The sequence below is a fragment of the Panulirus ornatus genome, chromosome 3 (genome assembly GCF_036320965.1).
Source record: "Panulirus ornatus isolate Po-2019 chromosome 3, ASM3632096v1, whole genome shotgun sequence".
Classification (NCBI taxonomy): domain Eukaryota; kingdom Metazoa; phylum Arthropoda; class Malacostraca; order Decapoda; family Palinuridae; genus Panulirus; species Panulirus ornatus.
The window spans coordinates 31711493-31855671 of NC_092226.1; the positions used below are offsets into that span (position 1 = coordinate 31711493).

Below are 144179 nucleotides of genomic sequence, written 5' to 3' on the forward strand. Positions count from 1 at the left end.
TTGCATTCAAATCACCCATCACTATAACCCGGTCTCGTGCATCAAAACCGCTAACACACTCATTTAGCTGCTCCCAAAACACTTGCCTCTCATGATCTTTCTTCTCATGCCCAGGTGCATATGCACCAATAATCACCCACCTCTCTCCATCAACTTTCAATTTTACCCATATTAATCGAGAATTTACTTTCTTACATTCTATCACATACTCCCACAACTCCTGTTTCAGGAGTATTGCTACTCCTTCCCTTGCTCTTGTCCTCTCACTAACCCCTGACTTCACTCCCCAGACATTTCCAAACCACTCTTCCCCTTTACCCTTGAGCTTCGTTTCACTCAGAGCCAAAACATCCAGGTTCCTTTCCTCAAACATACTACCTATCTCTCCTTTTTTCACATCTTGGTTACATCCACACACATTTAGGCACCCCACTCTGAGCCTTCGAGGAGGATGATCACTCCCCGCGTGACTCCTTCTTCTGTTTCCCATTTTAGAAAGTTAATACAAGGAGGGGAGGATTTCCGGCCCCCCGCTCCCGTCCCCTCTAGTCGCTTTCTACGACACGCGAGGAATACGTGGGAAGTATTCTTTCACCCCTATCCCCAGGGATAATATACATATATATATACATACACACACACACACACACACACACACATATGCACATACACACACACACACACACATACATATATATACATATGAAAAATGTAAGAACAATTTAGAAACAAACTTTTAGCTTGAAATGAATGAAAAAAAAAATGAATGTCACATAATGGTTCAACCTCTGGCTATGGAAAAGGAGATGTACAATTTATATATATATCGTTAATGGGATGGCCTTAATTAGGGCCTCAGTTGCCCTTGTCGTCTCGGCTAACATTAGAAAGAGAAAAAAAAAAAACGTAGGTGCAGGAAACCAGAGATTACCATCAGTGACATGCAGGTTGGCTTCCTCGCACCCAGTAGCAGCGGGACCTGACTGTACCAACCAGTCTGCTCCCTCTTGATGTGTCCCAGCCACCACAGCATTGACCTACTGGCCTGATTCACCGTCCCGACCACTGAAGGCCTCGATTCGGACGCGCACCTGATCGCTTCCGGCGAAGACTAGCGGCGTGGTCGGCACCTTGGTCTACCCTCTGGCGCTTAGGGATGTGCGAGACGTTGATATGAAGCCTTGAGGCACAGTCATTATTTCCATTATGGTGTTTACCATTATATCCCCTCCCCCCGTGTGGATGGGCGTGTGTAAGACCATATGACGATTGTGGTCGGTTCTCTCTGTGCGTCTATCACTGGTGGGTTATCGCTTTCATATGATGATCTCTCTCTCTCGCTTTCTCTCTCGCTTGCTAATGCTACTAAAGGAGCTAGATTGAGGGCAGCGGCTGATTGTGATGTATGTTACCGAGTCATCAACGCACAATTAACTGATTTTACAATTTTATTGTTTGTTTTGGTTGTGTGTGATTACTGTTTGTGCGTTACAGGAAGAGTTTTATAAACGTGTTGCTTAGTCTCTTAACCTTGTGAATATGCATTACGTTTTTACCCCTACACACACACACACACACACCCTAGCGATTTATCGACCAGCCCCGAGAAGAGGATGAACACCTGGTTTAGATGCAGGCCGACTGCCATGCCAAGGATTCTAACCCATGCGGGTTCGACCCCGGGCTGGTGCGTGTTAACCCATGTCAGTAACACTAATCTCAAAACCACGGAGGCCTCTGCGTGTGTGTGTGTGTGTGTGTGTGTGTGTGTGTGTGTGTGTGTAATTACCTATTAATGATTACCCATTTACAGTGTACCAGAGGGGAGTTAAAACTGGTGGAACCTCATCTCTTGAACTTTCTTTTCCCATCAAACAACTTTTTATACTTCTTTGTTGTCATCATTTACCATTTCCTCGATCAAGTCATTCCAGTCATCCACCTTTCATATACTATTAAAGTATTTATTCATATCTCTTTTGAAGTTTTTCGCTTAATTTTCGTGTAATGTTTTTCATTTTTTTCTATGTATTGGAGGCTCCAGTCACAGATTAAAGTCCACGTCGAGCCCGGGCCTTAATTGAAACATAGAGAGGTATATGAAAGGGAGAAAGAAGAGGAAAGGAAAAGTATTTACGGATTTTGTTGTTCTGTCCCTACATCTTTCGAAGAATTGTTTACCATGTCATCAACTGGCATAAAAACTTAAACGTTATAATCAGGTTACCCCTAACTTCTCTCTTCAATAATGGGAAAATCTAAGGTCTCTATAGCCTTTCTCTGTAATTCGGCGCTCTTATTTCTGGTACCATCTTTGTTGCTCTCTTTAGGGCCTTCTCTATTGGATGTCTGTGCATCTTCAAGTGCGGTGACCAAGCTTGAGAAGCATACAATAGTTTGGCCTTATGTAGAACGTGAACAAATCTCTGAATATTTTCTTAACCACGAACTTGAACGCAATTCTAATATTTGTCAGCAGACAGTTGGTCTCCTTGACTGTTCTCGTAAGGCGAGACTCTGACGACAGGCTGGGAACGATATCGACTTCAACGTGTCTCACATGTAAATTCCAGCTGCTCACATTGTGTTACATAACATTCATACTAAGTCCTTCTTTCGTTGTCTTATCCTCATTTATTTACAAACACTTGGAATGAATTTCATTAATCATATATTATTCAACTTTGGAGTCTTTGTAGGTCCTCTTTTAAGGTATTACAATCTCGTTGCTTTTCGCTAACCTCGTGACTTTTTTTTTTATCATCTGCAGACAAATTCAAGTACGAGTCCGTTCCATTAGGCAAGTCTTTCGCATAGATCAATAGTAATGGTCTCAGCACAGTATCCTGCTGCACTCCGATGATGACCTCAATCCATTTCAGACTCTTCGGATACGCGTCCTTTACTCCTTTCTCCACTGAGTTTTCCATCCATCGAAAGACTCTCCCTTATTCTTGTCTAGCGATCCAGCTTCTAAGTCAGCCTCTCATCTGGGAAAGCGTCAAATGCTTTCTGGTAGTCTAGATACAAGCAGTAAACCCATTCGTCTCTTTTGTCTGTAACATCGATGACTCTTTTAGAAATCTACAAGCTCTTGACGCATGACCTTTCCCTGAAAGTGTGCTTTCTTTCACTTAGGTCTTTTCTCCTTTGCTGCAAGTCACTTATTTTCTAATTATTTTTTTTCAGTACCTCATAGAAAACGCTTGTCTGTACTTCAGTACCTCTTCCAGGTCTCCTTTCTCATAGAGATGTATGACGTTCGCCCCTTTTCCATTTCCTCGGTACTTTGCCATTCTCCAGTGACATTCTAAGAGTATTTCATGAGGTTTATCTAGGGCACCTACACACATCTTCAGCACAAATGAAATTTCATACGACTCTGTAGTATTTCTAGATATTTTGGTGCTTTTCAGAACCTCTTTTCCAACGTAAAAGCACTTTTGAACTTACCATTCTGATCCTCTTATCCGTACATTATCCAGTACAACTCTTCTCTCGGAACCCTTTTGTATGAATAGCTTTTCTGTAACCAACAATCTCCTCTTGATGGATGGAAATGTTTACATCTTGCCCTGTCCATAATCTTTTCAAAGATTCTTTGCTCCCTCTTTCTTATCCTACAGTACTCGTTTCTTACCCTCTTACACCTTGCAATTGCTGGCTGGCTGGAGCGTCGTTACAGCACATCTCTGAATTCCACTGCCTTTTGACATCTTTTATTAAAGCAAGCCTCCGTCTTTTTTAACCTTTCCCTTGTATTTGAGGCCAGAGGTACCCATGTTCCTACTCCTTTGCAAATTTCACAGAACGTCTTCCGCAAAGTCTTAGTTCGTGATTACTGAACTCGTAATCTGTGTTATTGTAGAAATGGCTGAGTTTTGTGTCGTGTCCACGATTATAACTCCTCTGTAAATCTTGCCTCGTCTCTGTTCTTTTCAGGAGTGCATTCCTTACTGCTTCATGTACCATAATGATTGTGCCTCACTTGTTATCTTTGTATAATGGTTCTGGATAGTTGCAATTCTTTGCAGGATTAGAACTAATCCTCTTCTTCCTTTGTCTTTTTTTTTCCTTCCCTGCGCTTGCACTGGTCTCTGGACTCAACAAGTGAGATCTTATCGCTTTCGTAAGCTTTTGTCTCCACATCTCCAACAATTCTAGGTGAGTTTTTCCCTAGTATCAGTCCTTAGATTCCAGTTCTTTGCCATATACTATTAATCCAGCTAACATTACCATCACGTAACACTCCTCGCCTCTCTGTGGTGCTAGCGAGGCTGCTCCGTCTTCCCGCCTCATTAAATCTCCCCCCCCCCCCTCTCTCTCTCTCTCTCTCTCTCTCTCTGTATTCTTTACTTTCTTCCGTCTCTCCCTCGCTTTATCATGTTTGCTGAATACTCCACTGAATTTCAACTCGTTTCTAAGTTTCTTACTTTGCGTAAGTACCTCATGGCCAGATTGTCTCCACATCGAACGGAACTATAACAGGTCGCGCCTCTGTGTCGATCGTAATCACCAATTCTCCTTTTGATCATAATCACCGATTCTTCTCCTTTCATTTATCACAGAAACTCTGGCATTTCTGTAGCCTCCAGTAACCTTTTGATGAGCATTCCTTCTTTCTTTTCTCCTTTCCTTTTTATTTTGTGCGTTTCAAAAGTGATTTTTCACTTACGTCTATCGATCTCCTGCTTCACTACCCTTTATAATTTTGGTGCTACCCACTTTTCTACTGGATCCTTCGGTGTTGAGTCATCACACTCCATAACCCTATACGTTTTCTGAAATTTCCTGTTTTGCTTACAGGGACTGATCATATATGTTCTGCACTCTTCTAAACTTATCAACCGGGCCATATGTATCCCCGATTGTTCAATCTCTCATTAGTACTCCTCCTTCCTCTTACATCTATATTAATTCCCAACTTTTGTTTGAGTGTCCTCAGGTCTCTGTTCCATTGCATCAGTCTTCGTGCTCTGCGTCTGTTGATCAGTCCCTGAAGTTGTTTCTGCTCTCCGTCCATGCCTACCTATTTTCCGTTGATGCTGTACGTGTTTTCACTTTGCATTGAATTCGTCTTTCCTTTTAGAGTCTCCCCTACTAATTTGTGTTCATACCTTTTGTTATATTTCTCAAGTCCTACAGATCCTTTCTCTAATCTCATGACACCTTTCATGATTTGATTGTTTATCTACTTCCTCCTCAAACTGTAATAACTTCTGATCCTTTTCTTTAACAAATAAGAATATCTTCAGACGTATATTCTCTAGTGGCCCATTGTTTATGTCTGTCTCTTGTCTTCCCTTTGTGGATCTAGTCTCATCTAACTGGGTTTACTACTCTCTTTTTTTTTTTATATCCATTTCTGGTGTAGGATTCAAATTGTGAAACTAAAACTTACTTGGAATATCTGTGTTTGATGATGGGCTTACTTTTACCTGTCTTGGTCTGTTGGTTGGGTTGATTTCCTCTGCCGTTTAATATTAAAAAGGATGTCTTATTTACTTAGCTCAGGCACTGCATATTCCTCCAACTTCCAAAAGTATCAGTTTGATATCGAACAAAAATGGCATTTGTCCAGAAATAATCGAAGCTGATCAGGTGGCAGTGCTGCCTTCTCTTAACACTTTACTTTCTTTTATTCATTCATCATTTACCACTTTATAGTCAATCAAAGATTATTTTTTCCTTTCTTTTTGTCATTGTAGCATTTTTCTTTTTTCTGACAGTCTTCGAATAGACGATAATAAGATATTTTGTTTCACTGAAGTTGACAATTCTCATGCGCTTTCGATTTGAATTCTCAGCTCTTCCCCACCTCGCTGCTCTTTTATACCTGAAAGTGGCATAGTCAGCTTCATAGTCATGTCAAGTCTCCCGCTTTAGGTGACAGATAAGCAATGAGCGGAGTCCTCCCCCTTTCCCGCCAGGGGACATAAATTTCCCGCATTATTACCACTCGGGGCTTGAAAAGGCCGTTGCATTCGGCGGAAGCAGTGGCGTCTTCGGAAATTCTGTTTTTAACAGTACCGATTAAGATTATAATTTGCTGTCACAGTGCTTATTTTGACGAATTCTTTGGCAGAAAACACTTAGCTTATGTCCCGGTATACTTGGCGACATTTTTAGTTTTCTTTCAGGGTGACTCTAGCGACATATACAAATATGAGTTGGTAACAATGCCTGTGAGCCGTCTATCTGTCGTGAGGCAGCTTCGTGATGCCCAGGATGTTGTACAGCGGCATGCAATCACACAATCATTCCTTCGTGATTTATGGCTGGTGCGTGTGCATCTTGACTCTTGTGGAAGAATATCTACTGAAACGATTTACCTGACAGACTAACGGGCTCTCTTGTTAGGATACAAGTCTGAGGGGCAGTTCTCTTCCAGTCTTACGATGCTGTAGATCGATGGCTGTTTTCACATATTTACACTTTGCTACTTCGACCCTTCTAGATCTTCTCTTCTCCTCAAGTTCCTTCCTTTCCTATAACATTTCCTTTTCCCTTCCTTCTGATAGTAAGATCCTTCTCTCAACTCGCCTATTCTCTTATGATTACATTCGTCGTCACAAGGCATCGTATCTCCGTGATCCAACCTCTCACCAGTACCCGCATCTCCAACGGTGCCCTCCTTACCTCACGACCTCGCCCAGGACTCGCTAGGAGCCCCCTCCTCTCCCTGGACTTTCTGGAACACCCTCCTCTTCGACGACTCCCTAAAACCCCCTTACTTCGTAGGACTTCCCAGAAATTCTTCCACTCGCAGGAAACTCTGACTCCTTCCTCTCCCAGAATTCTCTAGGATTTTGTCCTATCTTAGGACCTCTTCCTCGCGCACGACTCCTTGGGTCCTCTCCATTTGTAGGACTCCCTAGGATCCACACGTCTCCTGGGACTTAATAGTACTCCCTCCTTTCCCCATCTCACACAAGACAAGATGAAAGACTCGAGATATGGCTATGTATTCTAGGAGTTTGTTCCACAAAATGTTTCTCAGACCGCAAACCTTAACCAAAGTTTTTAAAAACAATTTTGTACTTCCATAAGGAATTTTGTACTTCCATAAGGAATATTGTGGAAGCCATTGACAAAGGTCAGTATAAAAGATCCCATTTATGAAGCATAAATTTTCATAATTTTTCTTTCCGTGTATTGCAGATTTTCGTGGTGTGGCTGGTAACTTGGGCCACCTCCACCCGTGTCCACCAGCTAACACTAGTCACAGTCGCTACACACTTGCGTTTGCAACCGTGACGTAGGATGGAACACAAGACACTACTCTTCTGAAAGGTAAACCACATCAAGTTGATTTTGTCTACAGATATCAATACCCGAGTGTCATTGATTCCATTTCTAATGATTGCATCTCATTTGTTATTTGATAGATAATGAAACATTAGATATGTCTTTATATACTATGAGACCACGTACGTCGTACCATGTAACATACATACGGACAGGTAGCAAATTCAAAGACAGGAACTCTGAATGTGCTCATTGAGTCAGGTGAGACCGGGCTGGGAACGTAGTGGAGGCCAGAGGGACTTGAAGCACAGCTACCTCGTGATCTCATAAGGACTCTGCTTACTGGACGGGGAACGTGGGGCTTGGCCCGCACGTCCGTCTCATGCTATAGCGTGAGACAGACGTGCTGGCCACGCCCAACTCTTCCCGTCCAGCTAGTGATGAGTTACAAACTGGCCGGGAGGAGTTAGGTAGGGGATCAGCACGCCTGCTGGAGACGAGGGAGGAAGAGTACTACACGCATGTCTCCTGCGTGTCGTAGAAAACGATTGAGGGGTGGGAGCGTGAAGGGGCTGGAAACCCTCCCTTCCTGTAACATTTTATGAGAAGAAACAGACGAAGGATCCGAGTGAGGATGTCTTTTTTCTTCTAAGACTAACTCTACTTCACTCACGCGGGGATTAGCAAACACGTATATATATATATATATATATATATATATATATATATATATATATATATATATATATATATATATATATATATATATATATTCCTGTGAGTCCACGGAGAAAATGAAACACTTATCGTGTTTCATTTTCCCCGTGGGACTCATAGGAATATACTTGATCACGCGCAAAATTGTTATCCTTTGCATTACATATATATATATATATATATATATATATATATATATATATATATATATATATAGGGGAGAAGGGATAGGGGAGAAAGAATACTTCCCACGTATTCCCTGCGTGTCGTAGAAGGCGACTAAAAGGGAAGGGAGCGGGGGGCTGGAAATCCTCCCCTCTGGTTTTTTTTTTAATTTTCCAAAAGAAGGAACAGAGAAGAGGGCCAGGTGAGGATATTCCCTCAAAGGCCCAGTCCTCTGTTCTTAACGGTACCTCGCTATCGCGTGAAATGGCGAATAGTATGAAAAAAAAAGAAGAAAAAAAAAAAAAAAAAAAAATATATATATATATATATATATATATATATATATATATATATATATATATATATATATATATATATTATCCCTGGGCATAGGGGATTAAGAATACTTCCCACGTATTCCCTGCGTGTCGTAGAAGGCGACTAAAAGGGGAGGGAGCGGGGGGTTGGAAATCCTCCCCTCTCGTTTCTTTTTTTTACTTTTCCAAAAGAAGGAACAGAGGGGGCCAGGTGAGGATATTCCAAAAAAGGCCCAGTCCTATGTTCCTAACGCTACCTCGCGAACGCGGGAAATGGCGAATAGTTTAAAAGAAAAAAGAAATATATATATATATATATATATATATATATATATATATATATATATATATATATATATATATATATATATATATATATATGCTACCAGACTCTTCATACAACGCTAATGAAAAGTCACTTCAGTCTTTTGACGTAAGGGAGTCTCTAAACTTTTCACTCCAAAGAAGTCCATATTACCTTGCCACTGGAAACAGCGCAACCTTGGAGCTGCAGGAACTCCTGCAGAGGAAGTGTTTGGAGAAACTCCGCGTTCCTGGAAATACAAGCCGTACCATAGAAGAGGCGTAGAGGCGTCTCCTCTCCTTCGTGCTGGAATATACCCATCCTGAACATCAAATCAAATATCTTTCAATGCAGTATGGATATATATATTGCCATAGATTAGACGCATAAACCAGATGAAAGATAGCTTATAAGACCCTGAAATAATGGTGCCTTAAGCTTTATCCAGTTTACTTTTCTGCTTGTTCACTGAAGCTTCAGATCACCTTCTTTCACTCGTGAACAAGCTTGGTGTGTGTGTGCGTGCTGGGGTTGCCATTACTGGCACAGGTAGGCTAGTGTTTAACTGTAATGTAGTAGGTTCTATCTATGTTGTGTAAAGTGTGGTAAAATTGCTTCATCTTTAAAGTGTTCAGTTCATACGAATAAGTGCACATAAAGATATTAGTACTATTACCATAATTACTGTTTAGTTTGATTATTATTGTTATTATTATTATCATTATCATTATTATTATTATTATAATTATCATTATTATCATTATCATTATCACATGAGCAAGACCAGGGTATCTTGTCAGATTTTGAAAATACTAAGAATACCCGCGTCCTACCTACTAAGGTTGACGACAGCTTCACTAAGCGTTTTCTACGAATAATTTCAGCCTGACTATTGAGTAGGGATGACTTGCCAATATAGAACTTATGTACTGCCATTCTCTCTCTCTCTCTCTCTCTCTCTCTCTCTCTCTCTCTCTCTCTCTCTCTCTCTCTCTCTCTCTCTCTCTCTCTCTCTCTCTCTCTCAGATTTGTCACTGGGATCACTTGCTGCGCTGCCATTGTAACAGACGAGCGGTACAAGAGGTGTGTTGGAGAGAGGGTGTTGACATGTATATTTGTGTTGGAGGCCGTAGCCTTGCACCGTCTGCAGTGTACGTTTAAATGTGGAGGGAGATGGGAAGGACAATGGACGTTAGAGGAGGCGGAAGGGATCACTGGAGGGATCGAAAAGCCTAGGGTTATTGGCACTGGAAGAAAGAAGGAGCTTTAGGAAGGTCAGAGAACACTGGAAGGGATAAGGAGTGCTGGCTGAGACACGAGTCATAGGATGGGACAGTGAGAATTGGGAGGGACATAGGCATTGGAAGACACGCAGTTTTCTCCCTAACTCTTCATGTATTTCCTCTATACACAGCGAGTATTCAGATCTAGTTGGAATTACTAGAAACACATTTAGTGTCAGTCAAGAAATGATGAGCTATATTTGACAAACTAATAATATCGGCTACATAGGAAGGAAAGTTATCGGAAGACATTTTGGCCCCTGTTAAGGTTAGCTGGTTGTAACTTATCCATAGTTGTTATTATGTGTAATCTAAGCGGATGAAAGAACAATGAGGTAATAAAGCTTTTTCCCCACACACAACAACAACGGGACAGGAAGAACGAGAAAATCTCTGCATTTGTGATGTAAGCTTGTGTGGAATCAGGATAAAACGAAAATCAAATACTACATTTTCCTCACCCTCTGTTGCACCACAATATATTTTTTGGGTCTGGCATAAGAAAAAGGTATTAATATCATATATTTTTTCTCTTGTATTCATTTAGTAGATACTCGGTGAGATGCTTGTCTAAACGAGTCTATGCGTTAAACAACGTTTGACAGGAACTTGGTCCGATGTTCAACATATCCTTATGCAAGGAAACTTTTCCAATATTCCATATTTTAGATTTAGATTTTCCTGTATTCGTAAAGGATCCTCGTAATTTACGTTGTTGAATTTATCAAGATTTTGAAAACTTGCGTTGTCACCATGAAGTCCTCTTTCCGTAAAACTGATCCATTCTTTATAAAATCTTTGTGGGGCAGATTTCTCGGCGTTGGAATCTGTTTGTGTCTCCCGTCTTTGTGCTTAAGCTCGTTCTTCATTCTTTCTGGTTGTTTGGACCAGAATTTTGGGATTGCTTATTGAAGATGAAGTCTTGTTACAACGTTAGAGTCGGAAATGTTTTGGATGTTTTGTTGTTGATGTTTTATGGCTTCACTATATTATTCACTTGTGTACTCGTTCAGTATACTTCAGAATGTTGCCTATATCATCTCCAAGATCCTTCTATTCACTTATTTGACGTATCGGATTTCCAAATATTTGATAATCGTGCTTTGTAATCGTATGTTCATAGTGCATAACTTTACATTAGTCTGCATTAAATTTCATGTCATTTAGTTAAGATCTTAAATTATTTGTTTTGCTTATTTATAGCACTACCTGCTACTCTAGTATCAACAGATTTGAAGTTTTTTTTTTTTTTCTCATCTACGCGCCCCAGTTACAGATCATTAATGTTCATTATGAAAAGAAATGTGGGCGAAGGACCGACCCCTGTAGCGCGCTACTCGTTACGTTTCAGCCGGTCTGAAGCTTCACAATTTGAAATTATAACTACTCGTTACTACTACTAATCCATCTAAGTAGTTCGTTCCTCATTCCATTTGATTTTAAATTTGCATAGTAGTCTCTTGTCACGTACTTTATCAAATGATATTGAAAGTCTATGTACATTAAATCGGAGGGTACTTTGACCCCTAGCTGAAAATTCTAGTAAATGTATTAGATAATCAAGTTTTACTGCAGAGGCCATGTTGGATGTCCAGTGTTCATTTGTGACTTAGTTTTTATAGTATCTTTTACAACATTTTGCCTAAAACTATTAATATCTTTTGCAACATTTTGCTCAAAACTAACTAGAGGCTAATCATGTGGTAATTCAAGGCACATTTCTTATCTCTTTCGTATCACAGAGATATGACATGCCAATGCCAATTTACAGTCTTTAGGAACCTTGACCATCACGAGTAATTTGTTTATAATCTTAACGTCCCTCGAATATTTTGTGCTAGACTATTTAGAGCCACTCGATTTTTTGGATTAATTTAAGTATCTAAATTCCTCAAAAATTTGATTGTTTACTTTTTGATTTTTCGTTGTCAAGCACTCGGCACATTCTATGGTCGAGGTAGGCATGATTTTTTTTTTTTGCATATTTTGGATGAAGTCATCAGTTACCATATCATGTTTGGTGTTTAGTGATACTATTGTAAATTGAATAATGAATAGCGGGCTGGCAGCAGACTTGCCATGTGACGTTGATCATTGTGTTTACGAGTTATCGATTGGTGATGATCATTGAGCAAGATAGAAAACCTCATAAATGTAATTTGTGCTCAAAAATATCATTACTTATATGAATGAGGAGACGCAAATTGTATATATATATATATATATATATATATATATATATATATATATATATATATAATATACATAATTTATTCATTATACTTAATCGTCGTCTCCTGCGTCACTGAGGTAGCGCAAGAAAACAGGCGAGGAATGGCCCAACCCACCCACATACACATGTATATGCATAAACGCACATACACATACATATACATTTCATGGATTTGTATGTAGCATTTATGGATCTGGAGAAGGCATATGATAGAGTTGATAGAGATGCTCTGTGGAAGGTATTAAGAATATATGGTGTGGGAGGAAAGTTGTTAGAAGCAGTGAAAAGTTTTTATCGAGGATGTAAGGCATGTGCACGTGTAGGAGGAGAGGAAAGTGATTGGTTCTCAGTGAATGTAGGTTTGCGGCAGGGGTGTGTGATGTCTCCATGGTTGTTTAATTTGTTTATGGATGGGGTTGTTAGCGAGGTGAATGCAAGAGTTTTGGAAAGAGGGGCAAGTATGAAGTCTGTTGGGGATGAGAGAGCTTGGGAAGTGAGTCAGTTGTTGTTCCCTGATGATACAGCGCTGGTGGCTGATTCATGTGAGAAACTGCAGAAGCTGGTGACTGAATTTGGTAAAGTGTGTGAAAGAAGAAAGTTAAGAGTAAATGTGAATAAGAGCAAGGTAATATGGTACAGTAGGGTTGAGGGTCAAGTCAATTGGGAGGTAAGTTTGAATGGAGAAAAACTGGAGGAAGTAAAGTGTTTTAGATATCTGGGAGTGGATCTGGCAGCGGATGGAACCATGGAAGCGGATGTGGATCATAGGGTGGGGGAGGGGGCGAAAGTCCTGGGAGCCTTGAAGAATGTGTGGAAGTCGAGAACATTACCTCGGAAAGCAAAAATGGGTATGTTTGAAGGAATAGTGGTTCCAACAATGTTGTATGGTTGCGAGGCGTGGGCTATGGATAGAGTTGTGCGCAGGAGGATGGATGTGCTGGAAATGAGATGTTTGAGGACAATGTGTGGTGTGAGGTGGTTTGATCGAGTAAGTAACGTAAGGGTAAGAGAGATGTGTGGAAATAAAAAGAGCGTGGTTGAGAGAGCAGAAGAGGGTGTTTTGAAATGGTTTGGTCACATGGAGAGAATGAGTGAGGAAAGATTGACCAAGAGGATATGTGTCGGAGGTGGAGGGAACGAGGAGAAGTGGGAGACCAAATTGGAGGTGGAAAGATGGAGTGAAAAAGATTTTGTGTGATTGGGGCCTGAACATGCAGGAGGGTGAAAGGAGGGCAAGGAATAGAGTGAATTGAATCGATGTGGTATACCGGGGTTGATGTGCTGTCAGTGGATTGAATCAGGGCATGTGAAGCGTCTGGGGTAAACCATGGAAAGCTGTGTAGGTATGTATATTTGCGTGTGTGGACGTAGGTATATACATGTGTATGGGGGTGGGTTGGGCCATTTCTTTCGTCTGTTTCCTTGCGCTACCTCGCAAACGCGGGAGACAGCGGCAAAAAAAAAAAAAAAAAAAATTCAACGTATACATACATATAGATACACAGACATGTACATATATACACATGTACATATTCATATTTGCTGCCTTCATCAATTTCCGTCGCCCCCCCCCCCCCCCCTCCATACATGAAATATATATCGTTCATTATACTTAGTCGCCGTCTCCCGCGTTAGCAAGATAACGCAAGGAAACAGACGAAAGAATGGCCCAACCCACACACATACACTTTATACATAAACGCCCACACACGCACATGTATATACATACCTATACATTTCAGCGTATACATACACACATACATATGTGTACATGTACATTTCCATACTTGCTGCCTTCATCCAATTCCCGTTGCCACCCCGCCACACATGAAATAGCACCACCCTCCCCTCGCGCGAGCGAGCACTAAGAAAAGACAACAAAGGCCACATTCGTTCACACTCTGTCTCTAGCTGTCTTGTGTAATGCACCGAAACCACAGCTCCCTTTCCACATCCAGGCCCCATAAAACTTTCCCTGGTTTACCCCAGACGCTTCATATAACCAATGACAGCATATCGACCCCGGTGTACCACATTGTTCCAAATTCACTCTATTCCTTGCACGCCTTTCACCATCCTGTATGTTCAGGCCCCGATCGCTCAAAATCTTTTTCACTCAATCCTTCCAACTCCAATTTGGTCTCCCATTTCTCCTCGTTCCCTCCACCTTTGACACATATATCCTCTTTGTCAATCTTTCCTCACTCATTCTCTCCATGTGACCAAACCTTTTCAATACACCCTCTTCTGCTCTCTCCACCACACTCATTTTATTACCACACATCTCTCTTACCCTTTCATTACTTACTCAATCAAACCACCTCGCACCTATTGTCCTCATACATTTCAATTCCAACACATCCACCCTCCTCTGCACAACCGTATCTATAGCCCACGCCTCGCAACCATATGACATTGTTAGAGCCACTATTCCTTCAAACATACCCATTTTTGCTTTCCGAGATAACGTTCTCGCCTTCCACACATTCTTCAACTCTCCCAAGACCTTCGCCCCCTGCCCCACCCTGTGACTCTCTTCCACTTCGATGGTTCCATCTGCTGCTAAATTCACTCCCAGCTATCTAAAACACTTCACTTCATCCATTTTTTTTTTTTTTTCCATTCAAACTTACCTCCCAATTGACTTGTCCCTTAACCTTATTGAACCTAATAACCTTGCTCTTATTCACATTTACTCTCAGCTTTCTTTCACACACTTTACCAAACTCGGTCACCCACTTTTCTCCATCAGCATCGGTGTCAGTCAAGATTTTGTTGTCCCCTACATTTTTTTTTTTTTTTTAACGATTTCCTCTCCACAAAAAAGTCAAATGCACCCTTACGCTGACGACTTGACACTGCATTCATCCACATCCTACAATTCTGCTTCCTCTTCTCTCACTCGATCTGCATCTCATCTTGACACAGCATCCTCAATAAACTCAGACTTGGAGAGGATATCTCGGCCAGGTTGACAAAATATAGTTAAGTTTCATGCCTCCAAGACCCAGTTTCTACTCTTCTCTCTATCGAAAGCTCCGCATGTCTCTCCTTTGACGGATCTGTAATTCCACTTCTTGACTTGATGAACATACTTGGTATTACTGTAACATCCACTTTTTCTTGGAAACCCCCATACTATGGGCATAGGAAAGTCTGCCTCTGAATAACTGGGTTTCCTGTTTAGATGTTGAAACTTCCTTTCTTCTGAACAGTTGCTCCATTTATGCAAGGATTCATTCGTCCTTGTATGGTGTACTACTGTCACATTTAGGGTAGTTCTAGCTCTTTATTCCTATTTGAAAGTTGAGTCGGAAGCAGTCTGACTTACAAACTGCCCCAGGTTAACTTCCAAACTTGACCCTCTTTCCCTACGCCGCAATGTTGGTTCTTTCCCTATTCTATAGGGATTACTTCGGTTTTTGCTCCCGAGAGCTAGGTGATTATGTACCCCTACCACTATGTAGACCATGCAATACTTAACAAGCTGTTGTATCACACGATTACTGTGTGGCCATCGGCAACTCGAGGATGGACCGTTTTGATAACTGCTGCTTTCCATACATGTCGAAGCTTTGGAACTATGCCTTCTCATGTCTTTTCCAAGAACTATGAGTTGACTCATTTTAAAAGACGGGGTTTTCTTTTCCTTTAATATTCGTAAATACTTTCCCTTGTCTTCTTTTTCTCTTCCATTATTCTCAATATTCAGTTAAGGCCCGGCCATGATGTAGACTTTTGTCCGTGGCTGGAGACTTCAACATTAGGAAAGAAACGATGAGGCGTTTTGGGAGCTGCTGAGTGAGTGTGTCAGCAGTTTTGGTGCACGACCCTGGGTGTTAGTGATGGGTGATTTTTTATGAAGGTACGTAATATGACAGTGGTATCATTGGTTCGCATGGGGTATTCAGAGTTATGAATAGAAATGGTGAATAGCTTGTGAAGTTGTGTGTTGGAAAAAGATTGGTGATTGGATTTAAAAAGTAAGATATCAGAATTCATTTGAAATGTCAGTTCTTATATAGGGCATTGGTTTCCTTTAGGAGAGCAATTATACAAAAATACACTCCAAGTGTTCAAGGAGTTCAGAACATCAAGACCTTCATCATGCAGGACAACGGGCCAGAATGACAGCAGCAGGGGAACAAGACAGTTCAGAACAAAGAGGAAGTCGATTGGTCTAACAGCAGAAAAGAACAGCTAAATGTAAGAAACGAGAAAGTTCAGAACGAGACTATCATCAAACTAGACAACAAACCACAATGGCTGCAGGTAGGGAGAGGGTAACAATGGAGGAAAGGATAGCATCTAGAGGGGGTCCTGGATACAACTATTACCACAAGAGAGCGAAAGAGCAGTTTTTGATTGGCATAAGTATATTTTCATATATAGGCCAGCTGAGAATTGGTGAAAAGTTTGTTTTCTCCTTCAGCACCAAAACAAATTTTCATGTTTTTGATTAGCAATGTCCAGGCGAGACTAATGGGAAAGTGAAACTGACTCCTTTGCAAGAACTTCCAGGCCCATTGAAATCACAAATGGAATTGATCCTGTATCAAACCATTTCATAGAATCGAATAGAAAGTGTAACTGCCGTTTCTAGATGACTTTGCTTTGAGCAACACAATATGCAAATCCAACTGTCTTGGCTTTGAGCAACGAAATATCAAATACACCTGACTTATGCTTGCATTTTAAATCCAAGGTGCAAGATTTATCACCAAAAGAGTTGATACTTTCACAGGAAAATGACGAGACCAAATTTGCTCAGGCATTCTATCGTGTGTGATATGGCTAAACAATGCAACCAGAAGTGCAATGTCATTCCTGCAGTGAGAAATGAAGTAGTTGAGAAGCCTCAATATATGCTGCACCAAAAGAATAAATTGGTTCAAATTTTTAACCTGCATTAGAACACAGGCCTTTAGCATATCACAGAGTAGTGATCATGCTAATAAAGGACTTGCTGGAGAGCATTCTAAGCGATTCAATACTCCAATTACTGATGAAGTTTCTGTCCTGTTAGTTAACCAGCAGCATGAGAAAAAGGACATTTTACTCACACTGCTGAAGCTGAAGAAGATTCTAGACACGTAGATATTATGATGCTTTGCAGTATCCTTAGATGTTTTAGTGAAGTGAAAATGGTTACCCATTTCCAAAATCTATCAAAAAAAATCCTGGAGCTAGTGCATCATATCTTTCCAAGAGTCACTGCCAGTGATTTTTATGCTTACCATTCAACTGTAAGTTTGGCAACCTGTTGCACATATTCCAGGTAGAAGTATATTGCCAAACTGAATTTGGGCATTTCCTTCACTTGAAGCTAAACCAGCAAAAAATGCAAGGGACAGATTATGATGTCAGGGCCTGATACAACAATGAACAATGGAAATATTGCATATCTTGATCAGACTTATTTTACCCTTTAAATTCAAAGGAGGCTCATGGGATATGCATGCATCGCCACACAATGCAATGAGCTATATTAGGTACTATGGTACACTTGACCTCTTTATCTAAAATGGGATGAAATCAAGAGAACTTTTTGCAGGTCAGGAACATCATGACCATCATGATATCACAGCCAGAGTTTTCATGCAAAATGTGAATGAATTAATGGACCTCTTAGCAAAGTGAGGTTTTTGAGCTCTACAGTATTGGTTGTACATGGTAAAATGGCAAAAAAGGGGCCTATCTCATGTTCATATCTATTTGTGGCTTGAAGAAAAAAAAAATTATGCCAATGAAATTGGCATGAATAAGTGTTGAACTGCCTGATCTCGAGTCTCGCCTAGCACTATTTGCCATTGTCAGAAGTCAAATGGTTCATGGGCCATGTGGTAATTGAAATCATAATTTGCCTTGCATGAAAGATGCCCTTTTCATCACAATATACCTATGGACTTCCCTCCAGGAGACTTAAACAGGACATGATGGATATCTTGTGTACAGAAGAAGAAAATCTGGAGGAGGAAGATTTGGTTCCATCATGAAAGTACCCAATACAAAATGTGAAAGACAACCGAATCATTGTCCAGGCTCATACAAATGAGTTATGCAGCTCAGTAAAGTTAATTAAGGACATTTGCAAGTACATACACAAAGGGTCTGATATAGCACAGAAGGCAACCCTAAGGATGAAATTGCAAATTATCAAATGGCACAACAGATGCAGCTTGGTGAATCTTCAGATTTCTAATACACAGCTTGCACTGTACTTAAAATCACAATTAAAGGGTCCACTTCACTATAGAAATGGCACATCAGCAAGCCCTTCCCCCAAGAGAGTTCATTCTAACAGCATTCCTCAGATTAAATTGTGGAGATTCATCTGCAGAGATTCTGTTGTATCATCGTGTTCCACTGTTAAACTTGGCAGTTTACCAAAAAATAGCTCAAGGAGGTACTGATGAGAGACATTAAAAACCCTAAACAATCAACCCGATCATACCTTTTCTAAAGAAATTTGGCTGCAATACCATCTACTCAAGCTGCTTTGTCACATTTTACCATATGCAAGGCTTTTACCATCTCCTCTTTTCCCACTTGCCATGACTCTATCACTTCACATACCTTCCCAACCCAACCACCCATGTTTGCTACCTTATCATCAAACACGTGTTTGTTAATCCTTCAAAGTACTCATTCCATCTCCTCTTCACCTCATCTATTCCTGTTACCACTTTCCCATTTGTCCTTTTTACCAATGTTCCCATTTGTTTTCCTTTCTTAGACCTCCTCCCTATCATCTTATTCTTTTTGAAGTTTGCTGATTTTATATACCATCACTCATATTCAAAGAAAGATAGAACAGCAGATTGAAAATTTGTTTTTAATAAAACTCTAATGAAACTCCCAAACTTCAAAGCTTACAGTGCTACCACCAACTTGGGCGTGCATTTCTAAAGTTGGCATATTTCTATTCTGTGCATTGTCATCACCCATACTACTGTTCTCACTTTCTGAATGCATAGCTTAATATTAAAACCATGCTTTTTTTTTTGTTAGCGTGATATTTTGAATTTTTTTCTTGTAATGACAACAAAAAGCATCCAAATGATTGTACTAAGTATACATTGTGAAGAGTAAGTATATTGCATATACAATTATGCAGGAAGTAGATCTTAAAAGAACAAATGAAGATTCATCCATGCATCACATAAATGAGTCTTATGGTGTTGGTAATATGAATTTCCTTGCAACATTGTGCTTCCTGTTGTGAGTATAAATAAGAAAAGACTTTCAGTAGTTCTATATAAAAATTTCAACGAGTTAATCCAGTGTTTTTATTTGTATGTATTTACATGTGTTGCAAACCTATCATATTAAGAACCTGCATTAGCTATACAAAACAATTTAAGGTTATTATATATAAGAATGCAATCTGAGGCCTGTAATCCTAAAATCCAAACGTTGCTTGGTCTCAAAGGTTATGAATTTTTTCATATTCTTACAGTACTAGTTGGTAGGTAGACAATGACCAGGGAGGTGTATTACCAGTACAACCCACCAGGTTTTGGGAGGATTAGTGAGCCAGCACTTCATTGGTAATCAAGTTGCATTTCTCTGACCCAGGTGGCTATCTTTTCTTTCTGTCTCTTCTACAAGTGGACCACTGTCACTGTCCAAAAGCATAAAATCTCTCTTTGTCACACATAACACTTGACAATACTCGACTCGCTTAACTTTGTAACTCTAGATTTTCCCACTGTGAGCATTATGTGCTAGTCCTGCCTTTTGGCAGAATGGTAGGAGCAATAAATTGTAGTGGTAGGTCATAACATTTAGGCTGGAGCATTAGGTAGAAGAAACAGGTAGGAACAATAGGTAAGAGCCTCTACAAACACTGTGTTAGTTATCCTCTGTCAGTAGCCTGCTAAGGGTGAGGCACTAAAAGGGAAGTGGTACTGAAGTTCGCTGGTTAAAGAGCCTTTATTGCTGTTGCCACCCCTTTGATGGAGTTCCAGGAGGGAACAGGCATTAAGGATATAGGTAGATAGAAAAACAATATTTCTAGCATGTCACTTAATAACAATTAAGTATGGAGGACACCATAGGAACATATGAAACATTCATCTAATTGCTTCAAAACTGAAGAGTACTGTATGTGATACAACAAGGATAAGGCTGTACGCCCAAAAGATTTGAGTCACGTGATTGAATAACATTATATGTCATTCACAGATTTCACTTGACAGGGAACACCAAAAATATCACAATATAGTGCAGTATGTTAACCTGGCAGCAAACTGAATTGTTCATAAAGTCCCCTCTATAAATCTTCTAATATGTCACTAATGCCATTGACTCTAATAGGAGCAGAATGTCTTGGCTCCTCATGGTTTTCCCGGAAAGAAATTAGGTCAAATGATGGTTAAGTCTCTAAAGCTGGAGACTACAGAGTTGTTTTCAAGTACTGTACCTGGTTTCTGAAGTTACATTTTCCTAATGTTCTCTCTTATGTGGTAGTATCTACACTTCTAAAGAAAACATTAAAGAGGTAATTTTAATGAATGAATGGCTCAAGATGGACTGCCTGAGGATGGGCAGAATGCGTGTAAAATACCACTATACAGATGCAAAGAGGGCAAAAGTGTATGGATGAATTAGAGATATAAGTTTCCTGAACACATCAAGTATGTTGTATATGAGATTGGTAACTGAGGGGGTGGTGGCATGCACAAAATATCATACTGGGGAGAAACAATGTTAGTTTATGAGTAGTAGAGGATGTATGGATCAGGTGTTAACTTTGAAGAAAGGGTTTTGGAAATATCTATAGGAAAAGGGCTTTATGTGACATTTACCGATTTGAGGAAAGCATATGATACATTTGATAGAGATACTTTGTGAAAGATGTTAAATATATACTGCATTCGAGGGAAGTTAGTTCAAGCAGTGAGGGGGTTTCGTCAAGAGAGTAGAGTATCTATGTAAATAGGAAGATAGGAAAGCGAGTCATTTCAAATGAAGGTGGATTTGTGGTCAGGGTGTGTAACATGGCTGTTTAATCTATGCATGAATGAAGTGGTTAAAAAAGCCTATACAAAAGTCTTGGAGTGAAGTGAGTGGCAGGTCTGTCCTCTGGTGGAGGTGACTCTTTTGCTGTTTGCTGATGACAAGGCTCTGATGGCAGATTCAAGTTAGAAACTGCAGAAGCTGGTTTCAGATGTTGAGAGAATGTGTGAAAAGAGAAAGTCGAGGCCTAATAACAATAAAAGTAAGGTCATTAAGTTTGGTAAGGGAGAGAGAGGGTGTGTTTGAATGGAGAGAACCTGGAGAAAGTGGAGCGTTTTAGACAGCTAGGAGAAGACATTTCAGTTGATGGAACCATGGGAGCTGAAGTAAGCCAGATTGTGAGTGAACTAGGGGAGGTATGGTCCTAACCACATTGAGAAGGGTGTGAAAAAGTGATCATGGTGTGTGGGGGCAAAAATGGGTGTATTTGACAGTAAAGCAGTCCTGATGATGCTGTATGTATACAAGGCTTGGAACCTAGATGTACAAGTGGGGAAGAGGGTGGATGTTTTGGAAATTAAATGTTTTAGGACAGTATATGGAGTGAGGAGGGTTACTCAAAGAAAAAATAATAGGATAAGAGGAAGCTGTGGAAGTAAGGGGGGGGGTACATATGAGTTGAAGGGGTGCATTGAAAAGTTTTGGACTCGTGTAAAAGATGACTGAGAAGAGGCTAAGACACATCAGAAGTTGAGGGAACAAGAAGGGATGATACCAAGGAGTAGGAAGGATGGAATGAAAGATGCTTTGAGTGTTGAGACCAAAACATGCAAGAGAATGCAAGATGCATGGAATAGAGCAAGTTGAAGTAAATGTGGTAGAAAGAAGGCAGCTGCTGTAAATAGGCTGAACAAGAGCATATGAAGTGGTCCGGGAAAACTACAGAAAGATCTATGATGGATGTGTGAATGAAGCCCCATTTCATATGTTCCTAAAGTTACCTTACTATGTGCAAAATGGGGAACAAACATGGAAAAAAAGAAATTCCATAAGGCAAATAATATCATTAAAAAAAGTGCATACACAAATTTATCACTGCTTTGGTTATATGCACATTCAGAATTATAAAAAATAACAGGACAAAATGAAGTAATTAATGGATAATCTTTTCCAAACTGGTGTTTTAAATTACTGAGTCTATAACACTGTTTTTTCCTGTTATTTTCATCTTTCTTTTCAACTTTTTCCTTAATAAATCCTTTTCTTTATGATTTTCATCTCAAAAATCATAGTCTAATTTCCTTCCATCTCTGATTCTAAATTTTCTTCTCCTTTCATGGCATGTCCAACTATTATTCTCTTGATGTTTGCATTAACATTTGGAAATTCTTGTGCTTTTCTGGCAGCATACTGAAAACACAAAGAAAATGTTTTTATTACCATCATAAACCACATGAAAATTTTGTAATTATTAATGCCTTTGTGCTAATATCAAATTGCAACAAAGTACAACACCAATACTTTATATATTTAATTCCATTCTGAATTTGGGAGAATCAGTACCTCTTAAATCTATTCATCTATCCATCATGATTACATCCGCTTCCATTTTCATGGATGGATAAGTTACATACAGCCCCTCATATTGACTTACACATCTTCAACCATGCACACTGCTAATTCAAAACAAACTTCTACACTTTCATAAGGGTCTAATTTTTCATGTTACTCACCATGTTGATTCTTCAAGGACTCAATTCACACCACATCTATATACATAACACTTCTTTTAACTTCAACTTTGGTACAATGTACTTTTTTAACCAACCTAAACATGCATTCATTATGAACATACCATCCAGCATGATTTTCATGGATATCCCATTCTATAATGCTGTTTTAAGTTCATGTGATCTAAGGAAAGCTGAATTTGATGTCCACTTTTGAGCAACAAAGATGTGTCAACATAAATGTAACAGGATTAAGGCCTAAAACTAGATAAGTCTTCTTCTCTCTGATCACTAGTATGGCACTTCTATAAGGCAAGATCCACTGGTGATATTTTTTCCTATCCTGGAGAGATTTTTGAGAATCCTGTGGAGTTGCCCTTGACATGTCTAAAACTTCAGAGAAGGTGTGGCATAAGGGGTCTCATTTCTTAGTGCCCCTCATTTGGCTTCCCTCTCTTACTTTGCTCCCGTATATCTAGCTTCCTCTGTAGCTGATTTGTCTCTCTGGTTGTATATGGACCGGCCTCTCCCCCTTTCTCTATCAACAGCAGGGTCCCTATAGGTTTAGTACTGTCTCCTACACTTTCTTTCCTTTTCATCAACCATATCCTTTCTTCCATTAATAACTAAATGCACTCGAATGCTGATGACTCCACACTGCATTCATCCACATCCTTCAGTTCTGCTCCTTCTCTTACTCAATGCGCATCTCATCTTGACACAACTTCCTCAGACTTGGATAGGATATCTCGGTTGTGTAGACAAAATCTAGTTAAGTCTCAACTTTCCTCTCGCCTTTGACAGTTCTCTAATTCCACCTTTTGACTCTATGAACATACTTGATGTCACCGTAACAACAACTCTGTCTTGGAAACCCCACATTATGGATATAGCCAAGTCCTGTTTAGTTGTCGAAATTTTTTCTGCTAAACAGTTGCTTTGTTTATACAAAAAAGGACTGATCCAACCTTATGGTGGTTCTAACTCTGCATCCTTACTTGACAGAGTTATCAAAAACAGTCTGACTTGTATACTCTCAGGCTAACTTCAAAACGTGATCCACTTCCCCTACACTGCAATGTTGGTCTACTTTTCTCTTCTTTAGGCATTACTTTGGTTTTTGCTCCCAAGAGCAGGTTCCTTGTGTGGCCCCACCACTAGCTAGACCACACAATGCTTGGTAAGCTGATGTATCAGATGTATCTCCCTCTACTTAAGCAAGGATGTTCTCAAATTGGAAGCACCTCAGCAAAGAGCCACGATATTTACTCCTTCCTTGAATAACAAAACATAAAAGGAGAGACTGCAAGAAATAAACTTATTCATCCTAAGTAAGAGCCTCTGGGGCAACTTAAGAGAATGTTTTAAAACACTTAAAGGATTCAGCAACATGGATATGAAAACATTTGTTTACAGTAGCCCCAGCATTACCATCAAGAGAATGGACTAAAACTTAGAGGTCAATGAGTTATCCGAGATATACTACACATTTCTTTACCAACGACATTATTGATGCTTGGAATAAGCTCCCAGAAAATGTTGTTCACAGTAACACCCTTAATATCTTCAAAATTAGGCTTGATCATCACTTGTCACTCTGGTATTGAATATTTGATATCATGATCCGGTGGTGATACGCTCCCTAATCAACCACTGATCTCTCCTTGGTCATGTTGCAGTAACATACCAACATAGATGAACCCATGTCACCTGCTTTGAGACAGCAAGTAAGAATTATTGCATTATTCTTCAACTTCAGGAATAATACTGGCATGATAATTAAGAGGCAGGAGCTCTAGTTTATCTTTACTATTGCCCTTGTAACAAAGAGTGAAGGGATACATGTCACTGGTGGTGGGATGCATGATATATTCATATTAATTCTACTTTATGACTTTCCTATAAAAATTTCCTTCAGGTTTATTAATTCTCCAAAGTATTTTTTTCTACCTGAAGGGAGTGGAGGGTGGGAATAGAGCCTTTGGTTAGACTTTTTTCCCACGGCATCTTGACCTTTTTTTTTTTTTTTTTTTTTTTTTTTTTTTTTTTTTTTTTAGGCCAACCACCTTGCTTGGACTTTGGGTCTGTGTGCAACAGACAGGAGGAGCCAGGCAGGGAGTGCTCATCCTCCTCAAAGGTTTAGGCTGAGGTGTGTGAATGAGTGAAACAAAGCTTAAGGGTAAAGGGGATGAATGGTTTGGAAATGTTTTAGGAATAAAGTCAGGGTTTGGTGAGAGGACAATAGCTAAGGAAAGAGATGCACTAATCCTCTCCTGAAGCAGGAATTGTGGGAGTATGTGACAGTGTAAGGGAGTAAATTCTAGATTGATGTGGGTAAAACTGCAAGTGGATGGTAAGGGTTGGGTAATTATCAGTGCTTATGGACCTGGCCATGAGATGAAAGATGGAGATAGGCAAACGTTTAGGGAGCAGCTCATTAAGTGTCAGCAGTTTTGATGTAAAACATCGGGTATCACTGATGGGTTATTTATATGTGGAAGTAATGTGGCAGTGGAGGATGCATGGGGAATTCAGTGTTTTAAATGGAAATGAACAAATTATGGAGTTGTGTTCTGAAAAACGACTGGTGATTGGGAATATTTGGTTTAAAAAGAGGGTTATACACAAGCATATGATGTTAGTAGGAGAGATAGTCAGTGGACATTATTGGATTACATATTAATTGAAAGGCATGTAAAAGAAAGACTTTAGGATGAAAATGTGCTCACAAGGGCAGCTGATAGGATGACCAATCACTACCTTGTGGAGGTGATGGCGAAGATTTGTGGAGGTTTTCGAAAAGAGGAAACAATGACATGGAGAAAATAGTGATGAGAATAAATGAGCTTAGAAAAGTCATGTGGAGAAATACCACAAAAGATTGTGTAGAAAGCAAAAGGTGAAAGTAAATGAAGAAAGCAGAGTGGGTGAGGAATGGGAGGTAATTAGGGAAGAAGTGCTAGCATTTGCAAAAGATATATGTGGCATGCAAAAGGTGGAAGGTAAGCAGATTAGAAAGGGTAACAAGGGGTGGGATGAAGTAAAGTTGCTTGTGAAAGAAAGAAAATGTGTTTGGGCAGTACTTAAAGGGAGGTTGTGCATATGATTGGGGAATGTATGGCAAAATGCAGAAGGTCAAGAGGAAGGTGCAGGAGCTGAAAAAGAGGCAAATTAGACTTGGGGTGAGTGAGTATCGGTAAACTTTAGGGAAAACATGATGTTTTGGACGGCACTAAATAACATAAGAAAGACAAGAGAACAAATGGGAACATTATCTGATTCACCATTATCTGATTCTATGGATGAAATTTAATCATAATTTCTACTTGTATGAAGTCATATTTTTATCAAAAAGACATGTTAATGATATGTAGTCATCAGTCCTTGTGCCCAATTGACTGTATGCATAGCAATTAGGGGTATGCCATATCTCAATAACCAGAGCTGATAGAGAAAAACCCTTTGGCATATTTAGAATCGGTGACTAAAATTTACCTTAAAAAAAAAAAAAAAGGCCTAATATCTCGGGCACCAAATTCAATATGTACAGGTTTTCTGTATATGCTAAACTTAAACATGTTTCCATCTCTATGGATCATGCAGTCAAAAAATGGTAACATACCGTTATTTTCAACTTCTACGGTGAAGTTGATGGAAGGTACTAAATTGTCGAGAAGGGAGAAATTTTTGTAAATTTCATTTGTGGCCAAACATAACTAAACCAAATTGCATTGGAGGGTAAGATATCCTTTAGTAACTCTGTTTCAAAGAGTTCCACGTAAAGATAACTTAATACACATGAAAGAGGGTTACCCATTGCCATACCAAATTTCTAAGCATAATATTCTCCATTAAATTGAAATACACAGTCTTTTATACACAATTTTATCAGTTCAATAAAAACAGACTTTGAAACAGGTAAATGAAGATTATCCATCAACTAAATATTCTAAGAGGTCATCAACTGGAACTTTCGTGAATAGAGATGAAATTGAAATCAACATTGGGGAGGTGATAACAAGTAGTGGTGATGGGAGGAGGAGATGGAGTGAGTATTTTGAAAGTTTGTTGAATGTGTTTGATGATAGAGTGGCAGATATAGGGTGTTTTGGTCGAGGTAGTGTGCAAAGTGAGAGGGTTAGGGAAAATGATTTGGTAAAAGCTTTGCGGAAGATGAAAGCCGGCAAGGCAGCAGGTTTGGATGGTATTGCAGTGGAATTTATTAAAAAAGGGGGTGACTGTATTGTTGACTGGTTGGTAAGGTTATTTATTGTATGTATGATTCATGGTGAGGTGCCTGAGGATTGACGGAATGCTTGCATAGTGGAATTGTACAAAGGGGATAAGAGTGAGTGCTCAAATTACAGAGGTATAAGTTTGTTGAGTATTCCTGGTAAATTATATGGGAGGGTATTGATTGAGAGGGTGAAGGCATGTACAGAGCACCAGATTGGGGAAGAGCACTGTGGTTTCAGAAGTGGTAGAGGATGTGTGGATCAGGAGTTTGCTTTGAAGAATGTATGTGAGAAATACTTAGAAAAGCAAATGGATTTGTATGTAGCATTTATGGATCTGGAGAAGGCATATGATAGAGTTGATAGAGATGCTCTGTGGAAGGTATTACGAATATATGGTGTGGGAGGCAAGTTGTTAGAAGCAGTGAAAAGTTTTTATTGAGGATGTAAGGCATGTGTACGTGTAGGAAGAGAGGAAAGTGATTGGTTCTCAGTGAATGTAGGTTTGTGGTAGGGGTGTGTGATGTCTCCATGGTTTAATTTGTTTATGGATGGGGTTGTTAGGGAGGTGAATGCAAGAGTTTTGGAAAGAGGGGCAAGTATGCAGTCTGTTGTGGATGAGAGAGCTTGGGAAGCGAGTCAGTTGTTGTTCGCTGATGATACAGCGCTGGTGGCTGTTTGAGGGCAATATGTGGTGTGAGGTGGTTTGATCGAGTAAGTAATGTAAGGGTAAGAGAGATGTGTGGAAATAAAAAGAGTATGGTTGAGAGAGCAGAAGAGGGTGTTTTGAAATGGTTTGGTCACATGGAGAGAATGAGTGAGGAAAGATTGACTAAGAGGATATATGTGTCAGAGGTGGAGGGAACGAGGAGAAGTGGGAGACCAAATTGGAGGTGGAAAGATGGAGTGAAAAAGATTTTGAGTGATCGGGGCCTAAACATGCAGGAGGGTGAAAGGCGTGCACGGAATAGAGTGAATTGGAACGATGTGGTATACCGGGGTCGACGTGCTGTCAATGGATTGAACCAGGGCATGTGAAACATCTGGGGTAAACCATGGAAAGTTCTGTGGTTTCGGTGCATTATTACATGACAGCTAGAGACTGAGTGTGAACGAATGGGGCCTTTGTTGTCTTTTCCTAGCGCTACCTCGCACACATGAGGGGGGAGGGGGTTGTTATTCCATGTGTGGCGAGGTGGCAATGGGAATAAATAAACGCAGACTATGAATTATGTACATGTATATATATGTATACATCTGTGTGTGTATATATATGTGTACATTGAGATGTATAGGTATGTATATTTGTGTGTGTGGACGTGTATGTATGTACATATGTATGTGGGTGGGTTGGGCCATTCTTTCATCTGTTTCCTTGCACTACCTCGATAACGTGGGAGACAGCGACAAAGCAAAATAAATAAATACATTGTTATCATTAAGCTTGTTAACTGAATCTACACTATTCATATTAAAATTTGATATCTTACCCACTAATGGGCTTAATAAAGAAACTAACCACTTTGGCAATCTATATGTGATGGAGCCCACTGAACTTGCTCATGGGTCTTGCTGGAAAATTTGGTTTGTTTTGATAAGTCCATGCATATATGGCAATGAAGGGCACAAAGATGACAAACTTTATTAGAGAACCATTACCTTTCAACAACAGGTCTTTATCAAATTGAAAATTGACTGCTTCTAGGGGTTTCTTACTGAGTTTAAATTGTTTTGTCATCACTTGAAAGATCATTCATTTTAGATAAATAATTACTGTGATTATGAAATCATAGTTATGTTAGCCTTATCTGCTTTAGTAATATGTAAACTTATTAATTGTTAATAGCTCTTATAAAGCTTTTAGGGCAATTAGGATCCACTGGTTTTGACAAATTGGCATACACTAAACCTTTACAGATGTTAATTTCATCATTACATAATTTACTGTACATTTATAAATTACAGAAAGACTTTGTGATGTTAACAAAGATGGCTTCCTTGTTAGAGCACACAAAACTTAATCCGTAACATAGGCACACAAAGAATCCTTGTCCACATTCAATTAAGGCCCAGCCCTGATGTGGTCTTTTGTCCATGACTGGAGCTTTGAAAAAAAAAAAAAATCTCTATAGATACATCTCTTGCTACCAAACCTCCCTCTTACCCTATCATTTCCTCACATTGCACCTTGCCCTTAAACATTTCATTTCCAACACGTCTGCCCTCTTCATCATCTACGTCCAACACCTAACACCCATACAACACTGGTAGGACTACTATACCATCAAACATACCCATCTTTGTCCTCGTAGACATTGACCTCTATTTCCATACATTCCTCAATGTACCCACAACTTTCATCCCCTCACACAGCCTATGCCATCTCCACGCCGAGGTATCTAACACTTCACTTCCTTCAAATTCCCTTTATTCACACTTATATTCTAGCTTATTGTATCTCTCCCCTAATAAATCTCATAACTTTCTCCTTTCACACATCCTCTTAAATCTTGAAACCATCTTAACAGTTTCTCATTTGAATCTGCAACCAGTGTTGTGTCATCAACAAACAGTAACTAACTCACTTCCCATACCCCCAAAAGACCCCAAAAGCTTTGCATACACTTCCTTCCATCCTATCCATAAACAGATTAAAGAGCCTTCTATGAAATGCAGCAAATACGTGGCCAGTATTCTTTCTCCCCTATCCCCAGGGATATGGGGGAAGTATTATCATACAGTGCTATACAGCAATCGTTTATGAAGTGATGCTTGCAAAACACACCAATGTAAGGCCAAAAACAGCTTGATAAAAGGATGACTATTGCAAATATTTATGCACTGGTGGTAGGACAAATTTCATGAAATCACTTTCCAATTATACATTTCATGTACAATAGCATACAGCAATATCATGAACAAATGCAAGTAGAAAAAAGTGTAACACCAACAACAAAGTCACATACTGATTATTAACATAAAGATTTGAATAACAAGAGTGTGTGGAAATAAAGATGTGCTGATGCATGATGCATTGCACAGTAATTGTGTGGCTTTGATATGACATATAATTCTGGTTCTGTATTTCATTCTTTCTCATTTATGAGACATTGTTGATTTTCTCTCAGCACATTCATATTTACAATATGAATACTTTTCCAGAATTCAAAAAATAGCTCAGAAATGCAACCCACATTATTGTAGTGAATAGGTTACTATGTGAATTTATGTTTGCTCTTCATAAAATAGTTTCCAAATGGAAAAATTTCTATTAAAAATTGAAAATGACTTTTACCAGAAATTTTTAGGTAAAAATTCCCATTCTTCATCTTCTTGGGACTGTCTTTGATTTTCATTTAGTAGACAGCACACAAAATACTACCATATAGGAAATGCTATGGGTAATATTTTACAATACTTGTGTATAACAAGTTTCTGGGAATTTTTGCACAAAAGAAACCAAATCTAAGCAAATCAAGAGGAGATTTATCCTCTGGATCCTAAATATCTTTACCTTTAGTGATTAAAATTACCAGTTTATGCAATAATGTATACACAGGTTGTATGAAATAGTTATTTCAGCAGGGCATGCAGCAATATAGTTTGTATTAACAACAGTTTTATACAGTTTAACTACTACTCTTGAAAACCATGTTTCATAAAAGCACACACACGTCATGTGAACTGCTACTCTTGAGCCGGAATAACTCGCTCTTAAAAAAAGGGAAGGGTTAAGGCAGGGTACTGCTCAAAAGATGACACAAGCATAAAGAGTTATTCTTTAAGACCTGCTAAATCAAAAGATATACAGCACCTTATTAAACAGTGTTACATGTTTTACATAAGCAATGAGGTACTACAAACATTTTCATTGCTCTAACCCACCTCAATCTTTTGGACCAACTCAATTTCTTGTGGGCGGTGGACTAGATTAGTAACAAGGCCAGATGCTGGACTGCCAACTCGTCCTGTTCGTCCACATCTATGTACATAATCGGCAATAAACTTGGGAAACTCGTAATTGATCACATGGCCAACCTGGTGGTACGAAAGAATCGAATTAAGATACATGTGTCATAAGACTAATTCACTTAGATGACACAGGAATAGGTCACACATCACTTATCGCACTATAAAGAGATAAGTTTCATTTCAAACAAATATCATTATATATCTTTTTTTAACCCTAGCATCCTTTTACAGGGCTCCTGCAACTTCATGGCTGTACTCCATATTGAAGCAGGGTCAGGCATCCATGTATAACATGATTACTCTGTCACAGTACACTTCATCCTCAATATACTCAATATGGTAAGTGAGACTTACTTTGACAGTATCTAACCCACGTGATGTCAAGTCTGTGCAAGAAAGAGCCAATACTTGTCCAGACTGGTATGCTTGAAAGCGGCCTTTTCGAACTTCAGCTCCCATTTCGCCATTAAGGTTGATGCATGACACACCATTTTCATTGAGGAAAAGGGACAACCAGTTTGATGTTTTGGTGTAGTTGCTGTTTTTTGAAGAAAAACAGCAGATGTTTAGTGAATGGTACAAAGAGCATTACAATTCAAAACTTGGGTAAAGTAAAAGTTATATGGATGTGAGGCATGGGCTATAGATAAGGCTGTACAGAGGAGGGTGGATGTGTTGAAAATGAAATGTTTGAGGAAAATTTGTGGTGTGAGGTGGTTTCATCAAGTAAGTAATGAAAGGGTAACATACAGAAGATAAGTAAAGTGCCCTTAAAGTCAGATTCTAAATACATATGGTTGTTTCAATGCCACTAGTTTACTTAATATATTCTTTTGAGGAACCTTAGAACTATGTTTATCAAGATAATTATGATTTATGTTTTCCACCGAAATGCAAGTACCACTAAAATAAGGAAGAAGTCTAAAAATATTCTCATGTCATAAGACTCAAATAAGTATTATTCTTTGTTACATGTCCAGTGCTTCTGTCTTACCTAAATATTATAACTGGTGTTCCTTTTTTTGCATCCTTTTTTACCAGTTCTATAAGTTTCTCTGCCTTTGTTCTGTGGCTGACACGAAAGAATCGTTGAGAAACATGTGGCATTAGACGATTAAGATAAGGCGTTGAAATCTTCATTATGGACTCAATCTGGAATATAATCACAGGATAAACAATAACAACCTACATTTTGAATACAAGGAGGCAATATATCTATCTATATTTCTGATTCCTGTTCCCTCTGGGAACTCCTATCAAGGGGTTGGCAATGGCAAAAGAACTTCCACTTATCCTGTCCTTACATACCTCCCTCACATACACCATTCCACACATTCTTCCTCCATTTCTCTCCCTTCAGTAATCTTCCACTCTATTTCCCCATGTCACAGGTGGTCTTCATCTCACACCAACCCCTTTTTATCAAGATACCATACACTCTCCTTGTAAAATCCCCATCTTGAATTCTTTCTTAATGCTCAAACCACCTCAAAGTATGAAGTTTCAACAACTCTACTACTCCACAATTCATTTCCTTTGCATTCCCTGCTATAGCAAATCTCTCATTCAACCCTTCATTACTTTCTTCATTTCATTTAGTTGTACCATATTCTTTCAAATAACTCATTTCCACAGCCTGGATTCTTAATGTTTATGACTCGTGTCATGCCCATGTTTCAGCTGCATATGTCAAGGTAAGGAGGACTGTGCTGTTCCCTAATCCTTTCTTAACTTCCATACTTGCACCTCTACCCTTCATTATACTATGAAGGTACTCTCAGATTCTCCTACCTAATGCTTCTCTCCCTTATCTCTCCTTTCATTTCATCAAACTGACCCAAGATAGCTCCCAAATACTTAAATTCTGTCACTGCTTCCAGTCTTTCTCCCCCTATTTCTACGACACAGTTTAGTGAACTTTCTTCACTCATTTTGTAGGAATTTGTAAAATCTATACTTTTGCCCACTTTCCTTTCAAATGCCATTACTTTACTTTTACTTGCGTTTACCTTCAATTGCTTATGCTTACACACATCATAAAAAACCCATATACAACCTTCTGCAACTCCTCTTCACTCTCTGCAAACAACATAGTATCATCTGCAAACAGGCTTGTCACTAGCCACCATACTTCGCCACCACACTCCATCTCTATAACCCATTCCCATTCTCTTTAGTTTTGCTTTCATTTCTCTCATCACTCCATCCACATATATGTTTAAAAGCCAAGGTGATATCATGCAGTCCTGTTTTATACCCACATGTATACTATAACTTCAAAGGTGGGCAAGACTGAGTTACAAATGGATCGAATTTTGGAACTTGGTCCTATATGAGGACTGTGACCGGTCTTTTTCCCCAGTTAGGACCAGAATGGGGACTGACGGTCTATTTCTAATCGATTCCGGATGGTTCAACATTCTTCAGTCCTTTTTATTCTCCTTTTTTGTCTCTTCAGGTTTTCACTGTAATAACTTACTTTATTTAACAAACTCATCTCAGTACAGTAACCTCTCATGCAGTGTCTTTTTGAATAATTTTGGTGAGACTAAAGATTACATGGGGAAAGATATCTTGTTTTGTCAAGAAGACTTGGAAAGAGACTGAGACAAATCGAACGTGTTTCAATGCCTAAAGGTGAAGGAGAATCTAGTTTTGTCAAAGCTTCAACCTCAAGTCAAGCAAAAAACTGAACCCCATAACCCTTGCCCTTACCTGGACAAATATTTTGAATACATGGGCCCCAAGGGTGAACAGAATGTGGAATACAAGTGCTTGCTGTGTCTGCTGAACAAAAACTTACTCTCAACAAGCAACAAGAGCCAAAACAACCTTAAATGACATGTCTCCAAATGCCACTCTCGCATCCAGAACCACTTCAACTGGTGCATCAAAGACACGGTGGTGATTCACAAAAGGAAGAGGCAGCCAAGTGACTGTCTGGAGCACATCAGTGACAAGAGGAAGAGGACCATGGTTCAGCTGACTATACAGGAGACCATTACTGGATCATCTAGTCGCCAAGGCTCTCTTTGAAGAGAAGGTCAGTAATTTTAATTAAAACTCTTTTAATTTTGTCGAAAAGTCATATGTCAGTCAATTATAATGAAGTGTGATGAATTTGTATTTCTTGTTAATTAGTTAATCACTTTCTTTGTAGACATGTTGCCACTTGATGTCATCGACTATGATTCATGGAAGGAATTTATCAAGTTCCCTGGCCAACATGTAATGGCTAGGCAGAGGCTTACCAGGCATATCAAAGACAGGTATGTTTATTTTGGCTATTTAACCCTCGCAAGCATCGAGATTCAGGGTCACATTGACCATATTGATATAAGTGTTGGCAAATGCACATTCTAGTTGTTGAAGTTAAATATATGTTTCAAGTGACAAATAAATATACATCAAAAAACATTAGTATTACTTGTATATCTTTTAAAAAACTTTTAAGGTTTGATGAGAAGAGGCAGAACCTGAGGGATGGCCTCTGCTCTGTACAGTGGGTCTCTGCTATGGCACATGTTTGGACATATGCCCACAGGTATGCTTAAATCTTAATTTGGTTACCTTTATTTCAATTAAAAGAGTGCTAATAAACAGCGAGTTACTGTAATACATTAAAATACTCTTAAAACATAAATGATAACCTTATATAGAGAGAATACACTTGAATTGAATCAATTTGAAGTATTCCATAATCCATTTCATTTCAGGTCATTCATGGGGATGACTGTACTCTGGATTGACCAGGAAACCCTCCTCAGGCAGGAGGCAGTCTTGGCATGTAGATGGCTCACCAGATAAAACACTTTTGATGTTCTTGCAAAGGAGATGTACAAGGTCCACTTCTACTTTGCAATCGAGTCAAGGGTCTACAAGACTACTACTGACAATGGCAGCAGCCGTCAAGGCATTTAAGTAAGCAGATTTTTTCTTGAATTTTATTTTTTGCATTCCTTTACTTTTTTAATTATTTACATTTTTCATTTTTTCTGTAACATTGAATATAAAAGTATGTCAACTGTTTCATTATGCAGTGTATTTGGCAGAACAGATGAAGAGCTCCTTGAGGAGGTCCAGGAAGAGGAAGAAGGTGTGGGGCAAACCGATGATGCAGACATCAATCAGGTTGAGGATCTGGCATTGGTATTGAAAGGTAAATGAGGATTATTGATTATTTCTTGATTTCTTTCACTTTTTACAAGTTGTGTAAATTATCTTATCAGCCATACTAATCAAATGAATTTAACATGTATTTTCAGCTGGTTCCAGGGAAGATTCTGAACGTGTCCTGCCAAAGCAACCACCATGAATCTGGTGGCCACCTCCGATGCCGACAAAGCTTTAAAGGACTTGTCAACCTACAGGAAGATGTATCGGACCACTTTTGGTAAAGCTGTGGAGCTGTGGAACAAGCAGGCAAGAAGTTCACAAACCTCAGACACCATCAAGGTTGAGATAGGGATGCTGCTGATTGTCTCAACCATTACAAGATGGAACTCCTCCTACGACGTGGTGTATCTGTCTAGTCGAAATCTTTCGAGACAGGAGGAAGATTCATGGACTACACTGAGCATGCTACATGCTCGGGGTAGCTTTGTTCTCATCTAGTGAGTAATTTTTTTTCTACATGCTTGGGGTAGCTTTGTTCTCATCTAGTGAGTAATTTTTTTTCTTTTTTATTAAAAGTTTACTTTTCTTTTTGAAAAAGTATAAATGTTAAAACTTAAAATAAAAAATACGATATAAAACCTAAAAAATTGAAGTACAAAACTAAAATATTCGTTTTTTTATTCAGCTTCTTCAGAGAGTATCCTGAGATGATAAAACCAGTCTGTAAGGCACTGGACATCATGCAAAGGGAGGACAAAGCCTACATGGGGGCCCACCTTGGCCATCTCTCGAAATGTTGAAGCTGAAGAAAAGCACCAATGTCAAGATGTGTCAGCCACTGGTAGTTGCTGTCTAGAATGGCATCAAAAGCAGGTTTGGTCCCCTTTTTGAGGACATAGACTTCCTCCTGGAAGCTACAATACACCATCAGCTGAGATTGGGCTGGGTGAAACTCTTGGAGGACAGCTTCATGTATGGCACTGAATAGATCACAGCCAAGGTGAAGAAGCCGATGGTGGTTATGGCAAAGAAGATTCTGACAGGCTTGGGCAAGGAACCCAGCAGCAGTGAGAGTGAGAATGACCAGAATGAGGACTTCTTTGGGGCTCTCTACAAGGACGGGTCAAAAAGCGAAGAAACAGTGACCAAGTTGGTGGAAACACTTCTCTGCGAGAGGCCTGTGAAACCCTTCGTTGTCAACAAATACTCATTCCCAAGCCCAGCATTAAAGGACTTGTTCATAAAGTTTAATACACCTATCCCTTCTAGTGCCACTGCAGAGCAGCTCTTCTCTTTGAGGAAAGATGTCATCAAGCTGAAAAGACCATGGCTCGATGACATCCATTTTAAAATTCTGGTTTTCTTGAAAGCAAAATGTAGTATTATTGTAGTTACTTGTATTAAATACTCTTAATTACTATTTGTATTACTTGTACCAGTGTTTTCAAATGGTTGTTTACATTTCATTTCAAATAAATATTTTTCACATAATGAATGAAGGACTGAGGACCAAGTCAGTCCTGGTTCCTTTCTTCAGGAATGACTATGACCGGGACTGTTGGTCCTTTATTCACTAGATACTTTTCCACAATCATTCTCACCACAAAAATCCAATCCACTCATTCCCTAAAACCCTCATGCTTCTCACTTATTCTCATTTCATTCTCTTCCATAATGCTGTAAATCAATGCTCGTGCATGCACTTTTCCAGGTATAGTCAAGAACTATTCTTCATCCACTGATGTCTTTCTGGTCTTTAGCCAAGGGCATCTCTAACTTGTCACTCTACCTCTCCTTCACTTTTCTGTCCTGATGATACTATAGCTGTTTCTCTCAGTCCTGATGATACTATAGCTGTTTCTCTCATAGACAAAACAACTCTCTTAGTTCTCTTTTATCCTTTAACTCCATCTTGAATGACTAACATTCCTTCACCCCCTGATGCTCCTCTTACTAATTCTATGCCCCTTCCCATAATCTCTTTTCAGGTTGTCCAAAAACTGCTTCCCTCTTTAGACACAAGCAAGGCTTATGATCCTGATGGCATCCATCCCAGTGTACTAAGAGCCTCTGAACTTACCTGTGCTCGCTCATCTGTCCATTTCTATTTAAAAACCAAAACTTTTCCTTCTTGGATGCATGCATCAGTAACACCCCATCCCCAAGAAAGGTGACCATTCTGGCCCCTCTAATAATCGTCCTATCACTTTGATATCTGCCATTTCCAGAGTCTTTGAATCCATCCTCAACTCCCATATCCTTGGACATCTTGAATCTCGGTCTTCTCTCTGATCATCAGTATGGCTTCCATGAGAAATCTACTGGTGATATTCTCTCCTATCTTACTAATATCTGGTCATCATCCTTGAAAGATTTTGGGCAGTCTTCTGTAGTTTCCCTTGACATATCCAAAGCTTTGACAAGGTGTAGCATCGGGGTCTCATCCCTAAGTTCCTCTCTTTTGGCTTCCCTCACTCACTTTGCTCCTTCATATCTAGCTTTCTCTACAGCCAACCTTCCTCTGTGGTTGTTGATGATCAGGCTCCCCTCCTTTCTCAATCAACAGTGGTGTCCCACAAGGTTTTTTGCTGTCACCTATACATTTTCTCATTATTTTTAAAGATTTCCTCTCTTCCGCAAATAGCCAAATGTAGTGACACTGATGACTCACCACTGCATTCATACATATCCTTCACTTCTGCTCTCTTCTCCCAATCGATCTGCATCTCATCATGAAGTAGCTTCCTCAATAAACTCAGACATGGACAGGATATTTCTGGGGTATATGAAACTTTGAGTTTAATGCCTCCAAGACCCAGTTTCTACCCATCTCCTTATCGAAAACTCTTCACAACTCTCGTCTCTGGCGATTCTGTAATTCAACCTCTTAACTCAATGAACATACTAGTTATTACTGTAACATCACTTTTTTGCAAAACTCGCATTATGGATATAGCTAAGTCTGCCTCTAAGAAACTGGGAATCCTGCTTAGATGTTGAAATTTCATTTCTTCTGAGCAGTTGCTCTGTTTATACAAAGAACTGATCCATCCTTGTATGAAGAACTGCTCTAACGTCTGGGGTGGTTCTAGCTCTGCATCCTTACTTGACACAGTTGAGTCGAAAGTGGTTCGGCTTATAAACTTTCCCACGCTAACTTCCAAACTTGACCATCTTCCCTTATGCCACATTGTTGGTTCACTTTCCCTTTGCTTGTGTGCCCCCACCATGAACTAGATCACCCAATACTCGGCATGATTACTGTGTGGCTATTTGGAACTCGAGGGTGGGCCAATTTGATAACTGTTTTTTTACCTTCACTTTGAAGCGTTGCAACTCTCTACATTCTCATCTCTTTCCTAATACCTATGACCTGGCATTTTCTAAAAGACAAGTTTTTCACTTGCTTCAAAATTCATAAATACTTTCCCTTGTTTCTATTTTTCCTTTTCAAATCCTCTCTATATTACAATTAAGAGCTGGCCTTGATATGGACTTGCTTCATATATCCTTGGCACCTCTTCCTTTCAGTAAAGGAAGAATAATGACTTGCCCAATTCTCAGGCACAACCCTCTGCTTCCATGCTAAATTCCATATCAAATGCATCCACTCTATCTCACTTTCTTGTCCATAATTCAACATTTCAACTGTAATCTCATCTTTTCCAGATGTCTTTACTTGCTTCATCATTTTTGCCTATTTACCTCCTTTCTTGCTATAAGGCACTGCACTTGTATCCTTTTCCTTCAAGCCTCCATATCCATGTTTGTAACAGCTGCTCCCTCATCTTCCCCACCATTCATCACTTCTTCAAAATACTCTTTCCATCTTTCTCCCACTTCCTCCTTTTGATTCAGCAATTCCTTGAGCATACAGTTTCATTCTTTACTTTCACCCATGCTATTCTTGATCCATTTCATCTATTCTCGGTATCACCCTCCCATACTTTTGGTGACAGAACAATTGCACATCCTTCTTTCCTTTTTCCCAGATAATTCTAATTCATTCCTGTCCATGCATTTCTTTTTCCACACCCGCATACAACTTGCATTCCTCATTTACACTGCCACTCCATACACTCTGCTCATGGATATGGGTTTCCTCAGTTCCCAGCACATTCAAACTTTAACATTCAAAATTCTTCACAAGCTACCTCCATTTATTCTTGCTTGTCATCCTATTAATATTCACAGCCATCACTCTCAATTGCTTGACCCTTTTTTTCTTAAGCATAACTGAAGGACTCAATGCTGTTTGAGGTTAACTCCAGCACAATGTTTCCTTGAGGCAAATATATATAAAATATAGAAATATGTTCTAAACAACTATAATTTTACAAACGTTAACGTCTAAAACAAATTGCATGTTGTTCTTCTTGAATGATCTGTATACCTTCAAAATTTTAGAAGACTAACTGAAGCCTAACTGTGAGTTTCTGATATTTTCCACTAACACAAAGAGCCTGGAAAGGACAGTAGTCTGTTGCTACATGAATTCCTTTGATTGTCTTTGCATGATGAATTGCCATATACAGTAGAATGGTGCACTCTGTATGAAGATGTAATAAACAAAAGTACTCATTTGTATTTTCTCTTTCTAGTGGTGACTGTGCCCATTAGAATAGTGTGTACAAGAACAAATTACATTTCTAAAACTCTGAGAATATATACAGATATTTCACACTGTTATTTGTACACAAACACTACTCAAGACTTCAGTTCATAGAAATGAGGTTCAGTATTTTTTCTTTTTCTATGTTAGCTGATACATGGGAAACTGAGGCCCTAATCAAGATCATCCCATTAGGGAGCCATGGTTTTCATAAACAACACATTACAGCTAGAGACTCAGAGTGGCCTTTTTTTCTTTTCCTGATGCTACCTTGCTGACTCAGGGGGTGGTGATGCTGTTTCCTGTGGGGCAGTGGCACTGGGAATGGATAAGGTCAGGCAAGTATGAATATGTAAATGTGTATATGCCAGTGTATGTATGTAAATGTACGTGTATGTGAGTAGATCGGTCTTTCTTTGTCAGTTTCCTAGTGCTACCTTACTGATGCAGGAAACAGCTAACAAGTTTAATAATGATAGTAATAATGTCATTATTTATATTCATTTATTATACTTGACCGCTGTTTCCTGCATCAGCAAGGTAGCGCCAGGAAACATGAAGAATGACCCAACCACTCATATACACACATATATATATCATTTTATTATTTTATTTTGCTTTGTCGCTGTCTCCCGTGTTTGTGAGGTAGCGCATGGAAACAGACGAAAGAAATGGCCCAACCCACCCCCATACACATGTATATACACACACAGACACATACATATATACCCATGCACACAATTCACACAGTCTGCCTTTATTCATTTCCATCGCCACCTCGCCACACATGGAATACCATCCCCCTCCCCCCTCATGTGTGCGGGGTAGCGCTAGGAAAAAAAAAAACAAAGGCCTCTTTCGTTCACACTCAGTCTCTAGCTGTCATGCAATAATCCCGAAACCACAGCTCCCTTTCCACATCCAGGCCCCACACAGCTTTCCATGGTTTACCCCAGACACTTCACATGCCCTGATTCAATCCACTGACAGCACGTCAACCCTGGTATACCACATCGATCCAATTCACTCTATTCCTTGCCCACCTTTCACCCTCCTGCATGTTCAGGCCCCGATCACTCAAAATCTTTTTCACTCCATCTTTCCACCTCCAATTTGGTCTCCCACTTCTCCTCGTTCCCTCCACCTCCGACACATATATCCTCTTGGTCAATCTTTCCTCACTCATTCTCTCCATGTGCCCAAACCATTTCAAAACACCCTCTTCTGCTCTCTCAACCACGCTCTTTTTATTTCCACACATCTCTCTTACCCTTACATTACTTACTCGATCAAACCACCTCACACCACACATTGTCCTCAAACATCTCATTTCCAGCACATCCATCCTCCTGCGCACAACTCTATCCATAGCCCACGCCTCGCAACCATAAAACATTGTTGGAACCACTATTCCTTCTAAAAAACCCTGCCCTCCTTGTATTTCAACTTTCTAAGAGGGGAAACAGAAGAAGGAGTCATGTGGGGAGTGCTCATCCTCCTTGAAGGCTCAGATTAGGGTGTCTAAATGTGCATGTATGTAACCAAGATGAGAAAAAAGGTGAGATAGGTAGTATGTTTGAGGAAAGGAAACTGGATGTTTTGGCTCTAAGTGAAACTAAGCTCAAGGGTAAAGGGGAAGAGTGGTTTGGGAGTAAAGGCAGGGGTTGGTGAGAGGACAAGAGCAAAGGAAGGAGTAGCACTACTCCTGAAACAGGAGTGGTGGGAGTATGTTAAAGAGTGTAAGAAAGTAAACTCTAGATTGATATGGGTATAACTGAAAGTGGATGGAGAGAGATGGGTGATTATTGGGCCTATGCACCTGGGCATGAGAAGAAAGATCATGAGAGGCAAGTGTTTTGGGAGCAGCTGAGTGAGTGTGTTAGCAGTTTTGATGCACAAGACCAGGTTATAGTGATGGGTGATTTGAATGCAAAGGTGATTAATGAGGCAGTTTTGGATATAATTGGTGCACATGGGGTGTTCGGTGTTGTAAATGGAAATGGTAAAGAGCTGGTAGATTTGTGTGCTGAAAAAAGACCAGTGATTGGGAATATATGGTTTAAAAAGAGAGATATACATAAGTATACATATGTAAGTAGGAGAGATGGCCAGAGAGCGTTATTGGATTATGTGTTAATTGATAGGTGCATGAAAAGGGAGACTTTTGGATGTTAATGTGCTGAGAGGTGCAACTGGAGGGATATCTGATCATTATCTTGTGGAGGCAAAGGTGAAGATTTGTAGAGGTTTTCAGAAAAGGAGAGAGAATGTTGGGATGAGGAGAGTGGTGAGAGTAAGTGAGCTTGGGAAGAAGACTTCTGTGAGGAGGTACTATGAAAGACCGAGTGCAGAATGGAAAAAGGTGAAAGCTAAGGACGTATGGGGAGTTGGGGAGGAATGAGATGTATTTAGGGAAGCAGTGATGGCTTGCGCAAAAATGCTTGTGGCATAAGAAGCATGGGAGATGGGCAGATTAGAAAGGGTAGTGAGTGGTTGGATGAAGAAGTAAGATTATTAGTGAAAGAGAAGAGGCATTTGGACGATTTTTGCTGGGAAATAGTGCAAATGATTGGGAGATGTATGGAAGAAAGAGGCAGAAGGTTAAGAGAAAGGTGCAAGAGGTGAAAAAGAGGGCAAGTGAGAGTTGGGGTGAGAAAGTATCATTGAATTTTAGGGAGAATAAAAAGATGTTTAGGATGGAGGTAAACATAGTGCGTAAGACATGGGAACTTCAGTGAAGGGGGCTAATGGGGACGCAATAACAAGTGGTGATGATATGAGGAGATGGAGTGAGTATCTTGAAGGTTTGTTGAATGTTAGATGATAGAGTGGCAGATATAGGGTGTTTTGGTCGAGGTGGTGTGCGAAGTGAGAGGGTCAGGGAGAATGATTTGGTAAACATAGAAGACGTAGTGAAAGCTTTGCAGAAGATGAAAGCCGGCGGGTTTGGATGGTACTGTTGAATGTGACTGTGACTGTGTTGTTGACTGGTTGGTGAGGATATTCGTTATGGCTCATGGTGAAGTGCCTGAGGATTGGCGGAATGCATGCATAGTGCCATTGTACAAAGGCAAAGGGGATAAAGGTGAGTGCCCAAATTACAGAGGTATAAGTTTGCTGAGTATTCCTGGGAAATTATATGGGAGGGTACTGATTGAGAGGGTGAAGGCATGTACAGAACATCAGATTGGGGAAGAGCAGTGTGGCTTCAGAAAAGGTAGAGGATGTGTGGATCAGGTGTTTGCTTTGAGGAATGTATGTGAGAAATACTTAGAAAAGCAAATGGATTTGTATGTAGCATTTATGGATGTGAAGAAGGCATATGATTGAGTTGATAGGGATGCTCTGTGGAAGATATTAAGAGTATATGGTGTGGGAGGCAAGTTGCTGAAGCAGTGAAAAGTTTTTATCGAGGATGTAAGGCATGTATACGAATACGAAGGGAGGAAAGTGATTGGTTCTCAGTGAATGTCGGTTTGCAGCAGGGGTGCGTGATGTCTCCATGGTTGTCTAATTTGTTTATGGATGTGGTTGTTAAGGAGGTGAGTGCAAGAGTTTTGGAGAGAGGGGCAAGTATGCAGTCTGTTGTGAATAGAGGGCTTGGGTTGAGTCAGTTGTTGTACGCTGATGATACAGCACTGGTGGCTGATTCATGTGAGAAACTGCAGAAGCTCGTGACTGAGGTTGGTAAAGTGTGTGAAAGAAGAAAGCTGAGAGTAAATGTGAATAAGAGCAAGGTTATTTGGTACCGTAGGATTGAGGGACAAATTAATTGGGAGGTACGTTTGAATGGAAAAAACTGGGTGAAGTGAAGTGTTTTAGATATCTGGGAGTGGATTTGGCAGTGGATGGAACCATGGAAGTGGAAGTGAGTCACAGGGTGGGGGAGGGGGCGAAAGTTCTGGGAGCGTTGAGAAATGTGTGGAAGGCAAGAACAATATCTCAGAGAGCAAAAATGGGTATGTTTGAAGGAATAGTGGTTCCAACAATGTTATATAGTTGTGAGGCGTGGGCTATAAATAGGGTTGTGCAAAGGAGGGTGGATGTTTTGGACATGAGATGTTTGAGGACAATATGTGGTGTGAGATGATTTGATCGAGTAAGTAATGAAAGTGTAAGAGAGATGTGTGGTAATAAAAAGAGTGTGGTTGAGAGAGCAGAAGAAGGTGTATTGAAATGGTTTGGTCTCACGAGGAGAAGTGGGAGACCAAATTGTAGGTGGAAGGGTGGAGTGAAAAAGATTTTAAGCAGTCGGGGCCTGAACATGTAGGAGGGTGCAAGGCGTGCAAAGAATAGTGAATTGAAACGATGTGGTATACCGGGGTCGACGTGCTGTAAATGGATTGAACCAGGGTATGTGAAGTGTCTGGGGTAAACCATGGAAAGTTTTGTGGGGCCTGGATGTGGAAAGGGAGCTGTGGTTTCGGTGCATTATATATGACAGCTAGAGACTGAGTGTGAACAAATTTGGCCTTTGGTGTCTTTTCCTATCGCTACCTTGCGCTTGTGCGGGGAGAGGGCTTTGTCATTTCAGGTGTGGTGGGGTGGCAACAGGAATGAATAAAGGCAGCAATTATGAATTATGCACATGTGTATATATGTATATATCTGTGTATGTATATACATATATGTATACGTTGAAATGTATAGGTATGTATATGTGCGTATGTGGACGTGTATGTATATACATGTGTATGTGGGTGGGTTGGACCATTCTTCCGTCTGTTTCCTTGCGCTACCTCACTAATGTGGGTGACAGCGACAAAGTATAATAAATAAATAAAAAATGAATACATAACAACATATAATTACATACACATACAGAGACATATACACACAAGTACATATTCATACTTGCTTGCCTTCATCCATTCCTGGTGCTACCCCCACACTGAAAATAGCATCGCTACCCCTGCTTCAGCGAGGTAATGCCAGAAATAACAGACAAAAAAGGCCACATTCGTTCACACTCAATCTCTATTTGTCATGTGTGATGCACCAAAACTATAGTTCCCTATCCACATCCAGGCCCCACAGACCTTTCCATGGTTTACCCCAGACACTTCACATACCCTGGTTCAATCCATTTACAGCACGTCGACCCCGGTATACCAGATCGTTCCAATTCACTCTATTCCTTGCACGCCTTTCACCCTCCTACATGTTCAGGCCCCGATTGCTTAAAATCTTTTTCACTTCATCATTCCACCTTCAATTTGGTCTCCCACTTCTCCGTGTTCCCTTCACCTCTGACACATATATCCTCTTTGTCAATCTTTCCTCACTCATTCTCGCCGCATCTCCAAACCATTTCAACACACCCTCTTCTGCTATCTCAAACACTCTTTTTATTTCCACACATCTCTCTTACCCTTACATTACTTACTTGATCAAACCACTTCACACCACATACTGTCCTCAAAAATTCCATTTCCAACACATCCATCCTCCTCTGTACTGTCCTATCTATAGCCCATGCCTCACAACCATATAAAATTGTTTGAACTTCTATTCCTTCAAACATACCCATTTTTGCTCTCTGAGATAACATTCTCTCCTTCCACACATTCTTCATCGCTCCCAGAACCTTCACTCCCTCCCCCACCCTGTGACTCACTTCCGCTTCCATGGTTCCATTGGCTGCTAAGTCCACTCCCAGATATCTAAAGCACTTCACTTCCTCCAACTTTTCTCCATTCAAACTTACATCCCAAATGACTTGTCCCTCAACCCTAGTGAACCTGATAACCTTGCTCTTATTCACATTTAATCTCAACTTTCTTCTTTCACACACTTTTCCAAACTCAGTCACCAACTTCTGCAGTTTCTCATCCGAATGAGCCACTAGAGCTGTTTCATCAGCGAACAACTGACTCGCTTCCCAGGCCCTCTTATCCCCAACAGACTGCATACTCATCCCTCTCTCCAAAACTCTTGCATTTACTTCCCTAACCACTCCATCCATAAACAAATCAAATAGCCATGGGTACATCACACACCCTTGTCACAATAATAATAATAGTGATACCAATAGTGAGACCAAATTGGAGGTGGAAAGATGGAGTGAAAAAGATTTTGAGTGATCGGGGCCTGAACATGCAGGAGGGTGAAAGGCGTTCAAGGAATAGAGTGGATTGGAACGATGTGGTATACCGGGGTTGACGTACTGTCAATGGATTGAACCAGGGCATGTGAAGCGTCTGGGGTAAACCATGGAAAGTTCTGTGGGGCCTGGATGTGGAAAGGGAGCTGTGGTTTCGGTGCATTATTACATGACAGCTAGAGACAGTGTGTGAACGAATGGGGCCTTCGTTGTCTTCCTAGCGCTACCTTGCACACATAAGGGGGGAGGGGGTTGTTATTTCATGTGTGGCAGGGTGGCGATGGGAATGAATAAAGGCAGACAGTATGAATTATGTACATGTGTATATATGTATATGTCTGTGTGTGTGGATGTGTATATGGGGGGTTGGGCCATTCTTTCGTCTGTTTCCTTGTGCTACCTCGCTAACGCGGGAGACAGCAACAAAGCAAAATAAATATTTCATTCATAGCATACCTGATTGCTGTTTCCTGCATCATTGAGGTAGTTCCAGGAAACAGACAAAGAATGGCCCATCCACTCATACACACACACACACACACACACACACACACACATCTATATATACATAAATGCCCATACACAAACATATGTATGTATACACATATACATACATACTTTCTTTTTCTTTCATACTATTCGCCATTTCCCGCGTTAGCGAGGTAGCGTTAAGAACAGAGGACTGGGCCTTAGAGGGAATATCCTCACCTGGCCCCCTCCTCTGTTCCTTCTTTTGGAAGATAAAAAAAAAAAAAAAAAGAGGGGAGGATTTCCAGCCCCCCGCTCCCTTCCCTTTTAGTCACCTTCTAAGACACACAAGGAATATGTGGGAAGGATTCTTCCTCCCCTATCCCCAGGGATAATACATACATACACATATACATATTCATACTTGCTTGCCTTCATCCATTCCCGGCAACATTCCCGCCCCACAGGAAACGGCATTGCTACCACCTGCTTCAGTGTAGTAGTGCCAAGAAAACAGACAAGAAAAGCCACATTTATTCACGCTCAGTCTCTAGCTGTCATCTGTATATACCAAAACCACAGCTTCCTATCCACCTCCAGGCCTCATGGACCTTTCCATGGTGTACCCTCTACATTTCACATTCCCTGGTTCAGTCCATTGACAGCACATTGACCCCAGTATACCACATCATTCAAATTCACTCTATTCCTTATATGCCTCTCACCCTCCTGTATGTTCAGGCCCTAATTGCTCAAAATCTTTTTCACTCTATCCTTCCACCTCCAATTTGGTCTCCTACTTCTTGTTCCCTCCACCTCTGATGCACATATCCTCTTTGTTAATCTTTCCTCACTCATTCTCTCCATATGTCCAAAGCATTCAACACACCCTTTTTCTGCTCTCTCAACCACACTCTTTATATTACCACATATCTCTCTTACCCTTTGAATTGTACTTAATCAAACCACCTTACACCACCTATTGTCTTCAAAAATTTCATTTCCAACACATCCACCCTCCTCCATACAACCCTACTATTCCTTCAAACATACCAATTTTTGCTCTCCAAGATAATTTTCTCTCTTTCCACACATTTATCATCGCCCCCAGAACCTTTACCCCCCCCCCCCCCCCCCCCCCCCCACTCCAGCCCCCACCCTACCGTACACTACACCATCCCACCCCACCCCACCCCACCCTGTGATTCACTTCCATTTACGTGGTTCTATTCACTACAAAGCCCACTCCCAGATAACTAAAACACTTCATATCCTCCAATTTTTCTCCATTCAAACTTGCATCCCAATTTACTTGTTCCTCAACTCTACTGAACCTAATAACCTTGCTCATATTTACTTTTACTCTCAACTTTCTCCTTTCACACACTTTCTTAAACGCAGTCACCAACTTCTGCAGTTTCTCACTCAAATCAGCCACCAGAGCTGTATCATCAGCGAACAACAACTTACACTTCCAGGTCCCTCTCGTCTTCAACAGACTGCATACTTGCCTCTCATTCCAAAACTCTTGTATTTACCTCCCTAACCACCCAATCCATAAACAAATTAAAACAACCATGGGGACATCACACACCCCTGCTGCAGACCAACCTTCACTGGTAACCAATCATTCCTCTCTTCCTACTTGTACACATGCCTCACATCCTTGATAAAATCTTTTCACTGCTTCCAGCAGATTACCTCCCACGCCATATACGCTTAAGACCTTCCACAAGCACCTCTGTCAACCCTATTATATGCCTTGTCCAGATCCATAAATGCTATATACAAATCCATCTGTTTTTCTAAGTATTTTTCACATACATTCTTCAAAGCAAACACCTGATCCACACATCCTCTACCCCTTCTGAAACCACACTGCTTCTCCCCATTCTGGTGCTCTGTACATGCCTTCACCCTCTCAATCTATACCTTCCCAAACAATTTCCTGTGCAGATTGAACACTTGCCTTTATCCCCTTTGCCTTTGTACAGTGGCACTATGCATGCATTCCGCCAATCCTCAGGCACTTCACCATGATTCATACATACACTGAATATCCTTACCAACCAGTCAGCAACACAGTTAGCCCCTTTCTTAATAAATTCTACTGCAATACCATCCAAACCTACTAGCTTGCTGGATTTTATCTTCCACAAAGCTTTCTCTACCTTTTCTCTCTTAACCACACCATTCTCCCTGATCCTCTCATTTTGCACACCACCCAGACCAAGACACCTTACAACTGCCACTATCATTAAACACATTCGACAAACCTTCAAAATACTCACTCCATCTCCCTCTCACTTCATCACTACTGGTTATTACTTTCCCCCGTCCCCCTTCACCGATGTTCCCATTTGTCCTCTTGTCTTACGCAGGTTATTTACCTCCTTCCAAAACATCTTTTTATTCTCCCTAAAGTTTAATGATACTCTTTCACCCCAACTCTCATTTGCCCTCTTTTTCAACCCTTGCAGATGCATATCGAGTGGATCAGTTGTTTGCATTGAAGAATGTGTGGGAGAAATTTGTATGTAGCATTTATGGTTCTGGAAAAGGCATATGACAGGGTTGATAGAGATGCTTTGTGGAAGGCCTTACGAGTGTATGGTGTCAGAGGAAAGCTGCAAGAAGCAGTGAAAAGTTTTTACCAAGGATGTAAGGCTTGTGTACGAGTAGGAAGAGAGGAGAGTGATTGGTTCCCAGTGAAGGTTGGTCTATGGCAGGGGTGGGTGATGTCCCCATGGTTTAAGAATTTGTTTATGGATGGGGTGGTTAGGGAGGTAAATACAAGAGTTATGGAGAGAGGGGCGAGTATGCAGTCTATTGGTGATAAGAGGGCTTGAGAAGTGAGTCAGTTGTTGTTAACCGATAATAAAGCTCCGGTGGCTGATACAAGTGAGAAACTGTAGAAGTTGGTGACTGAGTTTGGAAAAGTGTGTGAAAGGAGAAAGTTGAGAGTAAATGTGAATAAGAGCAAGGTTATTAGGTTCACTAGGGTTGAGGGACAAGTTACTGGGATGTAAATTTGAATGGAGAAAAATGAGAGGAAGTGAAGCGTTTTAGATAGCTGGGAGTGGACTTAGCAGCCGATGGAAGCGGAAGTGAGCTGCAGGGTGGGGGAGGGGCAAAGGTTCTGGGAGCGATGAGGAATGTGTGGAAGGAGAGAAAATTATCTCGGAGAGCAAAAATGGGTATGTTTGAAGGAACAGTAGTTCAAACAATATTATATGGCTGTGAGGCATGGGCTGTAGATAGGGTTGTGCAGAGAAGGGTGGATGTGTTGAAAATGAAATGTTTGAGGACAGTATTTGGTGTGAGGTGGTTTGACTGAGTAAGTAATGTAAGGGTAAGAGAGATGTTAGGAAATAAAAAGAGTGGTTGAGAGAGCAGAAGAGGGTGTGTTGAAATGGTCTGGACATATGGAGAGAATGAGAGGAAAGATTGATAAAGAGGATGTATGTGTCAGAGATGGAGGAAACAAGGAGAAGCAAGAGACTAAACTGGAGGTGGAAGGATGGAGGGAAAAAGATTTTGAGCAATCAGGGCATGGGTGAGAGGCATGCAAGGAACAGTGAATTGGAACGATGTGGTATACCGGGGTTGACATGCTGTCAATGGACTGAACCAGGGCATGTGAAAGGTATGAGGTAAACCATGGAAATGTCTGTGGTGCCTGGATGTGGATAGGGAGCTCTGGTTTCAGTGCATTACACACAACAGCTAGAGAGTGAGTGCCAGCAAATGTGGCCTTTTTTGTCTGTTTTCCTGGCACTGCCTCACTGAAGCAGGGGTTAGTGATGCTATTCCTGTGAGATGGGGTAGTGCCAGGAATGGATGAAGGCTAGTAAGTGTGAATATGTAACTGTGAATGTATGTATATGTCTGTGTATGTATATGTATGTATGTGTGTATATTGATATGTATATGTCTATAAAAGTGCATGCATGGGTGTTTATGTAAATATATGTGTATGTGAGTGGATGGGACATTCTTCGCTGATGCGGGAAACAGCGATCAAGTCCAGGTACACCACCAAATTTATGGCAACTGATGGTTCATCACCTCCTTTAGTCTGGATAAAATTACGTGAGGGAACTCGAGATTACCACAGCCAACAGACTAGTTTACTGGGCGGCCAAAGATGGCGTTGTGTGTAGGGTGGGCTTATTTACATTCTTTACACTGCACTCACTGGTGGTGATACCACAATTCTGTGAGATCTTTAGCTTAACTTGCTTAAATTTAACCCTAGCTATGGCTTCTAAGACATATGAGAGTGTCAGTTGTGGTGTCAAATATAAACACAAATCCATATCAATCCAATATAAAGTAGAACTGCTGAAAAAAATGGACCTTGGTGTTTCACTGCGTAAGCTGTGTGACATCTACAGTATTGGTTCATCAACTGTTTATGATATAAAGAAGCAAAGGGAGAAAATATTGAAATTGTATGCATACAGCAATTCCAAGAAACAAATAACGATTAGAAAAACTATGAAAGATGGTAAGAGTACCGAGCACGATTGAGTGATGATGGAATGGTTTCAACAGCGTCAGAGCGATGGAGTTGACTTGTCAGGTAACATGATAATGGACCAGGCTTAGGTGTTCCATAAAGAACTTAAATTACAACATAAGTGTGACTATAGTGAAGGATGGCTTCAAAGATTCAAGAAGCATCATGGAATTTCCATGAATAAAGTGTGCAGAGAAAAGCAGTCTGCAAACCATGAAGGAGCTGCTGAGTATATGGACGAATCTGCGAAACTCATAGATGACGAGCACCTCAGTCCTGAGCAGGTGTATAATGCAGATGAAACTGCATTATTCTGGCGATGCACACCTAGGAAAACCTAACAACATAAGACAAAGAAGACCCCACAGGATTCAAACGGGCGTATCTAGGGGAAATAGCGCCTATGGCAAGCACTGAAATTGCGCCCCTGTCCAGACATATGACACCAAAATTTTTCATTTTATTACCTTAGCCAAGGGGATTATGATTTTACCAGCATTTGTTTGTTAGTCTGTGAGCAACTTTCAAATAAAGTTATGAACAAATTTTGATGAAATTTTCAGGGAAAGTCAATGACACAAGGACCAATTGATTAGATTTTGGGAGTGATCCAAATCATTGTCTGGATCCAGGATGCCATTACAGAAATATCAATTTCTGTGAATAAATATTGAACCAATAATGATATCAATGTGATTCCAAATGCAATGTTTTCATGGTCAAGAAATCTAAATCTTTAAGATCCGAATCATTGTCTGGATCTAGGACGCCATTATGCCACTGGCGCCCCCTTCAAGTGGCGCCCAGGGCATCTGCCCTACCTGCCATACCCTAGATACGCCACTGGATTCAAACAAGCTGAGGGCAGACTTACCATCTTAGGGTGCTCAAACATTTTATATTTTTTTAATCAAAATTTCTAGCAGTCCATGGTATACTTTAGACATTTGGGAGATGTATAATTAGTGGGTTAGAGGTGTGTTGATCAATTGTTATTGCGTGACCACAGTTGGTCCAGCAAAATGGTTAATCCAACAAGGCTTTGGAACCAAGAGTGCCGGAAAATCGGTGGTGTACCTGTGTAATAAATAATGATAAATTACAAAAATTATTATTGAAACAAAAAAGTAATCCATAAAAAGTTGGCTGATTGCAGCAGAAGACAATACATGTGTTCATGGTATAATTTTGGGAATTGTGAACTCTGAACTGCCAGAAGTAGGTGGGTCAGTGATGGCAACCTGGTGACAAGTCACATTTTGAGTGAGGGCGAACATTATAGTTGAGCATATAGCTTTGGTGACCCAAAGATCAACCAAAAAAGGGAGAGAAAATGTGAAGCTTCCTCAACAATAGTGTGAGAGAAGGAATGGTCCTGACCCAGATACCCTCCTACCCGAAGGAATATCTTATTATTTGCAAGACAGACTGCAAAAGAAAGAAAGAATTATAAACTGTGATGGACATTATTGTGGGAAATACTAGTGTGCACCAAAATGAGACAACAGATTGAAGGAAGACATGGAGGTCAAGTGTAAGTGAAAAGACAGAGTGAAGCAGTATGTGCATATGAGGAGATGCAATTATGGACCATTATTTTGTAATTTGTTGTAATTCACATGACAGTTTTTGTTTAATGAGACAAAATACTGGATATGGCTATATATATATATATAAGCAATTGGCTTCTCATCCATATTCACCTATTGATAAATTGTTTCATGTCTGTGAGTATTTTCATGTTTTACTAATCTTGTCCCTGGGAAAAGGGAAAAGGAATATGATCCATGTATCTCCTTTGTGTTTTAGACGGTGACTGAGAGAGGCAGGAGCAAGGGACTGGTAATCCATCACCCACAGAATCATCATTCTCTAAGAGGAGGAACAGATAGGTCAACTGAGAATTTTCCTTCTAAGGTTCAGTAATCTGTTCCTGACATTATCTCAAGAGAATAAGCATGTACTGTATGAGGGAAAAGAACAGTTTTAGGAAGTGAATCAATTTGTAGCCCAAAACTATCTAATTACATGATTGTTTTCATAATGAGAATAATTACATTATTTAAGAAATACTTTAAACATCTTTGACCATTCATCTTACTTCAACGACAGGATCAAGTATAGTGTGAAGACTACGGGGTAATGTAGCTGCGACTAGAGTTAATTGCACACCAGACACAGGCTGTGGGCTTTGATTTTCCTCAGTCTTTCCACTTTGCATCTGAAAATGATTAGATATTGTTAATACAAAGAAGATGTAACTTCTATGAAGATTATTTAAGTTTTAAGATAAGAAACCAAAATCTACCCTCTTGGTCATCTCTTTTCAAAGTGGGACCCTGAACCCCCTTTTGACCTCAAAGTTTTTTTTACAGAATTATTATTTATTTATTTATTTATTTTGCTTTGTTGCTATCTCCCGCATTTGCGAGGTAGCGGAAGGAAACAGACGAAACAAATGGCCCAACCCATCCCCATACACATGTATGTACATACACATCCACACACGCAAATATACATGTCTATACATCTCAATGTACATATATATATACACACACAGACACATACATATATACCCATGCACACAGTTCACGCTGTCTACCTTTATTCATTCCCATCGCCACCTCGCCACACATGGAATACCATCCCCCTCCCCCTTCATGTGTGCGAGGTAGTGCTAGGAAAAGACAAAAAAGGCCCCATTCGTTCACACTCAGTCTCTAGCTGTCATGCAATAATGCCTGAAACCACAGCTCCCTTTCCACATCCAGGCCCCACACAACTTTCCATGGTTTACCCAAGACGCTTCACATGCCCTGATTCAATCCACTGACAGCACGTCAACCCCGGTGTACCACATCAATCCAATTCACTCTATTCCTTGCCCGCCTTTCACCCTCCTGCATGTTCAGGCCCCGATCACTCAAAATCTTTTTCACTCCATCTTTCCACCTCCAATTTGGTCTCCCACTTCTCTAACAATTGTCTTTCATAGATTAGTCACTCACATGCCTCAAAAACAAATGAAACTACAATAAAATTATTATACTTTAGTTGAGGCCATATTGCTGTTTAAATAAAAAGTTTAATCACCAGAAGAGCACTAGTCAGATGAAGATATATCCGACCAGCATCTTATACTAGAATTAAGGGTTGGCAGATTCATGTGTCTTGTTTACCATGTATCAAAATGGATAAATTAATTTCCTAAAAATTAATTCATTTCCAGCACTTGACAAATTACTACCATGATACCTCCCAAACTGCATTAACTGGCACGTCAGTTTTGGGATTTATTAAGTTATTCTGGATGGGGGTAAAAAGTTTTACATTTTTTGAGAGAGAGTTTTCATTGTAGGTTTGAGAACAAATTTTCATGAAGAAGGCATTTCAACCATACAAGATTTCCTTTTGATCTATCAGTAAATATTTGTTTAGCATTACATTTTGAACTGTACTATAAATATGCTAACCCCGCTCATGAAACATATATATAATTTATCATATAACCCTAGGAGCCCTCTGATGGTTCCTACAGCTTCATGACAAGGCATGATGGTACCCTAATCCAATTAAGAGAGAAATCAAGAGATTACTTTTGAGGTCACTTTCAACACTGCATGGCATGTTGGTCAACAAGACATGCAAGAAAAAATACCCAATTTTAAACTTGCATATTTTCAAGATCTTTGCACTGCTCTTGATATGATCACAGAAAATAACACAGAGTTTGTTATCGCTTCATTAAAACCTTCAAAGCAGGAGAAGGAACGTATGTGCCAATTCACAGTAAACATTTTATTTCTAAAGCAAATCCAAGGTGGTGTTTAGGTGAAATAAAGAAGTGCCTGTTGTTTAAGAAACTAGCTCAAAAGAAACTTGGAGACCAATAACCAACATGATTAAGTTATGTAAATTTTCAGAGAAAATGAGGAGTATATTGCCTAAAATTGCAAAAGAAATCACAAGGAGTTTTATTGCTATGTTAGAAGCAAGGAGTCATTAGCCAGTCAACTTGTCCCCTAATTATGGAAAATGGTTATTTGGTACAAGACAACAAAGTCAATGCAAAAATCATAAATGACTTTGTTGCATCCATATATACAATAGAAGGCACACCTTGAGTCTTGAAACCAGTTCCACTGATAAGAGAGAAGAAAATTCTACAAAAATTCGATATAAATGCTGAAGATATATAATCCTCTATAAAAAGAATGAAAACATAAAATGGCAGGCTCTGATTAGCTTTATCTGAGGACAATGAAAGAGTTATACCCTTGACTGCTTTTTTCAGTAAGTCACTTGATACAGGGAAAGTTCTGGAGGAATGGAAGTTTGCTAATGCAACATCAATATTCAAAAAAGGTAGCAAGTTACTGCCTGGAAATCATTGTCCAGTTAGCTTAACACTGTTATTGGAAAGCTTATGGAAACTAGCATTTGACATGGAACTGTAAACTATATGAAGCACCATCACCAAACAACAATTCTCGGCATGATTTTGACAAAATTGATCATGTTTGACAAATTTGTTTGATTTCTTTTATATTATGATTAACATGTATAATGAAAGTAAAGCTTATAAAGTAACCTATGCAAGCCTTAAAAAAACATTCAATTAGGCTCCACATCAAAGGTTACTATCAAAAATAAAGTCAAATTGTACTCAGTGGATAGAAAACTGGTTGACTGGCTGTAAAGAGAGTTGTGATAAATGGTAAAGCATTGGAATGATTAGATCTAAAAAGTGGTGTGCCATGAGTATTAATCTTAGGACAAGTTCTCTTTCTCATACTTATTAATGATACTGATAATGGGTTGCACTGACTGCAGAGTAAGACATCAAAATTCAGAGATGATACTAAGCTGGGAAATAATCTACATATGAATTCGAATATCTGCAGCTTCAAACTGACACAGACAAGCTAATGGACTGGGCTCAATAGTGGCAAATGAATTTCAGTATTGATAAGTGCAAAGTTTTACATATTGGCAGTAAGAAATGAAAGGGCAAGCTACCTAAAATCAAGTAAGCACTGTAAAGAAGCAGTGAAAAGAGCAAACAAAATTCTTGGATTATGGGTAGGGCCTTCCAATTTCACTCTAGGGAAATCGTCCTTACTCTTAACAGTTCATTGGTTTGGCCCCATCTTCAATACTGTGCTCAGTTTTGGTCACCCTACCTAAATAAAAATATATACAGAATGGAGGCAGTGAAGCGTTGAGCTACCAAGATGATTCTCGACATGTGAAACAAATTCTATGAGTGCCAACTAAATGACTTAAATCTGTTTATCTCAGAAAAGATAAGGTTAAGAGGCGATCTGACACAAGTATTCAAATTATCAAAGGTCTTGACAATCCTGATACAAGAGGCTACTTGAGACTTGATTCATCTGATTTCACCCATAGTATTGGATACAAACTTGCAGTCAAATGTTTTATCTCAAATGGAGCAAAGTACTTTTTCTTCAACAGGATTGTTAACAAATGGAATGATTTACCAGTTTGAGTGGTTGAAAATAGTAGTGTAGATATGTTTAAGAACACAATTGATAAGTGTTTTGCTTCGAGTCCATGATTTATATCATTTGTACCTCCTTAGTCACATTGACAGTTTGCAGGTTATTCTTTTGAATTATTGATATGCATTCTAACTCTTACCACACTAATCTGTGAGTTTATGATATTTCCCACTTTCACAAACAGCTTTGAAAGGACCAAGTAGTCTGTTGCTGTTTGAATTCCTTTGTTTTTCTTAATCAGTAATGAAGGAAGAATGGGCTGTTTTAGAGTGAAAAGTTCGTCAACAACATGGTAAATCACTAATACAACCTCATTGATGGTGATTTTTCACCCATGGCATAACCACAAGGAGATATATGAAAAAGATCTCACAGCTTGGTTGTAATATCTAACACTAAACTACATACTGTGTTAGATTTCTGTGCATATGGCTGTATTTCAACATTCTAAACTTATTTGCTATTTCCTTTGCAATTAGGTAACACCAAGAACATATGAAGAATGGCTTCATTTATTCACATCCATTCTAATTGTCATGCTTAATGCATTGAAACCAGAGCCCATTATACAAAGGCAAGCCCCACATACCTTTCCTTGGCTTCTATGACTTCATATGCCTTAGTTCAGTCCAATGATGGCACATCACCTCCTACATATCATATCACTCTAATTCACTTTATAATGTGCATGCCTCACACTCTCCTTCATGTTTAGGCCCTGACTTCTCTATCATTCCATCTCGTCCTTGTTCTCCTCCTTCTCTTTCTTCCATCCATTTCTAATAAATATACCCCCTTAGTAAGCCTCCTCTCAGTTTCCTCTCCAAGTGTCCAAAGCATTTCAGTATACCCCCACAGCTCTTTTCATATTCTTCTTAAGACCATAAGTCTCTGTTACTCTAATATTCCTCACTTAATCAACCCTCCTCACACCACATATTGTCCTCAAGCATTTCATTTCCAGCACATCCACTCTTAGTACTTTTATATTTTGAGCAAGGTTATTAGGTACAGTAGGGTTGAGGGTCAAGTCAATTGGGAGGTGAGTTTGAATGGAGAAAAACTGGAAGTGAAGTGTTTTAGATATCTGGGAGTGGATCTGGCAGCGGATGGATCCAACCATGGAAGCGGAAGTGGATCATAGGGTGGGGGAGGGGGCGAAAATTCTGGGGGCCTTGAAGAATGTGTGGAAGTCGAGAACATTATCTCGGAAAGCAAAAATGGGTATGTTTGAAGGAATAGTGGTTCCAACAATGTTGTATGGTTGCGAGGCGTGGGCTATGGATAGAGTTGTGCGCAGGAGGATGGATGTGCTGGAAATGAGATGTTTGAGGACAATGTGTGGTGTGAGGTGGTTTGATCGAGTGAGTAACGTAAGGGTAAGAGAGATGTGTGGAAATAAAAAGAGCGTGGTTGAGAGAGCAGAAGAGGGTGTTTTGAAGTGGTTTGGGCACATGGAGAGGATGAGTGAGGAAAGATTGACCAAGAGGATATATGTGTCAGAGGTGGAGGGAGCAAGAAGAAGAGGGAGACCAAATTGGAGGTGGAAAGATGGAGTGAAAAAGATTTTGTGTGATCGGGGCCTGAACATGCAGGAGGGTGAAAGGAGGGCAAGGAATAGAGTGAATTGGAGCGATGTGGTATACCGTGGTTGACGTGCTGTCAGTGGATTGAATCAAGGCATGTGAAGCGTCTGGGGTAAACCATGGAAAGCTGTGTAGGTATGTATATTTGCGTGTGTGGACGTGTGTATATACATGTGTATGGGGGGGGGTTGGGCCATTTCTTTCGTCTGTTTCCTTGCGCTACCTCGCAAACGCGGGAGACAGCGACAAAGTATAAAAAAAAAAAAAAAAAAACTTACATTCATACAACACCATCAGGACTACTAAACCTAACTTTGCCCTCACAGACAGTAACCTCTTTTCTGTACATTCCTCAAAGCACCCAGGACTTATCCCCCTCACCCATCCATTGGTTCACTTTAACTTCTCTGGTTCCATCTGCTGGCAAGTCCACTATCAAGTATCTAAAACACTCTACTTCCATGTTCTCTCTGGTCAAGCTCACTTTCCAACCAAACTCTCTCCCATCCTATATTTAATAAACTTTATTCTATTTAACTTCCTCCTTTTATGCAATCTCCAATACTTAGACTTGTACTTCTGCAGCTTCTCACACAAGGCTCCCACTAGAGCCGTATCATCAGCAAACAGCAACTAACTCCCCTCCTAGGAACCCTCATCCCTAGCAGACTGCAAGACAAATCATCTTCCTAAAACCCTTGTATTTCCCTCTCTCTTCCCATCCATACATAAACAGCCATGGTGACATCACACATCCCCGCTACAGACCCAGCTTCACCTGAACCACTTACCCTACTCTCTTCCTACTCACATACATGCTTTACTCTCTTGACTGAAATTCTTCAATACTTCACATAGCTTTCCTCCTACATCATTCATTTAGAGCATCTTAAAAGTAACTTTGTCAACTCTATCATAGGCTTTCTGCAGATCCATAACAAATTCTCTGCTACTCATGAAGCCACACTGCTCCTCCCCATTTTGATGTCCTGTATATGCCATCATCCTCTCAATCATCACTTACAAATACAATTTACCAGGCATACTCAACTTGTAATTCATTCTTGTACATCAAACACTCAAGACCAAGCCCACGGTTAGACAGTAAAGTGGTAACTCATCTAGATTTTGAAAGAATTCTGGCCATGTTCACTGTAAATCTGGCTTGTCAAAAGACATCTTAGTCAGGCAAAATCATATCTCCTGAAGTCTGGTAAGGATATATATATCTTTTTTTTATTTTTTATTTTGCTTTGTAGCTGTCTCCCGCGTTTGCGAGGTAGCGCAAGGAAACAGACCAAAGAAATGGCCCAACCCACCCCCATACACATGTATATACATACACGTCCACACACGCAAATATACATACCTATACATCTCAATGTACACATATATATACACACACAGACACATACATATATACCCATGCACACAATTCACACTGTCTGCCTTTATTCATTCCCATCGTCACCTCGCCACACATGGAATACCATCCCCCTCCCCCCTCATGTGTGCGAGGTAGCGCTAGGAAAAGACAACAATGGCCCCATTCGTTCACACTCAGTCTCTAGCTGTCATGCAATAATGCCTGAAACCACAGCTCCCTTTCCACATCCAGGCCCCACACAACTTTCCATGGTTTACCCCAGACGCTTCACATGCCGTGATTCAATCCACTGACAGCACGTCAACCCCGGTATACCACATCGATCCAATTCACTCTATTCCTTGCCCGCCTTTCACCCTCCTGCATGTTCAGGCCCTGATCACTCAAAATCTTTTTCACTACATCTTTCCACCTCCAATTTGGTCTCCTATCCCTAGGGATAGGGAAGAAACAATACTTCCCTTGCATTCCCCACGTGTCGTAGACAGCGATTAAAGGGGATGGGAGATGGGGGCTAGAAACCCTCCCCTCCTTGTATTTTTACTTACTAAAAGGGGAAACAGAAGAAGGAGTCATGGAGGGAGTTCTCATCCTCCTCGAAGGCTCAGATTAGGGTGTCTAAATGTGTGTAGATGTAACCAAGATGAGAAAAAAGGAGAGATAGGTAGTATGTTTGAGGAAAGGAACCTGGATGTTTTGGCTCTGAGTGAAATGAAGCTCAAGGGTAAAGGGGAAGGAGTTGGTGAGAGGACAAGAGCAAAGAAAGGAGTAGCACTACTCCTGAAGCAGGAGTTGTGGGAGTATGTGATAGAGTGTAAGAAAGTAAACTATAGATTGATAAGGGTAAAACTGAAAGTGGATGGAGAGAGATGGGTGATTATTGGCGCCTATGCACCTGGTCATGAGAAAAAAGATCATGAGAGGCAAGCGTTTTGGGGGGAGCTGAGTGAGTGTGTTAGCAGCTTTGATACACGAGACCGGGTTATAGCGATGGGTGATTTGAATGCAAAGGTGAGTAATATGGCCGTTGAGGGTCTAATTGGTGTACATGGGGTGGTCAGTGTTGTAAATGGAAACAGTGAAGAGCTTATAGATTTGTGTGCTGAAAAAGGATTGGTGATGGGAATACCTGGTTTAAAAAGAGAGATATACATAAGTATGTAAATAGGAGAGATGGCCAGAGAGTGTTATTGCATTACATGTTGATTGATAGGTGCGTGAAAGAGAGACTTTTGAATGTTAATGTGCTGAGAGGGGCAGCTGGAGGGATGTCTTATCATTATCTTCTAGAGGCGAAGGTGAAGATTTGTAGAGGTTTTCAGAAGAGAGAATATTGGGATGAAGAGAGTGGTGAGAGTATGTGAGCTTGGAGAGTAGACTTGTGTGAGGAAATACCAGGAAAGATTGAGGGCAGAATGGTAAAAGGTGAGAGCAAATGACATAAGGGGAGTGGGGGAAAAATGGGATGTATTCAGGGAAGCAGTGATGGCTTGTGCAAAAGATGCCTGTGGTATGAGAAAAGTGGGAGGTGAACAGATTAGAAAAGGGTTGTGAGTGGTGGGATGAAGAAGTAAGATTGTTAGTGAAAGAGAAGAGAGAGGTATTTGGACAATTCTTGCAGGGAAATAGTGCAAATGACTGGAAGATGTATAAAAGAAAGAGGCAGGAGGTCAAGAGAAAAGTACAGAAGGTGAAAAAGAGGGCAAATGAGAGATGGGGTGAGAGAGAATTTAAATTTTAGGGAGGATTAGAAGATGTTTTGGAAGGAGGTAAATAAAGTGCATAAGACAAGAGAACAAATGCGAAAATCGGTGAAGGGGGCTAATGGGGAGGTAATATCAAGTAGTGGTGAAGTGAGAAGGAGATGGAGTGAGTATTTTAATGGTTTGTTGAATGTGTGAGATGATAGAATGGCAGATATAGGGTGTTTTGGTTGAGGTGGTGTGTGAAGTGAGAGGGTCAAGGAAAATCATTTGGTAAACAGAGAAGAGGTAGTGAAGGCTTCGGCAAGGCTGCGGGTTTGGATGGCATTGCAGTGGAAGTTATCAAAAAAGGGGGTGACTATGTTGTTGACTGGTTGGTGAGGATATTCAATGAATGTATGGTTCATGGTGAAGTGCCTCAGGATTGGTAGAATGCATGCACAGTGCCATTGTACAAAGGCAAAGGGGATAAAGATGAGTGTACAAATTACAGAGGTATATGTTTCTTGAGTATTCCTGGGAAATTATATGGGAGGGTATTGATTGAGAGGGTGAAGGCATGTACAGAGCATCAGATTGGGGAAGAGCAGTGTGGTTTCAGAAGTGGTGGAGGATGTGTGGATCAGGTGTCTGCTTTGAAGAATGTATGCGAGAAATACTTAGAAAAACAAATGGATTTGTATGTGGCATTTATGGATCTAGAGAAGGCATATGATAGAGTTGATAGAGATGCACTATGGAAGGTATTAAGAATATATAGTGTGGAAGGTAAGTTCCTAGAAGCAGTGGAAAGCTTTTATCGAGGATGTAAGGCATGTGTACGAGTAGGAAGAGGGGAAAGTCATTGGTTCCCAGTAAATGTTGGTTTGCAGCAGGGGTGCGTGATGTCTCCATGGTTGTTTAATTTGTTTATGGATGGGATTGTTAGGGAGGTGAATGCAGGAGTTTTGGAGAGAGGGGCAAGTATGCAGCCTGTTGTGGATGAAAGGGCTTGGGAAGTGAGTCAGTTGTTGTTCGCTGATGATACAGCGCTGGTGGCTGATTTGGGTGAGAAACTGCAGAAGCTGGTGACGTAGTTTGGTAAAGTGTGTGAAAGAAGAAAGCTGAGAGTAAATGTGAATAAGAGTAAGGTTAATTTTAGGTTCAGTAGGGTTGAGGTACATGTCAACTGGGAAGCAAGTTTGAATAAAGAAAAACTGGAGGATGTGAAGTGTTTTAGATATCTGGGAGTGGATTTAGCAGCGGATGGAATCATGGAAGCAGAAGTGAGTCACAGGATAGGGGTGGGGGCGAAGGTTCTGGGAGCGTTGAAGAATGTGTGGAAGGCGAAAACATTATCTCGGAGAGCAAAAATGAGTGTTTGAAAGGATAGTGGTTTCAAAAATGTTATATGGTTCCAAGGCACGAGGTATAGATGGGATTGTGTGGAGGAGGATGGATGTGTTGAAAATGAGATGTTCGAGGACAGTGTGTGGCGTGAAGTGGTTCGATCGAGTAAGTGATGAAAGGGTAAGAGAGATGTGTGGTGATAAAAAGAGTGTGGTTGAGAGCAGAAGAGGTGTATTGAAATGGTTTGGTCACATGGGAGAGAATGAGTGAGGAAAGATTGACAAAGAGGATATAAGGCATGTGTATAAGTAGGAAGAGAGAAAAGTGATTGGTTCCCAGTGAATGTCGGTTTGCGGCAGGGGTGCATGATGTCTCCATGGTTGTTAAATTTGTTTATGGATGGGGTTGTTAGGGAGGTGAATGCAAGAGTTTTGGAAAGAGGGGCAAGTATGCAGTCTGTTGTGGATGAGAGAGCTTGGCAAGTGAGTCAGTTGTTGTTCGCTGGTGGCTGATTCGGGTGAGAAACTGCAGAAGCTGGTGACTGAGTTTGGTAAAGTGTGTGAAAGAAGAAAGATGAGAGTAAATGTGAATAAGAGCAAGGTTATTAGGTTCAGTAGGATGGAGGGACAAGTCAGTTGGAAGGTATGTTTGAATGGAGAAAAACTGGAGGAAGTAAAGTGTTTTAGATATCTGGGAGTAGATTTAGCAGCAGATGGAACCATGGAAGCGGAAGTGAGTTACGGGGTGGGGGAGGGGGCGATGGTTTTGGGATTGTTAAAGAATGTGTGGAAAGCGAGAATGGGTATGTTTGAAAGAATTGTGGTTCCAACAATGGTATATGGTTGCGAGGTGTGGGCTATAGATAGGGTTGTGCGGAGGAGGGTGGAGGTGTTGGAAATGAGATATTTGTGGTGTGAGGTGGTTTGATCAAATAAGTAATGAAAGGGTAAGAGAGATGTGTGGTAATAAAAAGAGTGTGGTTGAGAGAGCAGATGAGGGTGTATTGAAATGGTTTGGTGACATGGAGAGAATGAGTGAGGAAAGATTGACAAAGAGTATATATGTGTCAGAGGTGGAGTGAAGAGGGAGAGGCAGGGGACCAAATTGGAGGTGGAAGGATGGAGTGAAAAAGATTTTGAGTAATTGGGGCATGAACATACAGGAGGGTGAAAGGCATGTAGGGAATAGAGTGAATTGGAATGATGTTGTATACCAGGGTCGATGTGCTGTCAATGGACTGAACCAGGCCATGTGAAGTGTCTGGGGTTAACCATAGAAAGTTTTGTGGGGCCTGGATGTGGAAAGGGAGCTGTGCTTTCGATGCATTACACATGTCAGCGAGAGACTTGAGTTTGAACGAATGCGGCCTTTGCTGTCTTTTCCTAGTGCTACCTCTTGGACGCTCGGGGAGAAAGGGGTGTTGTTTCATGTGTGGCAGGGTGGGGATGGGAATGGATGAAGGTAGCAAGTATGAATATGTACATGTGTATATATGTATATGTCTTTGTATGTATATGGATGTATACGTTGAAATGTAAAGGTATGTATATGTGCGTATGCATGTATATGTGGGTTGGTTGGGCCATTCTTTCATCTGTTTCCTTGCACTACCTCGCTAATGTGGGAGACAGTGACTAAGTACAGTTAACAATAAATATATACTGGATCTTGATGAATTCACATCTCTTAAGACACACTACATGAGGATTCCTGTATGCAACATTAATTGCTACTGCAGGGGTAGCATCTACAGAGAGGTTAAAATCTTTTTCTGCTGAATCTAAGATAAAAATATGAAAATAGCTAGGCACAGTCAATTCATTTTCCATGCTAGCACAAAAAATGGAGTAAACAAGCCTATGGAGAAAAACGAAGACTGTTCATACTAGTTACAACTCACCACTTGTTTCCAAGGTACTACAGTGATTTAAGGGCAGAGCATGTAAAGATGGAGAAAGTCCAACATCTTTACACTAACAATCAAACATGAATGGAACCCATCATTCGTCATCTCAGATGATTAACTACTTCTTTCACCCTCACAGTATCTCCTGGCCTTGGAAAGTTTTACATCTATCTTTTATTTGTTTGTAATTCTATTATGTATTTTCAAGTGATTTTGCTGACAGCTTCTTTAGTGTCTATGGATTTTTAGGTATCTATTTTTCCACTTATCCCTGGGGATAGGGGAGCTGTGTGCTGTAGAAGGCGACTAATGGGGATGGGAGCAGGGGGCTAGAAAACCTCCCCTCCTTGAAGGCTCAGATTCGGGTGTCTAAATGTGTGTGGATGTAACCAAGATGAGAAAAATGGAGAGATAGGTAGTATGTTTGAGGAAAGGAACTTGGATATTTTGGCTCCGAGTGAAACGAAGCTCAAGGGTAAAGGGGAAGAGTGGTTTGGAAATGTCTTGGGAGTAAAGCCAGGGGTTAGTGAGAGGACAAGAGCAAGGGAAGGAGTAGCACTACTCCTGAAACAGGAGTGGTGGGAGTATGTGATACAGAGTAAGAAAGTAAACTCTAGATTGATATGTGTAAAACTGAAAGTGGATGGAGAGAGATGGGTGATTATTGTTGTATATGCACCTGGGCATGAGAAGAAAAATCATGAGAAGCAAGCGTTTTGGGAGCAGGTGAGTGAGTGTGTTAGTAGTTTTGATGCATGAGACCGGGTTATAGTGATGGGTGATTTGAATGCAAAGGTGAGTAATGTGGCAGTTGAGGGAATAACTGGTGTACATGGGGTGTTCAGTGTTGTAAATGGAAATGGTGAAGAGCTTGTAGATTCATGTGCTGAAAAAGGACTGGTGATTGGGAATAACTGGCTTAAAAAGAGAGATATACATAAGTATACGTATGTAAGTAGGAGAGATGGCAAGAGAGCATTATTGGATGACGTGTTAATTGATAGGCACACGAAAGAGAGACTTTTGGATGTTAATGTGCTGAGAGGTGCAACTGGAGGGATGTCTGATCATTATCTTGTGGAGGCAAAGGTGAAGATTTGTAGAAGTTTTCAGAAAAGAAGAGAGAATATTGGGGTGAAGAGAGTGGTGAGAGTAAGTGAGCTTGGGAAGGAGATTTGTGTAAGGAAGTACCAGGAGAGTTTGGGTACAGAATGGAAAAAGGTGAGAACAAAGGACGTAAGGGGAGTGGGGGAGGAATGGGATGTATTTAGGGAAGCAGTGATGGCTTTCGCAAAAGATGCTTGTGGCATGAGAAGCATGGGAGGTGGGCAGATTAAAAAGGGTAGTGAGTGGTGGGATGAAGAAGTAAGATTATTAGTGAAAGAGAAGAGAGAGGCATTTGGACAATTTTTGCAGGGAAATAATGCAAATGAGTGGGAGATGTATAAAAGAAAGAAGCAGGAGGTCAAGAGAAGGGTGCAAGAGGTGAAAAAGAGGGCAAATGAGATTTGTGATGAGAGAGTATCATTAAATTTTAGGGAGAATAAAAAGATGCTTTGAAAAGGAGGGAAATAAAGTGCATAAGACAAGGGAACAAATGGGAACTTCAGTGAAGGGGGCTCATGGGGAGGTGATAACAAGTAGTGGTGATGTGAGAAGATGGAGTGAGTATTTTGAAGGTTTGGTGAATGTGTTTGATGACAGGTGGCAGATACAGAGTATTTTAGTCGAAGTGGTGTGCAAAGTGAGAGGGTGAGGGAGAATGATTTGGTAAACACAGAAGAGATAGTAAAAGCTTTGCAGAAGATGAAAGCCGGCAAGGCAGCGGGTTTGGATGGTGTTGCAGTGGAATTTATAAAAAAAAAAAAAAGGGGGTGACTGTATTGTTGACTGGTTCGTAAGGTTATTAAATGTATGTATGACTCATGGTGAGGTGCCTGAGGATTGGCGGAATGCTTGCATAGTGCCATTGTACAAAGGCAAAGGAGAAAGTGAGTGCTCAAATTACAGAGGTATAAGTTAGTTGAGTATTCCTGGGAAAATATGTGGGAGGGTAGTGATTGAGAGGGTGAAGGCATGTACAGAGCACCAGATTGGGGAAGAACAGTGTGGTTTCAAAAGTGGTAGAGGATGTATGGATCAGGGGCTGTATGGAGAAAAATTCTTAGATTTCTGTTTATTTTTATGCTTAGCTGAGCAAGTGACATAAGTGCCACACAGAAAAGGACTAAGCACGATGCTTAGCAAAACTTCAGCATAAGATTTAAGAAGTATGAAATTCAGTTTGGGTCAAAATGTTTGTCGTCTGCTAAGCAAATACCTAGGGCAGCTTTCAGAAACATGCTCAGCAAAATTCTTAAAGTTAAGTAAAATTCTTTGGGGTTAAGCATACTTAAGCATTCCAAGAAGTTTTCTGCATATGGCCCCAGGTGTTTGCTTTGAAGAATGTATGTGAGAAATACTTAGAAAAGCAAATGGATTTGTATGTAGCATTTATGGATCTAGAGAAGGCATATGATAGAGTTGATAAAGATGCTCTGTGGAAGGTATTAAGAATATATAGTGTGGGAGGTAAGTTGTTCGAAGCAGTGAAAAGTTTTTATCGAGGATGTAAGGCATGTGTATGAGTAGGAAGAGAGGAAAGTGATTGGTTCTCAGTGAATGTTGGTTTGCGGCAGGGGTGCGTGATGTCTCCATGGTTGTTTAACTTGTTTATGGATGGGGTTGTTAGGGAGGTGAATGCAAGAGTTTAGAAAAGAGGGGCAAGTATGCAGTCTGTTGTGAATAAGAGAGCCTGGGAAGTGAGTCAGTTGTTGTTCGCTGATGATACAGCTCTGGTGGCTGATTCAGGTGAGAAACTGCAGAAGCTGGTGACTGAGTTTGGTAAAGTGTGTGAAAGAAGAGAGCTGAGAGTAAATGTGAATAAGAGCAAGGTTATTAGGTACAGTAGGGTTGAGGGACAAGTCAATTGGGAGATAATTTTGAATGGAGAAAAACTGGGTGAAGTGAAGTGTTTTAGATATCTGGGAGTGGATTTGGCAGCAGATTTAATCATGGAGGTGGAAATGAATCATAGGGTGGGGGAGGGGGCAAACGTTCTGAGAGCACTGAAAAATGTATGGAAGTTGAGAACATTATCTTGAAAAGCAAAAATGGGTATGTTTGAAGGAATAGTGGTTCCAACAATGTTATATGGTTGCGAGGCATAGGCTATAGATAGAGCTGCGCGGCGGAGGGTGGATGTGCTGGAAATGAGATGTTTGAGGACAATATGTGGTGTGAGGTGGTTTGATCGAGTAAGTAATGAAAGGGTAAGAGAGATGTGTGGTAATATAAAGAGTGTAGTTGAGAGAGCAGAGGAGGGTGTTTTGAAATGGTTTGGTCACATGGAGAGAATGAGTGAGAAAAGATTGATAAAAGCATATATATGTGTCAGGTGGAGGGAACAAGAGAAGTGGGAGACCAAATTGGAGGTGGAAGGATGGAGTGAAAAAGATTCTGAGTGATTGGGGCCTAAACATGCAGGAGAGTGAAAGGCGTGCAAGGAATAGAGTGAACTGGAACGATGTGGTATGCCAGGGTCGACGTGCTGTCAATGGATTGAACCAGGGCATGTGAAGCGTCTGGGGTAAACCATGGAAAGTTTTGTGGGGCCTGGATGTGGAGAGGGAACTGTGGTTTTCGGTGCATTATACATGACAGCTAGAGACTGAGTGTGAACGAATGTGGCCTTTGTTGTCTTTTCCTAGCGCTACCTCACACATATGCGGGGCGAGGGGGTTGTCATTTCATGTGTGTCGGGGTGGCGACGGGAATGAATAAGGGCAGACAGTATGAATTATGCACATGTGTATATATGTATATGTCTGTGTGAGTGTATATAAATTTATTTATATTTATTTTGCTTTGTCGCTGTCTCCCGCGTTTGCGAGGTAGCGCAAGGAAACAGACGAAAGGGAATGGCCCAACCCACCCCCATACACATGTATATACACACACATCCACACACGCAAATATACATACCTATACATCTCACTGTACACATATATACACACACTGACACATACATATATACCCATGCACACAATTCACACTGTCAGCCTTTATTCATTCCCATCGCCACCTCGCCACACATGGAATACCATCCCCCTCCCCCCTCATATGTGCGGGGTAGCGCTAGGAAAAGACAACAAAGGCCTCATTCGTTCACACTCAGTCTCTAGCTGTCATGCAAAAATGCCCGAAACCACAGCTCCCTTTCCACATCCAGGCCCCACACAGCTTTCCATGGTTTACCCCAGACGCTTCACATGCCCTGATTCAATCCACTGACAGCACGTCAACCCCAGTATACCATATCGATCTAATTCACTCTATTCCTTGCACGCCTTTCACCCTCCTGCATGTTCAGGCCCTGATCACTCAAAATCTTTTTCACTCCATCTTTCCGCCTCCAATTTGGTCTCCCACTTCTCCTCGTTCCCTCCACCTCCGACACATATATCCTCTTGGTCAATCTTTCCTCACTCATTCTCTCCATGTGCGCAAACCATTTTAAAACATCCTCTTCTGCTCTCTCAACCACGCTCTTTTTATTTCCACACATCTCTCTTACCCTTACATTACTTACTCGATCAAACCACCTCACACCACACATTGTCCTCAAACATCTCATTTCCAGCACATCCACCCTCCTGCGCACAACTCTATCCATAGCCCACGCCTCGCAACCATACAACATTGTTGGAACCACTATTCCTTCAAACATACCCATTTTTGCTTTCCGAGATAATGTTCTCTACTTCCACACATTCTTCAAGGCTCCCTGGATTTTCGCCCCCTCCCCCACCCTATGATTCACTTCCGCTTCCATGGTTCCATCCGCTGCCAGATCCACTCCCAGATATCTAAAACACTTCACTTCCTCCAGTTTTTCTCCATTCAAACTTACCTCCCAATTGACTTGACCCTCAACTCTACTGTACCTAATAACCTTGCTCTTATTCACATTTACTCTTAACTTTCTTCTTTCACACACTTTACCAAACTCAGTCACCAGCTTCTGCAGTTTCTCACATGAATCAGCCACCAGCGCTGTATCATCAGCGAACAACAACTGACTCACTTCCCAAGCTCTCTCATCCACAACAGACTTCATTCTTGCTCCTCTTTCCAAGAATATATATACGATGAGATTTACAGGAATGTATATGTGTGTGTATGGATGTGTATGTATATACATGTGTATGTGGCTGGGTTGGGCCATTCTTTCATCTGTTTCCTTGCGCTACCTCACTAACGTGGAGACAGCAACAAAGTATAATGAATAAATATTTTTCCACTGATTCCTTAGAGAAAATCAGATATGCAAACTATTGGAAATTGGTGTACCTTCTAACTCCTTGCACTGACAGACAGGTAACATGCCAATCTTAATCTGATTTCTCATATCCTACCAAAGGGGGATCAACTTTACTGGATAATGGGAAAGAATAATACCCATGGCCTCAGGATGAAGGTGCTCCTAATATAGATTAAGATAAACTGATATTCCAAAGGCTAAATTAAAATAGGATTTGTACTTAAATAATGTCAGATTTAATTTAAAAAATAAGTCCGTTTAAATTCCAGCTATATTCTTTTTTAATCGGTATGAGCTGGTATGGTATCCTCATGTCCTGCTATAGTACCCAACCTATTCATATGCTAGTCTTTTTTAGGTATATCTCTAAACTATAAAGACAAATTTCACGCAGTACATTTATTTTCATGTGTGGGGATTTAATTCATACACAGAACTGTGATATCATACTGACCGGAAATTTTGAAAGGTAGCGGGTCACCTGATCACTGAAACTGTCATCAAGTAGAGAATCTGCTTCGTCAAGGATGATATGTCTCACTAAATTCATATCGTACATTCCTGAAAAATCAATAGACTTTTAACTTTATAAACTTATAGTATAATTTTCACTACCTAACACACCTTTCTAATTACAGTGTCCAAAAGAAACATTGTACACCCCCAATGTATTTTCAAAGACGATGCACTGCTAAGGTTTATATATATTGTACAAGCACATAAAGATCTCAGGGTAAAATCCTCATGTGTCTAGTTGCTGAGGGTAATGTTTCTAACACTGTAAGCACCAGCTATCTGCCTCAGTGTGCCTTAAGCTATTTTGAGATGTTCCATCTTTACTCTTCCTGGCTGCCACTTCATTTTGGGAATTTCATTTCTGGGTACTGTAATTCTTCCAAATAATTTTTCAAGATGGCTGGCTCTCACCTTTTGAGAAGATAAAGCCTCAGTTCTCAAAGGGAAACAAGACAATGTGGATACACATAAGATTTCTAGATGCATTGAGTGCTCAGAATGCATAACCAGGTGGCTTCTCTTGCAATACCTCAATAGTGCTTCATCTCATTCAGATCAAGGCCCTATGGATGGGCCAAGACATGGACTTAGTATATTCAAGAACCTTGCCAATTCCATGCCCAGACATCTGCAAATAGTAATCAAGGCCAAAGGAGACATGACAAAGTACTTAAATGTAAGTTTAACATCATGTCTGAAAATGCACGGGGAGGCAAACAAGTTTTTTTTTTTGTCCACTGCACAAAACTGTAGATGGAAACATTCACATATGACTCATAGACGTATGAGTGAGAGGATCAAATCTGTGTGAATTGGTGAAAGTCTTTTAAAAGATAATTCAAATATAAACTGAGGATTCAAATATAAAAGCTATAAGTAATGGGTAATTAGTACCCTTTCCTCATTAGTAGGCTAAGTTGTATATAATATCGAAGGAAAGTTGGATTATCATCAAATCCCCCATCAATGACTTGGGGGTATAGAGTGATTCTGTCATATGAACTTACCTGAGGCCAAGGTACCCTCATTGCACCAAAATCTATTTTAAGCAGATAGCTGTCAGATCCACTTGCTTCTTGACATAAAGATGGAAAATGCCCATATCAAGTTTTGTAAGGACCGACCAGCACCAAAAGTTCATTAGCATATTTTTGGTATTTCAGCAAGGGCAAGGGACTGCCCAGTTACAAGTATGGTTTATCCCGTTTTAATTTTCATCTCAAATCCCCCTATGTTGATTCAGGGATTTAGATCTCTTATCTTGGTAAGATCTTGATGGTACTTAAGGAACTCCTGGTATGTTAACTGGAGGCTAGGTTAACAGTTAGTGGCTCAAGACAAGAACCAAACTATAGGAGAGATAAACCACTTCTTATGCATAACCCACACACACACACACACACAGAATATATGAGTATTTTGAAGGTTTGTTGAATGTGTTTGATGGTAGAGTGGCAGATATAGGGTGTTTTGGTCCAGGTGGTGTGCGTAGTGAGAGAGTTCAAGAGAATGATTTGGTAAACAGAGAAGAGGTAGTGAAAGCTTTGTGGAAGATGAAAGCAGTCAAGGTGGTGGGTTTGGATGGTATTGCTGTGGAATTTATTAAACAAGGGGGTGACTGTTGTTGACTGGTTGGTGAGGATATTCAATGTATTTATGGCTCATGGTGAAGTGCCTGAGGATTGGCGGAATGCATGCATGGTGCCATTGTACAAAGGCAAAGGGGATAAAGGTGAGTGTTCAAATTACAGGGGTATAAGTTTGTTGAGTATTCCTGGAAAATTATAGGGGAGGGTATTGATTGAGAGGGTGAAGGCATGTACAGAGCATCAGAGTGGGGAAGAGCAGTGTGGTTTCAGAAGTGGTAGAGGATATGTGGATCAGGTGTTTGCTTTGAAGAATGTATGTGAGAAATACTTAGAAAAACACATGGATTTGTATGTAGCATTTATGGATCTGGAGAAGGCATATGATAGAGTTGATAGAGATGCTCTGTGGAAGGTATTAAGAGTATATGGTGTGGGAGGCAAGGTGCTAGAAGCAGTGGAAAGTTTTTACCGAGGAAGTAAGGTATGTGTATGAGTAGGAAGAGAGGAAAGTGACTGGTTCTCAGTAAATGTCAGTTTGTGGCAATGATGCATGATGTCTCCATGGTAGTTTAATATGTTTATGGATGGGGTTGTTAGGGAGGTGAATGCAAGAGTTTTGGAGAGAGGGGCAAGTATGCAGGCTGTTGTAGATGAGAGGGCTTGGGAAGTGAGTCAGTTGTTGTTTGCTGACGATACAGTGCTGGTGGCTGATTTAGGTGAGAAACTGCAGAAACTGGTGACTGAGTTTGGTAAAGTGTGTGAAAGAAGAAAGCTGAGAGTAAATGTGAATAAGAGCAAGGTTATTAGGTTCAGAAGGATTGAGGGACAAGTAAACTGGGAGGTGAGTTTAAATGGAGAAAAACTGGAGGAAGTTAAGTGTTTTAGATATCTGGGAGTGGATTTAGCAGCGAATGGAACCATGGAAGCAGAAGTGAGTCACAGGGAGGGGGAGGGGGTGAAGGTTCTGGGAAAGTTGAAGAATGTGTGGAAAGTGAGAACGTTATCTCGTAGAGCAAAAATGGGTATGTTTGAAGGAATAGTGGTTCCATCAATGTTATACGGTTGTGATGCATGGGCTATAGATAGGGTTGTGCAGAGCGTGGATGTGTTGGAAATGAGATGTTTGAGAACAATATGTGGTGTGAGGTGTTTTGATCGAGTAAGTAATGAAAGGGTGAGAGGATGTGTGGTAATAAAAAGAGAGTGGTTGAGAGAGTAGAAGAGGGTGTATTGAAGTGGTTTGGTCACACGGAGAGAATGAGTGAGAAAAGATTGACAAAGATGATATATGTGTCAGAGGTGGTGGGAACGAGAAGTGGGAGACCAAATTGGAGGTGGAAGAATGGAGTGAAAAAAATTTTTTAGCGATCGGGGCCTGAACATACAGGAGGGTTAAAGGCACGCAAGGAATAGAGTGAATTGGAACGATGTGGGGTACCGGGGTCGACGTGCTGTCAATGGATTGAACCAGGGCATGTGAAGCGTCTGGGGTAAACCATGGAAAGTTTCGTGGGGCCTGGATGTGGAAAGGGAACTGTGGTTTTGGTGCATTATACACGACAGCTAGAGACTGAGTGTGAACGAATGTGGCCTTTGTTGTCTTTTCCTAGCGCTACCTGTGGGCATGCGGAAGGGGTTGTCATTTCATGTGTGGCGGGTTGGTGACAGGAATGAATAAGGGCAGCAAGTATGAATTCTGTATATGTGTATATATGTATATGCCTGTGTATGTATATGTATGTATATGTTAAAATGTATAGGTATATGTGCGTGTGTGGATGTGTATGTATATACATGTGTATGTGGGTGGGTTGGGCCATTCTTTCGTCTGTCTCCTTGCACTACCTCCAGCGAGGTAGTGCTAGGAAACGACAAAAAAAGCCACATCTGTTCACACTCAGTCTCTAGCTGTCATGATAAAAGAGATGAAAGCAAAACTAGGGAAAAGGGGTGCAGAGATTGAGTGTGGCAGTGAGATATGGTGGCTAGTGGCAAGTCTATTTGCAGATGATACCGTTTTATTTGCAGAGAGTGAAGAGGAGTTCCAGAAGGTTGTTAGTGTGTTTTATGAATTGTTTAAGCAGAGGAGATTGAAAGTAAATGCAAATAAAAGTAAAGTAATCGTGCTTGAAAGGAAATGGAGTGAAAGTATAAGTTTTGAAAAACTATAGCATAGAGTAAAAGAAGAAAGTGTACTAAATTGTGCTGTAGATATGGGAGGAAAAAGACTGGAAGAAGTGAGGGAACTGAAGTATCTGGGAGCTGTCATGGGTAAGTATGGTGATATGGAAGGAGAGATAAGGGAGAGAGCAGTACAGGATACAAAAGTCATTGGGTCCTTTATATAATATTGAAGGGTAGAGGTGTAAGTATGGAAGTGAAGAGAGGATTAAGGGACAGCATAGTCCTCCCAACTCTGACCTATGCAGCCATATATGTGAAATGAGGCACAGAGGTGAAGAATCCAGACTGTGGAAATGAGCTATTTAAGAAGAGCATGTGGTGTTACTAAATGGAATGAAGAAAGAGATGAATGGGTGTATGAAAGATGTGGCATGGCAAGGAATGCAAAGGGAAAGAATTGTGGAGTGGTAGAATGGGTGAAACACAATACTTTTGAGGTGGTTTGGGCATGTGGAAAGAATGCAAGACTGGGATTTTACAATGAAAGTGTATGAGAGTACAGTCAAAGGGGTTAGAATGAGTGAAAGACCACCTGTGACGTGGGCAAATAGGGTGGAAGAATACTGCAGGGAGAGAAACAGAGGAAGAATGTGAGGAATGGTGTATGCAAGGGAGGCATGTATGGACAGGGATAAGTGGGGACTATTTTGCCATGGCCACTCCTTGACAGAAGCTCCTGGAGGGAACGGGCATCAGAGCGATAGATAGATAGAGCAACCCTTGGTGGGATGTTTTCCTCAAGATCGGAGCGATATGGACTAGTATATCATTAAAATGAAATATGAGACTGGTTTATCTGATATGAGTAACCTTTAGAGGAAAGTTCCCTTGAAGATTGGAGCAGAGTTAACATAACATATTTTGTACATATCATGCATTTATCATAAAATGGCTTACTGCACTTTGAAAAATGATTTGCCAGCATAATCATTAGAGTTATACCCTAAAACATTGACCACAATACACAAATGCTGCACCATTCTCTTCCTGGACTAACTAATGAATAAAAAAAGGATACTTAATCCACACAATCGAAAATGTAAGTTTGGATTCACCTCTGGATCAGTCTCTGACTGGCTGAGATATGGCCCAAAATGAGCAGGCTGCCATTGCTATGGCTAAGTGGTTAGCACAGGGTGAGACAGGCAAGTGCCTCCTTACCAGAAATAATGGAAGAAGGTCTTAACCCTGATTATCCTTAAGATAAACAACAGAGTGTCTCCTAGGTTTACAGAGGAGATTACAGGGGAGTCCCCAAGATGTGAGATGATAACCAAAATAAGTGGAAATATCCTCTATATTACTAAACAAACATTCAGTTTTCATAATTTGAATTAATTTAATTATATAGCAGAATAGAAGAACATTAGAGGCACTGCTAAAATAGAAGTAAATTGTTTGAGCTCTGACAGAAGTACCTTGATAACATGAAAAATGGGAACCAAGTATGAAAAAAAAGATATATAGGTATGTACGTGTCTGTATTGCAGTATATACACGCTTCAATGAAAATTATGAATGGAACTCCACAACGATTAATGTGTGGCCATAACTCATGTTTTTTGTGGTCCATTATCACAGAGTATCTTACCAACGGTTGTGAGTTTTGATAAAGCACCAATTGTTGCTATAAGAAGGTGCTGTTGAGACATAGATGGGTTAAGCATTTTCCTCTTCGTTCTTCCACCCGTGAGTACCTTTACCTTGATGCCTAAATTATTACTTAATCTCGAAGCAACTTCCTGAAAAAGAAAAAAAACAGAAAAGCACTGAAGAATACCAATCATATATCCTTGTCATTTTTTTTGTCATCTGAATGTAACAGTTTATAAACATACAGTGAGTAAAATCAAGAATAGGCTATTGAGTAATAATGCACACAGTTAAAGGTCATCCATCAGCAGTAAAAACGATACAAAACTTAAGACACAAACTTTGCTGAAAACCAAAATATTGGAGTGTTTGATGCTCAACACCAAGTAATACAGCATTCATTACAAGCACACTGAGGAAGCCTTTTAAGGATTTGAAACTAAGAACACACAAGGAATGAAATATTTCAGAAAAACTGAATTCTTCTCAAAAACATTCAACATTCTGTGAAATATAGTGTAAAGAAAGATATACTCAGCAACAAAAAAGAAAAATTATCTAAGATTTCTTAATCTACCACAGAAGAGCCAGAAGGAAAATTTAAGAATCGATTTTCCTTTACTGCCACTGTAATGAAAAACTGTAATTCTCTTGAAGATTCCCATGCTTTTGTAATATACATATAGAGCACAGATATAAACAAAAAAGGCAGAAAGGTATGAAAATATGAGGAAAGATGTCCCTTGCTAAATCGGATGGCTTTTTTCATATGAACACTCATAACTACAAAAATCCTAATTATTCCAGACATTAACCTATTCGGTCTGTATCATTTTTATTCCTTGAGTAATAGTAATAAAATCTAAATAATATAAGAAAGATTTAGTCCAGGACACAATCAAAAAAGAGTGGAAAAGAATTCATTCACTTCATAATCATTATTACACATAATTCAAACAGAAAAATACTTACTTGAATTTGATCTGCCAGTTCTCTACCAGGCACTATAACAAGACCCAACGGCGAGTTCACTGGTAAATCTGATCCAGTTTCTTTCATACGCTGGTATATTTGTTGCAACATAGGTGCAATGAAAGCTAAAGTCTTCCCATTTCCAGTTTCTGCTGCAATAAGTGTGTTTTTGCCTTCTAGAACATGAGGAATGGCTAAAGCCTGAAATCATAAAAAATCTGATAGTAAAAAATAATTGTATAAGTACAAGACTAACAATACACAGTGTATATATCAAAAAACATGTATATCCTTTCTTTCTTTTCTTTCATACTTGTTTGCTATTTCCTGTGTTAGTGAGGTTGCGTCAGGAAGAGATGAAGAAAATGCCCCATACACTCTCTTCCTTTGTATGTAAAGCACCAAAACTCCAGACCCCTACCCACAATCAGGCCCTACAAACCTTTTGTGGTTTCCCTAACACGCTTCATATTCCCTGGTTCAGTCTACTGAACTTCATTTCACTTTATTCTGTGCATGCCTTTCACCCTCCTGCATGTTCAAGCCCTAAGCACTAAAAATATTATTCTCTCCAATTTGGTCTCCCCTACTCCTTGTTTCCTTCAATTCTGACAAATATATCTTCTTTATCAACCTCTTTTCACTCATTTTCTCAGTATTTTTAACCATTTCAGCACACCTCTTCAGCTTTCTTAACTACATTCTTCTTATTTTCACAGCTCTCTCTCATCCTGTCATTACTTAATCATCTTACCACACACCACATACTCTCCTCAGACATTTCATCTCAAACACATCCATCCTCTTCCACACGTTCTCATCTACAGCCAATGCTTCACATCCATACATTATTGATGGAACTTCTATACCATCATATGTACTCACTTTTGTCCTCCCAGGTACTGACCTCTTTCCCATACATTCCTCACTGCTCCCAGAACCTTCACCCCTCACTGTAAATATCAGTTTGTGGCAGGGGTGCGTGATGTCTCCATGATTGTTTAATTTGTTTATGGATGGGGTTTTAGGGAGGTGAATGCAAGTTTTGGAGAGAGGGGCAAGTATGCAGTCTGTTGTGGATGGGAAGGCTTGGCAAGTGAGTTAGTTGTTGTTTGCTGATGATACAGCACTGGTGGCTGATTCGGGTGAGAAACTTCAGAAGCTGGTGACTGAGTTTGGTAAAGTGTCTGAAAGAAGAAAGCAGAGAGTAAATGTGAATAAGAGCAAGGTTATTTGGTACAGTAGGGTTGAGGGACAAGTAAATTGGGAGGTAAGTTTGAATGGAGAAAAACTAGAGGAAGTGAAGTGTTTTAGATGTCTGGGAGTGGATTTGGCAGCGGATGGAACCATGGAAGCAGAAGTGAGTCACGGTGGGGAAGGGAGTGTTGAAAAATGTGTGGAGGATAAGAACATTATCTCGGAAAGCAAAAATGGGTGTGCTTGAAGGAATAGTGGTTCCAACAATGTTATATGATTGCAAGGCGTGGGCTATAGATAGGATTGTGCGAAGGAGGGTGGATGTGTTGGAAATGAGATGTTTGAGGACAGTATGTGGTGTGAGATGGTTTGATCGAGTAAGTAATGAAAGGGTAGGAGAGATGTGTGGTGGGGTGTATTGAAATCGTTCGGTCACATGGAGAGAATGAGTGAGGAAAGATTGACAAAGAGGATAAATGTGTTAGAGGTGGAGGGAACGAGAAGTGGGAGACCAAATTGGAGGTGGAAGGATGGAGTGAAAAAAATTTTGAACAATCGGGACCTGAACATGCAAGGAATAGAGTGAAGTGGAACGATGTGGTATACTGAGGTCAATGTGCTGTCAGTGGATTGAACCAGGGCATGTGAAGTGTCTGGGGTAAGCCATGGATAGTTTTGTGGGGCCTGGATGTGGAAAGGGAGCTGTGGTTTCAGTGCATTATACATGACAGCTAGAGACTGAGTGTGAACGAATGTGGTCTTTGTTGTTCTTTCCTAGCGCTACTTTGCGCGCATGAGGAGGGGAGGGGGTTGTCATATCATGTTTGGTGGGATTGCGATGGGAATGAATAAAGGCAGCAAGTATGAATTGTGTACATGTGTATATGGGTATATGTCTGTGTATGTATGTATATGTATACATTGAAATGTATAGGTATGTATATGTGCGTGTGTGGATATATTTATATATATATATATATATATATATATATATATATATATATATATATATATATATATATATATATTATTATTATACTTTGTCGCTGTCTCCCGCGTTTGCGAGGTAGCGCAAGGAAACAGACGAAAGAAACGGCCCCCCCCCATACACATGTATATACATACGTCCACACACGCAAATATACATACCTACACAGCTTTCCATGGTTTACCCCAGACGCTTCACATGCCTTGATTCAATCCACTGACAGCACGTCAACCCGGTATACCACATCGCTCCAATTCACTCTATTCCTTGCCCTCCTTTCACCCTCCTGCATGTTCAGGCCCCGATCACACAAAATCTTTTTCACTCCATCTTTCCACCTCCAATTTAGTCTCCCTCTTCTCCTTGTTCCCTCCACCTCCGACACATATATCCTCTTGGTCAATCTTTCCTCACTCATCCTCTCCATATGCCCAAACCACTTCAAAACACCCTCTTCTGCTCTCTCAACCACGCTCTTTTTATTTCCACACATCTCTCTTACCCTTACGTTACTCACTCGATCAAACCACCTCACACCACACATTGTCCTCAAACATCTCATTTCCAGCACATCCATCCTCCTGCGCACAACTCTATCCATAGCCCACGCCTCGCAACCATACAACACTGTTGGAACCACTATTCCTTCAAACATACCCATTTTTGCTTTCCGAGATAATGTTCTCGACTTCCACACATTCTTCAAGGCCCCCAGGATTTTCGCCCCCTCCCCCACCCTATGATCCACCTCTGCTTCCATGGTTCCATCCGCTGTCAGATCCACTCCCAGATATCTAAAACACTTCACTTCCTCCAGTTTTTCTCCATTCAAACTCACCTCCCAATTGACTTGACCCTCAACCCTACTGTACCTAATAACCTTGCTCTTATTCACATTTACTCTTAACTTTCTTCTTCCACACACTTTTCCAAACTCAGTCACCAGCTTCTGCAGTTTCTCACATGAATCAGCCACCAGCGCTGTATCATCAGTGAACAACAACTGACTCACTTCCCAAGCTCTCTCATCCCCAACAGACTTCATACTTGCCCCTCTTTCCAAAACTCTTGCATTTACCTCCCTAACAACCCCATCCATAAACAAATTAAACAACCATGGAGACATCACACACCCCTGCCGCAAACCTACATTCACTGAGAACCAATCACTTTCCTCTCTTCCTACACGTACACATGCCTTACATCCTCGATAAAAACTTTTCACTGCTTCTAACAACTTTCCTCCCACACCATATATTCTTAATACCTTCCACAGAGCATCTCTATCAACTCTATCATATGCCTTCTCCAGATCCATAAATGCTACATACAAATCCATTTGCTTTTCTAAGTATTTCTCACATACATTCTTCAAAGCAAACACCTGATCCACACATCCTCTACCACTTCTGAAACCACACTGCTCTTCCCCAATCTGATGCTCTGTACATGCCTTCACCCTCTCAATCAATACCCTCCCATATAATTTACCAGGAATACTCAACAAACTTATACCTCTGTAATTTGAGCACTCACTCTTATCCCCTTTGCCTTTGTACAATGGCACTATGCACGCATTCCGCCAATCCTCAGGCACCTCACCATGAGTCATACATACATTAAATAACCTTACCAACCAGTCAACAATACAGTCACCCCCTTTTTTAATAAATTCCACTGCAATACCATCCAAACCTGCTGCCTTGCCGGCTTTTATCTTCCGCATATATATATATATATATATATATATATTTTTTTTTTTTTGCTTTGTCGCTGTCTCCCGCGTTTGCGAGGTAGCGCAAGGAAACAGATGAAAGAAATGGCCCAACCCACCCCCATACACATGTATATACATATGTCCACACACGCAAATATACATACCTACACAGCTTTCCATGGTTTACCCCAGATGCTTCACATGCCCTGATTCAATCCACTGACAGCACATCAACCCCGGTATACCACATCGATCCAATTCACTCTATTCCTTGCCCTCCTTTCACCCTCCTGCATGTTCAGGCCCCGATCACTCAAAATCTTTTTCACTCCATCTTTCCACCTCCAATTTGGTCTCCCACTTCTCTTCGTTCCCTCCACCTCCAACACATATATCCTCTTGGTCAATCTTTCCTCACTCATTCTCTCCATGTGCCCAAACCATTTCAAAACACCCTCTTCTGCTCTCTCAACCACGCTCTTTTTATTTCCACACATCTCTCTTACCCTTACGTTACTTACTCGATCAAACCACCTCACACCACACATTGTCCTCAAACATCTCATTTCCAGCACATCCATCCTCCTGCGCACAACTCTATCCATAGCCCACGCCTCACAACCATACAACATTGTTGGAACCACTATTCCTTCTTATTTTGCTTTGTCGCTGTCTCCCGCGTTTGCGAGGTAGCTCAAGGAAACAGACGAAAGAAATGGCCCAACCCACCCCCATACACATGTATATACATATACGTCCACACACGCAAATATACATACCTATACATCTCAATGTACACATATATATACACACAGAGACACATACATATATACCCATGCACACAATTCACACTGTCTGCCTTTATTCATTCCCATCGCCACCTCGCCACACATGGAATACCATCCCCCTCCCCCCTCATGTGTGCGAGGTAGCGCTAGGAAAAGGCAACAAAGGCCCCATTCGTTCACACTCAGTCTCTAGCTGTCATGCAATAATGCCCGAAACCACAGCTCCCTTTCCACATCCAGGCCCCACACAACTTTCCATGGTTTACCCCAGACGCTTCACATGCCCTGATTCAATCCACTGACAGCACGTCAACCCCGGTATACCACATCGATCCAATTCACTCTATTCCTTGCCCGCCTTTCACCCTCCTGCATGTTCAGGCCCCGATCACTCAAAATCTTTTTCACTCCATCTTTCCACCTCCAATTTGGTCTCCCACTTCTCCTCGTTCCCTCCACCTCCGAGACATATATCCTCTTGGTCAATCTTTCCTCACTCATTCTCTCCATGTGCCCAAACCATTTCAAAACACCCTCTTCTGCTCTCTCAACAACGCTCTTTTTATTTCCACGCATCTCTCTTACCCTTACATTACTTACTCGATCAAACCACCTCACACCACACATTGTCCTCAAACATCTCATTTCCAGCACATCCACCCTCCTGCGCACAACTCTATCCATAGCCTACGCCTCGCAACCATACAGCATTGTTGGAACCACTATTCCTTCAAACATACCCATATACATGTTGGAAAGGATCACAATTTTGCACGTGATCAAGATTTTCCTGTGAGTCCACACGTTTACCAAATGGCGTCCTAGCTTCATCTCTTTGATGTATATCAACTGACTGATATATTTCTCTCTTTTGTCTCCCCTGATGATGTGATTATCACACGAAAGTGCACTTGGGAACTTTTCATGTTTCATTTTCCCCGTGGGCTCACAGGAACATATATACAAGTGTATGTGGGTCGGTTGGGCTATTCTTTCATCTCTTTCCTTGCGCTACCTCACTAACGTGGGAGACAGCAACAAAGTATAATAAAAATAAATAATAAAAAACTTGTATGTGAGAAATACTTAAAAAACAGATGGATATGTATGTAGCATTTATGGATCTGGAGAAGGCATATGATAGAGTTGCTTTGTGGAAGGTATCAAGAGTATATGGTTTGGGAGGTAAGTTGCTAGCAGTGACAAGTTTTTATTAAGGATGTAAGGCATGTGTATGAGTAGGAAGAAAGGAAAGTGATTGGTTCTCAATGAATGTCGGTTTGCAACAGGGGTGCATGATGTCTCATAGTTGTTTAAGGATGGGGTTGTTAGGGAGGTGAATGCAAGAGTTTTGGAGAGAGGGGCAAGTATGCAGTCTGTTGTCGATGAGAGGGCTTGGGAAGTGAGTCAGTTGTTGTTTGCTGATGATACAGCACTGGTGACTGATTCAGGTGAGAAACTGCATAAGTTGGTGACCGAGTTTGGTAAGGTGTGTGAAAGAAGGAAGCTTAGAGTGAGTGTGAATAAGAGCAAGGTAATTAGGTTCAGTAGGGTTGAGGGACAAGTAAACTGGGAGGTGAGTTTGAATGGAGAAAAACTGGAGGAAGTGAAGTGATTTAGATACTTGGGAGTGGATTTAGCAGCAGATGGAACCATGGAAGCGGAAGTGAGTCACAGGGTGGGGGAGGGGGCGAAGGTTCTGGAAGTGTTGAAGAATGTGTGGAAGGCGAGAACGTTATCTCGGAAAGCAAAACTGGGTATGTTTGAAGGAATAGTGGTTCCAACAATGTTATATGGCTGCAAGGCATGGGCTATAGATAGGGTTGTGCGGAGGAGGGTGGATGTGTTGGAAATGAAATATTTGAGGACAAGATGTGGTGTGAGATGGTTTGATCAAGTAAGTAATGAAAGGGTAAGAGAGATGTGTGGTAATAAAAAGAGTGGTTGAGAGAGCAGAAGAGGGTGTATTGAAGCGGTTTGGTCACATGGAGAGAATGAGTGAGGAAAGATTGACTAAGAGGATATATGTGTCAGAGGTGGAGGGAATGAGGAGAAGTAGGAGACCAAATTGGAGGTGGAAGAATGGAGTGAAAAGGATTTTGAGTGATCGGGGCCTGAACATACAGGAGGGTGAAAGGTGTGCAAGGAATAGAGTGAATTGGAACGATGTGGTATACCGGGGTGGATGTGCTGTCAGTGGATTGAACCAGGGCATGTGAAGCATCGGGGGTAAACCATGGAAAGTTTTGTGGGGCCTGGATGTGGAAAGGGAGCTGTGCTTTCGGTGCATTACTCATGACAGCTAGAGACTAAGTGTGAACAAATGTGGCCTTTGTTGTCTTTTCCTAGTGCTACCTAGCGGGGGGAGGGGGGTGTCATTTCATGTGTGGCGGGGTGGCGATGGGAATGAATAAAGGGAGCAAGTAAGAATTATGTACATGTGTATATATGTATATGTCTGTGTATGAATATATGTGTATTCGTTGAAATGTATAGGTATGTATATGTGCATGTGTGGACAGTGTATGTATATATACATGTGTATGTGGGTGGGTTGGGCCATTCTTTCGTCTGTTTCCTTGCATTACCTCACTAATGCGGGAGACAGCAACAAAGTATAATAAATAAGTAAATAAATAAATAAATAGAAACTTGAGTTAAGAGTACTTTCCACAATTACATCTCTCTTTAAGTCATGTCTCATCTCTGCTTTTTTGAGTTACTCATTCAAAAACTAGTCAGACTTAAGAATTACATGATCACTTTTTCCATATGCTGCATCATATATGATTCTATTAATACCCAGGCTGGTATGTGCGAAAATAAGATCAGTAATAGTGTATCAGTCCCACTCATCCAGCTGTTGTTTCCACAATTATATCTCCTCTTTAAGTAATGTCTCCGCTCTTTTAAGTCACCCATTTACAAAATAATCAGACTTAATCATTACATGATCACTTTTTCAAAATTGTGTATCATGTATGATAATCTTGATATCCATGCTCAGATAAGATCTAGTAATGATGGTGTATCTGTCCCAGTCATCCTAATAAGTTCACTAACATGCAAATCCACGTCCTCCTTTGTCTTTTCTTTTCCTCCTCACTATCATGTACCCCTCTGGCCAGAATAGGTGAGATTTTATCCCTTTAGAAAGCTTTGTTTTCATAATACCAACAGTATCAGGTGCATTTCCCTTGTATCATCCTAAAGTTCTACCTCTTTACCATTTACAACACTGCTGGCAGGAATAATTCGTTCTCTCGCCTCATTTTGCATCTCCCATTTTTTGCCTTCTTAATGTATGCCTTGCTTTTCTCCCTTTCTTCCCTTGATCTGTCAGATCTGATGAATACCCAAATAAATTCCACCTTGTCTTTAAGTTTCTTTATCCAAATAATTCGTAGCTAGATGATTCCAGATCAGTCATGACCATAACTGGTCATCCCTAAACATCTTAATTATTACCACCAATTCTTTTATCTTTTATCACAGAAATTGTGTGTGCCAATGCTTTGGTCTTCACTAATGCATGTATGTGTGTGTGTGTGTGTGTGTGTGTGTGTGTGTGTGTGTGTGTGTGTGTTCAGTCAAACCTGTTATGAGGCCATTCAAACAAGGTTAAAGGCAAATTGAATAGAGAAGATTCTTCCTGAAACTTCCGTTCAGCTTTCATCTTTATCTGAAATCACTGCAAATATGCTATTCATGAAGCAAAGTGCTCCTTTACCAGAAAGTTATATGCCAACCTCTCCACTTCAAAAAATTTTCTTTTAGGCCTTTGGCCAAAAGTATCTCTAAATTCTTGTCATACTACCTTTCCTTGCTTTTCCATTCTTTGGGCACTACAGCTGTCTCTCCTGACAGAGTAACTCTTTTTGGCTTTCTTTTATCCTCTGACTCCATCTTGGATGACTAACATTCCCTCCCTCTTTGATGCACTTCTACTCATTTCAAGCCCCTTCCTATTATCATTTTTTTTGTGCACAAGTACATGCATGACATGCATACTAGATGGCATCCTCCATGAGTTTTCAAGGAATACACTTCTAAATTTGCAAATGTGCTTGTCTATTTCAAGACAAATATACTTACTTCCTCACTGAAACAGGAATTGGTGAAGACTATCACAAAGAAGCAAAATCATTATAAACTTTCCAATCACTGTCCTGCTGCTCTGAGTTCTATTTCCAAAGATTTTGAGTCTCTTTTCAACTTCACCTACTTCACACCTCAAGATGAATATTTATGGGGGCTGGACGACACCTCTAGTGAGTTTTGCCCTGGATGATGGATGAAAAGCCAGTGCATGATAATTTCTTATCATAGTCAGTCATCCTCCATCCATGGCAATGAGAGCACATATGTGTAAGGAAATTTTCTTGGAAGGAAAGTTAGTGGCTTTTAGTTAGATTCAGAGGACTAGACAGACGATGATTCTGAATTATTTGACAAAAGATAATTAGTCTTTGGATTGTGTGGAGAAAGATTTTATAGACAACAACTTTTTCAGAACCAAAAACTGACCATGATGAGGCAGGAATAGGTTTTCTAGCAAAAGTGAGAGCAGTTTGCAAGTGCCCATCTGACCTTGACAATGCTGTCTAACTGATGCAGCAAGTAATTTTACAAACATGAATGTTTTGCTTACAGGAAAAACTTTTTAAATGAATGACACTGATTTTAACAAGAAAATGTTTATAGTATTGCATAAGGTAAAACATGGTAATAATCACTTTTCAATATTTTGTAGGTAAAATAAATTATCATAATATGTGCACTAGCAACTCACTTGACACAATGGCCTTCTTCTCACCCTTAATTTTAAGACAGTGCTGAAACATCTGAAAAAACTCAACATATTATTACAGCGAAAGTAGAGGATGATACATACTTCTAAATGATTACTTTCACTGATATGAATATCTTTGAAACTGTAATATTGGATAAATCTAACACCAAAGGGTCAAGCATCTTGAGTCTCACAGTCTTCTCTCTGCTAAGTAGTATGGCTTTCTCAATGCAAGACCTGTAAATCGCATCTTTTCATGACTTAGTGATGTCTAATCATCTCCTCTATTTAGGCAACCTATGTTATAGCCCTTGATATACCGAACACATTTAAGACAATGTGGCATCAAGGCCTGATTTCCAAGCCTCCTACTTTTCTGCTTTCCTCACTCACCATATTCTGTCACACCTGGCTTCTCTTCTAACTGACCTATCTCTGCAACTGTAGGTAAACTAAGCTCTCCCCTTTTCCCCTTCACTAGCAGTGTTCAACACTCTTCTTCTCTTTATCAATATCTTCCTTTCGATAGATAACCAAATGCAGTCATATGCTGACGACTCAATATTACATTCCTCTGTCTCTTTCAAATCCACTCTCACTTTTTCTGGCATGATCTAAATCACGCCTTGTTACAACTACCTCAGTAAGCCTGGATTTGGATAGGATTTTCCATTAGGAGAGACATGACCCAATTAAGTTTCATACCTATGACACATTCTTCCCCATTTCTCTTTCATAACATTCCCAGCTCCTTTAGTGTATCTCAGATATCCCCACACAACAGAGTAACATATTTGGTATTTTGCTTTTGCTTTGTCGCTGTCTCCCGTGTTAGCGAGATAGTGCAAGGAAACATGAAAGACTGGCCCAACCCACCCACATGCACATGCATTACATACATGTCCACACACGCCAATATACATACCTATACATCTCAACGTATACATATATATACACACACAGACATATACATATAAACACAGGTACATAATTCATACTGTCTGGCTTTATTCATTCCCATCGCCACCCCGCCACACATGAAATAAAAACCCCTCCCCCCTCATGTGTACCAGGTAGCATTAGGAAAAGAAAACAAAGGCCACATTCGTTCACACTCAGTCTCTAGCTGTCATGTAATAATGCACCGAAACCACAGCTCCCTTTCCACATCCAGGCCCCACAGAACTTTCCATGATTTACCCCAGATGCTTCACATGCCCTGGTTCAATCCACTGACAGCACGTCGACCCCGGTATACCACATCGTTCCAATTCACTCTATTCCTTGCACGCCTTTCACCCTCCTGCATGTTCAGGCCCCGATCACTCAAAATCTTTTTCACTCCATCTTTCCACCTCCAATTTGGTCTCCCACTTCTCCTCGTTCCCTCCACCTCTGACACATATATCCTCTTGGTCAATCTTTCCTCACTCATTCTCTCCATGTGACCTAACCATTTCAAAACACCCTCTTCTGCTCTCTCAACCACACTCTTTTTATTACCACACATCTCTCTTACCCAAATATTACTTACTCGATCAAACCACCTCACACCACATATTGTCCTCAAACATCTCATTTCCAGCACATCCACCCTCCTCCTCACAACTCTATCTATAGCCCACGCCTCGCAACCATATAACATTGTTGGAACCACTATTCCTTCAAACATACCCATTTTTGCTTACCGAGATAATGTTCTCGACTTCCACACATTCTTCAAGGCCCCCAGAATTTTCGCCCCCTCCCCCACCCTATGATTCACTTCCGCTTCCATGGTTCCATCCGCAGCCAAATCCACTCCCAGATATCTAAAACACTTCACTTTCTCCAGTTTTTCTCCATTCAAATTTACCTCCCAATTGACTTGTCCCTCAACCCTACTGTACCTAATAACCTTGCTCTTATTCACATTTACTCTCAGCTTTCTTCTTTCACACACTTTACCAAACTCAGTCACCAGCTTCTGCAGTTTCTCACACGAATCAGTCACCAGCGCTGTATCATCAGTGAACAACAACTGACTCACTTCCTAAGCTCTCTCATCCACAACAGACTGCATACTTGCCCCTCTTTCCAAAACTCTTGCATTTACCTCCCTAACAACTCCATCCATAAACAAATTAAACAGCCATGGAGACATCACACACCCCCGGCCGCAAACCTACATTCACTGAGAACCAATCACTTTCCTCTCTTCCTACACGTACACATGCCTTACAGCCTCGATAAAAACTTTCCACTGCTTCTAACAACTTGCCTCCCCCATCATATATTCTTAATACCTTCCACAGAGCATCTCTATAAACTTTTATCATATGCCTTCTCCAGATCCATAAATGCTACATACAAATCCATTTGCTTTTCTAAGTATTTCTCACATACTTTCTTCAAAGCAAACACCTGATCCACACATCCTCTACTACTTCTGAAACCACACTGCTCTTCCCCAGTCTGATGCTCTGTACCTGCCTTCACCCTCTCAATCAATACCCTCCCATATAATTTCCCAGGAATACCCAACAAACTTATACCTCTATAATTTGAGCACTCACTCTTATCCCCTTTGCCTTTGTACAATGGCACTATGCAAGCATTCTGCCAATCCTCAGGCACCTCACCATGAGTCATACATACATTAAATAACCTTACCAACCAATCAACAATACAGTCACCCCCTTTTTTCATACATTCCACTGCAATACCATCCAAACCCACTGCCTTGCCGGCTTTCATCTTCCGCAAAGCTTTTACTACCTCTTCTCTATTTACCAAATCATTCTCCCTAACCTTCTCACTTTGCACACCACCTTGACCAAAACATCCTATATCTGCCACTGCATCATCAAACACATTCAACAAACCTTGAAAATACTCACTCCATCTCTTTCTCACATCACCACTACTTGTTATCATGTTATCACCTCCCCATTTGCCCTCCTCACTGAAGTTCCCATTGATTCCCTTGTCTTACGCACTTTATTTACCTCCTTCCAAAACATCTTTTTATTCTCCCTAAAATTTATTGATACTCTCTCACCCCAACTCTCATTTGCCCTCTTTTTCACCTCTTGTACCTTTCTCTTGACCTCCTGCCTCTTTCTTTTATACATCTCCCATTCATTTGCATTATTTCCCTGCATAAGTCGTCCAAATGCCTTTCTCTTTCACTAACAATCTTACTTCTTCATCCCACCACTCACTACCGTTCCTAATCTGCCCACCTCCCATGCTTCTCATGCCACAAGCATCTTTTACGCAAGCCATCGCTGCTTCCCTAAATACATCCCATTCCTCCCCCACTCCCCTTACCTCCTTTGTTCTCACCTTTTTCCATTCTGTACTCATTCTCTCCTGGTACTTCCTCACACAAGTCTCCTTCCCAAGCTCACTTACTCTTACGACTCTCTTCAACCCAACATTCTTTCTTCTTTTCTGAAAACCTCTACAAATCTTCACTTTCGCCCCTACATATTTCGCCTCCACATATTTGGTATCAGACATCTCACTTTATGCAGGTTGCAAAGTCTACCTCTTAGAAATTTGGAGTCCTCCACAAGTACTTCATATTCCTCTCTTCCAAACAATCCCTGAACTCATATAAATGTCTGATATGTCCTTGAATGGAGCACTGCTCTTATGGCTGGGGAGATCCTAGATGTAAACACTTCCTTTATAGAGTCAAGACCAAACTAATCCATCTAATCAACTTTCCCAATCTGACAGCAGGGCTTGACCCACGCCTGTGTTGGTTCTCTTTCCTCTTCTGTAGTATCATTTTGGTTTATACTCTTCAGAACTGGCTGCTTAGGTATGTCCCTCTGCCATTAGCCAGACCCTATAATACTTGGTATCACTTGACTTCTGTGCAGCCACAGGCAACTAAGGATGAGGCAATAGTTACGACTGGTCCTTTCCCCACAGTATTAAGCTCTGGATCTCTACCTTCTCACACCTTTTCTAACAGTTACAACTGCCCCTTTCTCAAAGCAGCTTCTACTTCCTCCAAAACTCTTTGAATAGTCTATCTTTCTTTATTTCTCTGTATCTTTAGCCCATTTCAGTAATGCTTTTAGGGCCTGGCCTTGATGTGAAACTTTGCCTGTAACCAAAGCTTTTGACTTAAAGAAAGTAACATGATTTACACATGAAGAAAAATGTGCAGAAAGACTGTAACAGAATAGAAAGCAACAAGAAAGAACAGTGACTAGACACTGCAATGGAGTTTCAAGGATATTAGCATACTAATAAAAGAAAATAAACTGTAAAATCTACAAAGTTTATGATGTACAGAGCAAGAAAGAACAGAAGATGAGTTAAAAATATATATTTCAACAGCACATTCACTCGAGAAACATACTGCATAAAGAAATCTAAGAGCAGCATAAAGGAATTAAAGGGTTAATTTGCTGAGAAATCTGTGGAAGAGAATGTAAGAAAGCATATTGGATACCTGAAGAAGGGGATGCTGTGCTGCCTGTATTCACGTTAAAGCTGTAGAACACTTGCATGGAATACTGGGATGCTTTACATATGTTAAATGGAAAATGAGGAAGTAGAGAAAAAGTAGAAGATGATAGGACTGTTAGTCAAATGCAACATTAATCAAGAGTGGGGTAATATAAAGAGTATGGATACATGCATAAATCAGTTAAATAAACTCTTATGACTGAGAAAAAAATGTTTTATCAGGTGGGGACAGAGGATTAGAAAGAACAATTTACTGGCCACAGGCAATGGCTACAGAGGCATAAGGAAAGACTCGTAAAGTTTTGTATGGCACATCTTTATTCGTACAAAAAATGGCCTTATATAAGGAGAGTATGAAATAATCATCACTCGAATACATTTGTTATATTGCATGTGCCTTATTCACATACTTTCTTATAACTGTTACTATCAGAATGCAAAATCAGTTCCAAAACAAGTGCATATATACTTGTGACTGTAAAAGTGCATACCTGTATAGCAGTTGGCTCCTGGAATCCCAAATCATATATCTGCGACAGTATATCTCTGTCAAGACCCAAAGACTCGAACTCTAGTTCATGTCCTTCTTGAAACTGTTTAAATGCTGGGTTCTGAAATAAAATCCTTATGGTGAAGAAAATGCTCTCACAAACGAGTGACTAAATATAAGATAATAAAACTGAGATCATACATTATATTGCATCTCAAAAAGATGATAATATATGCAATTTTGACAGAGTTGATCCCCCTTAGTTTTGCCCTCCTGGCATAAAATTTTACTTGTACATTTTGGTATTCAAAGTTACTTTCAACTAAAATTACTCCTGATCACTACTTCTGCAATGAAACAGCAACAATCATTAGACTATTTCCTTTAGAGGAAAAAGATACCTCCTAAGTACAATATCAACAAATGAAATAGTTTTTGTCTCAAGAAATTAGGCATCTATGCTCTCAGCCACTCTACAGTGTTAGTGTTATGTAACTTAGATCTACAAAATAATTTTGTATAAAAAAAGTTAATGACACACATGGAAATATAAAATAATACAATCATACTGCCCTGTTTTCTTCATATCAAGACAGCATTATATTCAAATCATACATGAACACCATTAACAAAACATACTCCACTATAGCTGTTGATGGTGAAGTAGTCTCCAGCAGATTTTCTGTGTCTCCAACCTTTTGATGCTAGAGGAACCTCAGTGAATTTGTTGTACGTTTGGCCTCGGTAATGGTTAAATTCTTTTCTTTTACAAGATATCATAAGTGTCTGAAAAAAAAGTTGGCTTTGAGCTTGTGAAAAGCACGTTTTGAGCCCCTTATCATGTTGTGTTCTAGCTAACTGTCTAATTTAGCACAAGGTTGATAAACCCATGACAAATAATGCCACAGTAATGTTAAATGCACACATTAGTAAGGTATATTTTACAATTGTTGTAAACAAATCCATTTCTTAATCGACTACCAATGACAGAATCCACTTAAACAAATTCAACTTCAAACTCGTCTCTTCCTATCATAAACAATCATACCAGAAAATGTGTTGTGAAATTCTGGGCTCACATATGTGAGATGTTTCCAGAAACAGGTGTTTAACCTTTTGTATGCTGTATAATGCACATGTCCAGGACCACAGGTGACAGGAACTAGCAATGTCCCATTCATTAAGCCATGATGTGACTGGTAAAAAAAAAATTAACTTTCTTGGCATCACTCCCCTTCTCACAATGCAAACTGCCCTCATTTCTTTGTATTCATATGAGTCAGGCTAGTGAATGAGACCAATCCCCTTGGTGCTTCATCTCGCTAAATTCATATGGATTTCTGACACTTTCTGAGAAGTGTCTGAGTAAATCCTTTGGGACTTATGGGAATTTTTCAATCTGAATGATTGCATCAATACATTTACTGTTGCAACAATTAACATGCTTTTGCCATATATCCAGGTGAGGAATAATATGTTTGTCTGTTCTTGATTAGCGCAAAAGTCCTTAAACATGAATTCTCTTGCTGACAAAACTTGCCAACCAGGACAGTAGCTCCTGCAAACTTAATGAAAATGTAATTGTGTACTTTTCTGCCAATCATCAAAAACATGACGAAAAACTCCTGTGTGTGTTAATTTGACTAGTTCATTGTCAAACTAATAACAAGGGCAGTTATCAAAATTTTCATTTTCTAGAGTCTAACCACTTCTACATCTAGGGAAAAACTGTTGTTGACCTCCCTAAGTTTAACACAAACTCAAGACTGCTGATCTAGTTATCTATATATATCTCTAATGTCAATTCCATCTAGGAACTCCCACTCAGAGGCATTGGAAGAGGCATCCCTACCTCCTCTACATACAACACTCCTAGCATTCTTCCACCATTTTTCTGCCTCTAGTACTCTTCCACTCTATTTCCTATTTCAAAGGTCATCTTCCTGTCACACTAACCCTTTTAAATGTACTGTCATTCACTCTCCTTGCAAACTCCCCATCATGCATTCTTTCCACATGCCAAAACCAACTCAAAGTATTACGTTTCACCCACTTTACCACTCCATAATTCATTCCCTTTGCACTCCCTGCCATACCAAGTCCCTCATATACCCCTTCATTTCTTTCTTCATTTCATCTAGTCATACCACATGCTCCTCTCAAATGGCTTATTTCCACAGCCTGGATTCTTGACCTCTATGACTCATTCCATGTCCATGCTTTGGCTGCATAGGTCAGAGTAGGGACTATGCTGTTCCTTAATCTTTTCTTCACCTCCATAATCAAACCTTTACCCTTTATTAGTCTATTAAGGGACCCAATGACTCACCTACCCTGTACTGCTCTCCTTATCTCTCCTTCCATATCACCAAACTTACTTACAAAAGCTCCCAAATATCTAAATTCTCACCTCTCAGTCTTTTTGCTTCCCCATATCTGTAACACAGTTTAACAAACTTTCTTCTCTCACTCTATAGGGCTTTGCAAAATCTATACTTTCAATGTTTCCTTTTAAATACCATTATTTTACTTTTAGTTGCATTTACCTTCAATTGTCTACACTTACATAAATCATAAAACACAGTTACAACCTTCTGCTACTCCTCTCCACTCTCAGCAGACATTAAAGCATCATCTGCAAATGTCTTGTCACTAGCCACCACCACACTCCATCCCTGCATCCCCTTTCCCTTGTTTTGCTTTCATCTTTCTTATCACCCTATCTATACATATTTCTAAAAGCCATGGTGATATTACACAGCCCTGCCTCACACCCAAATTAAACTAAACTTTTGCTAAACTCTCCATCCACTCTTAACACATGCACTTGCTTCTATATGGAAGGCTATCACACCATACAACAGTTGTCTCCCTACCCCATATACCTCATACAGGATTCCACTTAACTCTGCCATACACTATCTCCAGATTCATGAAAGCTGCATACGTCTTCTTACCATAGATCTATCTATATCTCTGACTTCCATTCCCTCCAAGAACCCTCATCAAGAGGATGGCCACTTATCGCTGGCCTTGTCTCCCTTACATACACCATTCTGTGCATCCTTCCACCATTTCTCTCCCTTTAGTACTCTTCTACTCTATTTTTTCATGCCACAGGTGGTTTTCCTCTCACATCAACCCCCTTGATCATACTATCATACACTCTCCTTGTCCACTCCCCATCTTGCATTCTTTTCACATGCTCAAACAACCTCAAAGTATTATGTTTCACCCACTTTACCACTGTATAATTCATTCCCTGCCATTCCAAATCTCTCATACACTCCCTCATTTCATTCTTCATTCCATCTAGTTACACCACATGCTTCTCTCATATAGCTCATTTTCAAAGCCTATATTCTTGGCCTTTGTGACCTATTCCATATCCTTGTTTCAGCTGCATAGGTCAGGTTCAGAAGGAGACATTATGCTATCCCTTAAACTTTTCTTCACTTCCATATTTCCTTTACCCTTCATTATTCTATTAAGGGACTTTCCCTTAACCGTCCCTCTAAATAACCAAATTTACCTCAGACATTTCCCAAATACTTAGATTCTTTCACTTCTTCCAGTCTTTCTCCCCACATATCTATAACACATTTTCTTCTCTAAATCTATATGGCTTTGCAAAATCTATACTCTCACTATTTTCTTTGTATTTTCTTCAATCACCTACACTTACACACATCATCAAACACACAAGCTTCTGCAGCTTCTCTTCACTCTCGGCAAACAACATGGTATCATCCAAAAACAGGCTTGTAATCAACCACCATACTACACCACCTCACTACATCTCTGCATCCCCTCTCCCTAGTTTTGCTTTCATCTTTTCCATCATTCCATTCACATATATCTTTATAAGCTATGGTGACATCATGCAACCCTGCCTCACACCCACATGCATACTAAACTTTTGCCCAACTCTCCATCCATTCTTACAAATTTATTTGCTCCTTTAAAGAAGGCTTTCACACAATCCAAAAGGTTTCCCCCTAACCAATATATCCTTCTCACATCCCATACAGCATTCCTCTTGACTCTGTCATATGCAATTTCCAGATCCATACAAACTGCATAAAGCTTCCTACCTTTTGCTACTTACTTTTCCAGTCTTCTCACAGGAAAAGTCTGATCCACATATCCCCTTCCTCCTCACTTACTTTGCATTAAGGCACTCTTACCACTCTATCAATGAACACTTGCAAGCACTTAACAGACTTATTCCCCTATAATTGCTACATACATCTTTAGCATCTTTTCCTTCGAAGATAGGAACAATGATAGGTTTCATCCAATCCTCTGGCACAAATTTCTGTGTCCATACTAAATTACACATAAAATGTATCCACTCTGTGATAATTAAACATTTCGGCCATGATCCCATCCACACAAGGTGTCACTACTACCTTCAACATCATTGTCACCCTTTTCACCTCCCTTTTTGCTATAGGCCCTTACACTTGTATCCTCTTCTTCCATCCTCCATACCCATGCATGTAAGAACTACTGACTCACCTTCTCCCATATTCATCATTTCTTCAAAATATTCTTTTCATCTTCCATCTCTTCCTCAGCTATCCCCAGGAACATGATTTAAACATTCTTAGTCACTACTGTCAATCGAGAAAGACACAATCCTTCAGAAAATCAATATGGTGGGTTAAAATAATGACATTAGTTCATTAGCTGGGATTAAAATCATTTTCAGTGTCAGCACTTAGATTTGTATGTAAATACTGTCTAAGAAATATAACAAAAACAGAAGGAACATAAACATGTACTTTCTTATAGCAGTCCAAATGATTTAGTGGGCAAACCACTTCATATACATGTTTAGTTAAAAACCTAAACTCTACTACTTTACCGAAAAAAAAAAAAGAGAATGACCTCATAAGCAATCATACAGAGACAGAGGAATGATGCAATGTCATGGTTGGGATAATGGGCAATGATGGTATTACTGCTTTTAAGTTTTGGACACCACCCACCTCTCCAACACTACAAACAAAACTTACCATAACATAAGATCCCTTATGTCCAAAGTGCAACTTTCATAATGAAAGAATTTACAATCAATCCTGTTACTTTGCAGCTTCCATACTGAAATCACTACACACTTACTCCTTAACTCTTGCACTCACCCTAAATAGACATACATACACTACTTAACTTCTTGACAGAAGCCCCAATAGAAAAGGATCCTAGGACAGGTAGGTAAAGTACAATAAGGTGAGTAGAATTTTTTCTTATAGATCTCCAAGATATAGTTGAAGAATGTGTGGAAGGCGAGACTGTTATCTTGGAGAGCAAAAATGGGTATGTTTGAAGGAATAGTGGTTCCAACAATGTTATATAGCTGTGAGGCATGGGTTATAGATAGGGTTGTGTGGAGGAGGGTGGATATACTGGAAATGAGATGTTTGAGGACAGTGTGTGGTGTGAGGCGGTTTGATCGAGCACGTAATGAAAGGGCGAGAGAGATGTGTGGTAAAAAAAAAAGTGCGGTTGAGAGAGCAGAAGAGGGTATATTGAAATGGTTTGGTCACATGGAGAGAACGAGTGAGAAAAGATTGACAAAGATGATATAAGTGTCAGAGGTGGAGGGAATGAGAAGTGGGAGACCAAATTGGAGGGTGAAATGCGCACAAGGAATAGAGTGAATTGGAACAATGTGGTATACCGGGGTCGACATACTGTCAATGGATTGAACCAGGGCATGTGAAGCATCTGGGGTAAACAATGGAAAGTTTTGTGGGGCATGGATATGGAAAGGGAGCTGTGGTTTCGGTGCATCACACATGTCAGCTAGAGACTGAGTGTGAACGAATGTGGCCTTTTGTCCTTTCCCGACACTACCTCGCAGGGGGATGGGGGATGCTATTTCAAGTGTGGCAGGGTGGTGATTGGAATGAATAAAGGCAGCAAGTTTATGTCTGCATATGTATATATGCATAAGACAAGGGAGCAAATGGGAACTTCAGTGAAGGGCGCAAATGGGGAGGTGATAACAAGTAGTGGTGATGTGAGAAGGAGATGGAGTGAGTATTTTGAAGGTTTGTTGAATGTGTTTGATGATAGAGTGGCAGATATAGGGTGTTTTGGTCGAGGTGGTGTGCAAAGTGAGAGGGTTAGGGAAAATGATTTGGTAAACAGAGAAGAGGTAGTGAAAGCTTTGCGGAAGATGAAAGCCGGCAAGGCAGTGGGTTTGGATGGTATTGCAGTGGAATTTATTAAAAAAGGGGGTGACTGTATTGTTGACTGGTTGGTAAGGTTATTTAATGTATGTATGACTCATGGTGAGGTGCCTGAGGATTGGCAGAATGCGTGCATAGTGCCATTGTACAAAGGCAAAGGGGATAAGAGTGAGTGCTCAAATTACAGAGGTATAAGTTTGTTGAGTATTCCTGGTAAATTATATGGGAGGGTATTGATTGAGAGGGTGAAGGCATGTACAGAGCATCAGATTGGGGAAGAGCAGTGTGGTTTCAGAAGTGGTAGAGGATGTGTGGATCAGGTGTTTGCTTTGAAGAATGTATGTGAGAAATACTTAGAAAAGCAAATGGATTTGTATGTAGCATTTATGGATCTGGAGAAGGCATATGATAGAGTTGATAGAGATGCTCTGTGGAAGGTATTAAGAATATATGTTGTGGGAGGAAAGTTGTTAGAAGCAGTGAAAAGTTTTTATCGAGGATGTAAGGCATGTGTACGTGTAGGAAGAGAGGAAAGTGATTGGTTCTCAGTGAATGTAGGTTTGCGGCAGGGGTGTGTGATGTCTCCATGGTTGTTTAATTTGTTTATGGATGGGGTTGTTAGGGAGGTAAATGCAAGAGTTTTGGAAAGAGGGGCAAGTATGAAGTCTGTTGGGGATGAGAGAGCTTGGGAAGTGAGTCAGTTGTTGTTCGCTGATGATACAGCGCTGGTGGCTGATTCATGTGAGAAACTGCAGAAGCTGGTGACTGAGTTTGGAAAAGTGTGTGGAAGAAGAAAGTTAAGAGTAAATGTGAATAAGAGCAAGGTTATTAGGTACAGTAGGGTTGAGGGTCAAGTCAATTGGGAGGTGAGTTTGAATGGAGAAAAACTGGAGGAAGTGAAGTGTTTTAGATATCTGGGAGTGGATCTGGCAGCGGATGGAACCATGGAAGCGGAAGTGGATCATAGGGTTGGGGAGGGGGCGAAAATCCTGGGGGCCTTGAAGAATGTGTGGAAGTCGAGAACATTATCTCGGAAAGCAAAAATGGGTATGTTTGAAGGAATAGTGGTTCCAACAATGTTGTATGGTTGCGAGGCGTGGGCTATGGATAGAGTTGTGCGCAAGAGGATGGATGTGCTGGAAATGAGATGTTTGAGGACAATGTGTGGTGTGAGGTGGTTTGATTGAGTGAGTAACGTAAGGGTAAGAGAGATGTGTGGAAATAAAAAGAGCGTGGTTGAGAGAGCAGAAGAGGGTGTTTTGAAGTGGTTTGGGCACATGGAGAGGATGAGTGAGGAAAGATTGACCAAGAGGATATATGTGTCGGAGGTGGAGGGAACAAGGAGAAGAGGGAGACCAAATTGGAGGTGGAAAGATGGAGTGAAAAAGATTTTGTGTGATCAGGGCCTGAACATGCAGGAGGGTGAAAGGAGGGCAAGGAATAGAGTGAATTGGAGTGATGTGGTATACCGGGGTTGACGTGCTGTCAGTGGATTGAATCAAGGCATGTGAAGCGTCTGGGGTAAACCATGGAAAGCTGTGTAGGTATGTATATTTGCGTGTGTGGACGTGTGTATATACATGTGTATGGGGGGGGGGGGGGCATTTCTTTCGTCTGTTTCCTTGCGCTACCTCGCAAACGCGGGAGACAGCGACAAAGTATAACAAAAAAAAAATATGTATATATATGTATACATTAAAATGTGTAGGTGTGTATATATGTGTGGATGTGTATGTATATACATGTGTATGTGGGTAGGTTGGGCCATTCTTTCATCTGTTTCCATATACTACCTTGCTAATGTGGGAGATAGCGACAAAGTATAATAAATATATGAAATAAATAATAAATCTTATGTGCATTTAACATGATGGTAGCACTATGTGTTATTTAGTCTATCTCATCAGTTAAATCAGACAACTTAGCTAGAAAACTAAATGACAAAAGGGCAAGTGATAAAATAAAAAACAGCTGATTAACTCATACTTGTACATGATGGTAAGAAATGGAATGTTCAGAGATGCAAATTGATCTAATGTAAATCATCACATAATACAACAACAAACTGAAAGGCACTTTAGGAAATAACCATCAATGCATTATACTGCTTCAAGCTGTACTTTATCTTAGTTGCCATAAAATGTATAGTAGGTACTATACTGTACCAAACATTTAAGTGAAAAAGCGGCATCAAATTGACACATACAGATTTGTCACCCATATAGGACTGCTTTCGCTGCAACTCCCATTCTTGTTTCTTTTTCATTTGCTTTTGTCTTTCTAACTTTGCTGCCACTGTCACTGGTATGCTTATCACAGGTAACTGCGCCTGAGTTGAAGTCCATCGTATCTGAGAAATTATTACATGTATGAGTAAATCAAATGAAAAGCAAAACACTGCTGAAACACAGGAGTAACAACATGATCTGATTACTTAGGGAAACTTCAAAAGCATTCTGCACAGTCATAGTGCCAAGCTAGACATCAGAGTGACATGTCCAGTTTCCAATAAGTCCAATCTGCATTCATGTGCCTTGTACATTTTAAAAAAAAGCACTCATAAGATAGTAAGGATGTACGTAAAAGGCTAAGGACAGAGAGAGCTAATCACCAAAAATCTAATCTAAGATCTAGGTTTGCTTGTGTCATACTCAGTGGGCATTATCTATAGTTACAGCAGGACTGGTAATCTATTCTGAGAGAAGAATTATCACAGAAAACTGATGGCAGCTTATCATTAGTTGAGATGGATTTACCAGAAAATACTGTATTAAGACCAAACAGCAATTTTGCAGGTGACCTTTTATAAACAGGTATGTGATATAAAAATTATTCTCAATTGGCTCACATAAATGTATTTGCAATAAAAAACTGAACCTTCTTGATAAAAACTGATAGTTAAACCAGTGAGCTCCATCTAATTATTCCATCTTATTTTCTGAGAATTTATAAATCTTAATGGAAAGGCATTACATAACTATAATTTTATTAACTAAAGTACATTACATCACTCATATGGGTGTTACCAACTCTCCCTGCTTGTGGTTACACTGCAAATGGAAAATCACCTTCAGGAAGGTAGTACCATCATCAATGAATGAAAAAGAGTGCTGCCTCATTGAGGAACTTGTCACTCCAAATGAGTCAATCATTTCCCTGCCCATGATTGGAATGCAGCCTTGAAGCTGCAAGTACCTGAAAAAAAGGGCCTTGGAGTTCTATTATCAGTTTTTTACCCATGTACATACATTACTCTTTGAACTAATGTGAGTATTGATAACTCAAACAGGTTACACACTTTTTTTTTTTTTTTTTTTTTTTTTTATATACTTTGTCGCTGTCTCCCGCGTTTGCGAGGTAGCGCAAGGAAACAGACGAAAGAAATGGCCCAACCCCCCCCCCCATACACATGTACATACACACGTCCACACACGCAAATATACATACCTACACAGCTTTCCATGGTTTACCCCAGACGCTTCACATGCCTTGATTCAATCCACTGACAGCACGTCAAACCCTGTATACCACATCGCTCCAATTCACTCTATTCCTTGCCCTCCTTTCACCCTCCTGCATGTTCAGGCCCCGATCACACAAAATCTTTTTCACTCCATCTTTCCACCTCCAATTTGGTCTCCCTCTTCTCCTCGTTCCCTCCACCTCCGACACATATATCCTCTTGGTCAATCTTTCCTCACTCATTCTCTCCATGTGCCCAAACCATTTCAAAACACCCTCTTCTGCTCTCTCAACCACGCTCTTTTTATTTCCACACATCTCTCTTACCCTTACGTTACTTACTCGATCAAACCACCTCACACCACACATTGTCCTCAAACATCTCATTTCCAGCACATCCATCCTCCTGCGCACAACTCTATCCATAGCCCACGCCTCGCAACCACACTTATGCACATATAATATGGTCTTCACAGAATTACTGACTACACAAAATTTTACAGCAAGACACTCCTATGAGAATTATTTCTATGCATGTTGCATGTGGTACAGAGATTTTAAGGTACTACAGCTTTCAAGAGGAGTGATAACTTGAGACAATTTATTATATTTCCAACTCAGCATGAAAAAATATAAACAATGATGATTGGGGCTTCAAGGGAAGGGAAACTCCATGATAAATGTAAGTTCTGAAAAGAGAAAAACCTTCTCTCCAAGGCAGTGTCCCAAAAGCATGAGACATCTTCTAGGATGTCTTTGAGGAAACTAACGTTAAGTCCTTCCAATTCTCATTACTTCAGGTGAGAAAGTAGTAGCCTTCCTCACCCTTCTCTAACCACTCCATCATGACTATCAACCCACTCAGTTCCAGTGAATAGCAGCTCACCAGGACTGGCCACCAGTGGAGTGAAATCTCTGTAGGGATGAAAAACATCAAGTGGGAGCCACTGATGGACCCCCAGAAAGCACTGATGCCACAACTGCACATAAAATTAGGCCTTATGAAACAGTTTGTCACAGCTTTAGATAAGGAGTCTGCAGTCTTAAAGTGCCTTCAAGACTTCTTCCCTAAGCTGTTTAAGACAAAGGTCAAAGCTGGTGTCTTCATCAGACCACAGATAAAGAAGATCCTGGAGTGCAAGGAATTCACCAAGAAACTCACTTGGAAGGAGAAAGCAGCTTGGTAGAGCTTTGTCGCAGTGGTTTAGGGTTTCCTGAGCAATTACAAGGCTGAAAACTATGTGGAGGTGGTTGAGACTAAAATGGGTACCAGGATGTCCCTCAAAAGTCCATATCCTTGATGCTCATCTTGATAAACTCAAGAATATGGGAGCGTATTCGGAGGAGCAAGGCAGGTGCTTTCACCAATTATATACTGGACTTTGAACGCTGCTACCTGGGAACATATAACGAGAACATGATGGGAGATTATATTTGGGGTCTCATCGTGAAAGTGATTTACAGTGCAATCGTAAATCTCGAGAAACTACTCGCTTCTAAATCTTTTGTGATCACTTTCATTCAACATTAGTGTAAATATATGCTAATTTTCATTCATTTGTTGTTGTTTTTCTGACTTTATGTGAACAAAAATGTGCAAACTTGCCCGTTGTCCAATTGGAAATGGGTTAATTTTGAAATATCACTGTCCTAGTCACAAAAGAAAGGTTTGAAGGGAATAGCCTTTTTCTGTACTTTTTATGCATAAGCAATTAGGAAATAACATTCATTACCCAGGAACAAAACCATTGTTACACAGTGTTATATGTGATGGAGGGTCAGACCCTGACAATCACGAATACGTGTGTTTCATCATCATGAAAGTATGTGAAAACACTTGCAGATATCAACTAAACCTATAAAAACTTCACCTAACTTCCCCTTTCTCTGGCTCCCCAAAATTTCTTACTTCTCAGTGTTACTGTCAAATATATTAAACACACCCATGGTCAAAGCTTCACACCAAAATATATAAACACTGTAGATAACACACTGGGCAGCTGGAGGTGACACTGCCCATCCTCCCCATTAGCAGTCATTTTATGCTGTCTCCAGTTGCAGAGTCAATGAATAATAGAATTTTTACAACAGGTGTTCTCATAGGTTTTGTTGATTTCTGTATGTATTTCAACTAATTCTACCTTAATCCCACGTTTTCCCTGATTTTCATAGCCCTCCCATTTATCAAGTTTATGTTATCACATGTAAAAAGATGTATATCACACAGTGACAGTCTAAATCACTTCTACTGACTGTAAAGAAGGTAATGAAACCAATTTCGTCAATTTTTTTTTTTTTCGTTGTCTAGTCCTGCAGCCTCCTTTACCATAACATTTAATAGTGTATAGTTTTTTAATGGAATAAGGGGATATTTTGTGGAACAGCCTATGACCAGGGGAGTATTATTGGGATAATTCTTTACCATAAAATTTTTGATTTGTCATCATAGAGAGAAATGTGGGCTTTGTTAAAAATAAATAATAAGTAAAACACTTCTAGAAATCAATAAAACCTATTAAAACTTTACCTACTTTCCTGATAGTGTCAATACCTACCTTGTCTTTCATGTTATGTGAAAAAATAACATTGCTCTCGTCTCGTGTTTACGTTACTGAGTATTGTGTTGCGTTTGTCAGTTTCCACATGCAAACAAATTTCTTTCAGGCACACATCCTTCACCATATGACATGACGCAGTTGGTGACTGTAATGCTGGTAAAATTTGTTTATGAAATTAAAAACTTCTAAGTAAATATCGACTTTTAAGTAGAGTTTGAGAGGGGTTTCATAAGTTTTCTTAATTTTGGCGGGTGTTTTACATGCACATATGTTATCCTAACATATTCCCTTATCTTCCTACACCACTTGACCAGCGACCTATATAATGTTAATGTGTAACCAGTCATGAACGTGGTAATTTTCTCCGTCAATTACCTGTTCACAATAAATTCTATTATTCCACTCGGATCTACATTAGATTCCGCATTCAATAAGAATTTGTTAATAAACTGCAACTTTGGGTTTCTTTGCCTCTTCAGTTTCCACGTTTTCATATTATTAGATCTAGCTTGCTTGTGCTCATCCCCATTCATTACGAGGATGGTATCCAGCTAACATAATTTACATCTGGATGTGGTTTCCTGCCAAGTAGATGTGTGTAAATATAAATGACATCAGTTCTTTACCTGAGTACGATGAAAACACTGAAGATGTTTTGAAAACCGAGAAATTATACATTGCACTGGTGTAACATTGGTGTAATTCATAATGCCCTGCAGAGGTAAGTTGATCAGTTCACCATCCAACACACTTTGTAATTTCTAGTATTTTTGAATTATGTTCATGTAATAACTGCATACGGTACAGCACTTCAGTCAGTCTCACTGCATCAGTAACTCGCTAAGAGTTTCTGATTTATCAGTATCAGGTGAATGTGTCTCAAAAGCAGTGTGATTATGGCATAAACTTACTCCTGGTAAGTTTAAGTTTCAGAGTCCTTAACTGCATAAGGAATTTATTTCATAGTGAAAGGTTTTCATATAATCTTTCTATGACTTCATTAATTTATTGCATATTTTCATACAACCCGGACAATTTATCGAGAATCTCAATGCAAAAAGAACGGCAAACTTTAAAAAGTGCCGTATGGAGTTTCAGGATCATGCATAGTCTGTTTATTTACAAGCATAACAAGCCTAAATAGTATATATATATATATATATATATATATATATATATATATATATATATATATATATATATATATTTTTATACTTTGTCGCTGTCTCCCGCGTTTGCGAGGTAGCGCAAGGAAACAGACGAAAGAAATGGCGCAACCCACCCCCATACACATGTATATACATACGTCCACACACGCAAATATACATACCTATTGACGTTTGTGTAAATAAATTATACATTTCCTTTTTTCCATAGCCAGAGGTTGAACCATTATGTGACATTCTTTTTTTTCATTCATTTCAAGCTAGAGGTTTCAGTTTTCTAAATTGTTTCTTACATTTCTCATATGTATATATATGTATGTGTGTGTGTGTGTATATGTGCATATGTGTGTGTATGTGTGTGTATGTGTATATGTATATATATATGTATATTATCCCTGGGGATAGGGGTGAAAGAATACTTCCCACGTATTCCTCGCGTGTCGTAGAAAGCGACTAGAGGGGACGGGAGCGGGGGGCCAGAAATCCTCCCCTCCTTGTATTAACTTTCTAAAATGGGGGATATATATATATATATATATATATATATATATATATATATATATATATATATATATATATATATGAGAACGTTATCTCGGATATGTTTGAAGGACTAGTGGTTCCAACAATGGTTGCGAGGCATGGGCTATAGATAGGGTTGTGCGGAGCAGGGTGGATTTGTTGGAAATGAGATGTTTGAGGACAATGTGTGGTGTGAGGTGGTTTGATCAAGTAAGTAATGAAAGGGTAAGAGAGATGTGTGGTAATAAAAAGAGTGGTTGAGAGAGCAGAAGAGGGTGTATTGAAATGGTTTGGTCACATGGGGAGAATGAGTGAGGAAAGATTGACAAAGAGGATATATGTGTCAGAGGTGGAGGAACGAGAAGTGGAAGACCAAATTGGAGGTGGAGGGATGGAGTGAAAACGATTTTGAGCGATCGGGGCCTGAACATGCAGGAGGGTGAAAGGCGTGCAAGGAATAGAGTGAATTGGAACGATGTGGTATACCGGGGTCGACGTGCTGTCAGTTAATTGAACCAGGGCATGTGAAGCGTCTGGGGTAAAGTTTTGTGGGGCCTGGATGTCGAAAAGAAGCTGTGGTTTCGGTGCATTATACATGACAGCTGGGGACTGTGTGAACGAATGTGGCCTTTGTTGTCTTTTCTTAGCGCTACCTCGCGCGCGTGCTGGGGAGAGGGGGTTGTCATATATATATATATATATATATATATATATATATATATATATATATATATATATATATATGTTTGAGAGGGTGAAGGCATGTACAGAGCATCAGATTGGGGAAGAGCAGTGTGGTTTCAGAAGTGGTAGTGGATGTGTGGATCAGGTGTTTGCTTTGAAGAATGTATGTGAGAAATACTTAGAAAAGCAAATGGATTTGTATGTAGCATTTATGGATCTGGAGAAGGCATATGATAGAGTTGATAGAGATGCTCTGTGGAAGGTATTAAGAATATATGGTGTGGGAGGCAAGTTGTTAGAAGCAGTGAAAAGTTTTTATCGAGGATGTAAGGCATGTGTACGTGTAGCAAGAGAGGAAAGTGATTGGTTCTCAGTGAATGTAGGTTTGCGGCAGGGGTGTGTGATGTCTCCATGGTTGTTTAATTTGTTTATGGATGGGGTTGTTAGGGAGGTGAATGCAAGAGTTTTGGAAAGAGGGGCAAGTATGAAGTCTGTTGGGGATGAGAGAGCTTGGGAAGTGAGTCAGTTGTTGTTCGCTGATGATACAGCGCTGGTGGCTGATTCATGTGAGAAACTGCAGAAGCTGGTGACTGAGTTTGGTAAAGTGTGTGAAAGAAGAAAGTTAAGAGTAAATGTGAATAAGAGCAAGGTTATTAGGTACAGTAGGGTTGAGGGTCAAGCCAATTGGGAGGTGAGTTTGAATGGAGAAAAACTGGAGGAAGTAAAGTGTTTTAGATATCTGGGAGTGGATCTGGCAGCGGATGGAACCATGGAAGCGGAAGTGGATCATAGGGTTGGGGAGGGGGCGAAAATTCTGGGAGCCTTGAAGAATGTGTGGAAGTCGAGAACATTATCTTGGAAAGCAAAAATGGGTATGTTTGAAGGAATAGTGGTTCCAACAATGTTGTATGGTTGCGAGGCGTGGGCTATGGATAGAGTTGTGCGCAGGAGGATGGATGTGCTGGAAATGAGATGTTTGAGGACAATGTGTGGTGTGAGGTGGTTTGATCGAGTAAGTAACGTAAGGGTAAGAGAGATGTGTGGAAATAAAAAGAGCGTGGTCGAGAGAGCAGAAGAGGGTGTTTTGAAATGGTTTGGGCACATGGAGAGAATGAGTGAGGAAAGATTGACCAAGAGGATATATGTGTCGGAGGTGGAGGGAACGAGGAGAAGTGGGAGACCAAATTGGAGGTGGAAAGATGGAGTGAAAAAGATTTTGTGTGATTGGGGCCTGAACATGCAGGAGGGTGAAAGGAGGGCAAGGAATAGAGTGAATTGGATCGATGTGGTATACCGGGGTTGACGTGCTGTCAGTGGATTGAATCAGGGCATGTGAAGCGTCTGGGGTAAACCATGGAAAGCTGTGTAGGTATGTATATTTGCGTGTGTGGACGTATGTATATACATGTATATGGTGGTGGGTTGGGCCATTTCTTTCGTCTGTTTCCTTGCGCTACCTCGCAAACGCGGGAGACAGCGACAAAGCAAAAAAAAAAAAAAAAAAAAATATATATATATATATATATATATATATATATATATATATATATATATATATATGCATGTGTACGTGTAGGAAGAGAGGAAAGTGATTGGTTCTCAGTGAATGTAGGTTTGCGGCAGGGGTGTGTGATGTCTCCATGGTTGTTTAATTTGTTTATGGATGGGGTTGTTAGGGAGGTAAATGCAAGAGTTTTGGAAAGAGGGGCAAGTATGAAGTCTGTTGGGGATGAGAGAGCTTGGGAAGTGAGTCAGTTGTTGTTCGCTGATGATACAGCGCTGGTGGCTGATTCATGTGAGAAACTGCAGAAGCTGGTGACTGAGTTTGGAAAAGTGTGTGGAAGAAGAAAGTTAAGAGTAAATGTGAATAAGAGCAAGGTTATTAGGTACAGTAGGGTTGAGGGTCAAGTCAATTGGGAGGTGAGTTTGAATGGAGAAAAACTGGAGGAAGTGAAGTGTTTTAGATATCTGGGAGTGGATCTGGCAGCGGATGGAACCATGGAAGCGGAAGTGGATCATAGGGTGGGGGAGGGGGCGAAAATCCTGGGGGCCTTGAAGAATGTGTGGAAGTCGAGAACATTATCTCGGAAAGCAAAAATGGGTATGTTTGAAGGAATAGTGGTTCCAACAATGTTGTATGGTTGCGAGGCGTGGGCTATGGATAGAGTTGTGCGCAGGAGGATGGATGTGCTGGAAATGAGATGTTTGAGGACAATGTGTGGTGTGAGGTGGTTTGATCGAGTGAGTAACGTAAGGGTAAGAGAGATGTGTGGAAATAAAAAGAGCGTGGTTGAGAGAGCAGAAGAGGGTGTTTTGAAGTGGTTTGGGCACATGGAGAGGATGAGTGAGGAAAGATTGACCAAGAGGAAAGTGTCGAAGTGGTAAAGAGGATCGATGGAAAGAGGGGACAAATGAGCGTGGAATGAGAGAAAGATTTGTGTGAATGTGTGGCTATGAACAGCAGGATGGTGAGGACAAGATTAGATGATGGAGAATGTGGAACGGTGACGTGATCAGGTGATTGAAGAGGGAGAGAAGGTTGGGTAAAATGGAAGTAGAGTAGATTTTGTCGTGTGGGACGGTAAGTAATGGAGGGGTGATGGAGAAGAGGAGAGTGAATTTCGTTTGTATCCTGGAGTGGATCTGTCAGCGGAGAACAGGAGCGAAGTGATATAGTGAGGGGAAAATTTGGAAGCTTTGATAAAATATGTTGAAGTGAGAAATTATTAAAGAAAAGGGATGTTTGAGGAATAGTGTTCAACATGCTGTATGTTGCGAGCTAGGGCATGGAAGAATGCGCAAGTATATTTGAAATAATTTAGGAAATGTTTGTATTGTTTATATAAGTAAGTAATAAAAGATTTGGAAATAAAAAGCGTGTGATAAAAGAGTTTTTAAATGTTTGGCACATGAGAGATAGTGATGAAGATTCAAAGATTATGGTGTGAGAACGAGAAAAGGAAGGAGGGGGGGTGAAATATCCCCTCTCGTTTTTTTTTAATTATCCAAAAGAGCAGTGAGGGCCAGGGAGATATTCCTCAAGGCCATTCTTGTCTTTCCTATGCGAGGAAAAGTATAAAAAAAAAAAAAAAAAAAATATATATATATATATATATATATATATATATATATATATATATATATATATATATATATATGTATACGTTGAAATGTATAGGTATGTATATGTGCATGTGTGGACGTGTATGTATATACATGTGTATGTGGATGGGTTGGGCCATTCTTTCGTCTTTCCTTGCGCTACCTCACTAACGCGGAAGACAGCGGCGAAGTATGATATATATATATATATATATATATATATATATATATATATATATAGAGAGAGAGAGAGAGAGAGAGAGAGAGAGAGAGAGAGAGAGAGAGAGAGAGAGAGAGATGATCACACTTGTCCGTAATGATAGTATGAATGTGAATTCGCATTTCAGTAGTTCATACAATTTTATTTAGCATGTAATTTCCTATTCATGTGGCACGCATTGTTTCGTGGAGGCATTCCACCTTATCAGGTGCCAGTACTTAAAGTTATCTAACTCCCAGCCTCACATTTGATTCCCGCCGTCCAACATCAACACTGCATTTGCTCTCACCTTTTGCCATTCTACACTGAATCTTTTCCTGGTGCTTTGTCGCACAAGTCTCCTTTCCAAGCTCACTTGCTTTTACCACTCGCTTCTTCACAACACTGTCTTTCGAAAACCTCGACAAATCTTCACCTTCGCCTCCGTAAGGTTGTGATTAGACATCCCACGAGATGCCCCTCTCAGCACATCAATCAATACGGGATCTAATAATGTCCGTTGACTATCTCTCCTACTCACATACATGTACTTGTGTGTATCTCTGTTAAACCAGGCATTCCCAATCACCAGTCTTTTTTCAGCACACAACTCTACAAGCTCTTCACCATTTCCATTCATAACACTAAATACCCAGTGCTCACCACTTATGACCTCAACTGCCACATTACTCACCCTCACGATTAAATCACCCATCACTAATACCCGATCTCGTAAATCAAAGCTGCTGACACACACTCAGGTGCTCCCAAAGCAATTGCCTCTCAGGATCTTTCTTCTCATGACCAGGTGCATAAGCAGCACATATCACCCATCTCTCTCCATCGTACTTTCAGTTTTACCCATATCAATCTAGAATTTACTTTCATACGCTCAGATGAGTGTTCTTCAAACTTTTTTTTCATCACGACCCAGTTTTATTTTATGTATTACCTTTACGTCCCTATTGCACGTCTGTTGTACCTTTCTCCCTTCGGTATGAAAACTTTTTACCAATACATACATACATATGCATATATTTATATACATATATACATATGCATATACATAAATACATACATGGATTCAAAATAACTGTGTTGAAAATGTGTTAAAATAAATTTCATCTATAAAAAGATATTACTATAAAATATGTAGAACTGCTGTGTAAATTACAAAAAAGCAGAGAAAAATAGTATGCAAGTTACGTGTTCAGCGTGCACGCCTGGTGTGCCTACTTGTTACTGGTTATCTTGGACCAGTCTGGCTTGCAGGAGGATAACGCAACACTGCTGTGGGATTGAGTCGGCTGCTCTCTTTGCCTTTTTTTTTTTTTTTTTTTTAAGGTTTGATAGGGTTGAGAAACCAGCTTGACACAAGTATGTAGCTCTAACAGGTCATCACCTTACTCCTCTCTCTTCCATGTTGGGCAAATCAACAGTCTCCATCCTCTCTATATGGCGCAGGTCTCTGAAGGCTGAGATAAACATACTACTTGTTGAGTTTTGAGACACAACACTTGTGGATGACTGAGTGATTGTTGAGAAATGATAAGGGTTGACTGTTGAAAATCATATTACCGGGTGATGACTGTGACATAATATTGGTTGATTGACTGTTGAGAATCATTACTGGTTAACGACTGTGATAAGTTATTGGTTGAATGATGATGAATGTTATTGGTTGATGGATTCTGTACATGTGTAGTGAATACTTCAGACACATTACTGGTCGATGGATGAACCAAACTGCTGGTTGCTGGGTGTAATGATATCTGAGAAATATTACTGACTGACTGTTCAGACAAAGCATGATCATTTCCTGGTAGTTTCAATAGCCTGATGTTTATCTGCTAATGATGTTATATTTCTTTGATATATCATAATGGAGAACATTACAGGCGGTATGTCCAATATATCTACACTCTGTTTCAGCACATATGGAGACGCTTCATCGGGAGCATAAGCCTTATCTGGGAGGAAGCATTTTGAGAGCCAGGTTACGTCTTCCCTAACAACTGTGATGCTTCCGATGACCTGCTCCCCAACCCATCTCGCTGTTGGCAGGTTAGTGTCAGTAGTGACCTACGCTATGAACACTTCTGAACTTATCATTCACCTCCTCACATATGTCTACATTGTCCTCAGCTGTTCTCTGGGACCCTTTACCTGATTAGCTACTCTTTGATGGATAATTCACACTTGATGAATTTATGGAAAAGTGTCATATGACATTTTCCCTTACTTTGTCCACAATCTTCTTTTCAAAGTTCCACTGCTCCGCCCCCATATCCTGAATGACTAATTTTTGTCTTCATGTATCATACCATAAAAGCAAGCTGGCGACTGTGACCGCCGTATATATCCTTCACAGTTCATCTCTTTGCTCTTTTGCATTTTGACAGTCATATACTGAACCACATCTTCTTCGTCCTCCCTTCCCCATTAGTAGCCAGAGATACCCTGTTCTAAACCCATTACAGATTCATCGAACCTTCCATAACAATACTTTATGCTCTGTCTGCAGAACTAGTGTTCTCAGTTTATGTTCTTAAAGAAGTTTTACAGTTTTTTGTTGCCGTGTCTTTGAATCAGATGTCTTCTCCATCCCTCTCTTGTCCCGTCCCGAATCACGGAGTTAAAGCTGAGCATTACGTGATAACTTCCAACTGGTGTATCACATCTATCTTTAACTTCCATGTTGCTATGTGTGAAGATAAGGTCTACTAGTGGTGGTGTATTAGTTCCTTCAGAACTCTACATTCACCGACATGCTGAAGCAGAGAATTTTCCTTTGATTCGTTTTAGAAATTTGTGTCTCTATGATCCTCAGCCTCCGTGTGAGTCTAGATTCCCCCAGTATGTTTATCTAGAGGTGAAGTCGCCCCATCACCAGTGTTTTGCCAAGTCTGAGGAGTGAGCTCCCTGCCGTTTTCCTTGTTCTGAGCCACTGTAAGTTCTTGAGGGGTTATAGAGTATCATCACTCCTATGCTCGTATTACCTATAACATATCTTCCCCTTATGTATTAGGCCATCCATTGCTATTTCCTGGTACTTATCGCTAGCTTCATGAAGAGGACCAGTCCCCAGTTCCTTTTAATCTCCCTCCTCCCTCCTTCATACTGTATACTGCTCCAGTAAAAGGTTTCTCAACATTTTTCCGTTCATTATCTTGTTGTCCACCTCCGTCCCGAGTCATTTCCCCTCATGACCAGCGCTTCAGTAACTGAAGGCCAGCTGTTTCTCAGAGTCAGTCGACTGTTCATTGTAAATGTATTGGGTTGTGAAAGAAACAAATAAATCTCTGACTTCGAAAAGATCTTTATTAATTTGTTTATGTAAAAGGAATGCGAATTATGAAGTATTTTTTTTATCAGATTATCTTTTTTTCCCTATGTATCTGCCTACCCCAGGGTAAGGAACTCTGAGGTAAACAGATAGTTTGACACTTTACCTCCTGAATGAACTTAGTGTCCACTGTGCCAGCTATATCATTATTGCTCTCCCTGATCCGATCCTTGAACTTCAGTTCCTCTCTCTGTATTACCAGTCTGTCCGTATCAGTATACAAGACACTTTTGTCTGATGCTCGAACCGTCTTACAAACCTGTATTCCTTAAGCTACTCTTGAGAAGGCTCTTCGCCCTCTGGCCTCGTGTATTTCCTTCCCTCTTCTTTCACCTGGGCGGATGGCTTGGCTTACTCTAACCCCTTCCTCGGTCTGAGCGTTCCATTGAGGTCGTCCTATGTGGCAAGTTTCATAGCTTGTCTTAGCACCTCCTTACCTACACATCTCCATGTCAGAGGCGTTTCTCGATGATCGCCTCTTTTGCTCTCTCTCTCTCTCTCTCTCTCTCTCTCTCTCTCTCTCTCTCTCTCTCTCTCTCTCTCTCTCTCTCTCTCTCTCTCTCTCTCTCTCTCGATAAAAGAGGGAGAGAGGAGGAGGGGAGGGGGAAGCTGTATCATGATGGACGCCAAGGGATACCTGAGGGAAGGTGATAGCATTAGACTTAATGAGGTAGAAGGCTCTACAGTACACTCTTGCTGGGAGCGAGGAGGAAGAAGGGCCATTCCCAGGTACGAGAGCAGTGCTCCCTGATATAGTGAGTGAAATCTCTGTAGATATGGAATACTTGCTTACAGGAAAAATCATTTCGACACCTGTACTACACCTCCAGCTTATGGCAAGTAGGTTTTATGACGTTCATGTTGTAGGATTCCCAGGATAGAGTAGAGGGTTTGGTTATGTACCAGCATGTTAATGTTATTGTAAGGTCGTATTGTCGAGTTTTGAAAGTCAATAGAAGGAAACGACTAAGATTTATAGAGACAGGTAGAGATTGTGTTTTTGTATCGTTGAATATAGTCAGGTTGCGGATTCCTCATGCAGTAGAGGTCCGAATGTAGATAGAAAATATGTTCAGTTTGAGAAAAAGTACGAAAATAAAAGGATTCAGGAGGGAAAGAAAAGTGAGTTGACGTATGTAGGGTGGAATTATGGGCGTTGTCAAGGTGAAAATCCTATTATTTCAAATTTTGTATTAATCTTAACTGATATTCATATCTGTTCATCCCTTACGTCAAGGCTTGTGTGAGGGCCTTATAGATATTACTGGTTGTCACTGCCACACGGCAGTAGTAAAACTAGGCAGACAGAGGAACTCCGTTATGATCTTCTGCAGGAGCCGAAGGAGGATGAGGTCGTGTTGAGCGAGGTTGCTGACAATAGAAAGAAATTAAAACGCTGAATTCTAACATCAGAAATATTCTGAATATAACCAATATATAAATCATCTGGTTTTGGTAGCATCCTGTTACAGGGGCGTAACTAAGAACCCCCTAACCCACAATGAAATGGTGGGAGGAGTTATGGGTCCCAGACATCCTGAGGAATGGTCATGTCTCGACTGATCACACCCTACATACATAGACTTGATGTATGATCCTTCATTATGACGAAAGCGGGAAACTTGAGCAGTGTGGGAGGCCCGAACCCCTGAGCCTACCCTGGGTTGTACAGTGTAAGCCAGCGTTCACTGGGACATACTTAGTCTGAGGGATTTTCTCTTTAATGAAACAAATGCATAGTATTTCACATATTATATTGGAAAATCTTCTGTCGTAAATGTTACACATAGATGAACGTGATTTAAGAGGGATGAATAGGGAAACAACACAGAGAATTTATAGCAAGATAGATTTTGAAATAGATTTTGAGTCAGGCAAGAGCCAGCCATGGAAGACACGCCAGCCCAGAGCTTCCACAGGGTCGGATGCGTGTGGCCCACCAGAAGCCTCAACCCCTTAGGGCTAAGTGACACAACCCTTGATTACGACGGTACGACCCTTGAGCAAGACGGTACGACCCTTGAACACGGCGGCACGATCCTTGAACATGGCGGCACGACCAGTGGTAAGGAGGGATTGGCCTCTCACCTGCTTGATATAGGTTGGGTTTACAAGCCAGCTCTTCATACCTAAGAGTTGTACTGCCGTGGCCAAGGGCCGTACCGTTTTACCCAAGTAATTGTAGCATTGTGCTCAGGTAGCGTAGCCCATTGCTGAATGACCACATCCCAGTTTTCTATATACAAATAATGAGAATTCAAATGACAGACAAACTGAGTAAAACACTCAAAAAATTGTCGTTTTTTTTTTATCTCACTATTTGCGCTTTTTGTGATATTTCCACAAGCATGAGAAATGAACAGAAAGACAGATTCATGTGTGTTAAGGCTTATCATAACTAGATCTTGTTACACTGAGAGACGTGCCCACATCAGGCAGTGGTTAGGGTTCCCCAGCAAGCAGGCAGCTATCCGTCTGTCTGTCTGTCTCGCTGGAGTGGCTGATTGACACAGAATCTTGGATCCTGTCATCTCTCAAGTCACTCTGAGGAGAGGTCACACATGCAAAAAGAAGTGAGTCATGAATCAAGAAATGGTAGCGGATCGAATTCTTCATTAGAATTGTTAATTGTCGTTGACGACTGTACGCAAAATCAGTGAATAGTTCAGGTAATTTTCATGAACTGATGTGTTTTGATGATGGTGTGATCCTGCCTCATCTTATTTGTGACGTAATTCATGATAGTTTTTGATACCAGCTTAACAACTGTGAACCCGCACTGCATTACCTACCCGACACCCCTCACTGAGGGAGCATTTTCTGCCTGGGTTTGACCAATGTCTGTATTGCTGGTTGGGCTTGGCCACTGTCTGTACGTCTGCCTGGGCTTGGCCACTGTCTGTACGTCTGCCTGGGCTTGGTCACTGTCTGTATGTCTGCCTGGGCTTGGCCACTGTCTGTACGTCTGCCTGGGCTTGGCCACTGTCTGTACGTCTGCCTGGGCTTGGCCACTGTCTGTACGTCTGCCTGGGCTTGGCCACTGTCTGTATGTCTGCCTGGGCTTGGCCAGTGTCTGTACGTCTGCCTGGGCTTGGCCAGTGATGAGAAAGTATTCTTTCTTACAGAGCCAGAATATGTTTCCCACGACGTGATCTCCCTTGACAACAGCGGTCGCAAACCTCAGTCATGTGCTGTGTACCAGAAGGGAGTGGGTGGATATGTGTTTCCCTCACGCTGGTGGAAATGCCTCTCTCAAGTGTTTCCAGTCTTCTTCTGTTATGGTAATGGCACTGTTTCACTTCAGTCAGCCGAGCGCATGCTGCCTCCATCGTTCACTTTAAGCGTCAAATCACGTGCACACTGGGGCTTCTCTGGTGGTGGCAGAAACATCATACAGTTTTGTGGCGTCTTCTCCTCGTCAGACTTTGCCCTCGAGCGAGCAGACTCTGATGACGTGATTGCCTGACTCTTCATAGGCACGAGCTGCGTACTCTGTCACGGTAAGGGTCTCAGGAGTCTACTGGGAAGGTTTTTGATCAAGTCTTGATTTGCTCCACATCTTGTAAATCAGTCGTGGTTTATAAACATTGCCTGTGAGAGGTAATTTCATTTAATGCAGATGAGCCAGTAGGGGCTATCCTTTTGCTCGACTGTAAGTATGGGAGACAAATGCTGTTCTGAGTCTTGAGTATCGTACGCAACAGTGATATCCTTCCGCTAGTACGCAGAACAGAGATCTCTGATAGACGGTCAGTGAACAGAGATCTCCGATAGACGGTCAGTGAAACTGGATTCAGCATAGTCAGATTATCCTATGTCTTATAGCCGTTATTAAGCAAAGAAGAGGGTTTATGAAACAATGGATCTCTAGAGTGCGATGTGTGACACGTTCCTAGAATAGTCTACTATGAACCAGATGTGTGAAACGGGGTTAAGATGGGACTGTCTCGTGGGATGGACACGTTGGTACATCCAATAGCTTGTGGGCCTCTAGGGTGTGAGTCGTTGCCTTTATCATGTACACGATGGTTGGTGTTCACTAACCTGCCATACTCGATATTGTTCTAACTTTACTCGTACGTCTGGCATTTTGGTCTAAATCTATGCGCTATATCCATGAACTTGACATTTTTTTCTCCTATCTACACATATGTACACGTGCGGTAAGCAGTGAGGATATTAAGTCGGTATAGTGAGATTCCTTATAGCCCCTATGGCAACCTCCTGCTTGTGTCAGGCAAAGGCGCAGCACGTCGCCTTAGCCCTTCGTCCAACTGGTGCCACTGTGCAACGCGTCACCCTAGCCCTTCGTCCTCCTGGTGCCGGGAAAAAGCACGTCCCCCTGGCCCTCTATCATCCTGGTGGCGGGGTTCACCCCGGCCTGCAGGTGGAGGAGCCTCGGTGTCCAGCACACAGACCACAACATGAAGGATGTAAGCGTCACTGTCAGCGCTTCCAATGAAGAAAAAAAAATGTCTTTAAGAAATTCGACATTTCAAGTTTCACGTGAAATTAGAGCGTTTTCCACAACTACCTAAGATTACAGGGCATGTCTTTTTTAATTATGTCGCTTAAAGTAGAGTGTTAATGGAAGAACATAAAGTCATTCGTCCTCCAAGTGCGGAGAGACGTGTCTGTCAGAGGAAGACATCACAGGTGGTCAGGAAAACAAAGAGAATAACGTAAGTCGTCCTCCAGTTTAGCTGCGGAAAGAGAGAGGAATCGGTTCCATGTCGGCTAATCCTCAAGTACCCACTGCCCACACAACATCTATGGGATGCGGTGGCCTGACGGGAGCTGCTTGACCTAGACAGAGGGGGAGGCCAGCAAGCAGTCAGTTCTCGAGGACAGGAGGCCAAAGTAACACACGTAAATGCAGTCTGAGTCACAGTAATGGGAGAGCTTATGATATATATATATATTTACATTTTAGTTCCACGTACACCACCGCAACACAAGAGGCCAAACACAACAGCACTGCGCCTCCCAGTGTATCACATCTTTGAGTATGACACACACACACACACACACACACACACACACACACACACACACACACACACACTCCACGTTTAAGAATACACAGTGAGAATAAGGTACATTTCACAGTTTTGTAGCCACAATTCTTTTTCTTTCCATAATCCATAGTTTCTTTCTTTTTTTTTCAAGTATAACACCAAAAGTTTCTCCGAGTGAGATATATTTCGGCAAGTATCCCCTTCGTCACCCCATGGGGGGTTTCGGGGCTGCTCCCTTGGGTATACAGGCGTCAGAGGTGAAGAGCTCCCTCAGGGGTAGCACGGACGCCGCCCGTGAAGCGGTGTGAACGCTGCCGCTGGACGTCATCCCTGGGGTAATGTTGACGCTGCCCCTGGGGTATAGCTCGGACGTTACCCGTAGGGTAATGTTGACGCTGCCCCTGGGGGCAGAGTGGCAATCACCCCTGGGTTTGGTATGGGCACCGCCCATGGTGCACCCCAGCTGGGCTCAGGCAGTTCAGAAGGCATCAATATCTGTGAAGGAGAGGAACTCCGTCGCTGTCTCCTCCTCCTCCTCTATCGCCTCCGTCAGGTTCTGTGGGAGAGAAGGATGGATGAGTCTCTGTGTCATATTGTTTGTGTGTGTGTGTGTGTGTGTGTGTGGTGTGCCCTGCACCATCTCTCATACTATAGCTTTACATGAAACACTTTGTAGTGCACCATAATTAAGAGGTGTTCCATGAAACGCTTGTGTAATGCACCATAATTAAGGGGTGTTCCATGAAACACTTGTGTAGTGCACCATTATTATCAGGAGTGGGATAAGAATAGGTGGCAATACTGTTTGGATAGCAGTATAAAGCACGTGGCACATACCTTAGCCAATGATGGAATTTTTCTCAAGTTATAAGCCGGGTTAAGTTGCAGGTTAAACCTCTTCCATAAGGGGCAGAACTCAAGTAAAATCCAGACTACCGTTATGGGCCTTATGCCAGTCAGTTCGCTGGAGGTTGGGAAACGAAAGGATGAAGTTGTACGAGTAATTGATTTAGACTTTTCAAGTCTCAACCAAGGTTATGTTATACGTTAAAGTGGGACTCCCAGTGACGGACGGACGGACAAAGCAACGCCAAGCTACATACGCCTCAAAAAAGAAAAATAATGCAAGGAAATAGGATGGAAAGTGGTACAGTTTCTTTGAAGACTTTCTCTTACCAAAGGAATCCATCGTTTCCCTGTTTGTGCGTCGACTGCACCCTAAGGCTGCAGAATGCTCGTCATGGGATCCTGGGGTTATGTTGTGAGTGGAGAATCATCATCGGCAAGGTTGTATCACTGTCAGTGGACGAAAACAGTGCAGTCTTTTCGAGGAAGTTGTCATTCCAATGGAGTCCACCATTTCCCTACTACGGGCTGCAGCGCAGCCTGAAATCTTCAAGAGCTTTCATAAACTTTAGACCCTTGGCTTCTGAAGCTTCAAGGTTGCACTACAATCAGTGGCAAGGAAATTATGGACTCCTTTGAAGTGAGAAGTTCCTCGACGAATGTGTACAGCTTCTCGTCCATGACAGAGGTACAGGCTCACGTATGGTGACTGTTCGCTCGTGGCGTAACTCTACCCCAGAAGCTGTCTTCTGTTTCCTCATCTGAAAATACGGCCTGCCGAAGATGACTTTACGCTCACCGTGTGACCTGAAGCAGCCGGAGTCCGCGTTAGCGAGGTAGCACCAGGAGCAGAAGAAGATAGGGACTCATTCCCTCACACTCATTCTCTAGTTGTCATGTGTAATGCACCGAAACCACAACACTCTATCCACATCCAGGTCCCACAGACCTCTCTATGGTTTCCCCGAGCTCCTTCAAATGCCCAGATTAAGTCCATCGATAGCACGTTCTCTTCCGTGTACCACATTACTCCAACTCATTCTCTCCCATGAATGCATTTCACCCCCTGCATATTTAGGCCCCGATCACTCAAAACCTTATTCGCCCCATCCATTCATCTCCAATATGGTCTCCTTCTTCTCCTTGTCCCCGCCACTTCTGACACATTCACCGTCTTTGTCAACGTCTCTCCACATATTTTCTCCACATGTCCAAACCATTTCAACACATGCTGTTCAGCAGAGTTCTTGTTACCACACCTCTCGTACCCTACCATTACATACTCGATCAACTCTCCTCACACCACTTATTATCCTCGTATATTTCATTTCCAACTCGGTTGCTTTCTTCCGTGTGTTCTCACCAGCAGCCCATGCTTCGCACCGCTGGGATCATAACTTGGTGTGAGAAGAAAAGCTTTGGTTACCTCGGAGGGGAGGGGATAGTATACTGGCCTGCCACGTGGTGGTCCCGGGTTCGAATCTTAGGCACCCATTGGTAAAGTGATTCCATCCGTTTCATGTGTTCCGTACGTACTAGAAGCATGAGTTCTACCGTGGTTCTTGTTACGACTCGTGTGAGTATGAGCTTTCCGTCACCTTTGAGATCACGTGACGTGAAGGGGGGATCTCTCTGGACCATATGATGATCTAAGATAAAAAGCATTTGTCACCTGCGAATCGAATGGATGGATACCTTGCTAGCATGACGCACAGTGGTCCAGGGTCCGTATCCTTGGGGCGCAGCGGTTAATCGTTTCTAACAGTTTCGTGTCCCAAATGCTAATTGTAGCCCCATTTTATGAGATAGGTCTTCCACCTTCTCAAAATCGATTAATCTTCAAATGGCCAAGCCTCAAGGACCTATTTTTTGAGACTAAAGTCCTCAGCATTTATAAGAAAAAAAAATAGATACCATTTTGACAAATTTTTCTTAAGTTTTTATTGTTGCCTTTGCGATTGCGTGCAGTATTGAACATCTGTTGTGGACAAGAGAATGATTTTTTTATTTAGTGTTTATTCATCATACCAATTTACGCGGGCTTTCGTATTCACTATACACTCATTATGTTATGGAGATTTAACGTAATACACATCATCATGTGAACAAAGTTAAAATCGTGCAATGAAACGAAGTTTATTGTAAACCCATTTTCTTGTTATACTCGCTTGCTCCTCATTTCATTTTTAGTCTTTTCCCATTATTTTTTTCTCTAACCGTAATGCTTCCTTCTCCCTCTGGGACCCGTTTCTCTCCCTGCTCTCCCGCCTCACCTGGTCGTCAAAGGTCGTGTCAGCAAACGGCTGGAAGGTGTCCCTCATTTCGTCCAGTGAGTCGGCCAACCTGTGCCTCTCCCCCGTCTCGTCGAAGGGAGACAAAGTGGTCGGCCACCTCCCGACCTCGACCTCCTCCGTCTCTTCGGCCTCCGTCACCTGGAAGTTGAGCAGAGCTGTTACTGGGGACTCTCCTGTGACGGCTGCTATGGCCTCTGTTACTGATGATGCTGTGTGGTGGACTATTGTTAATGCCCCTGTTACTGCGCCTGGTGTTACTAAAACTAATGCTGGTGTTGATGCAATTATTGGTGGTGCTACATTAGACTGGTGTCACTATTGCTACTGGTACCATCGATGGTGCAGTATTGCATTAATACTTCTGATTATACTACTGTTCGTATTGATGCTGCTGGTGTTTCTGTTGATGATGTGTTTACTTATGCATCTGTTGATATTGCTACGTCTGTTGATGCTACTGCTATTACTAGTACCACTACGTTTCCCACTGCTACTGTTGATGCGGACATGTTCCGTTATCTTTTGCTTCTGTGACGAACATTGATGCTACTCTGTTGATGCCTTTTTTCAGCTCTACGTAATAGCTTTGTTACTGTCTCTTCCGTTTTTGGTAGTGTTACTCAATCTCTGTTGCTACTGTTGTCAATCATGTTACCTAATTTGCTATTGTTGTAGGTAGTGTTATTGATGTATGGTAAATCTTATTGTGAAATTTATCATCAGAGTATGCAAAACATATCTTCACACTGTTCGTCTGTATTTCCTAAACCTATGATAAAACTTTTAGAATTCTCTTCCAAACGTGTGGCATGATATTCTAGTGCTGATTATTAGCATCTTCGTATGTGGAGGGATTATTTGATTGGTCTTATAGCTTTTGATGAGAGAATTACTTTATTGCTACTGCCGTTGATCGTATTGATTTAATTGCTGCTGGTGATTTTAAAGTTAATGACTGTGATGATGTACTACAACTACTCCTATTACTATTGCTACAACAGTTACTTCTGTTACTACTACTACTCCTCCTACTACTACTATTACTATCAGTAATTTAGTTCCTCTAATACTTTTATTAACTCAAGCACCTTTTGCTTTACCACCTGCAATAAATTTAAGCGTGAAAGTTGTACTGTATAACAGTCATAACTTACATAAGAGAATGTCATGATTTTGGTAAGTGTGGCTCTGGACTGATTAATGTTTGTGTCTTAGTTGTACCCATGATGCCCATCCGTCCCTCAGACATACCAGCTAACCATGAGAGCTACAACGTAAGTACCATTAAGTCTCAGTACTTCTGTAAATCCCCATACTTACAAAGAAGGCTAATTACTTACTATGTCCCTCTCTGTGGCCGTCTGGGTGAGTAGCATATCTTCGGAGGCTGAGGAATCAGCAGGAGCAGCAACCACGGAACTCTGATTAATGAAAGGATCCAACTCGTCAAAGTCGTCCAGGCTCATGGGAGGGTCAGTCAGAGGTGCCGACGCCATCTCTCCCTCGGCCTCCATCATGTCTGGTCTGGTCGTCATTGGTTGCATCATCTCTGGTGTCGTTGTCCATGGTTGTATCATCAACTCTGGCCTTGTCGTGTCTGGCTCCACCAACTCTGGTCTCGTTGTGTCTGGCTCCACCAACTCTGGTCTCGTCGTCAGTGGCTCCACCTCTGGTCTTGTCTCTGGCTCCATCATTGGCCTCATCGTCTCTGGCTCCATCATTGGCGTCATCGTCTCTGGCTCCATCATTGGCCTCATCGTCTCGGGCTCTATCATTGGCCTTATCGTCTCTGGCTCCGTCACCTCTGGCCTCAGAGTCCATGGCTGCAATAACTCTGGCATGGCCGTCTCTGGCTGCGACATTTCAGGCTTCATCATCTCGGGCATCAGCATGTTTGGACGGAACCTCTGTGAAAATGGGAGAGAAAATTTATCTTAGTTTTGTAAGTGATCTTCATCGAACGTAGTTTCTTATCACGTTAAAATGATATAACAATTACGATGTTTTGATATGTTGGGTAAATCGCCATTAGTTCAGCATCCTGACGAAGGTGGCGCTCCGGTCGTCAGTAATCAACAAGTCTTTCGCACACGAAGATAAACATGACATATATGATATGGGTAACTAAACGGTTCATATGAATGAGAATTTAAGCGACAGTCTGATCCAACTGATCAATTGTAAGGCTTATAATATTTTGCTTAGAAATCTAAAGCATTGAGTTCTTTTAGAGTTCGAAAGAGCAGCACGAGAAAAACAGAGACTGTTTGATCTTGGAATCGTTGTTATTATGTGCAAGATAGGACGGATGTTTCATAAAAAGAAAAAAAAAATACTTGTATGGACTCTGTCAACCACGACAATATGATTCCAGATAGATGGAGGGTAGATCGCACTTCAGCAGTTAATATGATTTCGTCAGACTTTACAGCGCATGACATGTTTCACGGAGACAGTCCTCCTCATCAGATGTTAACATTTCATAGCGAAGACATCTGTGGAGATGTAAACATTCTGTTCCCAGTGAGCCATTGTTCTCACCGTGTAATGTAGTGCTGCATGTATGTTTATGCTGCTGTTGTGTCAGGGTGTTGTGTTGTGTTGTGTTGTGTTGTGACTGTGACGCGTCGTCTGCATAAGAAAAGACCACATTGTTGTTTGCTGGAGGTACTGGGAGGTCATATAGGAATAGATTGAAGAGATAGAGAAAGAACAGCTCCTTAGGGAACTCCATTGTAGAGTTTAATGGTTTCAGAGGTAAAGTCGTGAGTAGTTCTGGCATGGCTGCTGGCTATGGAGTTGTCGTACCATTTTTTGTCACTGTTTTAGAGGATGGTGTCAAGTATCTTTTGTGCGATGATGCACTGGGAGACAGTGTCAAATGCTTTATTGATGTTTGTTGCCACTGGCAATGTGCGGGATGGGGGTTGCGGTTGGTTGAAGCCATTTAAGTTATGTTTCGTGAATTTTATGTGCAGTATGGTGGTAGCTACAGTGGTTGAGTCTGAAGCCATGTTGCGTTTGATTTTGTCATTGTATATATATATATATATATATATATATATATATATATATATATATATATATATATATATATATATATATATATATATATATATCTTTTCTTTCATACTATTCGCCATTTCCCGCATAGCGAGGTAGCGTTAAGAACAGAGGACTGGGCCTTTGAGGGAATATTCTCACCTGACCCACTTCTCTGTTCCTTCTTTTGGAAAAAAAAAAGAAAAAAATGAGAGGGGAGGATTTCCAGCCCCCCGCTGGAAATATATATATATATATATATATATATATATATATATATATATATATATATATATATATATATATATATATATGGGAGCGGGAGGCTGGAAACCCTACCCTCTTTTTTTTTTTTTTTTTAAATTTTCCAAAAGAAGGGACAGAGAAGGGGGCCAGGTGAGGATATTCCCTCAAAGGTCCAGTCCTCTGTTCTTAACGCAACCTCGCTAATGCGGGAGATGGCGAATAGTATGAAAGAAAGAAAGAATATATCATAGGGTGGGGGAGGGGGCGAAAATCCTGGGAGCCTTGAAGAATGTGTGGAAGTCGAGAACATCATCTCGGAAAGCAAAAATGGGTATGTTTGAAGGAATAGTGGTTCCAACAATGTTGTATGGTTGCGAGGCGTGGGCTATGGATAGAGTTGTGCGCAGGACGGTGGATGGGCTGGAAATGAGATGTTTGAGGACAATGTGTGGTGTGAGGTGGTTTGATCGAGTAAGTAATGTAAGGGTAAGAGAGATGTGTGGAAATAAAAAGAGCGTGGTTGAGAGAGCAGAAGAGGGTGTTTTGAAATGGTTTGGGCACATGGAGAGAATGAGTGAGGAAAGATTGACCAAGAGGATATATGTGTCGGAGGTGGAGGGAACGAGGAGAAGTGGGAGACCAAATTGGAGGTGGAAAGATGGAATGAAAAAGATTTTGTGTGATCGGGACCTGAACATGCAGGAGGGTGAAAGGAGGGCAAGGAATAGAGTGAATTGGAGCGATGTGGTATACCGGGGTTGACGTGCTGTCAGTGAATTGAATCAGGGCATGTGAAGCGTCTGGGGTAAACCATGGAAAGTTGTGTGGGGCCTGGATGTGGAAAGGGAGCTGTGGTTTCGGGCATTATTGCGTGGCAGCTAGAGACTGAGTGTGAACGAATGGGGTCTTTGTTGTCTTTTCCTAGTGCTACCTCGCACACATGAGGGGGGAGGGGGAAGGTATTCCATGTGTGGCGAGGTGACGATGGGAGTGAATGGGGGCAGACAGTGTGAATTGTGTGCATGGGTATATATGTATGTGTCTGTGTGTGTATATATATGTGTACATTGAGATGTATAGGTATGTATATTTGCGTGTGTGGACGTGTGTGTGTATACATTGTGTATGGGGGTAGGTTGGGCCATTTCCTTCGTCTGTTTCCTTGCGCTACCTCGCAAACGCGGGAGACAGCGACAAAGCAAAATAAATAAAATGTATATATATATATATATATATATATATATATATATATATATATATATATATATATATATATATATAAAGTCTAGAGGGGCTCTTGACCGTGACAGGAGCCTTCGACCATATAAAACAAAAGAGAAAGAGACCGGATGTTGTGGTAAAGAAATGACTGAATGCCGTTGTGAGAAGTGACTTTGTGCTATAGAGAGGAAGAAAGACTGGATGCCGTGGTGAGGACTAACTTGATGCCGTTGTAAGGAGTAACCGGATGCCGTGGTAGGAAGTGATTGGATGCCGTGGTAAGGAGTGAGTGGAAGCCATGGTAAGGAGTGACTGGATGCAGTGGTGAGGAGATACAGGATGCCGTGGTAAAGAGTAGCTGGATGCTGTGATAGGGAGTGACTAGATGCCGTGGCAAGGAGTGACTGGAAGCCGCTGTGAGGAGTGAGTGGTTGCCATTGTAAGGCTGACTAGATACCATGGTACGAAGTGACTGAAGGCCATAGTGAAGAGTGACTGGATATCGTGGTAGGAAATGAAAAGATATCGTGGTATGGTGTGACTGGATATTGTGGTAGGAAGTGACTGGATGCCTTGGTAAGGAGTAACTGGAAGCCGTGGTAAGAGTGACTGGATGTCATGGTGAAAAGTGACTGGATGCCATGGTGAGGAATGACTGGATGTCATGGTGAAGAGTGACTGAATACCATGGTAAGGAGTGACTGGAAGGCACGTTTAGGAGTAACTGAATGCCGTGGTAGGTAAGGAGAGACCGGATTCTGTGGTAAAAGTGATTGGATGCCATATCAAGCAGTGACTGGATGCTGCGGTAAGGAACAGTAGCAGGAGCATAAAGTTCTTGGTCACCATGATTTGTTACCAGTTAGGGCTTTATCGTCCTGCGTCATTTCAATATTCATATGCGTATTACCTGTTTGATGCCTGGCGGAGTTATCATGCAGTGTATTTCATATAAAGGAAACAGTAATTGTCGTACGTTTTAATTTGTCTGATGTAACCCAGGACCATACGTGAAGTGGCAGCAAAAAGAGTCTTATGATAAAACTGAGCAACAGAAGTGGGTGTTCAAGATTTTCGATTGGTGGTTATAGCTTGGACGTTGATGACCTTAATGACCCTGGCAGCTGATTAGCCTAAAGCCTAAATAACCAACAAACCTGAAGAGATGTAAGCATAAAACGAGTTTTTTTTATAAACTGATTTCCTCTTCGTAAATTCCGTGAAGCGAATTTCATCTTACATGATAAGCCTCATGATATTGGCGCTAAGACTTTTACAGAAAATGACTCTATAATACTCGATATGAATTATAACATGAAATACAACTCTGTTGACGACTTTCTTCTCAATTTAGTTTTAATAAGACCTGAAGGTACTGAAGCGCGAGAGTCCTTGCGTTTGTTTATGTTTGAGATTATATAATGGTGCAAACCCAGACAAAACGGCTCTCGAATCCAACACCCGTTCGAATGAGTTTATACGACTCTGGCTTCGACCAGCTTCCACCTAATCTTGCTTGAATAAAGACGTCTTTGACATCCCCCGGCTTTCACTAGTACCGGACATTTTGTTGCGTGCAAGAAGGCCAAGGTATACTTGCGGCTGCACACAGGGGATCATCACCACTCTCGTCAGTCTCAGCTGCGTGTTCGACCTCGTCGTTAACGACTTCGGGCTCGTTTTTAAAGTTTTAGATTCGTAGTTTAGTTTTTTTGAGATAAGAATCAATGACATCGCTCTACAAGGAAGAAAGTGTAAAGAGAAATTTGAATCTACATGCGGATGATATGTACTGGGTAATTCCTCAGGCTTTCCTATTCTGCCTTCTCGGTTACGAAAGGCCAATTCTCCCATTCACCCCCCCCCTCTCTCTCTCTCTCTCTCTCTCTCTCTCTCTCTCTCTCTCTCTCTCTTACCTGGTGCTCTTTGGTCTGGGTGCTGAGCCTGGCCGCCTCCATCGCCATCTTCAGCTGGTCTGCAAGAGGATCGTGATCTGAGTACAATGGTTGGTACATGCCAGTCTGGCCAAGAGCCTAAACATTATTTACAGCGAACACTTTGGTCTCGCATTATATCTTAAGTCACTGTCCATGGAATGAAGCCTACCATAAAGCTGTCTGGTATCCGGTACGTATATATGTGTATACAAGAATTAATGTCTAAGTTTCTCCTATTGTTGGTCAATAGAACTGAATATAAACTTACATCACAAAGAGAAAAGTAAACTTTCTACCTACGGCTCGCATGAGGAGCAGTTAAGAATAAAACACTGTGTGTTAAAACACTGTGTGTATAAAGGTTATCATTATCATAAATGGTCAATATCTTGTAAGGAGAAAATTTAGGGAACCTTAACATTTAAGAGAGGTTGGCAGTTTCTCAGCCAGTGCATATCTCCCCCTCCCATCTACCCCTTGCCTGAGGAGCTAAACTTCACCATTTGTCACACTACCGTCATCACTCGCCTCCAGGATTCACGAAATGTTCTGATTGCACAGCGTCAGGAGATAATGAACCATGTAGATTGCCAGTGACGGAAGCACGGTGGGAGGGTAATGCTCCGCAATTCGTAACAAATGAAAAAAAGGAATACCCTGACATCGAAAGCGATGAGGATCAACACCAACGAATAGAAATAAAACCAACTGGTTCATGCTTCAGGAAAGTATGCCAGTAAGTCTTTCTGAAACTAGATAGCAATGGAAACACAAGCTAAACCCATCCCTCTACCGGCAGTAGTACGAACATAGAACCCGTGGTTCTCACGGAGCCTCAAAGCGCCAAGAGAGGCTCCGGTCATCCACATAGTGAACGATGCACAGCTGAGCTTAGCTCAGCTAATCTTCTTACCGCAACAGACAACATCATCAGTACGTACACAACCCCAATCGGCTGAGGTATGTGAATATTACCAAAAATACGCATTCAGCAAGCCATCCAAACATCACATTAAAACCTAAACTGTATATCTGCACACCCCGAAATTGTGTCATTCCGAAAATGCAATTTACCCTCTCCAACCCCATCCTCTTCCCCTTTCATAATCGCTCAGTTGGACAAAATAGATGTTCAGTGGACGTTACAAGATATGGGTTTGGGTATATGGTTGTACTTCTGCCCTGCTTTCTACTCTCCGCGTTATCTTTGTAACTTGTCATAAATTCTTTTGATAAGTGATAACGTACTGAAAGAGATTTAAGTTAATGATGAATTAGCCATTTATAGATTGATAAAACCTATCCATTAGACAACGCATTAGGCGAGTGTGCAATGATTGACATTGAGTTTCAAAGGTTCCGGATTCGAATCTCGGGCACGGAGGCGTTCGCTTTACCAGACTTGTCTCATTCATTCCAGTTGTGAATGCGCGCGCACCCGTCCTGTCGAGAAGTTGCTGTACACGCCTCAAATGGATGGTCATAACATAGGTGACTTTTCGCCATGGTGTTATGCTTGACCATATATACACGGACCAGAGAGACCCACGGTCTAAGCGAGGTGGTTCGTCCTTAACATTACTGAATAAGGTTCATTCCTCATAAAAGAAGCAGAAGAAAAGGGTTGCAAAGCAATGATTCCCTCCACACCCACCAACCCCTCCGACAACATGCCGGACGGAAAACAGGTGGAAAAATTAACTTGAAGGACTAATTTGCCTAAAGGAAATGTTTATCGGAATCAGTGGTTGAGAAGATAACATAATATTCAAGCCTAAACTTGAACATATTAACGGAGTTATTCCACGATTTTCCTCCCCTCGCCATTTTTTTTTTTTTTTTTTTGTCTATTTTCACTTCTCTCTGCTTCCTCATAGCCTTCCTAAGAACTCTCCCTTTTTCTCTTGCTCATTCTACCTTGCATGTTATCACCCCTTCTCCCTGTCTCTCTCTGTCTCCACTCTATCCTTGGCCTTTCCATTCCTTATCCCATTCTCTTTCTCTTTTCCCTTTTCTTCTTCCTCCTCCTCTTCTGTCTTTGTCTCTATTTTCCTCTTGGCTGTTGAATCAGTCTTCTATATTTTTTCTGACGTGACGAACAATGAGATGATCAGGTATCATTAGAAGAGTCTGCAAGTCTGTCATCCCCCTTAGTAAGATCTAATGTAGACCTGGTAGTTTACATGGAGTCGTTATTGAACAAAAGCATCAGTTTTTCAAATTCAGGAATACCAAAGAAATTAACGTAGTTTACCCTAGACGCAAATAAAATAATGATTCGTTCAGATGAAAAAAAAAAAATTGTTTTGCTGCTTTGTTTATTTGTACCAGGAGGAAAATTGCATACAGAATCTCGCACTTTATTCTTCACAGGTAAAAGAATCACGAAGTCACTTCTTTGCCTGAATAAAAGAAAGAAAATAATGCCTTCAGTCGTCCTGTTGCTGGTTCATGATAAGATGGGAGGATGCTGTGGCGTTCCGATGCTAATTCATCCTGGATAAAGATCAGTCCACACCATCTTTTTTTCCCACGAAAATGTACGAGGTTATGTAGTTTATTGTATAGGAAGAATCGAATATAAAAGTATTAAAGATTTAGCTATATGAAGATGAATAACCAAAAATTACCACTTTGATTTTGTCACATCGGGCCCCGTTTGTCTGTTCTTGGAAGAATTTATCTAATTCGTTATCATTGCATGTTTACAGGAAGGCATTTTTCTTTTACTGATATGCCTGTTCACTTGTTCAAATTGGTTATATGCTTTTCTCCTCTACCTGATCTATTTAAGGTCCGTGACGGCCATTCACTCCCACACTATAGTGACGGTCACAGGCCACGCACGCTACACTCACGGTCCAGTCAAATATCATTTAAAGCATGTGTATGGGAATGTACACTCTAGCGATTACATTCAAATCAAGATCCAATAAAGTCCAAGAGACAATCCGCTGAAAGATATATTGACTGGAGCAGGATTGCACTGTGGGCGTCACTTTCCGTGGCCAGCCGACCGTCAGTGTGAACTGGTTACAGTGTGTTGCTAACACCAGTCTTGCTGCTTCACTCGTCACTAAGTCTGGTGCTGTGAAACATGGATTCATAGGAGAGGAAATTATGCAAGTGGGATCATGAAATATGTTAATTATGAAATATACCAATAGATATATGCTTATTATAGATCTATTTCTATAAATGTAGCCTCTGCAAATGATTCAAACGATTCTATCATTCGTTTTCAAAACATTATTAATTGATTTAGCGAAATACAAGATGGAGAAAGTTAACCATAGTACCGTGACCGGAACGAGATCATTCCTTGACAGGGCCGTGACCGTCATCATAGTGAGAACGAAGCCTAGCAAAGCATCAGACATACTGTACGTATAGCTTCGAACCATATATCTCTCTCATCTTTTTATCATGTTTTCTACGTAGAATCCTTTTGGTTTTCACAATCTCTGCAGCTGTTCTTCGTTTATCGTATATTCTACCCTCTGTAGTGTCAGCTGAACGACGTAACATTATTTGCTGCTGAGGCAACGGGTTTCGCTTTTCTTCTTCTTCTTCGTCTTTTTCTTCTTCTTCTTCTTCTTACCGTTACCTTCTGTGCATGTTATAACTAAACAAACGAATAACATGCACGGAAAACTAATCACTGGTAGAAGCTAGGCAGAGGAGTACTGGGAAAGTAATAATTAAAAGATTCACTGTGAAACGATTATTACATCGGTGAAAACGATAATTGGTTATTGCAGTGAAAGTGCGTATGTGTACATCGCGGGCCGCTGCTAGCCTAGCTACAACCGGGTGGTGCCTGGAGCTTTGTGTGGCTGCTTTTGAAACTAAATTACCGCGAGAAAAAACTTCGATAATCACTTATGACGTTCTGTAAAACTTTATTGTGCTCATTATAACACATTTTTTTTTTATAAACAAACTAAACATGATAATTGATATTTTTAAAAGATAATTTTTATACGCGAAAAGTTAGATGGATTATTGCGAGTTTGAATTAGTATTGTGTGTATTGATGGAAATTTATATGAGTTCCTTCAGTACGTGAACGTGCATCCAAGCACTCATACTTGATAAGAGCTTTAACTTAGCAATCTTCTTTATTCTGTAAACAGACGTGGAGAAAGTTAAGCTGTAAATGCGAGACGAGATGTATCCAGTGCACCTGTGTCCAACTTCCGAAAGCTAAAGGAACAAAAGTAAACAAGTCATTGATTGTGTGGCTGGTTGCAAAACTCACCCTAGAAAATGTACAGGCGATGCCAGGCTCCGTGACTGCAGTGGAAAGTAAATGGTCTGGAGTTGTATGAACGACTGTAATCCATGTTTCAATAATTTTGGTTGGCGAGGCAAAGTGAGACTCCAATCTTTCTCATATATATATATATATATATATATATATATATATATATATATATATATATATATATATATATATGTTCGTCATTGGCGAGGTACCAACTGGAACAGACGAAGAAAGGAAGCCGCATTCGCCCTCATCCATTTTCTACTTGTCATATGTAATGCACCGAAACCACTGCTCCCTATCCACTATCAGGCCCCACAAACTATTCTGTGGTTCCCCCCGACCGCCCCACATGCTTCAGTCCATTGAGAGCACGTCGAGCCCCTTACACCATATCGCTTCAATTCAGTCTCTCCTATGCACGCCTTTCGTCCTTCAATTACGGCAGTAATTGCTAGGGCGCTGCACTACACGTTTGTTTCTGCCTGGTCACCTTCACTGTTGCCAACCAACTGTATTCAGACTCTTGTAAACCCGCCTTTATTAAATCCTCATCATTTATTTTTCACTCCATTCTTCCATCTCCAGTCTAGTCTCCTCCTTCTTCTTGTCCTCTCCACTTCTGACACTTATATCCTCTTTGTCAACCTTTCCTCGCTCATTCTCTCCTTATGTCCAAATAATTCCAGCACATCCTCTTCGGCTCCCTCAACCACACTCTTCCTATTACCACACCTCTCCCTTATCCTTTTATTACTTACTCGATCACAGCACCTCACACCACATATTGTCTTTAAACATCGTATTTCCAGGACATCCACCCTTCTTCGTACATCCTTATCTAAAGCCCATGCCTCGCATGCATATAGCATCGTTAGGACTACAGTACCTTTAGACATACCCATTTCTCTCGTTCCATGCAACGATATCTCTTTCTCTTAACACATATTTACCAATGCTCTCAGAACCTTTTGAAAACCCCCTCACTCACTCTATGGCTCATTTCCGCTTCCATATGCTGCCATGTCCATTCCCGGGTATTTAAAACACCCCACTTCCTCCGAATTTTCTCCATTCAACTCGCACCCTAGTTAACCTGTCTCTAACTTGCTAAACTTTGCTTTCTTTGACATTTACTCTTAACTTCCTCCTTTCACTCACTCTTCCAAACTCTGTCATAACTTATATAGTTTCTCACTCGCATCTACCACTCGTGCTGCATCATCAGCAAACAACAGTTGACACATCCCAGGCCTCCCACACCCCCTACAAACTGCGTACTCGCCGCTATTTCCAAAACTCTTGCGTTTAGCTCCTTCACCATCCAATTCATAAACAAATCAAACAACCATGGGGACATTACACGCTCCTACCGCAGACCAACCTTCACATGGAACCATTCACTTTCCTCTTTTCCCGCTCGTACACACGTCTTAAACGCTTGGTAGAAACTTCTCATTGCTACTGCAAGCTTTGTTCCTACATCATATATTCGTAATACCTTCCGAAAATGGCAGAGGAGAGACGGAATTTTTGTGTTGATGGAATTAAGAAAAATGAAAAAAAAATAAATTGCGAATTTGTTTGTACGTGATGAGGCGGAGTGTCTCCGCAAAACATGTAGTGATGCATGTATAGAAAAATATGTAAAATACAATCATCTGAACTACAGAATTGCGTTTCACCCTCATATATATATATATATATATATATATATATATATATATATATATATATGTATATATATATATATATATATATATATATATATATATATATATATATATATATATATATATATATATATATATATCCTGAGAGAAGTTGAGAAGCTGTATGTCTCGCCAGTAAATGTGGAGAAGATATTCAGGTGTTTATAACCTCAAGAACATAAAGGCGCAGAACGGACACAGGGTTATTGACGTGATGGAGGTGATGATAACTGTTCACCAGGAGTTATGATGTCGGCCAGTTTAGTGTCGCCAGATGCAGGGTGGCAGGCTCCTGTTTAGTGGCATGATGGCTCTGAGCGCCACAATCACCAGTATAAACACAGTGAGAGCTGCCGGAGGCCAGTGCTTAGGACGCGCCAGCTTCAGCCGGGTTGGGTATTGCCAACTGGATGACACTTACCAGCAAGGAACGGTTTCATGGCCATGTGATTGTGGATAAAAAGTTCGAGAATACTAGTAAGACCGTTGTAACGGATTGGTCCCCAACACCTTGCTTGAAGAATGAGATCACCAGTGAAGACGTTAGTGGTGAAGATTGTCTCTTATCTCGATGACTTCAGTCATGGATACCAGTTCTCATGGAGCCCAGGTCTTCACTTGAAACATGAGAAATAGCTGAAAAGCCAGAGGAGAAGTTAAGAGAGAGGAGGGAAAATTAAGAGGTTTGGAGTAACTAGAAAACCTGCCTCTTAAACAGGGGGAGGTCAGGGCTGTGTAGGAGAGATCTGAGAAGTTAAAAGAGTTCCAAACTTTATTGATTTAGAGAAGGAGGCGGACATCACAGAGGCCAACCCTTGATTGCAAACAGTTACAAAGTAATCGTGAGATGCAGTGGCTAGCTGAGTATTATTATGTGGTCTGCCTAATGGTAGTGGCACACAAGGAGACAGCTTTGGGGGGCAGGAACCGTAGTAATATATATATATATATATATATATATATATATATATATATATATATATATATATATATATATATATATATATATAAGAAAGTGAACCAACACTATTGCGTAGAGAGAGTTTTGAGATCAGACTGGGAGAGTTGATAAGTCGGATTGCTTTGGACACGAGTCTATCGAGTACATAGGTAAACCTATCACTTTCCCAGATCGTGAGTGTAGTACTCCACTCAAGGACGAATCAGTTCTTTGTCGAGTAGGAGCAACTTTTCAGACAAGGGGAATTTGAGGCATCAAAATAGGACTCCTGATTTCTTAGTTGCAGACCAAACTGTTTATGTTACGTGGGCTTTCGAAAATAGAATCGATGTTATGGTGACACCAAGTATTTATACCGCGCTGTGTGGTAGTCATTGAACCACAAGCAAAAATGAGAACGTTGTGAAGGACTTTAAGATGAGATATGGGAACACACTTGTGTTGTAGAGACGTCCAATTTAGCTAGGTTGTATATACATCGAGGGGAATCCTGTCGATAGATTCATTGTTAAAGCTTGTGATCAGAAATGAAGACTTTTGATAAATATGTGACTGTTATGTGCTCGGCCCAATTTACAGTGGCCGATTTCTTCAGTCAAGGAGATATTGACACTTGTAAAAACGTTTTCAAGATATATATATATATATATATATATATATATATATATATATATATATATATATATATATATATATATATATATATATATATATATATATATATATATATATATTAAGTTCTATCGTGCGTGGGAAGATATCAAAACTATTTCAGTAACACGAATCGTTGCTGTTCGTAGACTTAATTGTAATGTAAAGATCAAATAGTAGAATGGATAAGAGATTATTCATACTTTAAATCTTTCTCAGATAGATGAATAAGTAAAGAGATAGGAAGACTGAAAGACAAATAGAAGGATGAATGGATGCTAAGACAATTAACAAAGTAGAAGGTTAATTTGCGTATATTAGACTATTCTCCTGGGATCGTTCAACGCATGGAGAATTAAACTTCTGTTAGAGAGTTTCAGCTAGACGTCTGGCAGCAGGCACACTGATGGACGGCCGTCGTGCCAGACTTACATTTTTTTTTTTCCATCGGTGTGAAAGGTGTATCGACCCTCATGGACCACTCCTGGAAGATCCTCTAAGGCTATTTATAAGTCTGGTTGATCTGGCCAGAAATGTTAAGGTTATATGATGGACAGTAAGACAAATTGACAGGCATTCCATGCTTTATGATAGTACAGATGCCTTCATATAACCCCGTCACTGGACAGAACCTAAACTCATTCAACCCGGAGGCTCGGCCCGAGCGCACCGGCATGACTAGTACCTCGGGACGAGTCATGCCACACACTGTATAAGGAAAGCCGTAAAATCTTCATACACTTCTTGTACAAGACGATATGACCCTTTTTGCGTCAGGTCAAAGGCCACATCATCATATCCAAGAGTCGAACCGTCCTGCTCGAGGATCATACTCTGGTGCCTATGGGATTAAGGAGATGCCGTAGGATCTCTAAGTGTGACTTCAGCAAGTATATCTTAAGAGAAACACTTGTCATATTATACCCTCTGTAAGCAGACGCTTAGGAAGATGCTGAAGACTAGTGGGTCTATAGTTATGACTTGAGGGGAGGTGGAGAATTTATATTCCATCACTATACACAATAACCAGATGGCCACGAGAAGGCAGGGGTACAATAATGATGGAGCAACCAGAAGTTTCCTGGTTGCGGCGAGCGGTCGAAGAACGAATAATTTGGTATGTTCAAGAGCGATATGTTTGGTATGTTCAAGGGTATACCGACGAGGTGGATAGACTGAGAAAAATGCGGGAGGTTTGTGGGGAGAGGTGGATAGACTGAGAAAAATGCGGGAGGTTTGTGGGGACTCTGTGAGGTTCTGGTGAGATGGAGACAGAGTGAGGCACAGAACGCGTGGGACTAGAGGGGACGAGCAGACGAGCATCACGCAATACATATCTCACTCACAATGAATATTTTCTTTTTCTGGAGACTCAGTTTCCACATTGTCTTCCTTGAGGAGAAGCTTCTCTCTCAGCCAGTACTGTATGCTACTCACCTGGCCAACTCGAGCCTTTCGAAGCTGGACCGGTGCCTCGAGTGGGCAAAGTTGCTCAATATACTTCCCGCTCGAGGATTCTACCGCTGCACGTTCCCTTCCCTTTCTCTTTTATCTCCCGTTTCCCCTACCTCTCTCCCTTCACCTGACGAATACGCCCCTCGGTTCTTGGTTTACATCCCAACTCACCACCGCTCCAACTTTTAACTCACACAGCTGGTGTGGAGTCGGGTGTGGTTCTCTTGTTGTCTCATAAATATTGCACACGTCTCGTGGACACGGCCTTGCCGTCACAAGTTGACACGGCCTTGTCAACACACGCAGAGGACGAGGCAGTATTAACACGTACGGACACGACCTTGAGGGAAACACAAGCAGGTATGGCATTGTCAACACATGTGGACATGACCCTGTCATTATATGTGGACACGACCTTGTCATCATATGAGGGTGCGCACTCTGTTAACCCATACCTAAACATATACAGTTGGACATTCCATCTTCTAACCACATCAGGACACGAGATACACACTTTCAGTACACTTAGACATGCATGTTACCATCACAGTTGTGCGTTTTTTTGTTTTGTTTTGTTTTTTGTCCAGTACAATGGACCTTGTCGACACTCGCCTAAATACGCACCATGTCCGCTCCCCTGGACACGGGTCTTGTCCTCACACCAGCCTTGCCACTGACCAAACATGGATGGCTGATTTTATCTTGATCCAGCCCAGCGCTTAGGCGGACCCTACACCTGGCATGGTCACACCTGGTAGGACCAAACCAGGCACGCCCACACCTAACAGGACAACAGCAAGCATGCCCACACCTAGCACGTCTACACTTGGCCCTCCTATCCTTGTACACTCACACATGGCACGCCCACAACACAATGCACACATTTAGTAAGCCCAAACCTGGTACACCTTCATCTTCGTGTCCACACCAGGCACGTCCAAACTTGGCATGTCCACACTTGGCACGCCTATACCTGACACGTCCATACTTGTCAAAACCACACCTGGCACGTCAATACTTGGCGTGCCCACACCTGGCACGTTCACATCACCCCACGCATACCACCACGCCCACATCATGCCACCCACACTACCACGCCCACAACATGTCATACACAGCAGCACGTCCACATCACCCCACCCATATCACTATGCCCACACCACCCCAACCATACCACCACCCACACCAGCCACAACTTGACCTACCTCCTCCACCAGCAGGCTACACTTAACCCATAATAAAAAAGAAATAGATAAATTCTCGTGGAGGTTGTCAGCTTAGAATGTCATGCCCAAGTCACCGAGGTTGTCTAGGCGGAGTAGGTATTGCCTGGATCTGTATGTCCGCCTGGTCTGCCGATCCTCTCCCAACAGACCAGGATGAAGCAACGAGTGACACAGGCTGGGTTTAACGAGGGATGAATCTTGGGTTAGGTAAGACGTGATTAAGACAACTGCTTAACCTAACTTAAAGAGCTCACTTGCAAATGCTACTGGTCTAATTTAGTCACTGTCAAGGCGGTGTTCTAATCCATTTACTGTCGAGGGAGATGTTAGGTTGGATGAGACATGATTGAAATAAAGAAGCCTAACGTGAACCTTTTAAGCTCAATTGCAAATGCTACTGGTCTGATCTCGTTCCCTGTCAAAGCGGTGTTCTAATCCAGTTACTGTGGAGGAGACGATGGGTCTCTGATCCAGTCATCGTCCTGGGGTTGATATCCTCATTCAGTCACCAAGGTTCTGAACTTTTCATCCAAGTAAATATGTTGATGTGCACATGGATCTGAAGTGTTGGCGAACTCAACCATGCAGTGTTACGTTGCTGGCGGTCTCAACCATGTAGTGTCAAGTGCTGTCGTTCTCAACCACGGGGTAATATGTTAAAGACATTCTCATCCATGAACCATTAAAGTGCTGGCGTTCTCATGTCACTAGCCTTCTCATCCAGCGGTCATGAAGGTGACTACGATGTCAACCATACAGCGTGCATTGCTGACCCAAGACAACATTCATCAGTCGTGGGGTAGGATGTAGACAGCATCCGAGGCCCAGGGGAGCATTACCCTTCGGAGTTAGGAGTGTTGCAGTGATGCTCGGAACCATCTTACCCCTTCAGGTCAGGGTTGGTTTTGCTTTTACTGCGCTACTGGGCTTTATCTAATGTCTCTTCTTTTCAAGCATTATACACTTGCGTCTTTTTTTTTTTATTCAGCATCGTCTTCTTCATTGTTTATTTTTACTGTTTTCTCACACTTTTGATTTACTAGTTGTTGTTTTTTATTCACGGCCATGGCTCGCTGAGGACTGCTTGTTACGGGAGTCTTTGACGCGCATGATAAAAGTCTTATATTTTATCTACCTTAAAGTAGAGAACATGAATCTACGTCATCGAACAGAACCACTCTACATCCCCCGACCACACAACTGCACCACGTTCTCTTAGGTTGCAGATCCGCACGAAGTCCCAAGAACCGTACCAGACCCCGGTAGACCCCAGAACCGCACCACATCACGGTAGCCCCACAACCAGATCTCATCGAAGTAAACCCCAGAACCTCACCACACTCAGGTTGAAGCCAGAGCTGCACTACGTTTAATTAGAACCTAGAACCCCCAGAACCTTTCCCTATTCGAGTAGATCCCAGAACCTCACAACATCTCGGGAGGACCCCGCTGACAGAAGCTGCTAAACCTAGGAGAAATGGGAGAAGGAGAGAGGAGGGACTCCAGTGACGACAGGTGCGTGTGCCGGGGTGAGGGGGTGGGTGGAGGTGGAGCGGGGGTGAGGGATGAAGATTCCTTGCTCGGTGGGACAAGTTTCACTGGGAGGAGACAAGTGTTGTGGGGGTCACAGGAGAAGGTGACCGCGCGAGGTCGTGTGACTCCGGAGGCTGCAGATGCAACAGACGGCCAGAAAATGGTGAGGTCGCTATCAGATATCACTGCTGTTATCAGGAGCCGCATGTCGAAGGTGTTTATGAGAGTCAGATGTAACGCGTGACAGGCAAGTGAGAGTGAGAACACTTTTGGCAAGATATTACTAGAGTCAGATGTGCGGGAGTCACATATAGGAGGAGACAGGCTGGAAGAAAGATACATTACAAGAGTCTGGTGTCCAGGTAGTCACGTATGAAAGGAGATAAGCTGGGAGATGCATCAAGAGTCGGATGTGCAGGTAGTCACATATGAGAGGAGGCAGATGTGTTTATGCAGGTCGCCTGAATGATGGCAATCCACTGCCCGACTCGTTTACTTTACTAACCCTTACACTGTCTTGCTGGACTGCCTCATCTGTCACCAGTTTGGATCTGAGGGATATATAATGTCCGTCTATCCTGCTCCTCTTCAGTTATCACTTTTATAATCATAAAGTCTTGAGTCATGATTATCACTTGTACTGGTCCTCCTCCTCCTCCTCCTCCTCCTCCTCCTGCTCCTCCCCCTCCTCCTCCTTCTTCTTCTTCTTCTTTTCCTGCATTACCGTCAGGAGGGCCATTAGAAGGGTAGAAAAGAGGCGTGAAAGTATCAAACCATATTTCATGCTTCTAGAAGATCTGATTGATGGTTAAGGGAGAAGCCAGGGAGAAAGGTTCGTTGTGTATCATGAGAAATCGGGAGCATGTGTACGACGGCAGTGTGAAGCCGCCAGCACGGCTGTGACGGTCATTGGAAGCTAGAAGAATGTATGTGACTGTTATTCGAAGTCTGCGGCATGTACACGACGGCCGAGTGATGCCGGTATGGCTTGCATGTGAGGGTCTTGTACCGGAGAACCATCTACCGGATGTGTTCGGATGGCCGTGTCTGGTAGATGGCGTTTGTAATGTGAGAGGTCACGCATGTGAGCATCTCTGATGACGGGGATACGTCTGAGGCGCGTGTATGACATGCTCGCTAATGAAGGGGGCGTGTATAACGCCGTTGTTTATGGAAGGGGGATGTGCTACGTGGTCATTCATTATAGGGGTGTGCACGTGATTATAAGAATGTCTGCATTCGGGGAACAATTGCGGCAGGGGCGGTAAAACAGAGAAGCACTGACCTGTGTCCAAGTAAAACAAAAAGAAGAGGAAGAAGAAGCCAAAACAGCAACATCAGAAACAACAGCAGCAGCGAAAGCAGCAGCATTAGTAGTAGCAGAAGCAAGAGCAGCAGCAGCAGCAGCAGCAACAGGGTGCAGTGACTCCCCCGTCAGTGTGGGATGAGCCAGACGGGTTGCCAGCACCGGCCTACGGACAGACACACTGCCCTGGCCTTAGCACTTAAGACCAGCGCACATCCCAGGGGCGTCCCTGTTTTTACCTCCTGCCATAAGGGATTATGGCTAGATTATATTGACAAGAGAAGCTCCAGTGAAGGCACTTGCCCCTCAGGACTAGGGTGCCGGGGTGGATGTTGTTGGCATGCAGTCCAGGAGGCCCTCTGGTGGTACCGCTTGGGAAGGTCAGGCGCGTCACAGCTCCCGGTGTACCGGATGCTGCACCAGTGCTGCCTTACCAACCACTGCTGTGACGAAGGTGTGAGAGTCGACGTGCGTCTGCTGTGCTGAATGTGTTCCGTCTTACCTGCTTTGGTGAACGGTGCACCTCGCTCACCACATTCATTGCCACTTCTTCAGCTCTACTGAACGCTGTATCTTTCCTACCCTGTGGCTGCATCGAACGCTACAATTTCTTGATTATCTTGATCTCTGAGTTCTTGTTTTTCCTCCTGCATCACCTCGATGTTGTATCGAGCTAGACACCCTTATTGTTGTGCTGGATGCTTCATTTTTGATCGACAAAACCTTTTGCTTCTGACGTATGATCACTGTATCCACTGATCTGCTTTGTTAGACGAGCACCACTTCTCCCGTGTTGAAAGCTGTACCTCTTCTGCTGTGTTGAAAGCTGTACCTCTTCTGCTGTGTTGAACGCCACACTTCTGTTGTGTTGGACGCTGCACCTTTTCTGCTGTGTTGGATACACGCCTCTCCTCTGTTTATTATGTCTGACGACCAATTCGCACCGCTTCTGCTGGTGGTACGCATCTTATCCTCCTCACCCTGAGTGTTTACACCAAGCTGCGTCCTCACCCTGAGTGTTTACACCAAGCTGCGTCCTCACCCAGAGCTGCAGGCCACGCACGCCAAAGCACAAATCTATTATGGCGGACCTTTCTAGCTATATCTTTTACAATGCACAAGAGAGAGAGAGAGAGAGAGAGAGAGAGAGAGAGAGAGAGAGAGAGAGAGAGAGAGAGAGAGAGAGAGAGAGAGAGAGGAGGGCTCATACCTAAGACGAGATTTTGTCAAAAGGCAGGGCTAGCGCGTGGCGCTCACCACAAGAAAATATAGGTATGACGAACGAGTCGTGTGAGTTAGGTGTTATCATGTTATGAAGGAGATGGATAGATCGTATGTTTGCGAACTGAAAGCCAGCAGCCCCAGTGTGGGTGAGGCAGGAAAAAAGGTAAGGGAATCTGGAAAACAGGTGTGTAAGGGAATATGTGGGGCAGTTGTGTGAGGGAATGACGTACGCAGGTGTGTGAGGGAATGACGTGCGCAGGTGTGTGAGGGAATGTAGTAAGTAGGTGTGTCAGGGAGTGTAGTAGGAAGGTATATGAGGGAATGTGGTAGGCATATGTGTCAGGGAATGTGGTAGGCATATGTGTCAGGGAATGTGGTAAGCAGGTATGTGAAGGAGTGTATTAGGCAGGTATGAGAGGATATATCGTAGGCAGGTGCGTGAGGGAATGTGGTAGGCATGTATGTTAGGGCATGTCATAGGCACGTATTTTAGGGATTATGGTAGGCATGTGTGTGAGGGAATATGGTCAGCAAGTATGAAGGGAAGTTTAGTAGGCAGGTATGCGAGGAAATGTGGATGGCAGGAATGTGTGGAAATAGGGTAAGCAGGTATATGGAGTGTGGTTGGTAGATATATAAGTGACTGTGGTCGGCAGGTATGTGAGGGACTGTGGTAGGCAGGTATGTGAGGGACTGTGGTAGGCAGGTATGTGAGGGACTGTGGTAGGCAGGTGTGTGAGGGACTTTGGTAGGCAGGTGTGTGAGGAGCAAGAACACCGCACGACTACCGTTACGAACCAGTTTTCAAGTTCGCTGAATTGGCCGTTCAGTATTGCCAGAGAGAGAAAATGTAAGTCATGTTGTCGGTATAGCAACAGTGAACATGTTCTAATTCAAATACAAATTTGTCTTGACGAGTTTCGATTTTTAAGTGCGATAAAGTTATCGTCACTGCTCATGTCATGTGGTAAATATTCCTTCAGGTAAACCAATATTCCTCTTAATTTTTTTCGCTGTGAAATAAGAAAAAAAAAGCTTTAACTTGACAGCCACGATGAAAACTTAGAAACAATAGAAAGAAATGTCACAACCCAGAATACAGCGACAACAATGGGACTTTTTTTTTTTTCTTTAGTTATAACAATATCGATCGTTCAACATTAGTGAAGTAATATCATGATATATCCTCAGAGCATCCTCCCAGCTCTGAACAATAAAGAAAAGTTGCCTGTTAACATTCACCCCTTCCCCGGCCGCCCTATGTAGTGTTCGCGGGTATAGTGACCTGGGTAATCTATGCTGTGATGTGGGCACAGCGCCGCCTTCCCAAACAAGTTTTATTCTCTTTTTATTTCCTTGGCCTAGGTCTAGGATCATCACCCTTGGTTCATTAACTGTCCGTTGTGGCGTGAGACTTTTAAACAAGGCGCTTTGTTGAAGTCCGATATGGCACACAGACGTGACTCGGCCCAACCTCGGCTTATTTAGTTAAAGTAAGAAGTGTCTGACACGAAGGAGCGTGCGTCTCCACTGACGTACGTTGCGTCACCGTGACTCGTCCGAGACGGAAAAGAAAAATATAACGTTCTGAAGACGCACCGTTAAACGTACAGAGATTCTCGCTTGATCCTCCGGGATGGCAGGCTGCATCAAGCGAGACGCGAGATCGTTCATACCGTGCAGTACGGCGGGTAATGTTAGACTTGGAATCCAGACTGCCGAGTGTGGGTACCGTGAGGCCGATGGTTAACCTGGCGAGCTCAGAGTGCAAGAGATCTCGATCGCTGTTGCGCAATTCGCGTAATATATGACGAAAATAGCCGTTTGAATTCTGGTTTTTCTAACAGTCGATTGACACTGGAATTGGGGATAGAGCCAAGCACTGTTGACGTGTACACTCCATATCATCTCGGGCAGCTCCGTGTCATTCTGAGTGAGGACGCACAATCAGAACGACACAGTTACTGAGTGTGACATGAATTCTCCCGGCATTACCTTCCCCAGTACCTCTAAAGGTCATCATTTGTATTCAAGCACATGGTGAAGGCATTGCTCAGCGAGGTGTTCACATCCCACAATAGGCCAGCACCAACATATGCTTCTCATGTTTCATCACTGCCCTTGATTAAATAAGAAGCACAGAGAACTAATAGAGGTCATCCAGAGGAGGTTGATGAAGATAACACCTGGATTATGGGATTTGATTCACAGGGAGAGGCTAAAGGCCTTAGATTTCCCCATCATGATGGAGAGAGCACGTACGGGAGCCCTGATCACAGACTTTTAAAGTTTTAAACTAACTCGATGACGTAGACTCCGAGAGATGCATGGGATAGAACATCCACAGGCTATAACATGAAATTAAGTAAAATAGAAAAAATGCCTAGTAAGATTTTATAGTGTAAAAGATTCCTTGACAAGATACTATGCTATAAACTCTTTCATCACGTACTTTGAGTCTCAAAACCAATATGGATTCCATTAGAACCCCGTTTTCTAGAAGCGTCTTACGCTGACTTGGCTTGGGTATCGTGTAAGTCTTTTTTATGTTTTGTCCACTCCTGTCAACCAGCAGGTGAAGGTAACAGTTAACTTCAAGAGCCTTGGTGTGGCACGAAGTTCCATAAATAGATACAAAATTAGATAAATTCACAATGTTTATTTTTCATGAGCACGAAGATGACCGGCAGCCAACAGTAATCCAACGGCAGTTATCTGGCATTTTTCATCTTCTGTTTTGCAGGCGGAACACGAAAACGTAGGTTGTAGTAAAAGTAGTCATAGTAACAGAGGAATTCAATATAAACTGTTACATTAAGGAATGGAAACAGATGACGGTGGAAGGCAACAATTAGTAGGCATGGTTGATGATATAACGCGCCTGTAGGGACGACCCCAGAGTGGAGGATGACCAGGTGCAA

At 41.2% G+C, this 144179-nt stretch overlaps 2 protein-coding genes across 2 annotated transcripts in view; both read right to left on the minus strand.

Moving 5' to 3' along the window:
• Positions 1–19542: 19542 nt before the first annotated feature.
• Dbp21E2 (putative ATP-dependent RNA helicase Dbp21E2) lies at positions 19543–104110 on the minus strand. The gene is made up of 12 exons (XM_071686517.1): positions 103927–104110; positions 99487–99630; positions 91720–91866; positions 91082–91201; positions 76639–76839; positions 75665–75815; positions 70239–70345; positions 53088–53207; positions 32160–32317; positions 31520–31703; positions 31079–31231; positions 19543–22638 (listed from the first exon to the last, which is right to left on the minus strand). The coding sequence occupies exons 1-12, from the start codon at positions 104005–104007 to the stop codon at positions 22522–22524; spliced, it is 1683 nt and encodes a 560-aa protein (XP_071542618.1). The 5' UTR covers positions 104008–104110; the 3' UTR covers positions 19543–22521.
• A 9946-nt stretch (positions 104111–114056) lies between these two features.
• Positions 114057–144179, minus strand: part of LOC139761928 (uncharacterized) — a 117036-nt gene continuing 86913 nt past the window's right edge. The window contains exons 3-6 of the mRNA XM_071686606.1: positions 126903–126961; positions 121818–122384; positions 120457–120615; positions 114057–117893 (exon numbers count right to left, since the gene is read on the minus strand). Coding sequence (XP_071542707.1) covers positions 117816–117893; positions 120457–120615; positions 121818–122384; positions 126903–126961 — 863 coding nt within the window. The 3' untranslated portion in view covers positions 114057–117815. The remainder of the gene's footprint in view (positions 117894–120456; positions 120616–121817; positions 122385–126902; positions 126962–144179) is intronic.

Excerpts from the sequence above, each read along its gene's own strand:
- Dbp21E2 (XM_071686517.1), bottom strand. The coding sequence starts at position 104,007 with ATGAATTACACCAATGTTACACCAGTGCAATGTATAATTTCTCGGTTT. Across the intron at positions 75,816-76,638 it reads AACTGGCAGATCAAATTCAA|GAAGTTGCTTCGAGATTAAG; the intron begins GTAAGTATTTTT and ends TTTCTTTTTCAG. Across the intron at positions 22,639-31,078 it reads AGTTGGTCCAAAAGATTGAG|TATGCTGCCAGAAAAGCACA; the intron begins GTGGGTTAGAGC and ends TTGTGTTTTCAG.